Genomic DNA, 144,179 nt, shown 5'->3' with positions numbered 1-144,179 from the left:
AGGATTCAGAAACTCTCTTTTTAAACTTTATTCTCAGATTGGTTTTCTAAAAGTCAGGCCAAAAAAAAAAAAAGACACATAAAGTGGGTTAGTCAAGTGTGAGTGTAAAGTTCCGCGGATGAAGCCGAGCATACACGAACCTCTGTCAGGGCGGCGTCTGTGCTCAGGAGTCATGTTCATCCCAGAGCTTCCCAGGACACAGACCTAAACAAAAGAAAAAAAAGGAGGATAACAGAAGTAAATGCTAAGATTCTCCATAAAATCCCATTTTTTTGGTGAATGGGTTTTCCCCTTAATTTCTAGGCATTTGGCATCATGGAAATACAACAGCAGCATCTTCTACCTGCATGGCCGAGCTTTTTCAGGTGGGCAGAATAAACCAGGACAGTATACAGATCAGAGGGCAGGTTGGCAGGTGTGGATGGCCACAGAGGATGTGGGATGATCCTAAGGGGCCTTTCTACCACGAAGTGTATGGGATGCAGGGAGTGGACAGAGAAGCAGGCAGGGAGACAGGGGCCGGGGCAGAGTGGGAGAGAGAGAGAGAGAGAGAGAGAGAGAAAGGGGGAGAGAGAGAGAGAGAGAGAAAGGGGGAGAGAGAGAGAGAGAGAGAGAGAGAAAGGGGGAGAGAGAGAGAGAGAGAGAAAGGGGGAGATAGAGAGGGAGAAAGGGAGGGAGGCAGAGACAGAGAGAGGGAGAGAGAGAGAAAGGGATGGATAGAGGGATGGAGGGAAGGACATAGAGAGGGAGAAAGAGAGAGAGGGAGAGAGAGAGGGAGAGAGGACCAATTCACCACTTTTGTCCAAAAAACCAGGCCAAATGTCTGGAGCCGGAGCGTACCTTCTCTAAAGGGTTTTGGAGCATATTGTATTTAATTCCCTTATTCCTGCAGCTCTTCTAGAATATGACCATCTTCTGGCTGTTCTATCCTTTTCTTTCTTTTTTTCTTTTATTAAATACACTCCTATAATTTGAGCTTGTTTTCCTATCTTGTAAGCTATATCCTGGCAACATTCCAGGAATGGGTCTAATTTTTTTGTTTTATTTATTTATTTAAACATTTTGCTTTTTCTTTAAGAAAGATTCTAGAAGTGGAATTTCTGGCCCATGGATGCAATTGTGAGGACATTTGTGAAGCTCTTGTCCAATGCCAGTCCAGAAGGCTGGTCCCGAGAAGGCTCCTTGAGCAAGAGGGGGTCTGCTGCACAGCTCCTGATAGGCACCTGTGCCATTAATCTGGGTTGGCAGGATGCCAAGCTCCACAGGTGGCCTCACAGCCTGGGACCTGGGTGTCCTAGAACAGCGCTGAGGTCCTACTTTGCCCCTCCTGCCACTGTTCCTTCTTCCCTGATGTCATTCTGCTTCTAGGAGGACTTCCTTTTGGTTCCTGTGACCTGGCCTTCTGTGTGATTCATTACTGAGCTGCCTTAGTTCATTCAGGATGCTATGACAAAGTGCCATAGACTGGGAGGTTTATTTTATTTATTTATTATTTATTTATTTATTTATTTATTTATTTATTTATTTTGAAATGGAGCCTTGCTCTGTAGCCCAGGCTGGAGAGCAGTGGTGTGATGTCGGTTCACTGCCAGCTCGACCTCCCGAGTTCAAGTGATTTTCCTGCCTCAGCCTCCAGATTAGCTGGGACTACAAGTGAACACAAACATACCTGGCATTTTCTCTTTTTTTTTGGATTTTTAGTAGAGATTTGGTTTCATCATGTTGGCCAGGATGGTCTCGATCTCTTGACCTCTTGATCCACTTGGCTTAGCCTTCCAAAGTGCTGTGATTACAGGCGTGAGCCACCGCGCCTGGCCTAGACTGGGTGATTTATGACCAACGGATACTGATTTCTCACAGTCTGGAGGCTGCAAGTCCAAGGTCAATTGAGTGGCAGACTTAGCATCTGGCAAGGGCTGTTTTCTGCTTCAACAAAGGAACCATCTCACAACACCCTCCCATGGTTAAGGAGCAAGCCAGCTTTCCGGGGACTTTTTAAAAATCTCATTCTGGCTCCCAGAAGCCAGGGGGGCGGGCCGGGGGTCACTGCCAAGGGCCCGAAAGCGGGGAGTGAATCACCCCCTGGCGATGGGGCTCCCAGAACGCAGAGGGGGCGGGCTGGGGGTGGTGATTGGGGGCCCGATCGGGGGGCGTGAATGCACCCCCAGCGACGGGGCTCCCAGAAGCCAGGGGGGCGGGCCGGGGGTGGCTCCTGGCAACCTGATCTGGATATTTGGAAGAGTATCACAAGGGGTTGTCCAGTGTCTGTGACAGTGAGATTAATATCAGCCTCTCGACCTTGGAATATTGAGAAGGATGAAACAGGGGGAATGTCCACGCTGTGCCACATTGCGAGTAATATCAGCCTGTACCCTCCATGGATATTAGGAACAATATCTCAGACTGGGTGTACCCAGTCTGCACCCCCGGCGATGGGGCTTCCAGAAGCCAGGGGGACGGGCCAGGGGTGCAGGCCCCCCTGGCTTCTGGGAGCCCCATCGCCAGGGGTGCAGGCACCCCCCGCGATCGGGCTCCCAGCCGCCACCCCCGGCCCGCCCCCCTGGCTTCCGGGAGCCCCATCGCCGGGGGTGCAGGCACCCCCCGCGTTCGGGCTCCCAGCCGCCACACCCGGCCCGCCCCCCTGGCTTCTGGGAGCCCCATTGTGGGGGGTGCAGGCACCCCCCGCGATTGGGCTCCCAGCCGCCACCCCCCCGCCCGCCCCCCTGGCTTCTGGGAGCCACGGCCCGACCCCCTGGCTTCTGGGAGCCCCATCGCCGGGGGTGCAGGCACCTGCCGCGATTGGGCTCCCAGCCGCCACCCCCGGCTTGCCCCCTGGCTTCTGGGAGCCCCATCGCCGGGGCTGCAGGCAACCCCGGCGATCGGGCTCCCAGCCGCCACCCCCGGCCCGACCCCCGGCTTCTGGGAGCCCCATCGCCGGGGGTGCAGGCACCCCCGGGGATCGGGCTCCCAGCTGCCAACCCCGGCCCGCCCCCCTGACTTCTGGGAGCCTTGTGGACCCACAGCCTCCTTCTCATATTCTGAGTAATATCATCTCCCCATCGGAAAATTTTCAACTCCTTCTCAGACGATTGTACACCCCCAGTGTGCACACCCTCAGAGGGAGTAACCCCCTCTGTATTAGGAGTCACATCGGCCTCTTCCTCCCTGAATATTCAGAACAGTATCCCACCGTTGTTTCTACTTCCAGTGACACTGATTGTCATATCCTCCTCTCCCAAGCAGAAATGGGAAACTCTGTCACGGGGGGTGTACACCGTCTGTGATATAGAAATTAACATCGTACTCTCCCGGGTTTACATCAGGAGCAAGTCTATTAATCATTAATATTAATAATTATATTAATATTAATAATAATTATTGATATTGATGATCACGAAAAAGAGAGTAAAAATGAATACTGGTTTAAAAGGTTAACCATTTGTAATAACAATTATTAGTAATATCACTATTAATAATAATATTATGATATTAGCAATTAATGTGACTTAAATCAATACCCAGTGATGCTGGGAATACAATAATGATTAGTATTAGGAACTAATAATATTATTTGATGACATTAATGTTAATAATTAATTGAAAGCAGGCATAATCATGTATTGAAAATCATTATCCGTAATTAATAATGGTATCTTATGAATTTTTAGTATCATCGATAATTATTAAAATCGATCATTGATGATTAATAATCATATTATTATTCCTCATTCCAAGGAAGTGTAAACCTACTTGTGATGCTGTTCTTAATATCCAGGGTCGGAAAGCAGGACTTTAGTTTTAATATCGCAGTAGGTGTACACTCACCACGTGACACTGATCCTAATATGAACGGGGGTAGAGTATCACATGACTCCAATTATAGCAATGGATGGATAGCTACACGGTAATATTGCTCCTAATATTCCCGGAAGAAGCCTTTGCTATGAGTCCGAATATGGCACTGAGGGTACAGCTTTTCTGAGATATAGTTCCTAGTATAAGGAGTTGGAGAGGATGATAATAATTCGCAGGCTGTGTACTCCCGCCCAGTGATACTGTAAATACTATCCTGGGAGGGAGAGGATGATATTGCACTCTGTACAGCAGGAGGCGTACACCCAGTCTGGGATATTGTTCCTAATATCCATGGAGGCGACAGGCTGATATTACTCACACTGTGGCACAGGGTGGACATTCACCCTGTTTCATCCTTCTCAATATTCCAAGACCGAGAGACAGATATTAATCTCAGTATCACAGACACTGGACAACCCCTTGTGATACTCTTCCAAATATCCAGAACAGGTTGCCAGGAGTCACGGCCGCCACCCCCGAACCGCCCCCCTGGCTTCTGGGAGCCCCATCGCCAGGGGTGCAGGCACCCCCCCCGATCGCGCTCCCAGTCGCCACCCCCAGCCCGCCCCCCTGGCTTCTGGGAGCCCCATCGCCGGGGGGGCAGGCACCCCCCGCGATCGGGCTCCCAGCCGCCACACCCGGCCCGCCCCCCTGGCTTCTGGGAGCCCCATCGCCGGGGGTGCAGGCACCCCCCGCGATCGGGCTCCCAGCCGCCACCCCCGGCCCGCCCCCCTGGCTTCTGGGAGCCCCATCGCCGGGGGGGCGGGCAGCCCCCGCGATCGGGCTCCCAGCCGCCACCCCCGGCCCGCCCCCCTGGCTTCTGGGAGCCCCATCGCCGGGGGGGCAGGCACCCCCCGCGATCGGGCTCCCAGCCACCACCCCCGGCCCGCCCCCCTGGCTTCTGGGAGCCCCATCGCCGGGGGTGCAGGCACCCCCCGCGATCGGGCTCCCAGCCGCCACCCCCGGCCCGCCCCCCTGGCTTCTGGGAGCCCCATCGCCGGGGGTGCAGGCACCCCCCGCGATCGGGCTCCCAGCCGCCACCCCCGGCCCGCCCCCCTGGCTTCTGGGAGCCCCATCGCCGGGGGTGCAGGCACCCCCCGCGATCGGGCTCCCAGCCGCCACCCCCGGCCCGCCCCCCTGGCTTCTGGGAGCCCCATCGCCGGGGGTGCAGGCACCCCCCGCGATCGGGCTCCCAGCCGCCACCCCCGGCCCGCCCCCCTGGCTTCTGGGAGCCCCATCGCCGGGGGTGCAGGCACCCCCCGCGATCGGGCTCCCAGCCGCCACCCCCGGCCCGCCCCCCTGGCTTCTGGGAGCCCCATCGCCGGGGGTGCAGGCACCCCCGGCGATCGGGCTCCCAGCCGCCACCCCCGGCCCGCCCCCCTGGCTTCTGGGAGCCCCATCGCCGGGGGTGCAGGCACCCCCCGCGATCGGGCTCCCAGCCGCCACCCCCGGCCCGCCCCCCTGGCTTCTGGGAGCCCCATCGCCGGGGGTGCAGGCACCCCCCGCGATCGGGCTCCCAGCCGCCACCCCCGGCCCGCCCCCCTGGCTTCTGGGAGCCCCATCGCCGGGGGTGCAGGCACCCCCCGCGATCGGGCTCCCAGCCGCCACCCCCGGCCCGCCCCCCTGGCTTCTGGGAGCCTTGTGGACCCCCAGCCTCTTTCTCATATTCTGAGTAATATCATCTCACCATCGGACAATTTTCAACTCCTTCTGAGACGATTGTACACCCCCAGTGTGCACACCCTCAGAGGGAGTAACCCCCTCTCTATTAGGAGTCACATCAGCCTCTTCCTCCCTGAATATTCAGAACAGTATCCCACCGTTGTTTCTACTTCCAGTGAAACTGATTGTCATATCCTCCTCTCCCAAGCAGAAGTTGGAAACTCTCTCACGGGGGGTGTACACCGTTGTGATATAGAAATGAACATCGTCCTCTCCCGGGTTTACATCAGGAGCAAGTCTGTTAATCATTAATATTAATAATTATATTAATATTAATTATAATTATTGATATTAATGATCACAATAAAGAGAGTAAAAATGAATACTGGTTTAAAAGGTTAACCATTGGTAATCATAATTATTAGTAATATCACTATTAATAATAATATTAGGATATTAGCAATTAATGTGACTTAACTCAATACCCAGTGATGCTGGGAATACAATAATGATTAGTATTAGGAACTAATAATATTATTTGATGACATTAATATTAATAATTAATTGAAAGCAGGCATAATCATGTATTGAAAATCATTATCCATAATTAATAATGGTATCTTATGAATTTTTAGTATCATTGATAATGATTAAAATCGATCATTGATGATTAATAATCATATTATTATTCCTCATTCCACAGGAAGTGTAAACCTACTTGTGATGCTGTTCTTAATAACCAGGGTCGGAAAGCAGGACTTTAGTTTTAATATCGCAGTAGGTGTACACTCACCACGTGACACTGATCCTAATATGAACGGGGGTAGAGTATCACATGACTCCAATTATAGCAATGGATGGATAGCTACGCGGTAATATTGCTCCTAATATTCCCGGAAGAAGCCTTTGCTATTAGTCCGAATATGGCACTGAGGGGACAGTTTCTCTGAGATATAGTTCCTAGTATAAGGAGTTGGAGAGTATGATCATAATTCACAGGCTGTGTGCTCCCGCCCAGTGATATTGTAATTACTATCCTGGGAGGGAGAGGATGATATTGCACTCTGTACAGCAGGAGGCGTACACCCAGTCTGGGATATTGTTCTTAATATCCATGGAGGGGACAGGCTGATATTACTCGCAATGTGGCACACGGTGGACATTCACCCTGTTTCATCCTTCTCAATATTCCAAGGCCGAGAGACAGATATTAATCTCAGTATCACAGACACTGGACAACCCCTTGTGATACTCTTCCAAATATCCAGATCAGGTTGCCAGGAGCCACCCCCGGACGGCCCCCCTGGCTTCTGGGAGCCCCATCGCGGGGGGGTCAGGCACCCCCCGCGATCGGGCTCCCAGCCGCCACCCCCGGCCCGCCCCCCTGGCTTCTGGGAGCCCCATCGCCGGGGGTGCAGGCAGCCCCCGCGATCGGGCTCCCAGCTGCCACCCCCGGCCCGCCCCCCTGGCTTCTGGGAGCCCCAACGCCGGGGGTGCAGGAACCCCCCGCGATCGGGCTCCCAGCCGCCACACCCGGCCCGCCCCCCTGGCTTCTGGGAGCCCCATCGCCGGGGGTGCAGGCACCCCCCGCAATCGGGCTCCCAGCCGCCACCCCCGGCCCGCCCCCCTGGCTTCTGGGAGCCCCATCGCCGGGGGTGCAGGCACCCCCCGCGATCGGGCTCCCAGCCGCCACCCCCAGCCCGCCCCCCTGGCTTCTGGGAGCCCCATCGCCGGGGGTGCAGGCACCCCCCGCGATCGGGCTCCCAGCCGCCACCCCCGGCCCGCCCCCATGGCTTCTGGGAGCCCCATCGCCGGGGGTGCAGGCACCCCCCGCGATCGGGCTCCCAGCCGCCACCCCCGGCCCGCCCCCCTGGCTTCTGGGAGCCCCATCGCCGGGGGTGCAGGCACCCCCCGCGATCGGGCTCCCAGCCGCCACCCCCGGCCCGCCCCCCTGGCTTCTGGGAGCCCCATCGCCGGGGGTGCAGGCACCCCCCGCGATCGGGCTCCCAGCCGCCACCCCCGGCCCGCCCCCCTGGCTTCTGGGAGCCCCATCGCCGGGGGTGCAGGCACCCCCCGCGATCGGGCTCCCAGCCGCCACCCCCGGCCCGCCCCCCTGGCTTCTGGGAGCCCCATCGCCGGGGGTGCAGGCACCCCCCGCGATCGGGCTCCCAGCCGCCACCCCCGGCCCGCCCCCCTGGCTTCTGGGAGCCCCATCGCCGGGGGTGCAGGCACCCCCCGCGATCGGGCTCCCAGCCGCCACCCCCGGCCCGCCCCCCTGGCTTCTGGGAGCCTTGTGGACCCCCAGCCTCTTTCTCATATTCTGAGTAATATCATCTCACCATCGGAAAATTTTCAACTCCTTCTGAGACGATTGTACACCCCCAGTGTGCACACCCTCAGAGGGAGTAACCCCCTCTCTATTAGGAGTCACATCAGCCTCTTCCTCCCTGAATATTCAGAATAGTATCCCACCGTTGTTTCTACTTCCAGTGAAACTGATTGTCATATCCTCCTCTCCCAAGCAAAAGTTGGAAACTCTCTCACGGGGGGTGTACACCGTTGTGATATAGAAATGAACATCGTCCTCTCCCGGGTTTACATCAGGAGCAAGTCTGTTAATCATTAATATTAATAATTATATTAATATTAATTATAATTATTGATATTAATGATCACAATAAAGAGAGTAAAAATGAATACTGGTTTAAAAGGTTAACCATTGGTAATCATAATTATTAGTAATATCACTATTAATAATAATATTAGGATATTAGCAATTAATGTGACTTAACTCAATACCCAGTGATGCTGGGAATACAATAATGATTAGTATTAGGAACTAATAATATTATTTGATGACATTAATATTAATAATTAATTGAAAGCAGGCATAATCATGTATTGAAAATCATTATCCATAATTAATAATGGTATCTTATGAATTTTTAGTATCATTGATAATGATTAAAATCGATCATTGATGATTAATAATCATATTATTATTCCTCATTCCACAGGAAGTGTAAACCTACTTGTGATGCTGTTCTTAATAACCAGGGTCGGAAAGCAGGACTTTAGTTTTAATATCGCAGTAGGTGTACACTCACCACGTGACACTGATCCTAATATGAACGGGGGTAGAGTATCACATGACTCCAATTATAGCAATGGATGGATGGCTACGCGGTAATATTGCTCCTAATATTCCCGGAAGAAGCCTTTGCTATTAGTCCGAATATGGCACTGAGGGGACAGTTTCTCTGAGATATAGTTCCTAGTATAAGGAGTTGGAGAGTATGATCATAATTCACAGGCTGTGTGCTCCCGCCCAGTGATATTGTAATTACTATCCTGGGAGGGAGAGGATGATATTGCACTCTGTACAGCAGGAGGCGTACACCCAGTCTGGGATATTGTTCTTAATATCCATGGAGGGGACAGGCTGATATTACTCGCAATGTGGCACACGGTGGACATTCACCCTGTTTCATCCTTCTCAATATTCCAAGGCCGAGAGACAGATATTAATCTCAGTATCACAGACACTGGACAACCCCTTGTGATACTCTTCCAAATATCCAGATCAGGTTGCCAGGAGCGACCCCCGGACGGCCCCCCTGGCTTCTGGGAGCCCCATCGCGGGGGGGTCAGGCACCCCCCGCGATCGGGCTCCCAGCCGCCACCCCCGGCCCGCCCCCCTGGCTTCTGGGAGCCCCATCGCCGGGGGTGCAGGCAGCCCCCGCGATCGGGCTCCCAGCCGCCACCCCCGGCCCGCCCCCCTGGCTTCTGGGAGCCCCATCGCCGGGGGTGCAGGCACCCCCCGCGATCGGGCTCCCAGCCGCCACCCCCGGCCCGCCCCCCTGGCTTCTGGGAGCCCCATCGCCGGGGGTGCAGGCACCCCCCGCGATCGGGCTCCCAGCCGCCACCCCCGGCCCGCCCCCCTGGCTTCTGGGAGCCCCATCGCCGGGGGTGCAGGCACCCCCCGCGATCGGGCTCCCAGCCGCCACCCCCGGCCCGCCCCCCTGGCTTCTGGGAGCCCCATCGCCGGGGGTGCAGGCACCCCCCGCGATCGGGCTCCCAGCCGCCACCCCCGGCCCGCCCCCCTGGCTTCTGGGAGCCCCATCGCCGGGGGTGCAGGCACCCCCCGCGATCGGGCTCCCAGTCGCCACCCCCCGGCCCGCCCCCCTGGCTTCTGGGAGCCCCATCGCCGGGGGTGCAGGCACCCCCCGCGATCGGGCTCCCAGCCGCCACCCCCGGCCCGCCCCCCTGGCTTCTGGGAGCCCCATCGCCGGGGGTGCAGGCACCCCCCGCGATCGGGCTCCCAGCCGCCACCCCCGGCCCGCCCCCCTGGCTTCTGGGAGCCCCATCGCCGGGGGTGCAGGCACCCCCCGCGATCGGGCTCCCAGCCGCCACCCCCGGCCCGCCCCCCTGGCTTCTGGGAGCCCCATCGCCGGGGGTGCAGGCACCCCCCGCGATCGGGCTCCCAGCCGCCACCCCCGGCCCGCCCCCCTGGCTTCTGGGAGCCTTGTGGACCCCCAGCCTCTTTCTCATATTCTGAGTAATATCATCTCACCATCGGAAAATTTTCAACTCCTTCTGAGACGATTGTACACCCCCAGTGTGCACACCCTCAGAGGGAGTAACCCCCTCTCTATTAGGAGTCACATCAGCCTCTTCCTCCCTGAATATTCAGAACAGTATCCCACCGTTGTTTCTACTTCCAGTGAAACTGATTGTCATATCCTCCTCTCCCAAGCAGAAGTTGGAAACTCTCTCACGGGGGGTGTACACCGTTGTGATATAGAAATGAACATCGTCCTCTCCCGGGTTTACATCAGGAGCAAGTCTGTTAATCATTAATATTAATAATTATATTAATATTAATTATAATTATTGATATTAATGATCACAATAAAGAGAGTAAAAATGAATACTGGTTTAAAAGGTTAACCATTGGTAATCATAATTATTAGTAATATCACTATTAATAATAATATTAGGATATTAGCAATTAATGTGACTTAACTCAATACCCAGTGATGCTGGGAATACAATAATGATTAGTATTAGGAACTAATAATATTATTTGATGACATTAATATTAATAATTAATTGAAAGCAGGCATAATCATGTATTGAAAATCATTATCCATAATTAATAATGGTATCTTATGAATTTTTAGTATCATTGATAATGATTAAAATCGATCATTGATGATTAATAATCATATTATTATTCCTCATTCCACAGGAAGTGTAAACCTACTTGTGATGCTGTTCTTAATAACCAGGGTCGGAAAGCAGGACTTTAGTTTTAATATCGCAGTAGGTGTACACTCACCACGTGACACTGATCCTAATATGAACGGGGGTAGAGTATCACATGACTCCAATTATAGCAATGGATGGATAGCTACGCGGTAATATTGCTCCTAATATTCCCGGAAGAAGCCTTTGCTATTAGTCCGAATATGGCACTGAGGGGACAGTTTCTCTGAGATATAGTTCCTAGTATAAGGAGTTGGAGAGTATGATCATAATTCACAGGCTGTGTGCTCCCGCCCAGTGATATTGTAATTACTATCCTGGGAGGGAGAGGATGATATTGCACTCTGTACAGCAGGAGGCGTACACCCAGTCTGGGATATTGTTCTTAATATCCATGGAGGGGACAGGCTGATATTACTCGCAATGTGGCACACGGTGGACATTCACCCTGTTTCATCCTTCTCAATATTCCAAGGCCGAGAGACAGATATTAATCTCAGTATCACAGACACTGGACAACCCCTTGTGATACTCTTCCAAATATCCAGATCAGGTTGCCAGGAGCCACCCCCGGACGGCCCCCCTGGCTTCTGGGAGCCCCATCGCGGGGGGGTCAGGCACCCCCCGCGATCGGGCTCCCAGCCGCCACCCCCGGCCCGCCCCCCTGGCTTCTGGGAGCCCCATCGCCGGGGGTGCAGGCACCCCCCGCGATCGGGCTCCCAGCCGCCACCCCCGGCCCGCCCCCCTGGCTTCTGGGAGCCCCATCGCCGGGGGTGCAGGCACCCCCCGCGATCGGGCTCCCAGCCGCCACCCCCGGCCCGCCCCCCTGGCTTCTGGGAGCCCCATCGCCGGGGGTGCAGGCACCCCCCGCGATCGGGCTCCCAGCCGCCACCCCCGGCCCGCCCCCCTGGCTTCTGGGAGCCCCATCGCCGGGGGTGCAGGCACCCCCCGCGATCGGGCTCCCAGCCGCCACCCCCGGCCCGCCCCCTGGCTTCTGGGAGCCCCATCGCCGGGGGTGCAGGCACCCCCCGCGATCGGGCTCCCAGCCGCCACCCCCGGCCCGCCCCCCTGGCTTCTGGGAGCCTTGTGGACCCCCAGCCTCTTTCTCATATTCTGAGTAATATCATCTCACCATCGGAAAATTTTCAACTCCTTCTGAGACGATTGTACACCCCCAGTGTGCACACCCTCAGAGGGAGTAACCCCCTCTCTATTAGGAGTCACATCAGCCTCTTCCTCCCTGAATATTCAGAACAGTATCCCACCGTTGTTTCTACTTCCAGTGAAACTGATTGTCATATCCTCCTCTCCCAAGCAGAAGTTGGAAACTCTCTCACGGGGGGTGTACACCGTTGTGATATAGAAATGAACATCGTCCTCTCCCGGGTTTACATCAGGAGCAAGTCTGTTAATCATTAATATTAATAATTATATTAATATTAATTATAATTATTGATATTAATGATCACAATAAAGAGAGTAAAAATGAATACTGGTTTAAAAGGTTAACCATTGGTAATCATAATTATTAGTAATATCACTATTAATAATAATATTAGGATATTAGCAATTAATGTGACTTAACTCAATACCCAGTGATGCTGGGAATACAATAATGATTAGTATTAGGAACTAATAATATTATTTGATGACATTAATATTAATAATTAATTGAAAGCAGGCATAATCATGTATTGAAAATCATTATCCATAATTAATAATGGTATCTTATGAATTTTTAGTATCATTGATAATGATTAAAATCGATCATTGATGATTAATAATCATATTATTATTCCTCATTCCACAGGAAGTGTAAACCTACTTGTGATGCTGTTCTTAATAACCAGGGTCGGAAAGCAGGACTTTAGTTTTAATATCGCAGTAGGTGTACACTCACCACGTGACACTGATCCTAATATGAACGGGGGTAGAGTATCACATGACTCCAATTATAGCAATGGATGGATAGCTACGCGGTAATATTGCTCCTAATATTCCCGGAAGAAGCCTTTGCTATTAGTCCGAATATGGCACTGAGGGGACAGTTTCTCTGAGATATAGTTCCTAGTATAAGGAGTTGGAGAGTATGATCATAATTCACAGGCTGTGTGCTCCCGCCCAGTGATATTGTAATTACTATCCTGGGAGGGAGAGGATGATATTGCACTCTGTACAGCAGGAGGCGTACACCCAGTCTGGGATATTGTTCTTAATATCCATGGAGGGGACAGGCTGATATTACTCGCAATGTGGCACACGGTGGACATTCACCCTGTTTCATCCTTCTCAATATTCCAAGGCCGAGAGACAGATATTAATCTCAGTATCACAGACACTGGACAACCCCTTGTGATACTCTTCCAAATATCCAGATCAGGTTGCCAGGAGCCACCCCCGGACGGCCCCCCTGGCTTCTGGGAGCCCCATCGCGGGGGGGTCAGGCACCCCCCGCGATCGGGCTCCCAGCCGCCACCCCCGGCCCGCCCCCCTGGCTTCTGGGAGCCCCATCGCCGGGGGTGCAGGCACCCCCCGCGATCGGGCTCCCAGCCGCCACCCCCGGCCCGCCCACCTGGCTTCTGGGAGCCCCATCGCCGGGGGGTCAGGCACGCCCCCCGATCGGGCTCCCAGCCGCCACCCCCGGCCCGCCCCCCTGGCTTCTGGGATCCCCATCGCCGGGGGGTCAGGCACGCCCCGCGATCAGGCTCCCAGCCGCCACCCCCGGCCCGCCCCCCTGGCTTCTGGGAGCCCCATCGCCGGGGGTGCAGGCACGCCCCGCGATCGGGCTCCCAGCCGCCACCCCCGGCCCGCCCCCCTGGCTTCTGGGAGCCCCAACGCCGGGGGTGCAGGCACCCCACGCGATCGGGCTCTCAGCCGCCACCCCCGGCCCGCCCCCCTGGCTTCTGGGAGCCCCATCGCCGGGGGTGCAGGCACCCCCCGCGATCGGGCTCCCAGCCGCCACCCCCGGCCCGCCCCCCTGGCTTCTGGGAGCCCCATCGCCGGGGGTGCAGGCACCCCCCGCGATCGGGCTCCCAGCCGCCACCCCCGGCCCGCCCCCCTGGCTTCTGGGAGCCCCATCGCCGGGGGTGCAGGCACCCCCCGCGATCGGGCTCCCAGCCGCCACCCCCGGCCCGCCCCCCTGGCTTCTGGGAGCCCCATCGCCGGGGGTGCAGGCACCCCCCGCGATCGGGCTCCCAGCCGCCACCCCCGGCCCGCCCCCCTGGCTTCTGGGAGCCCCATCGCCGGGGGTGCAGGCACCCCCCGCGATCGGGCTCCCAGCCGCCAACCCCGGCCCGCCCCCCTGGCTTCTGGGAGCCCCATCGCCGGGGATGCAGGCACCCCCCGCGATCGGGCTCCCAGCCGCCACCCCCGGCCCGCCCCCCTGGCTTCTGGGAGCCCCATCGCCGGGGTGCAGGCACCCCCCGCGATCGGGCTCCCAGCCGCCACCCCCGGCCCGCCCCCCTGGCTTCTGGGAGCCCCATCGCCGGGGGTGCAGGCACCCCCCGCGATCGGGCTCCCAGCCGCCACCCCCGGCCCGCCGCCCTGGCTTCTGGGAGCCCCATCGCCGGGGGTGCAGGCACCCCCCGCGATCGGGCTCCCAGCCGCCACCCCCGGCCCGCCCCCCTGGCTTCTGGGAGCCTTGTGGACCCCCAGCCTCTTTCTCATATTCTGAGTAATATCATCTCACCATCGGAAAATTTTCAACTCCTTCTGAGACGATTGTACACCCCCAGTGTGCACACCCTCAGAGGGAGTAACCCCCTCTCTATTAGGAGTCACATCAGCCTCTTCCTCCCTGAATATTCAGAACAGTATCCCACCGTTGTTTCTACTTCCAGTGAAACTGATTGTCATATCCTCCTCTCCCAAGCAGAAGTTGGAAACTCTCTCACGGGGGGTGTACACCGTTGTGATATAGAAATGAACATCGTCCTCTCCCGGGTTTACATCAGGAGCAAGTCTGTTAATCATTAATATTAATAATTATATTAATATTAATTATAATTATTGATATTAATGATCACAATAAAGAGAGTAAAAATGAATACTGGTTTAAAAGGTTAACCATTGGTAATCATAATTATTAGTAATATCACTATTAATAATAATATTAGGATATTAGCAATTAATGTGACTTAACTCAATACCCAGTGATGCTGGGAATACAATAATGATTAGTATTAGGAACTAATAATATTATTTGATGACATTAATATTAATAATTAATTGAAAGCAGGCATAATCATGTATTGAAAATCATTATCCATAATTAATAATGGTATCTTATGAATTTTTAGTATCATTGATAATGATTAAAATCGATCATTGATGATTAATAATCATATTATTATTCCTCATTCCACAGGAAGTGTAAACCTACTTGTGATGCTGTTCTTAATAACCAGGGTCGGAAAGCAGGACTTTAGTTTTAATATCGCAGTAGGTGTACACTCACCACGTGACACTGATCCTAATATGAACGGGGGTAGAGTATCACATGACTCCAATTATAGCAATGGATGGATAGCTACGCGGTAATATTGCTCCTAATATTCCCGGAAGAAGCCTTTGCTATTAGTCCGAATATGGCACTGAGGGGACAGTTTCTCTGAGATATAGTTCCTAGTATAAGGAGTTGGAGAGTATGATAATAATTCACAGGCTGTGTGCTCCCGCCCAGTGATATTGTAATTACTATCCTGGGAGGGAGAGGATGATATTGCACTCTGTACAGCAGGAGGCGTACACCCAGTCTGGGATATTGTTCTTAATATCCATGGAGGGGACAGGCTGATATTACTCGCAATGTGGCACAAGGTGGACATTCACCCTGTTTCATCCTTCTCAATATTCCAAGGCCGAGAGACAGATATTAATCTCAGTATCACAGACACTGGACAACCCCTTGTGATACTCTTCCAAATATCCAGATCAGGTTGCCAGGAGCCACCCCCGGACGGCCCCCCTGGCTTCTGGGAGCCCCATCGCGGGGGGGTCAGGCACCCCCCGCGATCGGGCTCCCAGCCGCCACCCCCGGCCCGCCCCCCTGGCTTCTGGGAGCCCCATCGCCGGGGGGTCAGGCACGCCCCCCGATCGGGCTCCCAGCCGCCACCCCCGGCCCGCCCCCCTGGCTTCTGGGAGCCCCATCGCCGGGGGTGCAGGCACCCCCCGCGATCGGGCTCCCAGCCGCCACCCCCGGCCCGCCCCGCTGGCTTCTGGGAGCCCCATCGCCGGGGGTGCAGGCACCCCCCGCGATCGGGCTCCCAGCCGCCACCCCCGGCCCGCCCCCCTGGCTTCTGGGAGCCCCATCGCCGGGGGTGCAGGCACCCCCCGCGATCGGGCTCCCAGCCGCCACCCCCGGCCCGCCCCCCTGGCTTCTGGGAGCCCCATCGCCGGGGGTGCAGGCACCCCCCGCGATCGGGCTCCCAGCCGCCACCCCCGGCCCGCCCCCCTGGCTTCTGGGAGCCCCATCGCCGGGGGTGCAGGCACCCCCCGCGATCGGGCTCCCAGCCGCCACCCCCGGCCCGCCCCCCTGGCTTCTGGGAGCCCCATCGCCGGGGGTGCAGGCACCCCCCGCGATCGGGCTCCCAGCCGCCACCCCCGGCCCGCCCCCCTGGCTTCTGGGAGCCCCATCGCCGGGGGTGCAGGCACCCCCCGCGATCGGGCTCCCAGCCGCCACCCCCGGCCCGCCCCCCTGGCTTCTGGGAGCCCCATCGCCGGGGGTGCAGGCACCCCCCGCGATCGGGCTCCCAGCCGCCACCCCCGGCCCGCCCCCCTGGCTTCTGGGAGCCCCATCGCCGGGGGTGCAGGCACCCCCCGCGATCGGGCTCCCAGCCGCCACCCCCGGCCCGCCCCCCTGGCTTCTGGGAGCCCCATCGCCGGGGGTGCAGGCACCCCCCGCGATCGGGCTCCCAGCCGCCACCCCCGGCCCGCCCCCCTGGCTTCTGGGAGCCCCATCGCCGGGGGTGCAGGCACCCCCCGCGATCGGGCTCCCAGCCGCCACCCCCGGCCCGCCCCCCTGGCTTCTGGGAGCCCCATCGCCGGGGGTGCAGGCACCCCCCGCGATCGGGCTCCCAGCCGCCACCCCCGGCCCGCCCCCCTGGCTTCTGGGAGCCCCATCGCCGGGGGTGCAGGCACCCCCCGCGATCGGGCTCCCAGCCGCCACCCCCGGCCCGCCCCCCTGGCTTCTGGGAGCCCCATCGCCGGGGGTGCAGGCACCCCCCGCGATCGGGCTCCCAGCCGCCACCCCCGGCCCGCCCCCCTGGCTTCTGGGAGCCCCATCGCCGGGGGTGCAGGCACCCCCCGCGATCGGGCTCCCAGCCGCCACCCCCGGCCCGCCCCCCTGGCTTCTGGGAGCCCCATCGCCGGGGGTGCAGGCACCCCCCGCGATCGGGCTCCCAGCCGCCACCCCCGGCCCGCCCCCCTGGCTTCTGGGAGCCCCATCGCCGGGGGTGCAGGCACCCCCCGCGATCGGGCTCCCAGCCGCCACCCCCGGCCCGCCCCCCTGGCTTCTGGGAGCCCCATCGCCGGGGGTGCAGGCACCCCCCGCGATCGGGCTCCCAGCCGCCACCCCCGGCCCGCCCCCCTGGCTTCTGGGAGCCCCATCGCCGGGGGTGCAGGCACCCCCCGCGATCGGGCTCCCAGCCGCCACCCCCGGCCCGCCCCCCTGGCTTCTGGGAGCCCCATCGCCGGGGGTGCAGGCACCCCCCGCGATCGGGCTCCCAGCCGCCACCCCCGGCCCGCCCCCCTGGCTTCTGGGAGCCCCATCGCCGGGGGTGCAGGCACCCCCCGCGATCGGGCTCCCAGCCGCCACCCCCGGCCCGCCCCCCTGGCTTCTGGGAGCCCCATCGCCGGGGGTGCAGGCACCCCCCGCGATCGGGCTCCCAGCCGCCACCCCCGGCCCGCCCCCCTGGCTTCTGGGAGCCCCATCGCCGGGGGTGCAGGCACCCCCCGCGATCGGGCTCCCAGCCGCCACCCCCGGCCCGCCCCCCTGGCTTCTGGGAGCCCCATCGCCGGGGGTGCAGGCACCCCCCGCGATCGGGCTCCCAGCCGCCACCCCCGGCCCGCCCCCCTGGCTTCTGGGAGCCCCATCGCCGGGGGTGCAGGCACCCCCCGCGATCGGGCTCCCAGCCGCCACCCCCGGCCCGCCCCCCTGGCTTCTGGGAGCCCCATCGCCGGGGGTGCAGGCACCCCCCGCGATCGGGCTCCCAGCCGCCACCCCCGGCCCGCCCCCCTGGCTTCTGGGAGCCCCATCGCCGGGGGTGCAGGCACCCCCCGCGATCGGGCTCCCAGCCGCCACCCCCGGCCCGCCCCCCTGGCTTCTGGGAGCCCCATCGCCGGGGGTGCAGGCACCCCCCGCGATCGGGCTCCCAGCCGCCACCCCCGGCCCGCCCCCCTGGCTTCTGGGAGCCCCATCGCCGGGGGTGCAGGCACCCCCCGCGATCGGGCTCCCAGCCGCCACCCCCGGCCCGCCCCCCTGGCTTCTGGGAGCCCCATCGCCGGGGGTGCAGGCACCCCCCGCGATCGGGCTCCCAGCCGCCACCCCCGGCCCGCCCCCCTGGCTTCTGGGAGCCCCATCGCCGGGGGTGCAGGCACCCCCCGCGATCGGGCTCCCAGCCGCCACCCCCGGCCCGCCCCCCTGGCTTCTGGGAGCCCCATCGCCGGGGGTGCAGGCACCCCCCGCGATCGGGCTCCCAGCCGCCACCCCCGGCCCGCCCCCCTGGCTTCTGGGAGCCCCATCGCCGGGGGTGCAGGCACCCCCCGCGATCGGGCTCCCAGCCGCCACCCCCGGCCCGCCCCCCTGGCTTCTGGGAGCCCCATCGCCGGGGGTGCAGGCACCCCCCGCGATCGGGCTCCCAGCCGCCACCCCCGGCCCGCCCCCCTGGCTTCTGGGAGCCCCATCGCCGGGGGTGCAGGCACCCCCCGCGATCGGGCTCCCAGCCGCCACCCCCGGCCCGCCCCCCTGGCTTCTGGGAGCCCCATCGCCGGGGGTGCAGGCACCCCCCGCGATCGGGCTCCCAGCCGCCACCCCCGGCCCGCCCCCCTGGCTTCTGGGAGCCCCATCGCCGGGGGTGCAGGCACCCCCCGCGATCGGGCTCCCAGCCGCCACCCCCGGCCCGCCCCCCTGGCTTCTGGGAGCCCCATCGCCGGGGGTGCAGGCACCCCCCGCGATCGGGCTCCCAGCCGCCACCCCCGGCCCGCCCCCCTGGCTTCTGGGAGCCCCATCGCCGGGGGTGCAGGCACCCCCCGCGATCGGGCTCCCAGCCGCCACCCCCGGCCCGCCCCCCTGGCTTCTGGGAGCCTTGTGGACCCCCAGCCTCTTTCTCATATTCTGAGTAATATCATCTCACCATCGGAAAATTTTCAACTCCTTCTGAGACGATTGTACACCCCCAGTGTGCACACCCTCAGAGGGAGTAACCCCCTCTCTATTAGGAGTCACATCAGCCTCTTCCTCCCTGAATATTCAGAACAGTATCCCACCGTTGTTTCTACTTCCAGTGAAACTGATTGTCATATCCTCCTCTCCCAAGCAGAAGTTGGAAACTCTCTCACGGGGGGTGTACACCGTTGTGATATAGAAATGAACATCGTCCTCTCCCGGGTTTACATCAGGAGCAAGTCTGTTAATCATTAATATTAATAATTATATTAATATTAATTATAATTATTGATATTAATGATCACAATAAAGAGAGTAAAAATGAATACTGGTTTAAAAGGTTAACCATTGGTAATCATAATTATTAGTAATATCACTATTAATAATAATATTAGGATATTAGCAATTAATGTGACTTAACTCAATACCCAGTGATGCTGGGAATACAATAATGATTAGTATTAGGAACTAATAATATTATTTGATGACATTAATATTAATAATTAATTGAAAGCAGGCATAATCATGTATTGAAAATCATTATCCATAATTAATAATGGTATCTTATGAATTTTTAGTATCATTGATAATGATTAAAATCGATCATTGATGATTAATAATCATATTATTATTCCTCATTCCACAGGAAGTGTAAACCTACTTGTGATGCTGTTCTTAATAACCAGGGTCGGAAAGCAGGACTTTAGTTTTAATATCGCAGTAGGTGTACACTCACCACGTGACACTGATCCTAATATGAACGGGGGTAGAGTATCACATGACTCCAATTATAGCAATGGATGGATAGCTACGCGGTAATATTGCTCCTAATATTCCCGGAAGAAGCCTTTGCTATTAGTCCGAATATGGCACTGAGGGGACAGTTTCTCTGAGACATAGTTCCTAGTATAAGGAGTTGGAGAGTATGATCATAATTCACAGGCTGTGTGCTCCCGCCCAGTGATATTGTAATTACTATCCTGGGAGGGAGAGGATGATATTGCACTCTGTACAGCAGGAGGCGTACACCCAGTCTGGGATATTGTTCTTAATATCCATGGAGGGGACAGGCTGATATTACTCGCAATGTGGCACACGGTGGACATTCACCCTGTTTCATCCTTCTCAATATTCCAAGGCCGAGAGACAGATATTAATCTCAGTATCACAGACACTGGACAACCCCTTGTGATACTCTTCCAAATATCCAGATCAGGTTGCCAGGAGCCACCCCCGGACGGCCCCCCTGGCTTCTGGGAGCCCCATCGCGGGGGGGTCAGGCACCCCCCGCGATCGGGTTCCCAGCCGCCACCCCCGGCCCGCCCCCCTGGCTTCTGGGAGCCCCATCGCCGGGGGGTCAGGCACCCCCCACGATCGGGCTCCCAGCCGCCACCCCCGGCCCGCCCACCTGGCTTCTGGGAGCCCCATCGCCGGGGGGTCAGGCACGCCCCCCGATCGGGCTCCCAGCCGCCACCCCCGGCCCGCCCCCCTGGCTTCTGGGAGCCCCATCGCCGGGGGTGCAGGCACCCCCAGCGATCGGGCTCCCAGCCGCCACCCCCGGCCCGCCCCCATGGCTTCTGGGAGCCCCATCGCCGGGGGTGCAGGCACCCCCGGCGATCGGGCTCCCAGCCGCCACCCCCGGCCCGCCCCCCTGGCTTCTGGGAGCCCCATCGCCGGGGGTGCAGGCACCCCCCGCGATCGGGCTCCCAGCCGCCACCCCCGGCCCGCCCCCCTGGCTTCTGGGAGCCCCATCGCCGGGGGTGCAGGCACCCCCCGCGATCGGGCTCCCAGCCGCCACCCCCGGCCCGCCCCCCTGGCTTCTGGGAGCCCCATCGCCGGGGGTGCAGGCACCCCCCGCGATCGGGCTCCCAGCCGCCACCCCCGGCCCGCCCCCCTGGCTTCTGGGAGCCCCATCGCCGGGGGTGCAGGCACCCCCCGCGATCGGGCTCCCAGCCGCCACCCCCGGCCCGCCCCCCTGGCTTCTGGGAGCCCCATCGCCGGGGGTGCAGGCACCCCCCGCGATCGGGCTCCCAGCCGCCACCCCCGGCCCGCCCCCCTGGCTTCTGGGAGCCTTGTGGACCCCCAGCCTCTTTCTCATATTCTGAGTAATATCATCTCACCATCGGAAAATTTTCAACTCCTTCTGAGACGATTGTACACCCCCAGTGTGCACACCCTCAGAGGGAGTAACCCTCTCTCTATTAGGAGTCACGTCAGCCTCTTCCTCCGTGAATATTCAGAACAGTATCCCACCGTTGTTTCTACTTCCAGTGAAACTGATTGTCATATCCTCCTATCCCAAGCAGAAGTTGGAAACTCTCTCACGGGGGGTGTACACCGTTGTGATATAGAAATGAACATCGTCCTCTCCCGGGTTTACATCAGGAGCAAGTCTGTTAATCATTAATATTAATAATTATATTAATATTAATTATAATTATTGATATTAATGATCACAATAAAGAGAGTAAAAATGAATACTGGTTTAAAAGGTTAACCATTGGTAATCATAATTATTAGTAATATCACTATTAATAATAATATTAGGATATTAGCAATTAATGTGACTTAACTCAATACCCAGTGATGCTGGGAATACAATAATGATTAGTATTAGGAACTAATAATATTATTTGATGACATTAATATTAATAATTAATTGAAAGCAGGCATAATCATGTATTGAAAATCATTATCCATAATTAATAATGGTATGAATTTTTAGTATCATTGATAATGATTAAAATCGATCATTGATGATTAATAATCATATTATTATTCCTCATTCCACAGGAAGTGTAAACCTACTTGTGATGCTGTTCTTAATAACCAGGGTCGGAAAGCAGGACTTTAGTTTTAATATCGCAGTAGGTGTACACTCACCACGTGACACTGATCCTAATATGAACGGGGGTAGAGTATCACATGACTCCAATTATAGCAATGGATGGATAGCTACGCGGTAATATTGCTCCTAATATTCCCGGAAGAAGCCTTTGCTATTAGTCCGAATATGGCACTGAGGGGACAGTTTCTCTGAGATATAGTTCCTAGTATAAGGAGTTGGAGAGTATGATCATAATTCACAGGCTGTGTGCTCCCGCCCAGTGATATTGTAATTACTATCCTGGGAGGGAGAGGATGATATTGCACTCTGTACAGCAGGAGGCGTACACCCAGTCTGGGATATTGTTCTTAATATCCATGGAGGGGACAGGCTGATATTACTCGCAATGTGGCACACGGTGGACATTCACCCTGTTTCATCCTTCTCAATATTCCAAGGCCGAGAGACAGATATTAATCTCAGTATCACAGACACTGGACAACCCCTTGTGATACTCTTCCAAATATCCAGATCAGGTTGCCAGGAACCACCCCCGGACGGCCCCCCTGGCTTCTGGGAGCCCCATCGCGGGGGGGTCAGGCACCCCCCGCGATCGGGCTCCCGGCCGCCACCCCCGGCCCGCCCCCCTGGCTTCTGGGAGCCCCATCGCCGGGGGGTCAGGCACCCCCCGCGATCGGGCTCCCGGCCGCCACCCCCGGCCCGCCCCCCTGGCTTCTGGGAGCCCCATCGCCGGGGGGTCAGGCACGCCCCCCGATCGGGCTCCCGGCCGCCACCCCCGGCCCGCCCCCCTGGCTTCTGGGAGCCCCATCGCCGGGGGTGCAGGCACCCCCCGCGATCGGGCTCCCGGCCGCCACCCCCGGCCCGCCCCCCTGGCTTCTGGGAGCCCCATCGCCGGGGGTGCAGGCACCCCCCGCGATCGGGCTCCCGGCCGCCACCCCCGGCCCGCCCCCCTGGCTTCTGGGAGCCCCATCGCCGGGGGTGCAGGCACCCCCCGCGATCGGGCTCCCGGCCGCCACCCCCGGCCCGCCCCCCTGGCTTCTGGGAGCCCCATCGCCGGGGGTGCAGGCACCCCCCGCGATCGGGCTCCCGGCCGCCACCCCCGGCCCGCCCCCCTGGCTTCTGGGAGCCCCATCGCCGGGGGTGCAGGCACCCCCCGCGATCGGGCTCCCGGCCGCCACCCCCGGCCCGCCCCCCTGGCTTCTGGGAGCCCCATGGCCGGGGGTGCAGGCACCCCCCGCGATCGGGCTCCCGGCCGCCACCCCCGGCCCGCCCCCCTGGCTTCTGGGAGCCCCATCGCCGGGGGTGCAGGCACCCCCCGCGATCGGGCTCCCGGCCGCCACCCCCGGCCCGCCCCCCTGGCTTCTGGGAGCCCCATCGCCGGGGGTGCAGGCACCCCCCGCGATCGGGCTCCCGGCCGCCACCCCCGGCCCGCCCCCCTGGCTTCTGGGAGCCCCATCGCCGGGGGTGCAGGCACCCCCGCGATCGGGCTCCCGGCCGCCACCCCCGGCCCGCCCCCCTGGCTTCTGGGAGCCCCATCGCCGGGGGTGCAGGCACCCCCCGCGATCGGGCTCCCGGCCGCCACCCCCGGCCCGCCCCCCTGGCTTCTGGGAGCCCCATCGCCGGGGGTGCAGGCACCCCCCGCGATCGGGCTCCCGGCCGCCACCCCCGGCCCGCCCCCCTGGCTTCTGGGAGCCCCATCGCCGGGGGTGCAGGCACCCCCCGCGATCGGGCTCCCGGCCGCCACCCCCGGCCCGCCCCCCTGGCTTCTGGGAGCCCCATCGCCGGGGGTGCAGGCACCCCCCGCGATCGGGCTCCCGGCCGCCACCCCCGGCCCGCCCCCCTGGCTTCTGGGAGCCCCATCGCCGGGGGTGCAGGCACCCCCCGCGATCGGGCTCCCGGCCGCCACCCCCGGCCCGCCCCCCTGGCTTCTGGGAGCCCCATCGCCGGGGGTGCAGGCACCCCCCGCGATCGGGCTCCCGGCCGCCACCCCCGGCCCGCCCCCCTGGCTTCTGGGAGCCCCATCGCCGGGGGTGCAGGCACCCCCCCGCGATCGGGCTCCCGGCCGCCACCCCCGGCCCGCCCCCCTGGCTTCTGGGAGCCCCATCGCCGGGGGTGCAGGCACCCCCCGCGATCGGGCTCCCGGCCGCCACCCCCGGCCCGCCCCCCTGGCTTCTGGGAGCCCCATCGCCGGGGGTGCAGGCACCCCCCGCGATCGGGCTCCCGGCCGCCACCCCCGGCCCGCCCCCCTGGCTTCTGGGAGCCCCATCGCCGGGGGTGCAGGCACCCCCCGCGATCGGGCTCCCGGCCGCCACCCCCGGCCCGCCCCCCTGGCTTCTGGGAGCCTTGTGGACCCCCAGCCTCTTTCTCATATTCTGAGTAATATCTCACCATCGGAAAATTTTCAACTCCTTCTGAGACGATTGTACACCCCCAGTGTGCACACCCTCAGAGGGAGTAACCCCCTCTCTATTAGGAGTCACATCAGCCTCTTCCTCCCTGAATATTCAGAACAGTATCCCACCGTTGTTTCTACTTCCAGTGAAACTGATTGTCATATCCTCCTCTCCCAAGCAGAAGTTGGAAACTCTCTCACGGGGGGTGTACACCGTTGTGATATAGAAATGAACATCGTCCTCTCCCGGGTTTACATCAGGAGCAAGTCTGTTAATCATTAATATTAATAATTATATTAATATTAATTATAATTATTGATATTAATGATCACAATAAAGAGAGTAAAAATGAATACTGGTTTAAAAGGTTAACCATTGGTAATCATAATTATTAGTAATATCACTATTAATAATAATATTAGGATATTAGCAATTAATGTGACTTAACTCAATACCCAGTGATGCTGGGAATACAATAATGATTAGTATTAGGAACTAATAATATTATTTGATGACATTAATATTAATAATTAATTGAAAGCAGGCATAATCATGTATTGAAAATCATTATCCATAATTAATAATGGTATCTTATGAATTTTTAGTATCATTGATAATGATTAAAATCGATCATTGATGATTAATAATCATATTATTATTCCTCATTCCACAGGAAGTGTAAACCTACTTGTGATGCTGTTCTTAATAACCAGGGTCGGAAAGCAGGACTTTAGTTTTAATATCGCAGTAGGTGTACACTCACCACGTGACACTGATCCTAATATGAACGGGGGTAGAGTATCACATGACTCCAATTATAGCAATGGATGGATAGCTACGCGGTAATATTGCTCCTAATATTCCCGGAAGAAGCCTTTGCTATTAGTCCGAATATGGCACTGAGGGGACAGTTTCTCTGAGATACAGTTCCTAGTATAAGGAGTTGGAGAGTATGATCATAATTCACAGGCTGTGTGCTCCCGCCCAGTGATATTGTAATTACTATCCTGGGAGGGAGAGGATGATATTGCACTCTGTACAGCAGGAGGCGTACACCCAGTCTGGGATATTGTTCTTAATATCCATGGAGGGGACAGGCTGATATTACTCGCAATGTGGCACACGGTGGACATTCACCCTGTTTCATCCTTCTCAATATTCCAAGGCCGAGAGACAGATATTAATCTCAGTATCACAGACACTGGACAACCCCTTGTGATACTCTTCCAAATATCCAGATCAGGTTGCCAGGAGACACCCCCGGACGGCCCCCCTGGCTTCTGGGAGCCACATCGCGGGGGGGTCAGGCACCCCCCGCGATCGGGCTCCCAGCCGCCACCCCCGGCCCGCCCCCCTGGCTTCTGGGAGCCCCATCGTCGGGGGGTCAGGCACACCCCGCGATCGGGCTCCCAGCCGCCACCCCCGGCCCGCCCACCTGGCTTCTGGGAGCCCCATCGCCGGGGGGTCAGGCACGCCCCCCGATCGGGCTCCCAGCCGCCACCCCCGGCCCGCCCCCCTGGCTTCTGGGAGCCCCATCGCCGGGGGTGCAGGCACCCCCCGCGATCGGGCTCCCAGCCGCCACCCCCGGCCCGCCCCCCTGGCTTCTGGGAGCCCCATCGCCGGGGGTGCAGGCACCCCCCGCGATCGGGCTCCCAGCCGCCACCCCCGGCCCGCCCCCCTGGCTTCTGGGAGCCCCATCGCCGGGGGTGCAGGCACCCCCCGCGATCGGGCTCCCAGCCGCCACCCCCGGCCCGCCCCCCTGGCTTCTGGGAGCCCCATCGCCGGGGGTGCAGGCACCCCCCGCGATCGGGCTCCCAGCCGCCACCCCCGGCCCGCCCCCCTGGCTTCTGGGAGCCCCATCGCCGGGGGTGCAGGCACCCCCCGCGATCGGGCTCCCAGCCGCCACCCCCGGCCCGCCCCCCTGGCTTCTGGGAGCCTTGTGGACCCCCAGCCTCTTTCTCATATTCTGAGTAATATCATCTCACCATCGGAAAATTTTCAACTCCTTCTGAGACGATTGTACACCCCCAGTGTGCACACCCTCAGAGGGAGTAACCCCCTCTCTATTAGGAGTCACATCAGCCTCTTCCTCCCTGAATATTCAGAACAGTATCCCACCGTTGTTTCTACTTCCAGTGAAACTGATTGTCATATCCTCCTCTCCCAAGCAGAAGTTGGAAACTCTCTCACGGGGGGTGTACACCGTTGTGATATAGAAATGAACATCGTCCTCTCCCGGGTTTACATCAGGAGCAAGTCTGTTAATCATTAATATTAATAATTATATTAATATTAATTATAATTATTGATATTAATGATCACAATAAAGAGAGTAAAAATGAATACTGGTTTAAAAGGTTAACCATTGGTAATCATAATTATTAGTAATATCACTATTAATAATAATATTAGGATATTAGCAATTAATGTGACTTAACTCAATACCCAGTGATGCTGGGAATACAATAATGATTAGTATTAGGAACTAATAATATTATTTGATGACATTAATATTAATAATTAATTGAAAGCAGGCATAATCATGTATTGAAAATCATTATCCATAATTAATAATGGTATCTTATGAATTTTTAGTATCATTGATAATGATTAAAATCGATCATTGATGATTAATAATCATATTATTATTCCTCATTCCACAGGAAGTGTAAACCTACTTGTGATGCTGTTCTTAATAACCAGGGTCGGAAAGCAGGACTTTAGTTTTAATATCGCAGTAGGTGTACACTCACCACGTGACACTGATCCTAATATGAACGGGGGTAGAGTATCACATGACTCCAATTATAGCAATGGATGGATAGCTACGCGGTAATATTGCTCCTAATATTCCCGGAAGAAGCCTTTGCTATTAGTCCGAATATGGCACTGAGGGGACAGTTTCTCTGAGATATAGTTCCTAGTATAAGGAGTTGGAGAGTATGATCATAATTCACAGGCTGTGTGCTCCCGCCCAGTGATATTGTAATTACTATCCTGGGAGGGAGAGGATGATATTGCACTCTGTACAGCAGGAGGCGTACACCCAGTCTGGGATATTGTTCTTAATATCCATGGAGGGGACAGGCTGATATTACTCGCAATGTGGCACACGGTGGACATTCACCCTGTTTCATCCTTCTCAATATTCCAAGGCCGAGAGACAGATATTAATCTCAGTATCACAGACACTGGACAACCCCTTGTGATACTCTTCCAAATATCCAGATCAGGTTGCCAGGAGCCACCCCCGGACGGCCCCCCTGGCTTCTGGGAGCCCCATCGCGGGGGGGTCAGGCACCCCCCGCGATCGGGCTCCCAGCCGCCACCCCCGGCCCGCCCCCCTGGCTTCTGGGAGCCCCATCGTCGGGGGGTCAGGCACACCCCGCGATCGGGCTCCCAGCCGCCACCCCCGGCCCGCCCACCTGGCTTCTGGGAGCCCCATCGCCGGGGGGTCAGGCACGCCCCCCGATCGGGCTCCCAGCCGCCACCCCCGGCCCGCCCCCCTGGCTTCTGGGAGCCCCATCGCCGGGGGTGCAGGCACCCCCCGCGATCGGGCTCCCAGCCGCCACCCCCGGCCCGCCCCCCTGGCTTCTGGGAGCCCCATCGCCGGGGGTGCAGGCACCCCCCGCGATCGGGCTCCCAGCCGCCACCCCCGGCCCGCCCCCCTGGCTTCTGGGAGCCCCATCGCCGGGGGTGCAGGCACCCCCCGCGATCGGGCTCCCAGCCGCCACCCCCGGCCCGCCCCCCTGGCTTCTGGGAGCCCCATCGCCGGGGGTGCAGGCACCCCCCGCGATCGGGCTCCCAGCCGCCACCCCCGGCCCGCCCCCCTGGCTTCTGGGAGCCTTGTGGACCCCCAGCCTCTTTCTCATATTCTGAGTAATATCATCTCACCATCGGACAATTTTCAACTCCTTCTGAGACGATTGTACACCCCCAGTGTGCACACCCTCAGAGGGAGTAACCCCCTCTCTATTAGGAGTCACATCAGCCTCTTCCTCCTGAATATTCAGAACAGTATCCCACCGTTGTTTCTACTTCCAGTGAAACTGATTGTCATATCCTCCTCTCCCAAGCAGAAGTTGGAAACTCTCTCACGGGGGGTGTACACCGTTGTGATATAGAAATGAACATCGTCCTCTCCCGGGTTTACATCAGGAGCAAGTCTGTTAATCATTAATATTAATAATTATATTAATATTAATTATAATTATTGATATTAGTGATCACAATAAAGAGAGTAAAAATGAATACTGGTTTAAAAGGTTAACCATTGGTAATCATAATTATTAGTAATATCACTATTAATAATAATATTAGGATATTAGCAATTAATGTGACTTAACTCAATACCCAGTGATGCTGGGAATACAATAATGATTAGTATTAGGAACTAATAATATTATTTGATGACATTAATATTAATAATTAATTGAAAGCAGGCATAATCATGTATTGAAAATCATTATCCATAATTAATAATGGTATCTTATGAATTTTTAGTATCATTGATAATGATTAAAATCGATCATTGATGATTAATAATCATATTATTATTCCTCATTCCACAGGAAGTGTAAACCTACTTGTGATGCTGTTCTTAATAACCAGGGTCGGAAAGCAGGACTTTAGTTTTAATATCGCAGTAGGTGTACACTCACCACGTGACACTGATCCTAATATGAACGGGGGTAGAGTATCACATGACTCCAATTATAGCAATGGATGGATAGCTACGCGGTAATATTGCTCCTAATATTCCCGGAAGAAGCCTTTGCTATTAGTCCGAATATGGCACTGAGGGGACAGTTTCTCTGAGATATAGTTCCTAGTATAAGGAGTTGGAGAGTATGATAATAATTCACAGGCTGTGTGCTCCCGCCCAGTGATATTGTAATTACTATCCTGGGAGGGAGAGGATGATATTGCACTCTGTACAGCAGGAGGCGTACACCCAGTCTGGGATATTGTTCTTAATATCCATGGAGGGGACAGGCTGATATTACTCGCAATGTGGCACACGGTGGACATTCACCCTGTTTCATCCTTCTCAATATTCCAAGGCCGAGAGACAGATATTAATCTCAGTATCACAGACACTGGACAACCCCTTGTGATACTCTTCCAAATATCCAGATCAGGTTGCCAGGAGCCACCCCCGGACGGCCCCCCTGGCTTCTGGGAGCCCCATCCCCGGGGGGTCAGGCACGCCCCCCGATCGGGCTCCCAGCCGCCACCCCCGGCCCGCCCCCCTGGCTTCTGGGAGCCCCATCGCCGGGGGTGCAGGCACCCCCCGCGATCGGGCTCCCAGCCGCCACCCCCGGCCCGCCCCCCTGGCTTCTGGGAGCCCCATCGCCGGGGGGTCAGGCACGCCCCCCGATCGGGCTCCCAGCCGCCACCCCCCGGCCCGCCCCCCTGGCTTCTGGGAGCCCCATCGCCGGGGGTGCAGGCACCCCCCGCGATCGGGCTCCCAGCCGCCACCCCCGGCCCGCCCCCCTGGCTTCTGGGAGCCCCATCGCCGGGGGTGCAGGCACCCCCGCGATCGGGCTCCCAGCCGCCACCCCCGGCCCGCCCCCCTGGCTTCTGGGAGCCCCATCGCCGGGGGTGCAGGCACCCCCCGCGATCGGGCTCCCAGCCGCCACCCCCGGCCCGCCCCCCTGGCTTCTGGGAGCCCCATCGCCGGGGGTGCAGGCACCCCCCGCGATCGGGCTCCCAGCCGCCACCCCCCGGCCCGCCCCCCTGGCTTCTGGGAGCCCCATCGCCGGGGGTGCAGGCACCCCCCGCGATCGGGCTCCCAGCCGCCACCCCCGGCCCGCCCCCCTGGCTTCTGGGAGCCCCATCGCCGGGGGTGCAGGCACCCCCCGCGATCGGGCTCCCAGCCGCCACCCCCCGGCCCGCCCCCCTGGCTTCTGGGAGCCCCATCGCCGGGGGTGCAGGCACCCCCCGCGATCGGGCTCCCAGCCGCCACCCCCGGCCCGCCCCCCTGGCTTCTGGGAGCCCCATCGCCGGGGGTGCAGGCACCCCCCGCGATCGGGCTCCCAGCCGCCACCCCCGGCCCGCCCCCCTGGCTTCTGGGAGCCCCATCGCCGGGGGTGCAGGCACCCCCCGCGATCGGGCTCCCAGCCGCCACCCCCGGCCCGCCCCCCTGGCTTCTGGGAGCCCCATCGCCGGGGGTGCAGGCACCCCCCGCGATCGGGCTCCCAGCCGCCACCCCCGGCCCGCCCCCCTGGCTTCTGGGAGCCCCATCGCCGGGGGTGCAGGCACCCCCCGCGATCGGGCTCCCAGCCGCCACCCCCGGCCCGCCCCCCTGGCTTCTGGGAGCCCCATCGCCGGGGGTGCAGGCACCCCCCGCGATCGGGCTCCCAGCCGCCACCCCCGGCCCGCCCCCCTGGCTTCTGGGAGCCCCATCGCCGGGGGTGCAGGCACCCCCCGCGATCGGGCTCCCAGCCGCCACCCCCGGCCCGCCCCCCTGGCTTCTGGGAGCCCCATCGCCGGGGGTGCAGGCACCCCCCGCGATCGGGCTCCCAGCCGCCACCCCCGGCCCGCCCCCCTGGCTTCTGGGAGCCCCATCGCCGGGGGTGCAGGCACCCCCCGCGATCGGGCTCCCAGCCGCCACCCCCGGCCCGCCCCCCTGGCTTCTGGGAGCCTTGTGGACCCCCAGCCTCTTTCTCATATTCTGAGTAATATCATCTCACCATCGGAAAATTTTCAACTCCTTCTGAGACGATTGTACACCCCCAGTGTGCACACCCTCAGAGGGAGTAACCCCCTCTCTATTAGGAGTCACATCAGCCTCTTCCTCCCTGAATATTCAGAACAGTATCCCACCGTTGTTTCTACTTCCAGTGAAACTGATTGTCATATCCTCCTCTCCCAAGCAGAAGTTGGAAACTCTCTCACGGGGGGTGTACACCGTTGTGATATAGAAATGAACATCGTCCTCTCCCGGGTTTACATCAGGAGCAAGTCTGTTAATCATTAATATTAATAATTATATTAATATTAATTATAATTATTGATATTAGTGATCACAATAAAGAGAGTAAAAATGAATACTGGTTTAAAAGGTTAACCATTGGTAATCATAATTATTAGTAATATCACTATTAATAATAATATTAGGATATTAGCAATTAATGTGACTTAACTCAATACCCAGTGATGCTGGGAATACAATAATGATTAGTATTAGGAACTAATAATATTATTTGATGACATTAATATTAATAATTAATTGAAAGCAGGCATAATCATGTATTGAAAATCATTATCCATAATTAATAATGGTATCTTATGAATTTTTAGTATCATTGATAATGATTAAAATCGATCATTGATGATTAATAATCATATTATTATTCCTCATTCCACAGGAAGTGTAAACCTACTTGTGATGCTGTTCTTAATAACCAGGGTCGGAAAGCAGGACTTTAGTTTTAATATCGCAGTAGGTGTACACTCACCACGTGACACTGATCCTAATATGAACGGGGGTAGAGTATCACATGACTCCAATTATAGCAATGGATGGATAGCTACGCGGTAATATTGCTCCTAATATTCCCGGAAGAAGCCTTTGCTATTAGTCCGAATATGGCACTGAGGGGACAGTTTCTCTGAGATATAGTTCCTAGTATAAGGAGTTGGAGAGTATGATCATAATTCACAGGCTGTGTGCTCCCGCCCAGTGATATTGTAATTACTATCCTGGGAGGGAGAGGATGATATTGCACTCTGTACAGCAGGAGGCGTACACCCAGTCTGGGATATTGTTCTTAATATCCATGGAGGGGACAGGCTGATATTACTCGCAATGTGGCACACGGTGGACATTCACCCTGTTTCATCCTTCTCAATATTCCAAGGCCGAGAGACAGATATTAATCTCAGTATCACAGACACTGGACAACCCCTTGTGATACTCTTCCAAATATCCAGATCAGGTTGCCAGGAGCCACCCCCGGACGGCCCCCCTGGCTTCTGGGAGCCCCATCGCGGGGGGGTCAGGCACCCCCCGCGATCGGGCTCCCAGCCGCCACCCCCGGCCCGCCCCCCTGGCTTCCGGGAGCCCCATCGCCGGGGGGTCAGGCACCCCCCGCGATCGGGCTCCCAGCCGCCACCCCCGGCCCGCCCCCCTGGCTTCCGGGAGCCCCATCGCCGGGGGGTCAGGCACCCCCCGCGATCGGGCTCCCAGCCGCCACCCCCGGCCCGCCCCCCTGGCTTCCGGGAGCCCCATCGCCGGGGGTGCAGGCACCCCCCGCGATCGGGCTCCCAGCCGCCACCCCCGGCCCGCCCCCCTGGCTTCCGGGAGCCCCATCGCCGGGGGTGCAGGCACCCCCCGCGATCGGGCTCCCAGCCGCCACCCCCGGCCCGCCCCCCTGGCTTCCGGGAGCCCCATCGCCGGGGGTGCAGGCACCCCCCGCGATCGGGCTCCCAGCCGCCACCCCCGGCCCGCCCCCCTGGCTTCTGGCAGCCCCATCGCCGGGGGTGCAGGCACCCCCCGCGATCGGGCTCCCAGCCGCCACCCCCGGCCCGCCCCCGTGGCTTCTGGGAGCCTTGTGGACCCCCAGCCTCTTTCTCATATTCTGAGTAATATCATCTCACCATCGGAAAATTTTCAACTCCTTCTGAGACGATTGTACACCCCCAGTGTGCACACCCTCAGAGGGAGTAACCCCCCCTCTATTAGGAGTCACATCAGCCTCTTCCTCCCTGAATATTCAGAACAGTATCCCACCGTTGTTTCTACTTCCAGTGAAACTGATTGTCATATCCTCCTCTCCCAAGCAGAAGTTGGAAACTCTCTCACGGGGGGTGTACACCGTTGTGATATAGAAATGAACATCGTCCTCTCCCGGGTTTACATCAGGAGCAAGTCTGTTAATCATTAATATTAATAATTATATTAATATTAATTATAATTATTGATATTAATGATCACAATAAAGAGAGTAAAAATGAATACTGGTTTAAAAGGTTAACCATTGGTAATCATAATTATTAGTAATATCACTATTAATAATAATATTAGGATATTAGCAATTAATGTGACTTAACTCAATACCCAGTGATGCTGGGAATACAATAATGATTAGTATTAGGAACTAATAATATTATTTGATGACATTAATATTAATAATTAATTGAAAGCAGGCATAATCATGTATTGAAAATCATTATCCATAATTAATAATGGTATCTTATGAATTTTTAGTATCATTGATAATGATTAAAATCGATCATTGATGATTAATAATCATATTATTATTCCTCATTCCACAGGAAGTGTAAACCTACTTGTGATGCTGTTCTTAATAACCAGGGTCGGAAAGCAGGACTTTAGTTTTAATATCGCAGTAGGTGTACACTCACCACGTGACACTGATCCTAATATGAACGGGGGTAGAGTATCACATGACTCCAATTATAGCAATGGATGGATAGCTACGCGGTAATATTGCTCCTAATATTCCCGGAAGAAGCCTTTGCTATTAGTCCGAATATGGCACTGAGGGGACAGTTTCTCTGAGATATAGTTCCTAGTATAAGGAGTTGGAGAGTATGATCATAATTCACAGGCTGTGTGCTCCCGCCCAGTGATATTGTAATTACTATCCTGGGAGGGAGAGGATGATATTGCACTCTGTACAGCAGGAGGCGTACACCCAGTCTGGGATATTGTTCTTAATATCCATGGAGGGGACAGGCTGATATTACTCGCAATGTGGCACACGGTGGACATTCACCCTGTTTCATCCTTCTCAATATTCCAAGGCCGAGAGACAGATATTAATCTCAGTATCACAGACACTGGACAACCCCTTGTGATACTCTTCCAAATATCCAGATCAGGTTGCCAGTAGCCACCCCCGGACGGCCCCCCTGGCTTCTGGGAGCCCCATCGCGTGGGGGTCAGGCACCCCCCCGCGATCGGGCTCCCAGCCGCCACCCCCGGCCCGCCCCCCTGGCTTCTGGGAGCCCCATCGCCGGGGGTGCGGGCCCCCCCCGCGATCGGGCTCCCAGCCGCCACCCCGGCCCGCCCCCCTGGCTTCCCGGAGCCCCCTCGCCGGGGGTGCGGGCACCCCCCGCGATCGGGCTCCCAGCCGCCACGCCCTGCCCGCCCCCCTTGCTTCTGGGAGCCCCCTCGCCGGGGGTGCGGGCACCCCCCGCGATCGGGCTCCCAGCCGCCACACCCGACCCGCCCCCCTGGCTTCTGGGAGCTCCATCGCCGGGGGGTCAGGCACGCCTCCCGCTCGGGCTCCCAGCCGCCACCCCCGGCCCGCCCCCCTGGCTTCTGGGGGCCCCGTGGCCGCGGGTGCTGGCACCGGCGGCGATCGGGCTCTCAGCCGCCACCCCCGGCCCGCCCCCCTGGCTTCTGGGGGCCCCGTGGCCGGGGGTGCAGGCACCCCCAGCGATCGGGCTCCCAGCCGCCACCCCCGGCCCGCCCCCCTGGCTTCTGGGAGCCCCATCGCCGGGGGTGCGGGCCCCCCCCGCGATCGGGCTCCTAGCCGCCACCCAGGGCCTGCCCCCCTGGCTTCTGGGAGCCCCATCGCCGGGTGTGCGGTCCCCCCCCCGCGATCGGGCTCCCAGCCGCCACCCCCGGCCCGCCCCCCTGGCTTCTGGGAGCCCCATCGCCGGGGGTGCGGGCACCCCTGGTGATCGGGCTCCCAGCCGCCACCCCGGCCCGCCCCCCTGGCTTCTCGGAGCCCCCTCGCCGGGGGTGCGGGCACCCCCCGCGATCGGGCTCCCAGCCGCCACCCCCGGCCCGCCCCCCTGGCTTCTGGGAGCCCCCTCGCCGGGGGTGCAGGCACCCCCCGCGATCGGGCTCCCAGCCGCCACACCCGACCCGCCCCCCTGGCTTCTGGGAGCTCCATCGCCGGGGGGTCAGGCACGCCTCCCGCTCGGGCTCCCAGCCGCCACCCCCGGCTCGCCCCCCTGGCTTCTGGGGCCCCGTGGCCGCGGGTGCTGGCACCGCCGGCGATTGGGCTCTCAGCCACCACCCCCGGCCCGCCCCCCTGGCTTCTGGGGGCCCCGTGGCCGTGGGTGCAGGCACCCCCAGCGATCGGGCTCCCAGCCGCCACCCCCGGCCCGCCCCCCTGGCTTCTGGGAGCCCCATCGCCCCGAAATGTCTACTAAAAATGCAAAAAAAGAGAGAAAATGCCAGGTATGGTTGTGGGCACCTGTTGTCCCAGCTACTCGGGAGGCTGAGGCAGGAAAATCACTGGAACTCGGGAGTTGGAACTTGCAGTGAACTGAGATCACAGCACTGCTCTCCTGCCTGAGCAACAGAGCAAGGCTCCATTTCATAATAAATAAATAAATAAAATTATTAATTAATAAATAATAAATAAAATAAACCTCCCAGTCTATGGCACTTTGTCATAGCAGCCTGAATGTACTAAGACTGCTCAGTAATGAATCAAACAGAAGGCCAGGTCACAGGAACCAAAAGGAAGTCCTCCTAGAAGCAGAATGACATCAGGGAAGAAGGAACAGTGGCAGGAGGGGCAAAGTAGGACCTCAGGGCTGTTCTAGGACACCCACGTCCCAGGCTGTTAGGCCACCTGTGGAGCTTGGCATCCTGCCAACCCAGATCAATGGCACAGGTGCCTACCGGGAGCTGTGCAGCAGACCTCCTCTTTCTCAAGGAGCCTTCTCGGGACCAGCCTTCTGGACTGGCATTGGACAAGAGCTTCACAAATGTCCTCACAATTGCATCCATGGGCAAGAAATTCCACTTCTAGAATCTTTCTTAAAGCAAAAGCAAAATGTTTAAATAAATAAATAAAACAATAAAATTAGACTCATTCCTGGAATGTTGCCAGGATATAGCTTACAAGATAGGACAACAAGCTCAAATTATAGGAGTGTATTTAATAAAAGAAAAAAAGAAAGAAAAGAATAGAACAGTCAGAAGATGGTCATATTCTAGAAGAGCTGTAGGAATAAGGGAATTAAGAACAATATGCTCCAAAACCCTTTAGAGAAGGTACGCTCGGGCTCCAGACCTTTGGCCTGGTTTTTTGGACAAAAGTGGTGAATTGGTCCTCTCTCCCTCTCTCTCTCCCTCTCTCTTTCTCCCTCTCTATGTCCTTCCCTCCATCCCTCTATCCATCCCTTTCTCTCTCTCTCCTTCTCTCTGTCTCTCCCTCCCTCCCTTTCTCCCTCTCTATCTCCCCCTTTCTCTCTCTCTCTCTCTCTCCCACTCTCCCCCGCCCCCTGTCTCCCTGCCTGCTTCTCTGTCCCCTCCCTGCATCCCATACACATCATGGTAGAAAGGCCCCTTAGGATCATCCCACATCCTCTGTGGCCATCCACACCTGCCAAACTGCCCTCTGATCTGTATACTGTCCTGGTTTATTCTGCCCACCTGAAAAAGCTCGGCCATGCAGGTAGAAGATGCTGCTGTTCTATTTCCATGATGCCAAATGCCTAGAAATTAAGGGGAAAACCCATTCACCAAAAAAATGGGATTTTATGGAGAATCTTAGCATTTACTTCTGTTATGCTCCTTTTTTTTCTTTTGTTTAGGTCTGTGTCCTGGGAAGCTCTGGGATGAACATGACTCCTGAGCACAGATGCTGCCCTGACAGAGGTTCGTGTATGCTCGGCTTCATCCGCGGAACTTTACACTCACACTTGACTCACCCACTTTATGTGTATTTTTTTTTTTTTTTGGCCTGACTTTTAGAAAACCAATCTGAGAATAAAGTTTAAAAAGAGAGTTTCTGAATCCTTAACTGAGATCAAAATCTTGAAGTGAAAGCCAAAGATGCAGTGTCCAAGGAGTCAGGGGAATGGGGGCATTTTCGAACCCAGAATCAGTCAGCAGTGGGGAGAAAACAAGGGCTTCTATATGCGGCTCCCTGATGAGCACTCGGAAAGCAAATGCGTTTCAGTCCAGAAGAAGGTCAAGTGAGGAAATGAGCTAAATGGGGCTTATTCCTTGCCCAGCCCTGAGAATAAGCTGGAGGCCCCAGGCAGGAGAGGGAGGGCCAGGCCCCATAAGCCTCTCACCATGGAAAACGATGATGGGCCAGGAAGCTGCAGAGTGAGTCGACCTTCTTGCCCTCTCTGCAGAGGCCTGGCCCTTGTGAGTGAACCCCCTCACTCCCTCTTATTATTTAGTCTTGCTACTGTTGGCATATTAAAGTTGGTGATCATTTGGAACATGAGTGCTAAACTGAATTTTGTTAATTCTAATAATTTATCAGAGCATTTTTATATTTCTAGGAAACAGAATTATACATTATCCTCAGAATTTTTAAATCTTTCTTGTTAATAATAACAGTCCTTCAGTCGCCCAGCCTTCCCACTGGGTGTGAGTGCATCTCTGCTAATGTGGGGCATGAGAATGGATGCCAGAGGCAGAGCAAGCAGCTCAGAGGCCATAGCAGCTATTTAATTTTTGTTTATTTATTTATTTATTTTGAGATGGAGTCTCACTCTGTTGCCCAGGCTGAAGTGCAATGGCGTGATCTCAGCTCACTGCAACCTCCACCTCCTGGGTTCAGGTTCAAGCGATTCTCCTGCCTCAGCTTCCAGAGTAGCTGGGATTACAGGCACCCACCACCATGCCGGGCTAATTTTTGGTACTCTTAGTAGAGACAGAGTTTCACCATGTTGGCAAGGTTGGTCTTGAACCCCTGGCCTCGGGTGATTCACCCACCTTGGCCTCCTAAAGTGCTAAGATTACAGGCATGAGCCACCATGCCCGGCCCATTGTGGCATCTTAATCACAGAGTGAAGAAGGCCTGGACCCAGCGTGAAGATGATGAAAAGGGGGAAGAGCAGCTCTCTCACCTATAGTGCTGCCAGGCGCTTCCAACTTTCAACATAAGGGACACTAAATAGCTTTCCCAACGAAAACAACTGAGATGTTGGGTAAAACCTACAAAAATGCATCTTTGTAAGTGCATTACTGGGCTGGCATTGAAGGATGGAATCCACAGCAGTCGATAAGGAATTGGCGGGAACCAAAGTGGAATTTATTTTTCTGTTTAGACAGTTGCACAGAGAATGGGGCATCAGAAACAAAACCGGATGTCTCTCCAAAATGAGGTCAGAAATCTGACATCTTAGACTTAAAATAAAAGCCCACCTCAGAGCAGGAGCAGCAAGGAGAGCAGCTGTCCCTGCATTGGTGCTGGGTGGAGGGAAAACCACTGACCCTGAGAACCGATGAGAAACAGTCCTCCAGGAGTTCATGCTGGAAGACCTCGAGAGCATGGGTCAAATCGACGTGGCACCAGGCGGCTGCTAACTTCACCTCTACCCCATGTGAGTGAACATCTTTGCTGAAACAATGCAACCCTGTCCTCAAAATATCTCCCCACTTAAAATTCCAAGAAAGATAAGTCCCCGTGCAAAAAGTTACAAAACATAAGTAAACAAAGTACTGTGGATACATCCAATAATTCAAGAAACAAATTGAGCAGAGCCACAAAAATCCAAAATGTGGAAAAGATCAACTGCTGGCAAAGTATCCACTGCTGTTGCTCCCGTTAAGAGACTGTATTTCATAAAAAGCTAGACACGCCCCTCTGTGGCCTCACACTTGCCTTCTCAGGCATGTCTGCCCCAGAAATGCCTTTGCACTGCCTTCTCCAAGAGACACATACGGGGCAAGAATATTTAGGTAGTGATTGTAGACATAGAAAACACTTGAAAGCCACCCAAATACATCTCTATCAAGGAAAAAAGCTGGCATAGTCACATTGTGGAATATGATACAGCTGTGAAAATGAACTGCCGTTAGAAGCATCAGCAATGAAAAATTACAGTGAACAAAGGAAATTACTGAAAAATACACTGCTATTCCACATACAGTTCACAAACTATAACATATGATATGGCTGAATAATATACAGAGAAATGATATAACTTATGAAAAGCAAGACAAACATTAACACGTTAGTCCTATGTCTGGGTGAAGAAGGGAGACCCAGGTGATGAAAGAAGGGCGCATTGTAGCCTTTCAAGACACTCGATGCTAATGCATGATGACAACAGCTCAATTATTAATCTATCAGATTATGCATTCAGTTTTGTTTGTTTGTTTGCTTTTGAGGCGGAGTTTTGCTCATGTAGCCCAGGCTAGAGTGTAATGGCACGATCTCGGCTCGCTGCAACTTCTATCTCCTGGGTTCAAACAACTCTCCCACCTCAGCCTCCCGAGTAGCTGGGATCACAGGTGCCTGCCATGATGCTCAGCTAACTTTTTGTATTTTTTTAGTAGAGACGGGTTTCACCACATTGGCCAGGCTGGTCTTAAACACCTGACCTCAAATGATCCACCCGCCTCAGCCTCCGAAAGTGCTGGGCTTACAGACATGAGCCACCGTGCCCAGCCAAATTTTATAGACTCTTAGGTGTCATATATTTCATAATTAAACATAAAAAACTAAATGTTTACTGTAGTTTGTAAATGAAAGAGCAATAAAAATTGTTGCAAACTTTTAAACATCAAACCTGTTGTATAGCTCATAGTGACCCTCCTATTAAGCTGTGGTAAGCTCCAATTGGTATTTCATTGTTATTTTCTAAAAACTAGGTGAACAGATGAAAAACAGAATTCAGTTTTAAAACAAGATATTAAGATAATGTTACTGGTTGAAAGTGTCCAGGTTCTTGGTGCCTTGAACCAAGAATTGGACGCAATGCAAAAATGGAGCAAGGAAAGAATGAAGCAGCAAAGCAGACATTTACGGAAAATGAAAGCACGCTCCACAGGGTGAGAGCGCCTGAGCACAGGGGGCCCGTTACTGAAGTTTCTAGGGCTTAAATCCCCTCTCGAGGTTTCCATTGGTTACTTGGTGTGTACCCTACGTAAATGAAGAGGATGAAGTAAAATTACAAAGTCATGTACTCGGTGTAAGCCCTGTGTAAATGGAGAGGATATTTCTTGTCATACCGCAAGAGTTTCCATTTGATTTCATTCTCGGAAGTCAAGGTGAATCGGCCTTACGTTCCTGCCTCCAGACCCTTTTCTCCTGCCTCCGTGGAATGGATGGCAGGACATGGAAAATGGTTTTGTCCAAATGACATGTCCCAGGGCACTGGCAGCTGAGGACAAGAGGGAACCAGTTGGTGTCACTGAGGAACGCTCACCCGTGTCTCCACACCGCACAGAACAAAGTGAGTGTCCTTGTCCTGAACCCTCTGAAGTGAGTATCTCGCCTCAGGGCTTTCATGAAACCCTTTTTAGGAGAGGCTCCTTCTCTCTCCTTCTGCAGCCACAAGGCAGCAGGGATAGCCCCTCTCTCGCTGAAGTTCTTCTTAAAAAAACAAAGAGAATAGAATACTAGAATTAATGTAATGAATAATAAAATAATGAAAATGAAAGTATGTTTCACAGAAGCAGCTCTGGAATTTCATGTATTGGTGGCATTAAAAGCAGAAAATGGGCCTATAGGCCTGGCGGGGTGGCTCATGCCTGTAATCCCAGCACTTTGGGAGTCTGAGGCAGGTGGATCACGAGGTCAGGAGATCGAGACCATCCTGGCTAACACAGTGAAACACTGTCTCTACTAAAAATACAAAAAATTAGCCATACATGGTGATGGGGCCCTGTAGTCCCAGCTACTCGGGAGGCTGAGGCAGGAGAATGGCGTGAACCCGGGAGGCCGAGCTTGTAGTGAGCCGATATCGCTTCACTGCACTCCAGCCTGGGCAACAGAACAAGACTCTGTCTAAAAAAAAAAAAAAAAAAAAAGAAAAAAGAAAATGGGCCTATAGAGCTCCATTTAATGGCAAAAAATTAAGGAAAGAATAAAAAGACTCTGCTAATAATGGTGACGTGAGCTGCTCATATTGTCATTTTCTCTGGGACCTAATATTGGGGAGGAGGTGGGACCACCTGCCACCAGGCTCCAGGTGATTTTCGGGCTGTTCCCCCAAATCACTGCAGCCTCTTCCCTGCTGGTCCCTTGATCCTGCTGCTGTGCTGGGCGTCCTGAGTGGCAGGAGGCACCTCGGCAGCTTCCAGTGGGATAGGCCTGCGGCATTCTGAGCCTGAATGTCGTGATCACTAGGAAGTAAGGAGACATAAGCAGGAAGGGTTCAGGGATGGAGCGGCCGCTTCTCAGGGATCAGTCTCGGGCCCGAGCTGAGAAGAATCCCCTTTCAGGACGATGGCTCCAGGCTGAGGTCAACGCTGTTTCTGTGCGTTATGATGACTGACCTGCATCCACAGGGAAGCGTATCCGGGCTCCTTTTTCCCAGGCAATGTTGGGAATACCTTGAAATGGGCACTGGTGGATTTCAATTCCAGCCTTCCAGAAGCCACTCCAAATGGAAATGGAGCTAACGGATGCAGGTGGAGTAAGTAAACAACTTTAGGTCCCAAACAACAATTTTCACATACAATATAGTGTACAGGGAAAAATAAAGCCTTGGGACCCCAACTCACAGCCAAAACGGAAAAAAATCATTAAGTTGGAAGCTGAATCATGCAAGAAACTGCCTTTCCTTTTGTTCCTAAGCAGATAGTTACAGATAGCTACATCTCCACAGGAAGCTGGTCTATGTTCACCTTATCTTATATAAAGGCTTATGTAGAGGACTGATTTACCGCATGTGAGATGAAGACGTAACTGATCCTTCCCCATCTGCTCTCTTTCTCTTGCAACCTGAGGAAGACCACAGGTTCCCTCTCTCCCCTCCTGCCCACCATTTTCCTCCAGCCCACCCTTCCCCTCCAGCCCACCCTTCCCTCCTGCCCACTCTTTTCCTCCAGCCCAGCCTTCCTCTCCAGCCCAGCCTTCTCCTCCAGCCCGCCTGGAAGAGGAAGAGGTCTGCAGCTTACATCAGAATCTCGAAGTTGACACCCAAAAAAGGTAAAAGATCCTGCGGGATGCTGGCATATACAACTAATGAGATAACGCTCTGGGTGTACATCCTAGCATACAGGAAGAGCATTCTTGTTCATGGCGGTGGTTTCAAATATTTCAGTGAGTTTTCCCTTGAATGCCTCAGTCGGGAGCCACTTCAGTTCAGCGCAGGAAGCAAGGGAGCTTCAAGGACTGGTAGTTATGAATTCAAGCTTATACACAGCGACAGATCACAGGTCTGTGGAAGATACTGGTCAATCAATATACAGAGGTAGCATTCCATAAGTGAAGCATAGGGCATATCTGACTTCATCTGACAAGGCTAAAATCATGATTGTTTTTCTAACTGGGAAATTTATGTAACTTATTTGCCAATAAACAACCATCTCTCTCTCCCCATTTTCTGACATAACGCTAGTCGTTAGAGAAATGTTCCGATGATGTTCATGAAAGAACAAACCAATGTCTTCCGCTTTAATACCACCTATTTCACACATATGACTCTTGCTGCTTCCATGTGACACTAAAAATATCGGGAGTGCCAGGAAGTCTCTTTAATCATCGTTCTCCAACGTGCTCAGGAGATGAAGTCATTCTGTGAAGTGGACTTCAGTTGACACCACTGAGAAAATGTCCTAGAGAAAGTAAAACTTGTAGTGGCCTCATACTTTACAGAAATAATCCAACTTCTTTCTTTCATTTCTTTCCGGTTTTTGGACATTAATTGTAATTGGTTCAGGGCGACCTGTTTCTGCATCAAAGTCTTGGGAAGCTTCCATCTGTTTTTATATTATATTATATTATATTATATTATATTATATTATATTATATTATATTATTTAGAAATAGAGTCTCACTGTGTCACTCAGGCCAAAGTGTAGTGGTATGATCACGGCTCACTGCAGTCTCAACCTCCCAGGCTCGAGCCAATCCTCAGGCCTCCACCACCTGAGTAGCTGGGACTGCAGGTGTGCCACCATGTCCTGCTAACGTTTTATTTTTATTTTTTTATTTTTTGTAGAGACAGGATCTCGTTATGTGGCCAAAGCGGGTCTCAAACTCCTGGTCTCAAGCAATCCTTGTGTCAGCCTCCTAAAGGGCTGAGATTATAGACATGAGCCATGGCACGCAGCTGATTTATTATTTTATTTTCTCAGAACTCTATGCAACCTGATTCTTAATACATAAGGAAAGAGAAGCCAGTCAAAAGTGGAAGTAGTTGCACACAATGAAAGTGTCATTTGGCACTTAGACAAGAGAGGCGGATTATAAAAATGAAAGATCTACATGTCGCAATTGGCTGTGGGCTTGGACTCCAGCACTTTTTATTTTTATTTTTTTAGGAGATAGTGTCTCACTCTCTTACTCAAGCTGGAGTGCAGTGATATAATCATAACTCACTGTTATCTCAAACTCCTGAGTTCAAGTGATCCTCCTGCCTCGACCTCCCAAGTACCTGGGACTACAGATGTGCCATCGCTCCAGGTAATTTTTTTTTTTTTGAATTTTTGTAGAGACGAGGTCTCCCTGTGTTGCCCAGGCTAGTCTCAAACATGTGACCTCAAGCAATCGTTCCCCCTTGGCCTCTAAAGCGCTGGGGTTATAGGTGTGAGTCACTGGACCCGGCCAAGAAACCAACCCCACCTGTTTTCTATATAAAGTTTAGCATCTAGATACGAAGCAAAATAAGTTTTCAAGATCAAGGAGTCTGAAGGGAAGCTGCTGGGAGGGGAATGGGCTCAAGGCAGCGTTTTCTGGTCTACAGTTTTGCTTATTCTTGGACTTTCCAAAGTCCTGAAAGAAGCAGAAGGAAAGTGAGAAGAGAGGAAGAGGCAGGAGGAAAGGAGGAGGGCTGCACCTCTGCGGTTGCAGATTAGCCCAAGCCGGCTCAGTGGCTGGGAAGGAAGGGAGGAAACCCCCAAGGCCGAAGGTGGAGTCAGAGTCCTGGGTCCAGCAGAGACTGGACAGGAGGAGGGTGCCGGGAGCCAAAGACCTTCCTGCTAGCACTGCAACCTCTTAAACTGCTTAGGCTTTTATCTAAATTTGATATGTCCGCATTTTGTAGACCTCCAAACCAAGTCACTCAGGGTAACCCAGACAGGAAGGGGAGGATGATAGGAGAAGGTGCCCCACCTGATGATGCCCTTCTGGCTTTTATCCATTCCTGGGAATGACTCTTTCTCCAACTCGGGGGATACCCCTATGGGAGAATACAGTGGCGTGGACCAGCAGTGGAGAATTCCAAGTCCAAAAAACGATTGGCATTTTCAAGGAAAGTAAGAAATCATCCTGCATATATGAAATATTGGGAAAAAGATTGTTACTAATAATTCTCAAGCGACCACTCTGGTGAGACTAGGTTTCTCTGGGGATGTGTGGAGCAGGGTGTATGTATCGAGTGAGCACATCCCACCCTTCAGACTCCTTCAGCTCCTGTCTACTGTAGCAGTCGGAGGGCAACTCCTGTCCTCATCTCCTCTGAGCGACCCACTCACTCATTCACTCACTCATTCATTCACTCGTTAACTCATTCACTCACTCACTCATTCACTCATTCACTCCTTCACTCGCTCACTCACTCATTCACTCACCCTTTTACTCACTTGCTCATTCATTTACTCATTCACTCACTCATTCACTGACCCATTCACTCACGCACTCACTCATTCACTCACCCATTCACTCACTCATTCATTCCCTCATTCACTCACTCAGTCATTCCCTAACTCACCCTTTCACTCACTCACCCATTCACTCATTCACTCACTCATTCACTCGCTTATTCACTCACTCACTCATTTCCTCATTCATTCACTCAATCATTCACTCACTCAAATCATTCACTCATTCACTCACTCATTCACCTCTTCACTCACTCATTCACTCATCCTTTACTCACACACTCACTCATTTATTGACTCATTCACTCACTCACTTGTTCATTCACTCACTCAATTCTTCACTCCCTCATTCACTTGTTCGCTCACTGACTCATTCACTCACTCTTTCCCTCACCCATTCACTCACTCACCCACTCATCTGTTCACTCACTCATTCACCCACTCACCCATTCACTAAGTCACTCATTCATTCACTCACTCACTCATTCATTCACTCACTCACTCACTCATCACTCATTTATTCCCTCGGTCACTCACTCATTCACTCACTTATTCACTTGCTTATTCACTCACTCATTCACTAAGACGCTCATTCATTCACTTACTCACTTATTCACTCACCCATTCACTCACTCACTCATTCACTCATTGACTCCCTTGGCAATTCATTCACTCACTCACGGTCACTCATTCAGTCATTTACCCACTCACTCACTCATTTCTCCTTCCCTCATCCACTCACTCACTCATTCACTGACTGACACTCACTCACCCATTCACTCATTTACTCACTCATTTACTCCTTCACTCACTCACTCACTCACTCCCTCCCTCCTTCATTCATTCATTCAGCAGCACCCATGACAGGTTCACTCTGTCCTGGGCTCTGCTGTTGCCCTGGGACTGCAGCAGGGAATAGTCAAAGATCTCTGAATCCACGGCATTCAGAGTTCAGCCGGGGGACCTTTCGAGAAGCCCAGCAGATAGGTGAAATGCCCCATGTGTGACACTGACGAGGATGTTTTAAGAGCAGCAGGGAGGGAACAGGAGTGTGCATGGAGCCCAAAATTTCTAAGAGGGTGATCTGGGGAGGCCTCACCGTGCAGGAGACCTTGCAGGACAGACCTGTGGAAAGTGGGCAGAGTCGGTAGGGAGAGGAGGGCCTGGGTTGAGAAAAGAGCAGGCTAGGCCTGAGGTTGTCGGGTGCCTGCATGGGCCTCTGGGCAGCACCAGGATCTGAAGGGACCAGAGGACAGGCCAGTGTGGCTTGTGTGGGGTCTGTGACTCCGAGTCAGCAGAGAAGATGCCTGAATTACATCCTGATAGGTGCACCCTGACTTTGAAGCTGAGGACACCCGAGACATGGAGGTGGGGTGGAGGTTGGGGCAGAGCAGGGGATGAGGAGGGAGCCTGTTCCGGTCCAGGTCAAAGGTGGTGGCCTGGCCCTAGTGGCTCCAGATGCAATGAAGAGCCAATGGGGACTTTCCTGAGGGACTTAGATGCCAGGGTGGAAGAGCACTGCAAGGCTTCAGCCTGAGCCCCTGGGAGGATGGAGTCACCAGGAGCTGAGGTAAGGAAGACTGAGCGATGGGGGGTTGTGTGGGGGGTGCAGAGGCCTGAGCTCAGTTTGGCCCCTGCAGATTTGAGATGCCCACTCCATGCACAGGCCGAGACAGCAGAGAAGGGGAAGAGGCTGCAGCTCAGGTAGCCCTGGGATGTGCAGCCCCACATGCTGGGGCACTGGGTCATGGTGTCCTCATGGCTGGTAGCTGCTTCCCTCCTGGGATGCCAGAACTCCTTTAGGGCACATCGGCAACTCCTGCGCTCACCACTGAGGGGAAGTGGGAAGGGCAGCTGTTCCTATGCATGTTCTCCTTCACCTTGTCCTAGGCAGGTCCCAGGCAGCACCACCCTCCCAAGTGGCTCCCCTTGGCCGCTGTCTCTAGTGTTCACAGCGAGACCCTAGAAGAGGGCTAGACTCAGCGGCTCACTTCTGATGAATAGAACCAGGCAAAAGAGATGGCCGTCTCTCCTGAGATTGGATTGGGAGGAGCTGAGGTTCTGTCCACTGGAACTCTCCCCCTGGCTCTTGGTAGGTGCTAGTTCTGGCAAAGCCAGTCACCCGCCCAGGGCAGAGGGCAACCTGAAGCTGATGCCACAGAGAGACTGGGGCCTTCAGTCCAACAGCCTGCAAGCAACAAAATCCTGCCAGCAACACAGAAGTGAGCATGGAAGCAGCTCCTCCCCTGATGAGCCTGAGCCTTCAGAAGACACAGCAGCCCTAGGCAGACACCTGCTGCAGCCCTGGAGAGCCCCTGGGGCAGAGGGCCCAGTGAAGCCTGCCTGAACTCCTGGCCCAAGGAGTAATCATTCCTGGGGTATAAGTGTGTGCTGGTGTGGGCCTTTGGAGTAATCTGTCAAGGGACAATAAAGAACAAGCACACACCTCAGGTCCTACTGGGTGGAAGCTGTACGGTCAGCACGGCATGTAATATCTTCCTCTTGAATTAGAAGATTCATTGCTAAGGCCAAAGTTAAAAAAAAACAAAAACAAAAACCTCTAGTTGTAGAAACATTGAAATACATGACTTTCAAAAAAAAAAAAAATCCATAGCTATTCTTTTCCATCTTTGCTACAGGTATATATTAATATATGTTAATTCCCTGACTGACTGAGCAATGGGCCAAACTCATAAGAACAGATGTGTGAGGACTGTCAATGACCACCCTGACCCCAGCCCTTATACACAGACAAACTTTTGAACATAATCCGTAACCTTGGGGGTCTTGACACTCTAAATTTTATTGTTTTTCATTAGCTATTTCTATTCCCTAAACAATACCTGTTCATCGCAGAGAAAAATGGCATTGCCTATACTAAGCAAAAGAAAGGAAATAAAATGCTCAGAAACATTTACATATGTATGCAGACTCACACACACACACACACACACACACACACACACGCACGCACTCACACACAGGCTCGCACTGCGTCTAGGCCTGCCTTTTCACTTATTTGTATGTCCTGAACATATTTCCATGTCAGTAGACACATATCTTTGTAGCGGTAACAGCAACTAAATATTATTGCAGCGCATATTTTTACCATCATTTATTTAACTCATCATGTTTGAACTGTTAGGTTGTATCTATCATTTTCTGTATTACAGACAATTTGATGACAAATGACCAATCCCCTAATGTTCAATATAAAAAATATCAATTGTATAAGGAGATAACGGGTATTTGGCTAAAATAAAATTCAGTGTGGCCCACCTTCTCCACATGTAACATGCTCTAAAAAGGCATGAATAATTAAATTAGCCCTTCTATTCTCCAGCACAGATCCTGAGCCCAACTGTGGGTACAGGTGCTTAGAGCCTCGGTCTGCTCTTCTGCCCGCCAGAAGGCAAAGGCCACTCAACTGCCACCTTAAGACAGCCAGGATTCGCCTCTCCCTTTTAATTAATAGAATAATGCTCAGGTTCACTGCATGAGAGCAGCGCTCTCTGACTTTGCATTCATCAGGATAACCTAGGTGGTTTGTTTAAAACTACACATTTCCTGGCTGAGCTCCCAGAAACTGGACTTCAGTGGTTTAATGGGGGTGTGCATAGGACAGGTGATTCTGAGGACCACGAGGGGTTAGGAATTTCGCCGTTAATTCTGGCCAAGGGAGAGATTAGACCATCCAGCATTGTCTGCAGCATATATATTTTTTTCCTCTTTTGCAATGAATATTTGATGCTCAGCGGGATGAGCCCCAGGATGAGGCACACATCCAAGAGAAATCCATGCCTCTCCATCTTTTCCCCAGGATTGCCCTTTGGTGAGACTCTCCTTTGCGATTGCTTCACTTTCCCGGGTTCATAGAACAAACCTCTTCTTAGTCTCTTTTGTTGTTTCCTATCTGTTCAACAAACACCCACTGCGCAGGACCATCCTCCGGAAAGCCCTCGAGTGGGGCCGTTTGGGAGCCCTTCTTCGTGGGGTGAGCACTGAAGGAACCGGGATCCCATAAGCCCGTGCTTTTCTAGGGGCTGCTCCCTCTCCCATCCCAGGTAACTGGCACCAGGTTGCTAAGCTGTGGATGGGCAACTGGCACAGCGCTTTGGATGTGCGTATTTCAGCACGTGGAGTTGGCCGGTGAAGTCAGCCGAGGTCGGCACAGCGTACAGCAGCGCGCCTGTCCATAGGGAGGAAGGGTCGTCCCGCCTCCCCGCCAGGTCAGTCCCGTTGCCTCCTCCTGTCCCACTCTGACTTTCGCGCGCCCAGGCGTCTCTGAGGGTAGCGCCCCGATACTCTCCCCCACCCCAAGGATTCTTCTCCCCACGGGACGGGCTGGGGGCCCGGGAGCGCCACAGACCCCGTGGACCCGGGAAATCGCAGCTTCGTCATAGCTAAGCTCGCCGCGCTCAGCTTTTCCCACCACCTGGAGGATCCACTCTCCGTGCGTCCTTCCCGACCTCAGGCTGCAGAGAAAACGTGGGGGCGGGGATCGAGGAAGCCGCGCGCAGAGGCTCCCAGCGCAGCCCCAGGAGGAATCCTGCCGCCACCAAGAAGCTGTGCGCGCGGCCGGGCTCGGCGCTGACAACAGCCGGATCTACCGGGCCTGCCGCGAGCCTCCGCGTCCAGGTGGGGTCTCCGCGCCCCAATTCCACCCCGCCCCGCCATCGGCGCTCCCCGCAAGTGCGGGGTTTCCACCGGACCCGGCGTTCGCGCCCACTCACGGTCTCCCTTGCCCCCCCGCCCCCGGGAGATGCTCCCGGCGTTCTATTCCGCCCTGCCTTGGCCCGCCCAGCGAACGATGTGACCCCGCCCCCTTGCGGTCTCCCCTCCCCCGGTCGCTGCCCCTGCCCCCACCTGTGGCGCTCCGGGCATCTCTAAAGGCCCCAACCAGAGTCCTCCAACCCACCCGCGAGGCTAGCGCACCGGCAACGCGGCCCCACCCCCAGGGACTCCGCCCACTTGTGGTGCTACCCCCGCCTCCGCGACCTCACCCACCGCTCGCGCGGCAGCCACCTACGACGACCCCCGCGTAGGTCCTCCTGCCCACACCCGCCCCCGGCCAGCCCCTGCCCCTTTCTCTGCCCCTTTCGCTGCCCCTGCCCCTGCCCCTAGCCGCGCCCCCACCCCCGCAGCCCCTCCTGTGCGCTTGGGCCCCGCCCGTCGCTAGGGCCGGGCGGGGGCGCGGGCGGGGCAGCGTTTCCGAGTCAGGCGCGAGCCGGCAGGGTCTCCATTGCCTGCTGCGCACCCGGACTAGCGGCTGCCCTCGGCCTCCTCGCCTTGGACGCGGACGACTCCCGGGCCCCCAAGGGCTCCTTGCGGAAGTTCCTGGAGCACCTCTCCCGGCCGGCAAGGCCATCGGCGTGCTGACCAGCGGGGGACATGCTCAAGGTGCGCGCCCCCCTCTGGGCGGCGAGGGAGGGACGGACGGAGAAGGGGAGAAGAGGGAGAAGGGGAGAACAGGGGAAGGGGATGGGGGAACCGGGCAGAAGAGGGGGAAGCGATGGGAGGACCCGGGTAAAGGTGGGGAAGCGATGGGAAGAACTGGGGAGAAGAGCGGGGAAGCGATGGGAAGAACTGGGGAGAAGCCCGTGCCCGGGAGCGGCAGGGGTACCTGCGGGGCGGCGGGAGCCGGCAAGGCAGCCCCGGGGTCCTTGCCGGGTGGGGCGGAGGAGGAAGGAACATGGCGGTAGGAACCTCCATTCGGAAAATAGTGAGCTTTCCACCCTCTCCGGTTTATGTTTTAAATTGAGACTGGTAGAGGGGGTCGCCTGGAGCACCTTCCGGGGTCGTTCTGCCTCTGAGCTGTAGGATGGGGCCGGGCTTCCCCTCCGAATCCTGGGTACAGCGCGATCACTTCTTAAGTTGCCCCCGCCCCCCAACTCCGCCCCACGCCACCCCCCAGCATGTCGAGGAAGAAACGGCCGGATCCCGGCGGGCCTCCTGTCGCCTCGGGCCCCCCGCGGCGTGGGCGGGGTCCCGGCTGCTGCAATGCGGGAAACGGCAGGGGTGCTCTGGGTTCCCGCTTGGCGTCTCCGAGGCAGTCCGGCAGCCCCTCGCGTTTCCGCTGGAAGATTTTAAAAAAGGGTTTCCTGCGCTCGCATGTGCTGTCGCCTTCCGGCTCGTGACAAAACCGAAAACTAAAATGGGTCCCAGACCCTCCCCGCCAGCCTCCGCGGACGGGAAGGACCAGGAAGCGGGGACTCCGGGACGTCAGCGGCGCCGCAGCGCGGGCTCTGGGCTTCCCCTGTCCTGTAATGTGGAAAGGGCTCTCCAGGAGGGGCCGAGCCTGGGCCCACGACGCAGGCGCTCTGGGAGGACATTTAACATTGAAGAGCGAGAGGTGGTGGAGACTGCGCTCCCCAGCCCCCGGGTGCACGTAGGGGCACCGGTGCCCGGGTTCAGGAGGGTGAGGCCTTCTTGGCCAGGTAGCCTTGTTAAATCTATCTGAAAATCACAGATAACTAAGTATCAAGTCGTCACAGATCATTTTAGTATCCTGAATGAGATGGCTACGGAAAACATGAAAACATCGTTACTGGTTACGTGCATGATGCATCCAAAACATTGTTACCTGCACAGTGGCAGCACTGATATTTGTGGGCTTTTGAACGTGTGGACTGGAGTGTTAAGAGCCCTTCAGAGTTATGACAGTAGTTTGATTTGAATGTTCTTTTCTTGGCGAATAAATGCTGTACATTGAATTTACCCAGGAAACTAGGAAGGTGAACCCACACGAAGGACACAGGCCTGTGGGCTGCTCCAGGCGCCCTTAGGGCGTTGCAGGGCCTGAGCCATGCGCTTCCTGCTCAGCCTCCTGAGAGCCGTGACGGTGTCTCTGTTCTGCCTCACACTGGACCCGCTAGTTTCATATTCTTGTTATGGTTCTGAGGCTACAAGCGGTTGGATTCTGTGAGACACTCTCTGTCTTCCTCCTCCGGCTGCTTTCAAATGGGTCGTCTTTTTTTAGAACTGATTTTTTAAGCAGTGATTGATGGGGTGAGTTGTAGTGCTGTCCTGAACTGCAGAGGGAGCGCATTGAGGAACCTGGCTTTTGATGCTGTGCACATCAGCAGAGTCACCAGCCCAGGGCCCTGTCAGTCCCATTATTAAGCTTATTTCTTGCTCTTGTCATCGTTACTCAGACGCCTTAAAAAAAAAGCAAACTCCTACTTGCCGTCACTGGCTGAGTTTGGCAAATGGGTGTTTACCCTGGAAAGAGGGGCATTTTGTCATCTGGAACGTCTAAGGCGCCCTTTGGTGAGGTGGTCTGTTTCTGACCACTCTATCCCGTGGGCGTCCTTCCTGCTTCCACCTTCCCTTTCCGAACGCCTCCGCCTCCAGGGCTTTAACTTTCCTTCTGTGTGTGTGCCACGCAGAGGTTATGACTGTTGTGCCAGTGTCCTGTTTTTTCTCTCTCTTTCTTTCTTTCTTTTTTTTTTTTTTTTTTTTGCTGAGGGCCCAAAACTTGCTGCATCTCAAAAGAAGCAATTGCATCCATTTGTTCGCGATGAGCATAAACTGCTCTTTAAGGGAGACTAATTGGTAAACCCGGCTGCTGTGGGTAGAAAGACAGAGGTGGCCGCGGAAGCAGGGCTCTGCCTCTTGGAAGCCTGCACAACCGTCCTGCTTTCTTTCTTCAATATCCGCGGGGGGGGGGGGTGGTTAATTTTAATAAGCCCTGGAAACCAACAAAGCAGGAAAGTGCTAAGACATTGAGGTGTGAGATTTAAAATGACAACCAGCAGCCTCTCATTCTTCCTTCACTGAGGAAGGAAGGAACCAGTTGCCTCTTCGTTTTGGGGCTGCAGGGTATGTTTGGCAGCGACACTGGCCCTTTGTGCTGTGTGACTCATGAATTGAGATAGTTCTTTACTAAGTGTTTTGTGCAGTAGGTATGAAAATGGGGAAAGAGGGAGCACTGTCCGGGGTGGAGAGGCGTGGAGAGACGCTGTGATACATAGCGAGTCCTTTTCTTCTGGGCTCCTGGTTTTCAATCTTTTTCTTCTTTTTTTCCTAACAGCTTGAAAGATGATTTTTGTGTCTTAATTAAAAGATTGAAGACTGTGGGTCAGACCCAGACTAATTCCATTGGCATCAAAGAAAAGGATTCTTTACATATTTATCTATAGGCATAATTAATTTTTTAATTTTTTACTGAATTATCTGGTTAGTCAAATCATACATTAGAGAAGTAATATTAAAAAATAAAAAATGTATCTGTAAACATATCCCCCTTCCATTCCAGTCTTTGTCTCTGTGTAATTTTAGAACCTTGGGCCATGATGTACATAGAGTTTATATTCTTTTAATATCTTGCTACTTCATTGTTTTCATGTTTAATCTTTGGGTTGATGTATCACAGGTTACTTGACCGTTTCTTACAGGTGTTTGTTTTAGTTTTTTTTTTTTCCCTTAACGCTAATGTAAATTTGAGTGTTTGGATGGTAGTTTTAGCAGAATTTAAGGCAGAGTCTCAGTTAGGGTGATGGATCGATTTATAGTCCCTAGTTTGAGGAGGGAGGTGGCAATATGCCCTTTCTTCTAAAATTGATATGTTAAATCACAATGGACATTTACATGATTTTGAGCACTTGGGACTCCCCTGGGGTTCACTGGTATTGCAAGGTCAGGGCTGGGGATCTTCTGCTGGAGAGGCCCCCAGCGTGCCCAGCGCAGGGTCCTGAGTGTGTTGCTGCAGGACAAGCTCTGGGCTTTGCCCTGCAGTGGCCGTCGCTCTGGGAAGAGCTGGCTGCTCCAGGAATGAGGCCTATGCTCTGAAGCTCACAGTCAGCAGACCAGCAAAGGTCAGCACAGATGACCTTATATGAATCATTCATTTAACAAGCATTCATGGAATACACATTCCATGCAGTTGGAACTTAGAGTGGAAGGCCATCAGTTCACTGTTGTCTCAGCAGAACTTTGTCCCTGGGTCTCTGTTGAACTTAGAGTGGAAGGCCATCTGCTCACTATTGTCTGAGCAGAGCTTGGTCCCTGGGTCCCTGTTGAACTTAGAGTGGAAGGCCATCAACTCACTGTTGTCTGAGCAGAGCTTGGTCCTTGGGTCCCTGTTGAACTTAGAGTGGAAGGCCATCAGCTCACTGTTGTCTGAGCAGAGCTTGGTCTCTGGCTCCCTGTTGTAGCCTCCGCTCCTAGGAGGTGCACGGTGAGTGTTGGGGGACCCTCCACAGGCGCAATTGCTGAACAAGGACCGCTCCCAAGGGTGTCAGCCCTAGGCCCTGAGCTCTGAAGAGGAGGAAGGCATTCCTGGGGCCATCTTCCCTTCTGGATACTGAGCTCTGCACAGAGAGAAACTCTTCCACATTCACTGCAGTGAAGTTCATACTTTAGAGACTGGGGCCTGCATTCCCCAGAATTTCCATGGCCACAGGTGGTGGCTGCACCATGCGACTGGTGTCTATGTTCCCTGGAATTTCCGTGGCCATAGATGGTGGCTGTACCATGTGACTGGGGTCTGCATTCCCTGGAATTTCCGTGACTGTAGGTGGTGGCTGCACCATGCGACTGGAGTCTGTGTTCCCCAGGATTTCTGTGACCATAGATGGTAGCTGCACCATGCGACTGGAGTCTGTGTTCCCCAGGATTTCTGTGACCACAGGTGGTAGCTGTACCATGTGACTGAGGGTCTGCGTTCCCCTGAATTTCCGTGGCCATAGGTGGTGGCTGTACCATGGGAATGAGGGTCTCTGTTCTCTGGAATTTCCATGGCCATAGGTAGTGGCTGTACCATGCGACTGGGGTCTGCGTTCTCCAGAATTTCTGTGGCTGCAGGCTGTGGCTGCACCATGCGACTGGGGTATGCATTCCTCGGAATTTCCGTGGCCATATATGGTGGCTGTACCATGTGACTGAGGGTCTGCATTCCTTGGAATTTCCATGGCCATAGATAGTGGCTGTACCATGTGTCTGAGGGTCTGCGTTCTCTGGAATTTCTGTGGCTGCAGATAGTGGCTGTACCATGTGACTGAGGGTCTGCATTCCTGGAATTTCTGTGGTCGCACATGGTGGCTGTACCATACAACTGGGGTCTACATTCCCTGGAATTTCCTTGGCCACAGGCGGTAGCTGCACCATGCATCAGGTCCTCTGTCTCAGGAGTTGGTGCCATTTTCTCTGTTACTCCCTCGCCTGACACACAGAGGCAGTTCCTGACTTTATCACTCCCAGGAAACACACAGGCATCTGTTTTGGATCCTTGTTTTATTTCCCCATCACCTTTCTCATCAAAGGGAAATTCACATCCCTCTAAGGCTGAAAATGATGTGGGGCCCCCTGGTGGTCTTTCCAAGGCATTATCAGCAGGTAAATTAGATCATGTGGGCCAGTGTACCTGAAATGAAAACAGAAAGGTAAGTCGTGTCACTAAGCTTTGGTGGGAGATTCAGGGTCTTTGTTAGTGGCAGAATCATCCAAAGTAAGTTGTTTGTTCACTGCAGATCTAGATGGTTGGCTGTGTCAGGATTAAACTTAGCCAGTGTCGACAGAGTGTCGCTTAATCCCTCACGGAAGCGTGTCAAGTACATTGAAGAATAGCTGCCAAGTCTGCTATTGTCGGGAGAGAGGCAGGTACGTCTCTCGCTTAGCCCAGTGCTGCAGGAGGCCAGGCTCACGTCAGGCTGTGCGTGTGAGTGGGTTGGATTTTTAGCACTCTGGGACGGTAAAGCACAAACATCTATTTTTAACTTGTGGGTGACCTTCTTCTGTGCTGCTTGAGTCTCTGTGGGCCTTTCTATTTCCTTCCTGAGGAGTCTGTGCCAGGGTCCCAAGCGTTCTCTGGGCTGCACCTCCGCGCCTGCCCAGTGAGGAGCCTCCTCCTGGTGGCTGTGGGACTGGGCTGGGCCCACACTGTCAGCATCGTCTGGGGTAAGCAAGCCCGTCCTTCCACACCTCAGTGTTCCCAGCTGTTGAACAGGGCTAATCAACTGACCGTCAGGATTAATGGGGATCAGATGCGCTCATCTCATAGCCCTGCTTGGTAAATAGCCACTTCCACTCTGTCCTCCAATGTGCTACTCTAGACTTTTTCTTTACCTCCATTTAGCCAGGTGATTCGAGGTGACAGTGACTATCAAGAGGGATGTACAGAGGAAACCAGTGGAAGAGAGCTCGAGGAGCAGACATGGGCGCAGGGAGCACAGTGCGGGGAGCACGGCTGCAGGGAGCATAGGCATGGGGAGCACAGATAGGTGTAGGGAGCATGGGCGTGGAGAGGACGGGTGCGGGGAGAACGGGTGTGGGGAGCACGGGCGTGTGAAGCACGGGTGCGGGGAGCACGGGTGCTGGGAGCACAGGGCATGGAGAGCATGTGTGTACTTGCTCTGCTCTGACAGAGGCTGCCGAGCATGTACTCTGTGCTCAGATGGGTCAGAGCCTCAGTGCCTCTTTAAAAAAAAAAAAAAAAAATCTTTTTTTAAAGATAGGACTTCTGTCTTCCTGGTGGCCCCTTTTAGTCGATACTCTTTTAAGCTTGCTTTTCCAGAGAAAAGCTAGGAAGGATGGCCTATATAGGTTCCAGTCTGGGCATATCTGGAAGAATGGGTCTTTTTTAGGTTTGAGTCTGGCGTACCTGGGGACATCTTTGAACCTCCACTCAGAGTCCCAGAACCACGTGTAGAGGCTCCCCAAATGTCTGCTGGGACTTTCCCCTCTGCTCGGGGATGATGAAGAGCAGAACCTCACCCTGCCACGACCTCTGGGGTCCTCCTTCCTGGAGGGCAGTGCCTTGGTGACCAGCATGTGTAGGAGTCTGAGCTGGCACCTTCGGGCTATGCTGTGCAGCGGGGGCTCATGCCATGGGGTATTCTTGTGTTCTGCACCGGGACTGGTGACGTTGGGCATCCTCGTGCAGTGTGGACCACATGAGGTGCACATGAGCCAGACAGCTCCCGGAATTCGGAGCCTGGCTCTGTCTCAGGCCACCCACCTGTCTGTGGCATTTCTGAGGGATTGTGGGGACCGTATGAGTCTGTGTCCCCACCCTCACTGGCTGGACACCTGTGCCAGGCTGGAGCTTTATGTTTCACCATCCCCTGTTCCGAGTTGTGTGAATATTTATTTTCATTACCTACTCTCATGAGCTTTCCTTTTTTAAAAAAAAAAAAAATCGGAGACAGACTTTGAAGTCCCCTGGCCCCACCGTTCGTGGACCTAATGGTATTGCAGAAATTATGACTTCAATTATGTATAATAACTGGGGCTACTTTAAAAGTCATGTAAAGGAACAAGGTGGAGTAGCCATTTCAAGCTGTACATCATGCTGGATTCTTAAGTGAACATTATCAGGCTTTCAACACGTTTTCTCTTTTTATTTACTTTGGATAATATAATGGATGCTCAGAAGCTGTTGGGATTTAGTAAGAGGAAGTTATCCTTAAGAAGCTATTTAAGCAAGGGGACAGTTGGAGTAAACGTAAATTATGAACACACACCTATTCCAAACCAGAGAAATAAAAGCATCAACTTTACTGGGGTTGAAACTTGGGTGCTAGTGTGTCTTTCCTGCCCACAGTGACTGTGGCAGTGCTGTGGGCAGGAAATTCTGGAAAGAAGACTTGGTGCCAGTGGTAATTTTTGTGACGATTCATTTGCTTTCAGCTCAAGTGACTATAGTCTTACTTGCAAATGGCTAGGTCTCCACCAATGGACCACAACACTGACAAAGGACACATGAGAAATGACCCTTGGGTTTTTAACAATTATTATTTTTAATGGACACATTATAGTACATATCCATGGGATACAGTATGATATTTCAATACATGTTTTTCGTGTGTAATTAGCAACTCAGGGTAATTAGCATGTCCATCATCTCAAACATTTGTCATTTCTTAATGCTGGGAATATTTAAAATCCTCTCTTCTAGCTGCTTGAAAATATACAATAAATTGTAAACTATAGTCACCCTACAAGGCTATAGCACACTAACCCTTATTTTTACTATCTAGATGTAATTTTGTATCCATTAGACAACCTCTCCCTTTCTGCCTTCCCGCCGCCCTTTCCTGTCTCTAGAAGCCACTGTTCTACCTTCAGAGGGTAGAATATCGTTTTCCTCATAGAGATCTTTAACCTTCTTGGTTAGATTTCTTCTGAGGTATTTTTATTTTTATTTTATATTTTTGTAGTTAAATGGGATTGCTTTCTTGATTTCTTTTTTCACTGGCTCATTGTTGGTCTATAGAAATGCTACTGATATTTATATGTTGATTTTGTATTCTGTAACTTTACTGAATTTGTTTATCAGTTCAAAGAGATTTTTGCTGGAGTCTTTTTTTTTTTTTTAATATATAAGAGCACATTGTCTGAAAACAGATAATTAGAGTGCCTCCTTTCCACTTTGGGTGCCCTTGATTTCTTTCTCTTGCCTGACTGCTCTTGACTAGGACGTTCAGTGCTGTGTTGAATAGGAGTGGCACAAGTGGGCGTCCTTGTCTTTTACAGATCTCAGAGAAAAAGCTCTTAGTGTTTCCCCATTCCCCATTATGTTAGCTGTGGGTTTGTCACATATGGCCTTTATTGTGTTGAGGTATGTTTCCTTCAGTGCCTCTTTTGTTGAGACTTTCTATCATGAAGCAGCGTTGAATTTTATCAAATGCTTTTTCTGTATCTATCGAAATGATATTATGGTTTTTGTCCTTAATTCTGTTGATGTGATGTAGCATTATTATTGATTTGTGTTTGATGAGCAATCCTTGCATCGTGGGATAAATCCCACTTGATCATGGTGTATAATCTTTTTGATTTGCTGTTGGATTCAGTTTGTTAGTATTTTGTTGAGGATTTTTGCATCTGTGTTCATCAGGAATATTGACCTATAGTTTTCTCTTTTTATTTTGTCCTTGCCTTATTTTGGTATCAGGGTAATGCTGGTCTTGAAGAATGAACTTGGCAGAATTCCCTCCTCTTCAATACTTTTGGAATAGTTTGAGAAGAATTGAAATAAAAATGTGTAGAGTTCAGCTGCGAAGTCACCTAGTTCTGGGGTTTTCTTTGTTGGGAGACTTTTTATTATTACTTAGTCATACATGTTACTCATTATTGGTCTCTTCAGGATTTCCGTTTCTTCTTGGTTCCATCTTGGTAGGTTGTACGTGTCCGGGAATTTATCCATTTCTTCTAGATTTTCCAATCTGTTGACATACAATTGTTCAAAATAGTCTGTAATGATCCCTTGTATTTCTGTAGTATCAACTATCATTCTCCTTTTCTGTTTCTAATTTTATTTCTTTGGGATTTCTTTTTGTTTGCTTAGTGTAGCTAATGGTTTGTCTATTTTATTTATCTTTTCAAAAAACCAATATTTTTTTCTTCATTTTTATATTTGTTAGTTTCAAGTTTATTTAGTTCCTCTTTGATCTTTGTTATTTCTTTTCTTCTACCACTTTTGGATTTGATTTGTTCTTGCTCTTCTAGCTCATTGCAGTTCGTTGTTAGGTTGTTTATTTTAAATCTGTTTTTTAAATGTAGGAGTTCATTGTTATAAAGTTTCCTCTTAATACTGCTTTTGCTGTATACCATAAACTTTGATATGTTGTGTTTCTGTTTTCATTTATTTCAAGAAATTTTTAAATTTCCTTCTTCATTTCTTCATTGACCCATTGGCTATTCAAGGGCATATTGTGTAATTTCTATGTATTTATACAGTTTTGAAAGTTCTCCTTGTTGTTGATTTTTTTTTTAATTAAACTTTTTGTTCTAGAGTACATGTGCACAATGTGCAGGTTTATTACATGTGTATTCACGTGCCAAGTTGGTATGCTGCACCCATTAACTCATCATTTACATTAGGTATATCTCCTAATGCTATCCCTCCCTCCTCCCACCTCCCCCCTCCCCACAACAGGCTCCAGTGTGTGATGTTTCCTTTCCTGTGTCCAAGTTATCTCACTGTTCATTTCCCACCTATGAGTGAGAACTTGCGGTGTTTAGTTTTCTGTCCTTGCGATAGTTTGCTGAGAATGATGGTTTCCAGCTCCATCCATGTCCCTACAAAGGACATGAACTCATCCTTTTTTATGGCTGCATAGTATACCATGGTGTATATGTGCCACATTTTCTTAATCCAGTCTGTCATTGATGGACATTTGGATTAGTTCCAAGTCTTTGCTGTTGTGAATAGTGCCGCAATAAACATACATGTACATGTGTCTTTATAGCAGCATGATTTATAATCCTTTGGGTATGTACCCAGTATTGGGATGGCTGAGTCAAATGGTATTTCTAGTACTAGAACCTTGAGGAATGACCACACTGTTTTCCACGATGGTTGAACTAGTGTACAGTCCCACCAACAGTGTAAAAGTGTTCCTATTTCTCCACATCCTCTCCAGCACTTGTTGTTTCCTGACTTTTTAATGATCGCCATTCTAACTGGTGTGAGATGGTATCTCATTGTGGTTTTGATTTGCATTTCTCTGATGGCGAGTGATTATTGTAGCAGGACTAGCCGCAGACAAAACATGATGGGAGGCTACATGCATCAGCTAACAGAACAAAACGTTTTACAGTGCTTTCTCAGACAATGTCTGGAATTTACAGATAACACTAGTAGTTTTGGTCAGGGGTTAATATTATTATTATTATTTTAACCACCAGGGCCAGGTGGTGGTGCCAAGGTCGTCTAGCTATTTATCTTACTTCTGTTTCCTTCCAACTTTTTGTTTTCTCCCCTTCTCCTGTCTTATAAACTAGGGAAAAGGGGAGACGGGGAAAAGTTGGGAAAGACAACAGGAGAAGTGGTGGTCTCATTCTATATTATGAGCATTTTTTCATGTCTCTATTGGCTGCATAAATGTCTTCTTTTGAGAAGTGTCTGTTCCTTGTTGTGGATTTATAGCTTTATTCTGTTAGAGTCTGAGAATATCCTAGATGTTATTTCAATTTTAGAAAAAATGTATTGAGAATTCTTTTGTAGCCTAACATGTGGTGGATTCTAGAGAATGTTCCATGTGCTGAGGAGAAGAATGTGCATTATGTATCTGTTGGATGAAATGTTCTGTAAATGTCTGATAGGTCCATTTGGTCTACACTGGACTTTAAATTTGATGTTTTGTTGTTATTTTTTGTCTAGATGACCTCCAGTGCTGACAGTGGGATTTTGAAGCTCCTACTATTGTTGTGTTGGTGTCTCTCTGTCTCTCTCTGTCTCTCTCTCTCTCCATATATATATATATATATATATGTGTATATATATATATACACACACACACACGCACACGTATATATATGTGTGTGTGTGTGTGTGTATATTTATGTATATATAAATTTATTTGAGACAGAGTTTTGCTGTTGTTGCCTAGGCTGGAGTGCAGAGGTGCAATCTCAACTCATTGCAACCTCCACCTCCTGAGTTCAAGTGATTCTCCTGCCTCAGCCTCCCAAGTAGCTGGGATTACAGGCATGTGCCACCATGCTGGGCTAATTTTTTGTATTAGTAGAGAGAAGGTTTCACCATGTTGGCCAGACTGGTATTAAACTCCTGACCTCAGGTGATCCACCTGCCTCCACATCCCTCCCAAAATGCTGGGATTATAGGCATGAGGCACTGCGCCAGACCTCTCTTTCTATTTAGATCTACTAATATTTGCTTTATATATCTGAGTGCTTTGTTGTTGGGTGCACATATACTCGTAATTGTTATATCCTTTTGCTATTTTGATGTCTTTATTATATAATTACCTTTTTGTCTCCTTTTTACAGTTTTTGACTTAAATTGTGATTGATCTGAAATAAATATGGCTACTCTTGCTCACTTTTGATTTCCATTAATGTGGAATGTGTTTTTCCATCCCTTCACATTTAGTCTATGTGTGTCTTTGCGGCTGAACTGAGTTTTTTGTAGGCAGCATATAGTCAGTTTTTCTTGTTTTAAATTCATTCAGCCCGTCTGTATCTTTTAATTGGGAATCTTGGGATTATTTTGCTATTGATATCACAGTCCAGACATTAAGATTTTCTCACTTAAGTTGCTTTACACAAATTAATATGAAGAGGAAGTAGAGTTTTTCTTTTGTCCTTTTGAAGAGAGTGATGGATTATTATTTTGACTTCATGCAAGTGAGGGACTCACCATGCCTGTTGGGATTTTAGAATTTCTTTCCTGTTATTAGGAACAGCAATGATCTGTAATGGGTTCCTGGAATCATCCAGTGATGGTCTGAATATCTTAAAAGTTTCCTTTCATGTCTCATTTTCTATTTCTCCCCTAGTAGCCATGCACCTGGGGCAGGACCTGGCCTTACATTTCTTTGGTTTCTTGATGATTTTTTAGGTTTAGTGTTTGACACAGTTAGGATTCTGGATAAAATCAGCCCTTCTGCGAAGTGTGTAAGTCAAACAAGGACTTTCTGGTGACGTTATACAGGTTTCCCATGCCCCATGAGTACAGGAATAGCTCCCTGGGGAAGGAGAATGGGCACATGATGGCAGGGAGCCATTCTGGGATGGTCCCATCGTTCTGCAGGAATTGTCATGCAGGAAGAAGAAGCACGTGGTGACTGAGCTGGTAGTGATTCTGCTGATAGTTTTGATCGTTATGATTTGCTCCTGAAAGGTGATGTGGGATGAACTGCAATATTTAGAATGCTGACATTCCTTGAAACAAAGATATAGAAAAAGGTTTATAATTGCATGATGCCTTGTAGTTTTCAGCTGCTCTCATGTGGATCCTTTTTCGTGCTTCTGAAATGCTTTCCCAGGAGAGAGCATTGTTCTTTGTATATAGATGAGGAGCCTGGGTTTCAAATGGTTAGGAATTCAGCACACGCATTGGAATCTTTATTTTCCTGGAACATTTTCTATTCAAGTATAGACCACATGGCCTCTAAAGGCTGGCTCATTCTTAACACCGCAATTGGTTATCCAGCCTCACGTCTGGGGTGGGTGGCAGGAACTCCACAGCCATCCTGGGTGCTCTGGGGTGGGGTGGCTGAGCTGTGGCAGCTCCTCCCAGCTGAGCAGGAAGGCTGGGGAAAGCTCATTCCATTCCCCTTGGTTCTAACCAGGTAGAGGCTTACACTGCACGTTTCCTTAGCTGGGAACCTTTAGAACTTTACATTTAAATCTAATCTGTGATCCAGGGGGTAGACACATGGGTATTCACTGTACAATTCCTACATTTTTTGTATATTTAAAATTTTTTTTTTATATGTGTCATGGACGACAAAAGAAATGAGACCCCTTTGAGTTAGCTTTTCTGTATAGCATCTTCTAGAATCAGGAGGCTGGACAGGGTTTAGTTTCATCAGAAATCTGAATCTTTCTGGTCAAGAGACGGCACTATTAAGTTCTTGGTCGTGTGGTTTCTGGGAAAGAAATATTCTAAATGAGTTCCAGGAATCACGTTTGTGGGATTTCTACAGGAAAAATGACCACTCTTGAAGCTTCGCTGTCACTAACAAGAATAATGGTGACGGTTTCTAAGCTGTCTCCAGCCAATCTTTAGTTCTTTTATGCAGAGTGCTTTTATTCCAAGTGAGGTGCCCTTCTGTTTAATAGTGACCTGCAGTTATTACAGGGATTGCAGCTGCATTTGATGGACGTGAACCTGCTCATCTCTGGCTCCCCAGCTTCGCCTCTGGGGTGCGTGGCAGGAGCTCCACAGCCATCCTGAGTGCTCTGGGGTGGGAAGTCTCTAGGGGGAGTGGACAGTGCATGGCCAGGACGTTCCTGTCCGACGTTCCACACTGGTGTGTGGGCGTCTCTGCCCTGTTTCCTCTGTCCGTGCATGTGTGGCGTTTCCTCCGTTCGTGCATCTGTGGCCTGGTTTCTCCGTGTGTGCCTCTGTGGCACGTTTCCTCCATCCATGCGTCTGTGGTGTTTCTTCCATCCGTGCGTCAGTGGCATTTCTTTCGTCCCTGCGTCTGTGGCACTTTTCCTCCCTCCATGCGTCTGTGGCGCTTTTCTTCCCTCCGTGCGTCTGTGGTGTTTCCTCCGTCCGTGCGTCTGTGGTGTTTTCTCCGTCTGTGGATCTGTGGCGTTTCCTCTGTGAGTCTGTGGCCTGTTTTCTCCGTCCACGCTGAAGGCCGTCACTTCTCTCTAGTCACCACTTACTGATCGCTCCCTGTTGGGGTCCGTGCCGGGGGTGGTGGAGAATGAAAGAACACACAAAAGACAAAGACACACAGAGAACATGGCGGCCGCGCTCAGAGCCTCCGCCTCACTTTATTTATACTCCATAAACCCCACGTCAGCAGAAAGAATGCAATGCAAAACAAACTTTCTTTTCCCAGATGAAACCTTCTACTCAGTTCTTTGTTTCTATGCTCTTCCTTATCTGCTCGCCTTCTTGGCGCCTACAAGAGTTCATTAAAAGTTCAATTGGAGATACTGTCCTTGAGCCCTATCTATTCTCAGCATACTGTTTTCAAAGGCCCCTGCATTTCCCCCCCTTTTTTTTTTTTGTTTTGCCTCAATCCTAAAAAGGTAGCCCATATTCGTTCTTGTGTTTTCTTTTGTTTTTGGAGGCGACGGAGGGAGCATCGAATCACCAAAAGAAGTAGACCCAATCCAAGTGCCCAAAGCAATATACTTCCAGAGATTGTAGAAATCCATATCTTCATCTGGGTCCATGGGTTAAAGCAAGGCGCTGACCCAGCTCCTGAAGGGTTACAGTTCCGGACAACACATGTAATTGTTGTCGAAATGCTTCGGAAATGTTCTGAGTGAGCTCTTGGATGTCCAAACTAATATTTTTATGGCCTACTAATAATTTTCAGATTACAGTCCAATTTTGAGAGATGTTAAAAGGCACAGGCGTTACACAAAATTGAGTGGAGTTCCAATCACATTGTAATGTCATCCGAGTACTGAGTACAGTGAGCTGATCTCCAAGCCATGTCAATGCTTGCTCCATGTTGTCCAATCTTTCAGCAAGTTGAGAATCAATGTTTCGTTGTTGAAGCCATAACCGCTGAGATTGTTCGTGCCATTGCTGCATAAATTCAGCATTTTGTATGCTTTGACGAAGAGCGAGTCCTGCTATGGCTGCAGTGGAGATGATGGCGACAAGGCTCATCACCGAGGCAATTATAAGTCCAAGGGCACGGAGGGTTCGCTGGAGAGAAGTCCAAATATAAGTCTCAAGAGGTGATGCCCCCCATGGTCGCGTAAGGTTAACAGGTAGCCAAATTTCCTTACGAGCCCTGAGGATATAAATATCCTCAGTAAAATTGTGCCACCAGGAATGATTGAGGCAAGACAAAAATGTACACATATCTGTACACTTAACAGTCCCCGTAAGATTATCCCATGTCAAATTTCCTGCTAATAATAGGTGGGGCTTACGGACACAAGCAATAATATATCAGGAGGTATTCCGATATAACTGAATATGAAAGGAGTTATTCGGGTTAGAAAGATTAAGGGGCATATTCCCCACAAAAGTGCTAATGGCATCGCCTGCAACTAACAACTTCCAAAAATAACTCTGTACTTCAGGCCTCCTTCACGCCATACCAAGGTTTCATTACTGTTAGCAGCAATACTTTAATTTACCCAGTGTCATTTCAAAGGTATGTGACTAAATTTTGTTTGAAAATCACCGTGCACACTTCAATCAGTTATTTGCATCCCGTTGTATTCTAATAAAATCCGGGGTTTAGTTCCCCGACATTATTGTCACTCCAGCACCTCAATATTAGGAGAAACCTCTAGAATAGGACAAAAAAGTAAAGAACTAGGAATAGTTTCATTACTATATACAGTATGATTATATTAAAAACTTCTAGTTACAATAATAACAGTATTAGCAGCCACATGACTATGATTATAACGAACAGCCCAAGCTTCATGCAATTTTCGGAGACAATGAGGACTATTTCCCATACATATTGGAAGTCCTTCCACTCCAAATTGGTATGTGCTGATTATAATTGCTGTTTCCCATTCTATGTTGTCCTTGTCCATATGGGGGATGGCATCCAAGTAATGTTATTGGTCAAAACCTTAATTTCCGCCTCCTCTCAGGCGACTCCCTGATACAAGGGTGGAAAGGGAATATAAGTCCAATATTCATACAAAGCCTCACTAAGAGAAATAAGTCTCCCGCCGAGGCACATCTAACAAAGGAAGAAATGCATGCTGAATCCAGTTTTCTTTTCAACAGGGTTTCAATCATCTTGTAGGAAACCACTCAGGTCCACTCCCTGTAAGGACAAGAGCATAGCCCCGTCCCTGTTTTAGAACTTGCCCTTGAACATGCTTACCTTCTTCATTAGGATACCAAACCTTTAAACTGTCAGCAGGGACTATCACTGAGGGAGTTGAGGAAAGATGGGTTACGACAGCAGAGTCTTGCAATTGTCTCCATTGATTCAAAAAAATTAAGGTAAAAAGAACCTTCAAAATCTGGTTTCAAAATCTGGTTTCTGGGGGGCTCATTTCCCCCTTTTTGTTTTGTTTTAATAGTTAAGTTTTTAAAGTTAAATTTGTGCGCTCAATGATGGCTTGACCTTGACTGTTGCCCGGGATACCGGTGATATGTTGAATATTGTATTGCTGTAAGAAAACTTGTAATTTACGAGAGACATAGGCAGGGGCATTATTAGTTTTAAGTATGAGGAATGCCCATGATGGCGAAATAAGCTAAGAGATGAGTAATAACAGAAATGAGAAAAGGTATCAATGGTATGATGAACATACTTTAATCGTCTAAAAGAAGGGACACCTCGTGGATTAACCCCAGGATGGAAGGATGGAATGCTCAAAGGAGCACAGGAAGGACAAGCTCGAATAAGAGAACGAGCTTGTTTATGAGTTAAATGAAACCATCGTTGAAGGCCAGAACTATTAGTGTGATGTAGAGTATATTTTTGTTCTGCAGCATGTAGGTGGCCGATTAAAAGCAAATCAATCTGAGTATTACCATGAACTAATGGTCCAGAAAGTTGAGAATGAGAACGAAGATGAGTGATGAATAAAGGAGCTCGACGTTGGCTCAAAGTAAAGGATAACAAAGAAAAGAATTTCTGAAGAGAAGAAGTAGTACAAAGAGGTAAAGTGGCCTGAGAAATATAAGAAGTAACATAAACGGCGTATTGAGAATCACTAACAATGTTACAACCAGTAGTAGGGAAATCAAGTAAGACCATGAGAATAGCAAACAATTCTCCCTATTGCACCGAGGGATAAGGATAAACTGTAACTCAAGATTGATGAAGCTTCTTGCCAAGAATCAGAAGTTGCAAGAAGATAAGTGATCTGACTATGAGTGAATTGAGAGATAATTAAGGAAGGATCTCCTCCCCAAAGTTGTCGACAGTGATGCCGTCCTTTGATGATCACTTCAGCTAAACGATCGATATAAGTAGCCAAGCGTTTAGATATTTTATTGGACAAAAAGATCCATTTTAGTGGTCGACTAGTTTGATGAATCATTCCTGTGGGAGAAGGTAAAGTATGAAATAAACAAAAGGAAGGGCCTTTTGAAGTTGCTCTTCAACAGGCTGGAGTTCCTGTAAAGCCAAAGGAGTTAAATGCCGTGAGTTGTCCAAGTGACTGTCTCCTTCTAGAATAGAAAAAAGATGTTATAACTGATATGTTGGTATTCCTAAAACAGGACGCATCCAATTAATGTCTCCTAGAAGCTTTTGAAAATCATTTAATGTTTTTAAATGATCACGTCGAATTTGAATTTTTTGGGGTCGAATATTTTGTGCCCCCAAGGTATACCCTAAATATTGATAAGAAAATCCAGTTAAATTTTTTCTGTGGCAATATTAAGTGAGTAGAAAGAAAGCTGAGTTTGTAATGATACAAAAGCATCTTGCTGCTTTTCTCTGGTTTTAACTTTGTGGGATAAGGGCAGGATTAGGAAGACCAGGCTGTAAACTTTCCCTAGGTTTAATGTAAACATTTATAATTTTAAGACAAGACAAAGACAGGAATTCCATGCAGAAATACGTGGCTTTATATTCCTCTCGGCCATTTGTTTTTTGACTTACTCTTTTAGAGTCCTAAGTATTTCTTTAAATAATAGTCACTGTTTCACCTAAATAGGAGTGGTGGCTATGAGTTTAAAGGATTGTAGCCCATTTTGAACATCTTATTTTTGGCAGCTGAGGAAATATGAGGAATGTTTAAAAAAGCAGCAAATTGTTGTGAAAGATCTTGTTCCCAAAAATTAATATTGATAGGAACAATATAAAAATTAAAAAAAACACTTGACCTTGTTGACCTTTAGCACCGACACAGGTTAAAGGTTCTACGTCTTGATAAATCACAAAAGCAGCACCCAAGCCAGTGAGTATAACTGAAACTTGTCTTTTTTCCCATTGTATAGGCCACTAATTTAAACAAATAATAGACATATTCACCCCCGTATCAATTAACTCTTTTAAAACTATCCCATTAATGTGCAATGAACATAAAGGCTTTTGATTAGAAACTAAAGTTTCCCAAAAAACAGTTTTTTCTGTGCTACGAAACCCTCTCTATTGAGAATACGTTCCCCTGCCTCTAGGCGTATAAATTGTGAAACTTGTACCAAAATAAAAATTTTATTGGTAATATCATGTCCTTTTGGCAAAGGGCCACACACTCTAATAGCTAATTTATATACTCCTCTATTAGGAGACAAAGTATAAGGCTGAGTAATAGCTAAGTCAGCAGCGGCGCTCTGCTTAGTTGCTGCATAAAGCTGAGAAACTGGGGTAAGGTGTGGGATCCTTAAGGAGGACTTGAATTTATTCCTTAATGTTGTAGGCCATTGCTCACTGAATATTGTAGTAGACTTCTATTGTAATTGTTGGGGCCCCAAGCCTGTGGGCCCCGGCTCCCGTTTCCCAGGAGAGGAGACAGTAAATTTCCACTTTTATCAGTTTTGGAACGACATTTATTTGTCCAATGTCGACCTTTACCACAATATTTGTACACCTCTGAAGGCAGCTTTCTGCCTTGAGGGATAAAAGTGTTCAATTTTTATGACATTCTTTTTTTGGAAATGTCTAGGTTTACCACACTGCAAACAAACACCTTGTCTGTTATTTCCTTTTAAAGCTTTAGACAAAGCTCCAGCAAATAATTGAGCATCATAAATAGCCCCTCCAACACTAACACAAGTTTTAATATATTTATCTAAATTGGCCCCATTGGCCTTTAACGATTTTAACAATTTTTAACAGTCAGCATAAGCATTTTTAAAAGACAATGTTTATAACACAATTTTTGAAGCAAGGCCAGCACCCACAATTTTGAAGACAGCATCCTGAAGACGGGCTACGAAATCTGAATATAGTTCATTTGTGCCCTGTAAAATCTTCACAGAGGAAAGGGAACATTTTCCTGTTATCTCTACCTTATTTCAGGTCCTTAAAAACAAAGTCTTGATTTGAGTAAAGGCAACATCATCTAAACCAGCCTGAGCATTAAGAGTAGCATATTGGTCCGTGCCTGTGAGTTGTTCCTCAGTGGGTCCAGGGGGATCACACATAACATTTTTTCTAGCCTATACATGTGCCTTGTTCATTTACCAGCTGTGCAATTGTAACCACTGAGAACGATCAAGAAAAGCCTTCCCCAAAGTCTTCCAGTCTATAGGAATTATCAAATTTTCTGATGAAAAATATCAAGAAGACCAAGGATAAAAGGAGATTGAGGTCCATAGTTAGAAATGGCAGCTTTCATTTCTTTTTAAAAATTTAATTTGTAAGGCATTAAATTGGACATTATTGCCACCATTTGAAAACTGAGCATTAGGAGCAAAAGAAGCACAAATAATTGGAAACAGATCCAGCTCCTTAAATTTTTTTTTTAATTAAAAGTATATATAATATATAATAATACTCATATCCCCAAATATAAAGAATCTCAACGTATTAATAAGAAAAGGCAAATAACCCAACCAAAAGTAGCAGAACAAAGAAATGACAATAAACCTATATGTCTAACATAATTACTCACTAGGAAATATGTATATTAATACCAAATTGAGAATCATTACATACACAATACAATGGTTAAAATTTAAAAACACAGAAAATATCAAGAGGTAGTTAATGTATTAAGCAGCTCGAATATTCAACTTCTGTTTGGAGTGTAAATTGGTGGAACCTATGCACCCCTATAACATAACAATTTCCTAGCTGGGGTTATTAATACTATATTAATATTAATAGTTAATATTAATGTGTTTATTTATTGACTATTGAAATACTCATAATATTTTAACAAACAATAAGATATACATATACACTGGTTTTAACATATTAAACAGGTGTTTAGTATAAATTTAAAGTATGTCTGATGTGAACAGGGCTTCAACTTTGCCAAACAAAGGTAAAGATAAGGAAGCTGGGGGGTTGGAGGCACTGGAAAATCCTCTTTTAACAGGGCAGAAGGAAAAGAAACAGGGAAAGCTCGCAAAGGTGAATTAGAAGAATATATCTGTAATATTTGTTGAAGCATTTCCATAATACACTGTATGTCAGAATTTCCCTTAGAAGAAGGAAGAGCTGGCTTTTTCTCTTCTCCCCCTTTTGCTACCCCCCCATCCTCTGTTATCCTGGCACAAATGGGCTCCATTTCAGATTTATTTTATTTTTATTTTTTCCAAATCCTCAGATACCTTTCCTCCTGTGGCTACATTACCACACTCTGAATCAGTCTCAAGTAACTCTAATGTCTGAGTGATAGAGTCACACAAGGTCCACAATTTTAGAGGCATAATATCCCCTAACGGGAGAGCTCTAAGCAGAGTTTTTACTACCTGTAACCATTCTCTGCGATTCAGCTGCACTTTAGTCTGATACTGAAACCAGTAACAATGTTGTTCAACATGGGCAAACAATCACTTCAAAGTCTTTTTCTTTCACTTTTACTCCTATAGACAGCAACAGTCCTTGAAACAGCCGTAAATATTCTGAGGCCAGAGAGATGGAATTCCCCATAATGAAAGCTTAAGAAGGTTCCCCTTAACAATATCCGGGCCTTACCCGCCCCTAGGGGGTTCCCCTTCTTGTTCTCCCCTACTCACCCGTGCTGACCCTGCTCGCTGCGCCACTTGTTGGGGTCCGTGCCGGGGGTGGTGGAGAATGAAAGAACACACAAAAGACAAAGACACACAGAGAACATGGCGGCCGCGCTCAGAGCCTCCGCCTCCCTTTATTTATACTCCATAAACCCCACGTCAGCAGAAAGAATGCAATGCAAAACAAACTTTCTTTTCCCAGATGTAACCTTCTACTCAGTTCTTTGTTTCTATGCTCTTCCTTATCTGCCCTCCTTCTTGGCGCCTACGGGAGTTCATTAAAAGTTCAATTGGAGATACTGTCCTTGAGCCCTATCTATTCTCAGCATACTGTTTTCAAAGGCCCCTGCAGCTCCCTGTGTGCTGAGCCTGTGTCAGGCGTGTGGCGTGTGTCACCTGTGTGGCAGGGGTTTGCGTGACACACAGGGACACACGCTTGGGGAGCTGCAGTGATGGGGTCATAGCCACGCAGCTCAGCCCTCGGTCTGAGGGTCTTGGTGCCCACCCAGCTCTTCCCGAAGCAGCCTCAGGGCAGATCCCAGCTCTGCTTTCTCTCCTCGAGATACCTCATGAAGTAAACTAAGCAAATCGAAAGTAGGAAACAGTTGTGAAATGAGGCCTGGTTTCAGGTGTGTGTGGTCATTTCTCTTTACATGTTTACTTCACATACCCCAAATGATATACTTTCCAGCTGGTATAACAATTAATTACCAGCCATTACTGGTACAAAATTCCAGGAAGGATATTTGAGGAGGGCATAGTCTCAAAAACATGCTTAATTTTCACAGTTGTGATTTGCATGATAAAGCTGTCAGGACTGTGACCTTCTTTTGTTATCTTATTTTTATTTTTAGACCCTTGGGAGGAAGTTATTTAGTGATTACTTATAATTGTGAAAATAATGTAATGATTACAGAATCTCATTAGAATAAATATTATATTTTCTGTTCCTTATGTCAATGAAATCATCTTAATCCAGGCCGATGTTGGCAGGAATTGTCACGTTTAAAATGGGTAAGATATTTATGTGATGTGACGACCTCCCGTATTGTCTCTGGAACATATCAGAACTTTCATTTCAATTCTCACTTGTTGACACCCTACCCTGTTTTGTAATTATTCTTGTTTGCATCAGAATTTTGAATCCACGTACCTGAGATGATACTTACATATGCATGTACGCATGCATGTGTGTGCATGTGTGTATGCGTGTGTATGTGCGTGTCCACGTGTCCATGTGCACGTGTATATGCATGTATGTGTGTGCATCTGTACGTGTGTATATGTATGTGTGTATATGAGTGTACGTGTATGTGCATATGCGTGTGTATGCATGTATGTGCGTATGTGTGCATGCATGTGCGCTCATGCACACACGTGTACATGTGCATGCACGTGTGCACGTGCATACACGTGTATGTGTGTATGTGTATGCACATATGTACACACGTGTGTACATGTATAGGTACGTGTATGCATGTGTATGCATCTGTGTGCACACAGATATACCTTTTCCTTTCATACAGGCTGTTTTGAGTATTGCTGTTAGGCAGTGACAATTTTCTGTTTCCTCAGTCAGAAAATGGGTAGCTCATCATTAATAAAGATGAGCATTCAACATCAGGAATAACTAAATACAAATGAAATTGTCATATTAAATAAATAAATTCCAAAACAAAGGCAATGTTCTGTACTATGTGTTCACATTGAACTTTCTTATAAAAATTGGTGTGAATGTTTCCCACTTATTAGAAATCACATGACTAGTTTAAGCCAAAACGTGGAATATTAATTAATTCTATTTTCAGATCACTTTTGCATATTTATGATTGATCTGTTCTGCTGTTCTGGAAGCTCTGAAAACCACTCTGTCTTACTCTAGCTGATGCCACGGTTGTGAGAATTCAGGGAAACAAGGTGTTTGCCAGTTTAAGTATTTTAGATCTCAAACTGCCTCTTTTCTGCATCATAAACCAGTCTTAAAGAAAGACATAGTGTGACTTGTAGTGGATTATGTCAGTTTTATTTTCTGTGGCTGAATCATCACTCTACATTGTGAATTAATGTTATTTTTCAGATCGTCTTCATAACACAGGGAGGTTCTCCAGTGTTGAGTGCAGGTTCAGTGAAAGTACTAACACTGTTACTACGGACTTAAACAGACTTGTTTTCTGAGGTGATAACCTTGGAGTCAGGCATTCAGTGTCCGCCCATCTCTTGGTTCCGAGTTCTCGGTCCCCTCCCGCTCTCCTCCCCCTGTACCCTTACTACTGTCTTACCTTCTTTTTGACTCCTAGGCCCTCGGAAGATGGTGTGTTGGGGGCAGGTGCCTGCTGTGAAACTTTGATAACTTTGGGAGAGAACTTTTTCTTTGGAGCAAGACCCCTCTCAATAAACTTTCAGTAGCCTGAGTATCATCTGTTGTGTGAACTATTTGTGGAAAATGTTCAGCATTTTTCCTTGGATTTTGACTGATCTTTCTCCACCTGCCAGTTTCTTCTCAGTTTGCCATGTCTGTACCCTCACCAACCCGTTCCAGCCCTGGTTACGTGTAAAGTATTTGAAGCAGAGCTCTGCAGATGAGAGAGTGTGTGTCACCCCCCGAGTTCCCTTCCTGGCCTCTGAGTGTCGGTTGTGTTTTGTTCCGAGGGACAACTCTCAGGCTCCTGGCCCCTGTTTTGGAGCACCACACAGCAAAGTGGGTGTAAAATGAAAAATGGGTTTATGCTGTATTATTATAATTCATAGAGTAGATGATAAAAATGCTTGAATCTGAACAGCAGCTGAAAATGAGGACATGGTACCAGTTTGAATGTTGGACGACTTTCTTGAAAAAAGCTTTCATCAAATTTAGAAACTGTGCGTGTGCTGTTTTCTATTTCATACTTAGAATCTGTATAGTGTGTGTTGTATGAATGTGTTGTATGAGTGTGTTGTGTTGTATGTGAGTTGCATGGGTTGTATGTGTGTTGTATGTGCATATTGTGTTGAGTTGCACTTATTGTATGTTTGAGTGTTGTGTGCTGTATGAGTGTGTTGTGCGTGTATTTGTGAGTTGCATGCTTTGTATGTTGTATGAGTGTTGTGTGTTGTATGTGTGTATGTGTATGTCGTATATGAGTTGCATGTATTGTGTGTGATGTATGAGTGTTGTGTGTTGTATCAGTGTGTTGTACATGTGTTTATGTGTTGCATGTGTTGTGTGTTGTATGAGTGTTGTGTGTTGTGAGTGAATTGTACATGTATTTGTGTTGAGTTGCGTGTGTTGTGTGTATGTTGTATGTGTTATATGTTGTATGAGTGTGTTGTACGTGCATGCTGTGTTGTGCGTGAGTTGCATGTGTTGTATGTGTTGTATGAGTGTATTGTATGTGTATGTTGTGTTGTGAGTTGCATGTATTGTGTGTACATTGTATGAGTGTTGTGTTGTACGAGTGTGTTGTACGTGCATGTTGTGTTGAACGTGAGTTGCATGTGTTGTACGTGAGCTGTATGAGTGTGTTGTATGTGTATGTTGTGAGTTGCATGTATTGTATGTATGTTGTATGAGTGTTGTGTGTGCATGTTGTGTTGTGAGTTACGTGTGTTGTGTGTTGTATGAGTGTTGTGTGTTGTATGAGTGTGTTGCATGTGCATGTTGTATGTGAGTTGTGTGTTGTGTGTGCTGTATGAGTGCATTGTTCATGCGTGTTGTGTTGTATGTAACTTACGTGTGCTGTATGTGTGTATGAGTGTGTTGTACGCACATGTTGTGTTGTGAGTTGCATGTATTGGTTATGTGTCGTATGAGTGTGTTATAAATGCACATTGTGTTGTGAGTTGAATGTATTGGGTATGTGTTGTATAGGTTGTGTGTGTTTGTGTGCAGTGTGTGTTGTCAGTGTTGTATAAGCACATTGTACATGCGTGTTGTGTTGTGTTGCATGTGAGTTGCATGTTGTCAGTGTGTGCCATGTGAGAGGCGGGGCATCCACATGACTGCTCCTCAGTGAGTCCTGCCTTGCAGCCCCTTCGAGCTTGTATCTTCCCGAGCAGCCTAGAAGCAGCAGCCTGTTTGCCTCTGCCCCTCCCCAGGAGGCCTCAGCCAGGTCCTGTGCTCAGCCCCCCGCTGGGCAGTCTGCCTCTCTTGTCTCTCTCTCTTCTCTCTCGTCGTCCTCCTGCGCCTCCTCCTTCTCGGGACCTGCATCCTTCCTCTGTGCTTCCTGGCAAGCCACACCTGGGACGTTGGAGTTCAGGCTGTCCTCGAAACCGTTTGCTCCTCTCTGAAGAGCGCCCCCCTTGACTGGCCGTGAGCAGCTGGAGTGGATTGCAGGGAAGGGAGGTGGGTGTTCCTGTAGAGACGCCAGGGTCTTACCTGGGGAGAAGGGAGCCTGCACTGGGCAGGCTGCCCTCCTGAGGAAGGGGATGGGGTGGGAGGAGGCTTTCGTGGACAAGGGGCCCACCTCCTGCCCTCCTTCCCTCTATCCCAGTCTGTTGTGAGGGAGGGCGGGACCCTAGGTGATTTCTATGCAGATCTTCAATTATCCACGCTGTGAAACAAATACTTCTGTTTTTAAGATCAGAGGAAATCTCCTTTGTTTGTCTGCCTTTTATTTTATTTTACGTTATGTTTTTTTGAGAAGGAGTTGCCCAGGCTAGAGTGCGGTGGTGTGATCTTGGCTCACTGCAACCTCCACCTCCCAGGTTCAAGCAATTCTCCTGCTTCAGCCTCCTAGGTAGCTGGGATTACAGGTGCCCGCCACCACATCCGGGTAATTTTTGCATTTTTAGTAGAGATGGGGTTTCACCATGTTGACCAGGCTGGTCTCGAACTCGTGACCTCAAGTGATCCACCCGCCTTGGCCTTCCAAGGGGTTGGGATTACAGGCGTGAGCCACCGTGCCCGGTCTGTCTGCCTCTTAGTTAGAACCTGTGCATTTTATGTTTTACATTTCACTTTTCTGGGTCAGAACAGTAGTGTTTCTTTTTCGTAGTGTTGCTATGAATGTCCTTTACGATTAGGAGACTGGGTTGGCTGCCCACTGGAGAGTGGTATCACTGGGTCAAGGTCACCATCTGCCCCAGCAGCGTCCAGAGTGTTTAGAGTCTTTCCTGGACGTAGACACCCTTTTGTCTGATGTTCAGATAAAACCAATCACTGCATTCAGTTAATCAAAGAGGTCAGAGCTGGGAACCGTTAGTGCACATCCACCTCTCCCGAGGGTGTTCAGGCCTCTTCCACGCGGGGCTAGGCTGCTGCTGAGCATGGTTCTGCTGGCTGTGGCTGTGGCCTCTTTCCTCAACCACAGCCATCGCAGGCCTGCCACAGTTTTTATTCTTCTAGAAGAGAATAGGCAACACAAGAGAAGCAAGGTATGTTAGATATGAAACCGTTAAAAATTATTTCCTCAAACATTGTATGTATTTTTTGCTCACACCTAATTTGATAGCAATTTTAAAAAGATTAAAATGAAAAAAAATTCCCCTATATTAAGTCTTTGAAAGGCATCCAACTTAGTTTTCATACAATTATTCACTCTTTGGAGTCATACTTTATTGGTTTCAGTAATGTGTAAGAAATGCACCAGCATAAACAGATTTAGGAGCAAACAGCAGCTTCGTAATTATAGTTCAGCTCGTGGGGCCCAGCTGTGGGGGTGCAGCCTGTGCCTGCCTGTGCACCAATAGGGCTGGTCACCTTGAGCATCTGGGAGTGTCTGGGTAAGTGAGGTCTGGGCAAGGCAGCATCCACACACCTGCGTAGTTCTCACTTTGTCCACGTTATCCGACAATGCCACAAAATTATCAAGTAAGTGTTCTCCAAGCGCATATTCAGTTAGTGTTTGGAAAGTGCATAGGTACCTCATACAGCACCTTTAAGAGGAGTTAGGAGCCCAGGAATGAGAGCGGGTGTGAGACCTGTACTCTCTTTGCATAGATAAAATATGCATGTGCATATCTGAGGCCAGAAAGTTAGATTGGGGCCAGAATGTGGAAGTCCTTACCTGTGGGATACTAGGGAACCACTGAGGGTTTCGGAGAGAATCGTGTCTCTGATGTGCGGCATGCCGTGGAGCCGGGGGGTGACAAGGCAGGCTCATGCAGGGCACTCGCCGTGGCCGGAGGAGGAGAGAAGGCAGCCAGTGAGCTGAGCAATTCGGTGCCTGGGTCAGGAGGGGAAGAGGGAGTACAGGAAGGCGGATGAAGCTGCGAGTCTGCACCCCGAGGTCGCCGTTGCGCTTTGCCGGAAATCAGGAGAAGCAAGTGTGGACCTGACTCAGAGATACTTAGAGACACCACTGCAAGCTGCAAGTTTGGAAATACAGGAGGAGGCTTGGGGAAAATCTGGAGCAGGGAGCATTTGGGAGCCTCTTAGGTAGAAGTGCAGGTCAAGTAGCCAGAGTGTGAGGCGTGCATGTCTGGAGAGAGGAGGCCAAAGGAAAGCCCACATTTGGAAATGGAGGAAGGGTTGGAAGACCCAGAAAAGGCCCTGCTTAGAGTCCAGAGAAGAGCTGGATGGCGCAGTTCACGAAAGCCCAGAGCCGAGAGTTTCCAGGAGAAAGTCCCAAGTGTTGCTGAAAACCAGGGGGCAGGACTCCAGTTGGAGCCTGTGAGGGGAGCCTGGCGGCCCTGATCCCTGAGAGCAGCCAGAGCCTGGGTGTCATGGTGGAAGTGGGTGGGAAGTGAGTGCAGGAAGCAGGTGGAGATGGTCCTTCAAGGCCTGGTGCTTCACACAGGTAGCCAGCTGTGGACCGAGACACAACTGGAGAGGGGCCTGAACCCAGAGCATCTCCAGGTGGAGGAGGGAGCCAGGAAGGGCAAAGGTATCCGGAAGAAAGGTGGCAGGCATGGAGCCAGGTCCCCAGGGAGGCTGCAGTCTTCTTTCCCTGTTCATGGACTGGTTGTTGGTTATTTTGAGTTCTCAAAGTCGTCCACTCGGTGCGGTCCAGAGAAAGTTCCCAGGGTCTCAAGCCGGAGCAGGCCTTGTGCTTTTCCGAACACTGTGCGTGTTGACTCAGGGTTACCGTCAATGGCTAATTCTAGCGTGTCTTTTGTTGAAGTCTGCAGAAGAGCCTCAACCAGCACCGGCTTTTGAAGAACTTAGAAAACTTGTGTTCTTCTGATTCTGGGATTTTTGCCTGAAATGCCTCGTATATTTTTGGCTAGGTGTTGTTAGCACTTGTGTTACAGCATTTGGAGCTCTGTAGTTTTGTGATGTGCTAGCTGTGAGGATGTTTAAAATTAGATTCCTAGAAATCAGGTTATAGGAGCTCTCGGCCATGCTTCATGGGTTATGTTTTGACCCCTCATAGTGGACCCCGTTGCAGTGGCTATTCTTAGTATTTGTGGAACACCTGACTGGTGATGCTAGGAGAATGTGATTTGTTTTCTTTGTAAGTCTAAAGTCTAACGACCTTGTAGAGTCTTTATACCCATCTCTTATAAATTAGCTTTAATATACTTGAAAATGTCCTCATTGTGCCCTTGAAAAGCAGGCTCACATTTTAAAAGTCATCCTTTTAAAATCCTTTTCTGCAGCCTGTGCCCTTTGTCTGTTTTGTTACCTTCACTGCAACATCATGAAACAGGGTCAAGGGCTAGAATCTGTTTCATACACAGAACTTGAAACAGGGACAAGGACTAGAATCTCTGTTTCATACACAGAGCTGAACTGTGCTGAGCGACCTGCTATGCTGACGTCTGTTTCTGTCATGAGAGGGAACCCAGGCCTCTTGACTTTTCCTTTTGTACATTTTCAAAAAGAATATTTTTTCCTCTCTTGGGTCCATTCCATTGTGGGATTCTCTCCTAAGGCTGTTTCTTTGCATTCCATTTTGACAAGTATGATTTAGTTTCCGAGATGATGAAAGGGCAGTGAAAAGGCCTGGGAAAGAGAAAGCAGGAAGAGAAGGAATTATCTCATGATTTCAGTCAGAAGGAAATCACTCAGACAGAAACGCTATTCCAAGTGGGTCAGATCCCAGGAAGTGGGATTGAATAAGTGACATGGTATCGCACAACTCTGTTTTACATTCTTGCTGTTGCCAGGGGTAACGAAAAGAACGAGTATATTCATTCCGAGGTCAAATATATATCTTTGCTGACTCTGACTATAATTAGCAGAATTCGTTCAGTTCAAGTTTGAGAATACCTTTACAGAAGAGGGTCTTCGTGCCCATGTGCCTATTTCTATTTATATGTTCACACGTATTGGAGTATAAATGTGTGTGTGCTGTGTGTGAGACCTCATTATTTGAAACAAGAAATGTGCAGTAGAGCTTATTAATTACGGGAAGGTACATTTGGGGGATAAACCACTTTGTTTAGAATTGAATAATGGGGTCTTTGAGGGATGTATATAAGTATGTGTGTTTGCATTTATGTGTATGAAAGTGTATATTGCATGTATATGTGTTGTGCATGTATGTGTGCCTTTGCGTGTAATGTACATGTGCATGCATGTGTATATGTGTGCATGTGTATTTGTGTTGCATGTATGTGTGTGCATGTGTTACATGTTTAGGCACGACTGCACATATGTGCAAGTAGGCATGAATGGATGCTCATGTGTATATAGTTATACATGTATATTTGTGCATGTTATGTCTACGCATTTACATATGTATGTGTGTCAGAATGTGTACGTATATGCAAGTGTGTTTGAGTGTTGTGTGTATGCTTGTGCGTGTGTGTTTGAGTGTTGTATGTTTGTGCGTGTGTGTTTGAGTGTTGTGTGTATGTGTATGCATGTGTTATGTGGTGGTATTATGTGATTATGTGAATGTGTGTGCATGTGTGAATGTATGTATTGCATGTAGGTGTGCGTGTCCATGTGTATGTGTGTGTGTGATATGTGTCTGTGCATGCATGCATGTGCACATTTGATTTGTGAATCCTCTCTGGGAGGGGCATGTTCCTGGAGACAGTGCATGGGATCCTCCGCTGTCCTCTCAGGGAGAGAGACATTATGAAAGTTCGAGCCATTAGGTAAACATGCCTGATGTTCTATAAAATATATATTTAAATATACCACTGGGGTTAAATATATGTTAAATGGGTGCAAAGCTGTTATATTGCATTAAAAGTCATGTTAGTACTTCCTGGTTAAAGGCTTTGTGAATGATTTCCTGTACATGGGACATAATACACCACACAGAATTACAGCGGGTCAATGGTATTTGCCAGGAGGTCTGGCTTATGATTGGTATTTCTAGTTGCAGACATGCAGGTTGAGCTTTGCTGGACTCAGAGGAGGGTCATTGACTCTGCCCACTGAATGATACCAGCGTCTCTGCTGCTTCCTTTTTCTGCCGGCTTCCCAGAGCTGGGACAGCTGCTCTCAGACTCATTGTACTTTTCTCTCCATAAAAATCTGCAGCATTTGTTAGCAGTCCAATAGCAGACCGAGTGGCAGGTCCAAGGGCAGGTCCAGCGTCAGGTCCAGCATCAGGTCCAGCGGTAGGTCCAGCATCAGGTCCAGGAAGAGGTCCAGCGGCAGGTCCAGGGGCAGGTCCTGGGGCAGGTACAGCGGCAGGTCCAGTGTCAGGTCCAGCGGCAGGTTCAGCCAACTTTCCACATGGCCCATGTGAAAATGTACCCTCTCCCTTCCATTTTTTAAAGCAGTATCATTAGTAGAGCCTACTGCCATTTCTCCTTGAGCTCCTCACAGTGGATGGTAAGCATTTGCTTTATTAAAGCAAAGTTCCCTGCTCTTTGTACTAAGTCTCCTCTGCCTTTCTGTGAGAGGCTAGAATTGGGATTGACCCTCAGCTGTGCCAGAGCCTTGGTACCTGTCTCAGTTCTGGAATCTACTCTGTGCTTGTTGCCTTCCATCCACCGACAGCCGTCTGTCTTCCTGTCACTCCTTCAACACGGAGTCCAGCAGAGTGCACACAGGTGAGCCTGTGTGAATGCTGGTTTTGTAGGATCTTATCGGGACCTTAGTCATCTTTTCACTAGGAAACCAGACACTGCAAAGGACTTAAAGAAAAGCCCAAAGAAGCCGTATCAGTAGAATCATAGAGACAGAATCCTACAACCATAGGAAATGGCATTGATTATCATGAAATGTGCATTTATGTGAGGCATAGTAAAACATCACATTTCTTACTGGGTAAGAGCTTGGAAAAGAGATTATGAAAGTATAACTGACTCTACTCTTGTATCGTGGAACATGGTAAAATGATGCAAGGTATTGTATAGAATGGAACAAACAGAATATAATTATATAGAGTAGCGCAGAATAGAACAAATAGCATAATGTTATATAGGGTAGCATAGAATAGAAGAAACAGTGTAACATTATGTAGTATAGTATACAATAGGAAAAATCGTATTACATGGTCTAGAATAGAACAAGTGGGATAGTATTGTAGAGTATTCAGTTGAACTAATGACGTAGTATTGCATAGCATAATACAATCTAGATTAGAACACACAGCATAGTATTAATATTACGTAGTGTGGTGTGGAATAGTAGAGTCGCATGGCACAGAACAGAGAGGATAGTGTTCTGTAGCACTGATGCAGGAGTTTTGCTCTTTAGCTCAGCTGGGTCCAGGTTCTTGTCTCATGACCAGGAAGAAACAGGCACGGGGACATCGAAGAGTGAGTGCAGTGGAACTCGTTAAGCTAAAAGTTAAGCTCTCAGCGAAAAGAGGGGTCCTGAGAGCAGATTGTTGGTCGCCCCCTTCCCAGTTGACTACAAGGGCTTTTATATAGAAGCTGATGGGGCTGGGCTCGCTGTCTAAGGAGCAAATATTCACCCCATTCCCTCGTGTGCATGGGGACCCTTAGTCTGCTGTGAGCATGTTTAGGCGAGCCCCCCGTGCAAGTCCCCCTATCTGCACAAAACATGGGCTGGAGGCTCTCTGGGACCCTTCCCTTACTGTCTGCCTAAAGCAAGCTGGCTAACTCCTTTCTGTATAGAAGAAAATAGAATAGAATAGAACAGATAGTACAGTATTTTATAGTATGGAATGAAGCTGTAGTATTCTATCATAGAGAATGGAATAGTATAGAATAGAACAAACAGATCGTACTAGTGTAGTATAGAATAGTAGCCTCATGCAGCACGGAGCAGTGTTGTGCTCCCTATGTACAGAGTGTAACCACCAGGAGAGCGTTCTTCAGTGGGGCGTCACTGGCCCTTCATATTTCTTTGGTTCTGCGGAAATGAGGAGAGGGAGTTAAGAGAGGGGGAGGAGGTTGGCTTTCTTACTTTTAAGGCGCTCATTACTTCTTGGGGATCATTTGATGGTCCCCTTTGGTAGTATTCTGTGAAGCAGTCTCTGTACTCTGTGTAGGGTGAAATGTGGAGCAGTCTGTGGACTCTGTGTAGGGTGAAATGAGGTGTTTTATGTAAATAGTTGTCTCATGCCTGGCACATGGCAGAGCCTCGGTGGATCTTGCCGTCATGAACTCTCTGATAACTTCTCTACAGTGCCCTCCACACTATAAATACCACACATTGTGGGAAGTCCGGGCCTTTTCAAAGGCTGGGTTTCATTTTAACAAAATTGGAATGCCCTGCATATTTGGAATGGCCAGATCATCCTGCACTTCTGACTTCACCTGTCCAGCTTGGTACACCTCCCTGCGTGCTGCCAAGGTTTACGGCGGAATTCCCTGACGCCACTACCCTCACTGCCTGCACCTGAATCTGCTGTGGGGTCATTTCCTTATTGGACTTGTCTGGGGACCTCCTGAGGGGTGGATGGGTGAGGACTGGGTTATCTGGGGAAGGTGTTCATGGCATTCATGTTTGCAGTCTGTGTCTCTGTTGGAAGAGATGCTTTTAGCACATCCGTTAATCCAGACGTGATTAGCAAGGAGTGTCTCTCCCAGGTAAGAGTTGGTGCATCTCTGCTGAGCTACTTCTGACTTCATCCTTTTTTAAGTCTGTTACAAAGAGAACTTTGGTTTCTCAAGGTTTAAGAATTAATGTCAAAGAGCAATTTAGTGTTCTTTTTGAGTCACCAGCCTTGCTGTGGATGATCCATGAGTCCTTGGTGGTTAGGGCCACAGCACAATCGGTGGGCCGTCTGTTCCCCACCCTGGTGGATACTTTCTCACCCAAAGAAATGTATTCTGTTAACATGTCTCAATTAGAATATTTTAGTAGGAGACAGAGTTATGGCTCTTGTTTTAATTTGTAATAGATGATTACTGTAGCAGGGTCAAGGTTGAGACTTGCAGTGTAGCTCATGGAAAACATTGATTAGAAACACCCAAAATATATCACCAGCTTTGTTGCTGCAGCTCCAAGGGACTAGGAATGCATATATATTTTTTCTTTTGTTATTATTTATTATTTTTATTTTTGAGACAGAGTCTTGCTCTGTCACCCAGGCTGGATTGCAGTGGCATAATTTCAGTTCACTATAACCTCTGCTTCCAGGGTTCAAGAGAATCTTGTGTCTCAGCCTCCCAAGTAGCTGGGATTACATGTGCCTGCCACCATGCCCAGCTAATTTTTGTATTTTTAGTAGAGACAGGGGTCTCACCGTGTTGGCCAGGCTGGTCTTGAACTCCTGACCTCAAGTGATCTGCCAACCTTGGCCTCCCAAAGTGCTTACATTACACACATGAGCCACTGTGCCTGGCCGCCATGATCATTTTAAATGTGGCACTGAATATCTGCCTTTTTTTTTTTTTTTTTTTAAGAAGTGCAAATGTTACCTCTCACACCTCTATTCTGTTGCTGGCCTGGGCTGTCCAGCAGGGTTCCCAGGCTCGAGGCCATGTCTGAAGTGTTGTTGGACAGTGTGGATCTGTGACCCCTTGGTCTTTGGGGACGTGGGGCACCCCGAGACACCCACAGTCTTTCGAGGGCTTACGGCTCTGTGTGTGGCTGCTATGAGGCAGCTTTCGGTGGGGAGGAAGGAGAGCAGAGCCCATCTGTCCTGGTGCGGAAAATGCCCAAGAAACTAAAGAAATGGTACAAAAAAACATTATCTGCCCTGGTGCCATTTCTGTTAAAAAAAAGAAAAAGTTCACTCTGAATGTGGCTCTGTGCTTGAGGAGGATAGAAAATACCTGGAAAGGCGCAGAAAGTGTTCTTATGGGGTCAGCGCTGGGAAGTGGGATGGGAGGCTTGGGAGTGTGTGCAAAGGAGGACGTGACGTACTTTATTCTAGTTTATTTGGTAGAGCAAGTGATGAAAGTGAAGCTTGAGTGATCAGAGCAGCTCGGCCTGGCCATGGGTAGATCCCAGCATGTCCCGCCTCCCGCCTGCAGCTGCAGCTGTTTCTTAGTCACAGATGAGACAGGTGGCCTGAGGCTGTGGGCCGAGGAGGGGCAGCTCGGTGTCCTGAGCACCTGACTGTCCAGGCTGCTCTTGGGCCAGCCTGAGGGAAGGGGCGGAGGAGAGCTGGGAGGGTGCACAGTGCGTCCTCCTCCCCCGCCCTGGGACTGAGGTAAGCCCAGGCTGCTGTCAGGATGGAGGAAGATGCCCTCAGGACGGAGGAAGAGGCCGATGGAGTTTGGTCAGCAGCCAGTGTTGTCTTTCCCACAGGGCTTACGCAGTGCGCCAACTCACAGGAAAACACTCTGCTTTAGTTTTTAAATTTTGCTCATTCTCTTTATCGTGCTGGTCATGATAAGATTTGGATATTGTTGGTAGGAATCAGTGTCAATTGCATACAGTTGACTCTTGTCCAACACAAGCTTGAGCTTTGTGGGTCAACTTATAGGTGGATTTTTTCAACCAAACTCAGGGAGAAAATACAGTGTTCTGCCACGTGAAAGGCATGTTGGCGGGCTGATTCTTTGTACACGCAGAAAATACAGCGTTCCTGCCATGTGAAACACGTTTCGGAGGGCCGACTCTTTGTACACGCAGGTTCGGCAGGTCCACCTGTGGGGCTTGAATGTGCCTGGATTTGGTGTCCATGGGGTCCTGGAACGGACTCCCTGAGTCCAGCGAGGCTGGCCCCGGGATCGACTCCTTGAGGACAGCGAGGCTGGCCCCGGGACCGGCTCCCTGAGGACAGCGAGGCTGTTTCTAGTAGCAGGTGGTTTATTTTGTGTTTTCCCCCTGGCTCCACACCCCGTTCTCAGAGACACGGCTGTCACAGGGGGACCAGCTGGGGCAGGGGAAGAGTGGACGGCACCTGGTAGAAGTGGCCGTGGACTCTCTTAGGAACGATAACCGTGACACCTACCGTAGACGAAGATGTTGTTGGTCTGCACTCTTCTCGTGTTGGTCTGGGGCATACAGTGGCCGTGGGCTGGTGTGGTCCACAGCCCCGGGCTCCGTGGTCCCTGACCCTGAAATCCCATCCGGTGCTGTGTCACCTTGGGCCAGCTGTCTCCTGAGGGGAAGGGAACAGGGAACAGCCCTCCCCGCATGGCCTCCCCAGCACCACCCACCCCCAGGACCTCCAGTGTTGACCCTGCTGTGGGCTCCTCTCTCCTGGGGGGACCTTGTCCCAACAAGAGGACTCCATGGGCTGCAGGAGGTGTCGAGCTATTTTCTCTCCTGGAACTGGGTTGCTGGCAGCTCCCAGATGCAGGAGGAAAGGCTCAGAAGTGCCTTCATAATAAGGAGTTGTTGACGTGAACTTTGGACAGCAAACACTGCTTACATTTCCTTTTCCATTTTGATGCGTTAATGGTGTGTGGCAACACCGTGACACACGGGGATGCAGGTGATGGGTGACCCCCCCGCAAGGGGGCCATGCACCTGTTTGATAAGAAGGCATGCTTCTCTTATTGCAAATAAAAACTTTTAATGGTTTTCTGCCAGAAAGACCCTGTCCTTTATGTAGGATACATAGAGGATCATTTGGCAAGGGATTGGGGATTTGGGGTTAAACTAAAAACAAATTAATTTCATTTTGTAGCACTCTGAACCCATTTGAGTTAATTATTCATTGAGAATTTGAATAGCACACACTGTTCTGACTTCCAATTTCCCCCTAATGAACGGCATTTGCTGTAACATGACAAAACCCTTAGTCTTAGAATTACTGGGTAATGTGGAAAAAGTCAAAGTTGTTTCTCTGTTGTTTTGCTTTAAGGAAATTATATTACTTTGCAGCCACTTAGTTTTCTCCTTTCCAGTAAGAAAAATTGCTTTCTTACTACCTGAAAATTCGTGAAGGTCAAGGGGACACAGGCTGCAGTGCATTAAAAGCCACCATCAAATGTGGACGTGGACCGAGTTTTCCCCTGTTCTCTCCCACCATCAAATGTGGACGTGGACTCAGTTTCCCCCTGGTCTCGCCCATCATCAAATGTGGACGTTGACCCAGTTTCCCCGTGTTCTCGCCCATCATCAAACGTGGACGTGGACCCAGTTTCCCCCGTTCTCTCCCACCATCAAATGTGGACGTGGACCCAGCTTCCCCGTTCTTGCTAACCATCAAATGTGGACTTGGACACACTTTCCCTCTGTTCTTGCCCACCATCAAATGTGGGCACGGATTCAGTTTCCCTCTGTTCTTGCCCACCATCAAATATAGATGTGGACCTAGTTACCTTCTGTTCTCACCCACCATCAAATGTGGGTGTGGACCCAATTTCCTTCTGTTCTTGCCCACCATCAAATGTGGACATGGACTCAGTTTCCCTCTGTTCGTGCCTACCTTGCCACCATGGCTCCTTTCACAATCACTCAGGAAAGGAAGAAACATTATTTTTAATAGGCATAAAGGCAGTTGTTTTTAACCTAAGGAACAGGACATAATTCCAGCAATGGAAATGACCAGCCGAGTGGGTCTGTGTGAGGTTTGGAAGAAAAAAAGTATTTTAAGTTCCCCTCTCTGTGTGTGCCCACCTCCCCCAGTTGAGAGTCACAGATTTAATTACTTTAATTTTGAGCTTAAAATAATTTGACAACCTAACAAAAACTACTACAGTCCTATAAAATTCTACTGTGTGTTTGGTTTTTCAGTTGCTTTTCTGAATATGGTAAATGAATGCATTATGAGTTGTTATTTTAGTAATTGCTGTAAAAATTAATGTATGTTATAACCAAGTGTTATAAAGTTAATTTAGCACCAAAGTAAAGCTAAAGCTGCATTGATTTCCCAGTGTAGTTGTGCATAACAACGGCTCCATGAGGCAGGCGCTGTGACCCTGCAGTCTGGTGGGAGCAGGTGCCACCTGGCTGGTGCGTTCGCTGCCCGTCCCCTCTTGCTGCCAGGCAGCTTTGCAGTTTCCAGGCTATGCGGGAGTTGAGGCCGGTGGTCAGTAAGAGACGGTGGGGAGTTGGGTGGTGCAGGTTGACGTGGGGTGGAAGGAGGCGTGGAGAGCCTGGGAAAGGCTGGACAGCAGCTCCGGTACCTGCACAGGGAAGCAGGGTGCAGCGGCACGGGACAGTGAGTAGCTCCTGGAAACAGCCCTTGGGGTTTCTATAGACGAGTCTGTCTTCAGCTCTGCACCCCTTTCCTGCTGAGTCCGGGTGGAGAGTGGAGGCGTCGAGCGCTTGTTTCTCCAGGTGAGGGCCCATCGGACACAGCCAGTGTTTCCTGGAGTCCCCTCACCTGGGAACGTGCCCCTGCTCTTTTCAGAACAAAACAAATCTTAGTTAAACTTGACACATCACCTTTCCAGAAGGTGTTTAAGTCTGTATGCCTGTTAAGTCACCTAACTTTAAAGAGTAATGATACAATATGCTTCTTTTTAGGGGAGAAAACCTAGCTGATTTAAAAGATAAAATCAGAGGTTGGGGTCGCAGCATTTTGGAGGAGACTTGGTTTATGTCCTAGTGGGCAGCAGTGTTTCCTCAACTATGGTGTTTGCTCTATTATTACATTACAGAGGTGACACTTCAAACATAAGGAAATGGAAGTCAAAACAGCCCCCCCCCCATTCAGAGATAAACGTTATCAACATATTCATGCACTTCCTTCTGCTGTTTTTGCTCTTCACTTTTTATTTTAAGGCCACGTTCGTAGGATGGATATATAATTGTTTATGGTGACTTTAAAAGCACCTTTCTTGCTAAAAGGAGTATTTTTTCAGTCTGGAAAATTTAGACAACATGTTTTGTTTAAAAATTAATTATAATACCACCGTGAAGTCATCAATGTTTTTATGCATTTTCTTGGTCTCTTTATGGACTTAATAGATACAATTTAACAAATTGGAAATAACGTAATTTTATGCATAAAATGTTTCTTGGCATTAGAGATGGAGCAGAGAGGAGGCACAGGGCTTCCCGCTGGCTGAGGTCCTCCCAGGGTGTGACCAGCAGCCTCCCAAGTTTAGGGTCTGCACGGAGTAAGATTTCTAAATTGCCTTACACCACAACCCCTGCAGCCATGCATCCCTTTGATAAGGGGGTGTACTCTGATAGATTTTTCAAGACAAGAGTTTGCTGGATCTGAGGCTGTTTCAGTTGCTTCTGGAGACGGCAGCTCTGGGACGTTTGTGCCAGCTCTCCCTCAAGACCCCACGGATGCCACATCCTCATCTTTTAGCACCCAGTGTTGTAGAGGAGAAGTCTGAAGCCAGTTTGATTTTTGCTTCTTGGTAGGAAACTGATGTTTTCAGGCTTTTCCCCTTTATTTCCATAATGAAGATGATGTCCCACCTCATCCAGAGGTGTGTTTGTTACCTTGTCGGGAATGTCCAGCCCTTATGTGCCCCTTCAGGTCCTCGGTCCCTTTCTCAACTTCCTCGCAATCCTACCCATCTCATCCATCTTCACTGTATGTAATTCTGTTATTTTTTTCATTTTTGTGCTCACTTTCCCATGCGACTTTTGTTCTTGTTTCACAGATGCCCGTGCCAAACTTTATGTCTGGGGCTCGAGGGTCGTGTTTTATTCTGTCTGCCTCTGCATGTACTTTTGAGAAGTGGGGTTGGAGGTTGCCCCCCAGGTGCTGTTTCAGCTGGACCTGCCCAGACTCTGTGAATTGGGGGCGTCAGGCAAAGCCCATGTGGCTCTATGGTGGGCCGTGTTGCTGAACCGTACATCTGAGGTTTGGGGGCCGTGTTTCATTCTGTCTGTCTCTGTATGTACTTTTGAGAAGTGAGGGTGGGGGTTGCCCCCTGGGTGTTTCAGCTGCACCTGCCCAGACTCCCTGAAGTGGGAACGTCGGGCAGAACCCGTGTGGCTCTACGGTGGGCTCTGGTGCTGACAGAGCAAGAAGCCGCACTCCCAGGACGTGCTTGCAGCTGTGGGCAGGACTGGGATTGTGACAGGATCATTTCCTTCTCTAAAATACATCTCAACTGTTATCCAGAGGGTTGGCTGCAGGCTTTCAACAGCTTCACTCTTCTTAGTGACTAGGAGACAATTCACTAAACAGAGTTGCCGTCAGGGTTTAATTAGGAATTTCTGTGAGTGGCTGGCGGTACAGCTCCCTCTGCAAGCCTCCTGCAGCCTCCCCGTCCCCACTCTTGGGCCCAGCCACCTGCATTGGTCTGTGGAGGCTGCACATTCTCTGTTCTCCTAAGGGGCTCCTGGACTTCGGGACAGCCTTGGTAAGTTGATGTGTAACTCCCAGTCTCTTCTCTCTTTAAGTAAGTACGTTCATGGAATCCTGATCTTCTAAATTGTTTCATCTTTGTAAAACAGCCACAGTTTCCTAAGCCACCTTGTGTCTGAATGTGAATCACTTGTTATTTTTCACTGCAGAATGAACAGAACTGGAATCATAAGATTTAGAAGGTGATGAAAAGACAGAGGTTAGCGTATTCCATTTTCTCACCTTTTCCTTACACTTTTTCCTTAAATGCACCCCTCGTATGTCTGTGAAGTTCTTCCCAATTCTGTAACGTCACTCCATCCTCAAGTGGAACATTTGTGAACAGTAACAAGTATTGATGTGTACACCTCTGCAACCCAGCTGGAATTAATGCTTTTTATTTATGAATGGATGGTCATCAGATGGCCAGAGGGATTCCCTGTGAATTGCGGGGGTCCTCATGCCTGCTTGTGAGTGACATGCACATGGCGAGGGCTAGGGAATCTGAGTCTCTGTGATTCGAGTATTGACATCATTTACGCAAGGCAGGTGGATGACTCTTTGAGCTTTGCATGCTCCTGGGTGGCACAGCACAGCTGACATGGAGTGGGGCAAGGGCTTGTTCCACGAGTTTCTGTGTTTTTCTTGTTGTTGTTGTTGTTGTTATTTTTTTTGAGATGGAGTCTCTCTCTGTCACCCAGGCTGGAGTGCAGTGGCGCGATCCAGGCTCACTGAAAGCTCCGCCTCCCGTGTTCACACCATTCTCCTGCCCCAGCCTCCCGAGTAGCTGTGACTACAGGTGCCCGCACCACGCCCTGCTAAATTTTTTGTATTTTTAGTAGAGACGGGGTTTCAGTGTTAAGCAGGATGGTCTCGATCTCCTGACATTGTGATCCACCCGCCTTGGCCTCCAGAAGTGCTGGGATTGCAGGCGTGAGCCACCGTGCCTGGCCTGTTTTTGTTTTTTTGAGACGGAGTCTTGCTCTGTCGTCCAGATTGAAGTGCAGTGTCATGATCTAGGCTCACTGCAACCTCCACTCACTGCAACCTCCGCCTTTCAGTTCGAGCAATTCTCTTGCCTCAGCCCCCCTAGTAGCTGGGATTACAGGCATGTGCCACCATGCCTGGCTGATTTTTGTATTTTTAGTAGAGACAGGATTTTGCCATGTTGGTCGGCTGGTCTTAAACTTTTGGCCCCATGATCCGCCCGCCTTGGCCTCCCAAAGTGCTGAGATTACAGGCATGGGCCACTGCACCCGGCCCTGTGTTTGACTCTTAAATCTTCTTTTTCTTTTTAATATTTCTGTTTCTGGAGGGCCACTCAGTGGATATGGAGGAAGAGTTCACAGATGTCCGTATTACATTTCTTACTTAAATTAGCCTCCCTTGAACACTGCTATAGGGTACAGATGAATGAAGGGCTGAAAGGGTGGTTGCGTCCCAGTAAGTGTAAGCGTGGAGCTGGTCTGTGAGACCCCGGTGCCAGTGAAGGCACCCGTGTGAGATGGCCTGGGATGGCGGTGTGCAGAGCTCTGACCATAGCACACACCCTTCAGCTTTGATGTTTCAGGCCATTGCTCTGGTCATCAGTGAGCAGAAGGTCTAACGGCAGTGATATTTATCACTAGCTGTGTTGGCCAGTGTGTTAGGAGGGTGAACCTGTTTGACTTAAGCTGTTTGACGGGTTTGCATTTAAATAGACAACTGGTGACCTGGTGCCTGGACGCTTGCTCGGTGACTTGCCCTACGTGGCTTCTCCCTCTGGTATGCCTTAGATGAGATGGGCGTGTTTAGGGTGGTGTGGCCCTAGACTAGAAATGCAAACCCTGCCTCACCCCAGATCTGCCCCACCCCAGTGTGACTTTTGGAGGTGGAGGCCCAGCATCTCACCTGCCCTCCAGGTGGGCCTGAGGATGCTGAGGTTTCAGAGCGCTGCTTTGCTGGCACTCCAGCAAGTCCTGCTTAAAGAGGCCAGGATCTGAAATGGCAGGTTACCAAATTGTATAGCAGAAAAATAGAAACGTTTCCTTAGAATGGGCGTAGGAAGAAAAATGATTTCCTTCACCATATCTGGAAAAGATTTCAAATTAGCAGGCGCTATCTGGAATTATTAGTGGTCTCCTGTATTTCTTATCTTTTTTTTGTTTTTTGTTTTTTCTTTTTTTTGATACAGGGTCTCACCCTGATGCCCAGGCTGGAGTGCAGTGGTGCAATCTTGGCTCCCTGCAACCTCCGCCTCCTGGACTCAGGTGATCCTCTCACCTCAGCCCCCTGAGTATCTGGGACTACAGGCATGATACCATACCTGGCTAATTTTTTTTTTTTTTTTTTTTGTAGAGATGGGTCTTGCTATGTTGCCCAGGCTGGTCTCAAATTCAAGCATTTGTCCTGCCTCAGTCTCCCAAAATGCTTCTGTACCCCTGACCCAACAAGGAAGGACAAGAGGCGTGAGCCACACTCCTGGCCTCCTGTCTTTCCTTGTTGGAGCAGGGATGTAGAAGCACTTGCCGCAGCTGACTTGAGTATATCTCGTTTTGCTTTGTTTTCGTCACGGGTAACCTGGCAGTGCTGTGCACCAGTGCTGCTGGCCAGCTGTTTTTTCGATGGACTGGCAGAAAATCAAACTGAGACCCGTGTTCCTTTCTCCCTGGGTACTGACCAGGTGGGAGAGGAAGGACGTTATCTGAGTATCAACTTCATGAGGGCTGGTGGGGAAACGTCAACTTTAAGGTGCCTGGGATCTAAGGCATGGAACCCAGAGTGCAGTGGAACATAGGGGATGTAGCCTTGGGAACAGAGACGTGCGGGCCAGTGCCCTCATTCCTGGCGGGTTCTGAGTGCAAGAAAAGTTTAGTGACCCAGCCGAAGTCACGGAGCAACCTGCCAAGACCTGCCTGGATGTACGGCTGGCGTCCGTGCTGGCCCCAAAACTGCCCATTTGGGGATTCCTTGCAGTTTCAGACCCACCTAGGGATCCGGAGAGCGTCCAAACCATGACCTCAAAGAACGAGGTGTTGCCTTGAGATCCTCCAAGGTGAGGGTAGAAATTTTTTTTTTTTTTCAATTAGCAATAATTTGTTGTGAATGATCTTGGACCTATTTTCCACTTCTTTGTATAGGAAGAGAGACAGAATAAAAAGTCTCAATGTGCCAGATGCCATGTAATGAAGTCGTGGGGTTAACATTGTTAATTATTACGTAACATCACGTTAATTGGAACATATTCACACGTGTCCACAGCATGTGCGTGTGCCCAGTCCGATGAGCACGTTGGGTTGGGGTCGCTGCTGGTTCATGCAGCCCCTCTGGGTGGTGCTTTCTCTGTGACTTGCCCAACACCGTTGCTGCTGCCTCTGTTGGAGTTCAGCCTTGACCGGCCTTGCTGCCACCAGTTTCTCGGGGCCTGTGCACCCTCTTCCCCGCGCGCACCCTCTACCCCGCGTGCACCTTCTTCCTGGGGCACACCCTCGTCTCCGCGAGCACCCTCGTCCTCCATCTTGCCCACCCAGGGTCTGCTGTGTGTTTCTACTCACCCCATGCCCGCCTCTTGCTGTGAGCTCAGTTTATTGAAGTGCGGTGAGAAACCAACGGAGGGGAGCAGTGTCCCAGCTTGTCAGGGCAGGAGGGAGCCTTGGGCATCTCTTCCCCAACTCTGGCGACCCACCCTTTGCGATGTAGTGCTAGGGAGAGAGGTGAGTTCTAAAGGTAAGACGGCCGTGATTTCCTGAGTCTTAGTTACCTAACACTGGGTCATCTGCCATGTCGCCTCATCGAACGGCACCTCTAGAGACAAAGCAAAGCCTCTGGTGGCCGTGGGCGGGGTGGCCATACCTGTCTGTGGGTTCTGTAGAACCTACCCAAAGCCCCTCCAGCCATGGGGATGTTCAGGCACTTGCCGCCTGTAGGAAGTGTGCGTTAGCCGCGTGGTAGGTGCGGACGCCTGGAGGGACAGGCACAGGCCCACAGGCGTGGTGAGTGTGGGAGATTTAGCCACGTGGGGACGTGTGGAGAGATAAGCACAGGACCACAGGCGTGGCGGGTGTGGGAGAAAGTGCACAGAGTGCCCAGCAGATGGCGTGTGGTCAGCGGAAGCCGTGAACACAGGCCGGGCTCGGGAGAAACATTTGGAAATACACTTTAAGCAACATCAATCGATAATGCTGCGATTTGTTTTCCTCCCGTGGTCCAAAACACGTTCTAGAGATGCCGCTGTTTTGTGTGTACCTGAGACAAGGGTCTAAATGTATTAGGGCCTTGATGTAATCTGTAAGACAGGTACAAAATGCCTATTTCAACGAGGCACTGAACAAGAAAGCGTGCTCTATTCAGTGCAATGAGAATGCTTCATTGTCATAAGCACAGTAAAATGCCTCCAAGGCGAGCTTGCCATGTGTTTAATGACCTTGGACACGAGCCTCCTAAACCTGCCAGAAAGTGCTTCCAGCATGGCTTCATGCAGTGGTTTCATGCAGTGGCTTCAGTGGAGAATGTGCATATGTGGCTGATACTGACAGCTGCGCAGCACCCTCCTGACCTGACGCATGCCCATGTGTGGACCGTGAGCCGGGCAGCACCCTCCCGACCTGACGCATCCCCACGTGTGGGCCATGAGCCGGGTATCCTGACCTGACAGGTCCGCATGTGTGGACCATGAGCCGGGCAGCACCCTCTTGACCTGACGGGTCTCCTTGTGCCCATTGTGGGACCTCCGTCAGTCAAACAAGTGACACATGTCAAACTGAATGCAGGGAGGAGGGTCCAGGATTGCACGCAGGCTCCATGTCTCATCCTTCTGAGGCCTTCTGGGAAGCCAGGAGGGCAGTGGGGTCTTTTGCGTGTTTCCTCCTGGTGGCTATGAATTTGTACCAATGGCTTTTTGCAAAAGGGCCCGGAGGCGGAATCAGACCCTGTCTTAGAAAGGATGACGTCTTCACGGGCACCTCTTTCCGCCACTCTAGTGCTCCTGTGATTTTTCAATATGTGCACCCTGCAGACTTCAGCCTGTTGGTGTCTTGGGGGAATAGATACCAGGATTGTTCCAATGTGTGCAAACCTGAAACAGGAATTTCTCTGCATTGAGTTGGCCACCAAAATGGGAGGTAAGGGGAGAGGGGAAGGAACTTCTTGGCCTCATCAGCCCTTTTCTTGAAACTCACAGTCAAACTTTGTCAAATTCTAGATGATGGTGCTTTAGTCGATGCATTTATGTATGTTATGTCTTGTTTTCTGAGTATGGTGCTTCGAGAATTTAAATATTAAGGTGAAATTGCCATGCACGGTTGAATTGGCACCATAATTTGACTCTCTGTAAAGCCTTTTGGTTTTCTGTTAGAGTGACTTACCATTTTTTGAGTTAACTGAAACAAACTCTGCTGTCAGCACGAAGGAACCACTGTCTAGTTAGGACATCCAATTAAATAGAATTCTCCTAAATAGAGCGTGCTCTTTTCATAAATTTTAAAAATTCATCTATTCATCAAACACATATTGAGTACTTATCACCCTGGTTGCTAGTCACTGTTCATATATATTTTTAAGGAATTACTTCCACCTAGCTCTGAAATAACATTGTATTTAGAATTTAGCCCAGAGGTGATTAAGCATGAACTTTTCTCAGCAGTCTTGTTTTCATTTTTACTTGATAACATGTTCTCAGACTCGGTGCCCAGCTGACGTTACTGTGCATTGCCCCAGGCACACACCTGGCCGGCGCTGTGTCTCTGGGGCTTTAGGGCAGGAAGGAAGGGCTGCCAGGTGTCTGGCCCTTCCATGTTTCCCTGGGGGAAGGATTAGGCCTTTGGCAGGAGTCTTGGCTTGTCTTACTGGATTAGCTGGTGTCATTCAGTCAGCTCTGCCTTGGTGTTAAGCTCTGGACTGACTCTGACCTCTGAATGGCAGAGGAGAGGATGGCGTTTTAGAATCAGTCATGCAGACCGGGGCACCCAGCAGGTCTCGGATAAAAAGTGGTGGCAATTGATCACTTCCCTTTTTGGGAGAACTGTGTGGATTGACTCAGACCTCTTTCTTTTGATTTTATCTTGAGACTTTGCAGAAGCAAAAATGCCTTTAAAAAAAATTAAATGATGGGCTTTTGTAATGTTTGTGTCTCCCCAAGATTCACAAGTTGGAATCCTCACCCGCGAGGAGATAGTGCTAGGAGGGGGAGCTTTGGGCGGTGAGGAGGTCTTGAGGGTCTCATAAATGGGATTTGTGCCCTCAAAAAAGGGACTACAGAGAGCTCCCTCGCTCCTTCCATGGTGTGCAGACCCAGTGAGAAGCGCCGTCTATGAACCAGGAAGCCCTCACCAGGCAAACCTGTCAGGCCTTGACTATGGACTTCCCAGCCTGAGACTGAGACTGAGAGCTGTGAGAAATGAATTTGTGTCATTTGCCAGCCCCTGCCCAGCCTGTGGTGTGTTGTTAGAGCAGCCTGGGTGAACGAAGGCAGGTCGTGAATTTTCTGTTATGCTTTCTGGCTTCAGATACTTGCTAGGGAGATGTCACCATCTTACCCAGGTGGAAGTGTCTGGAATCAGACGTTCCGTTATGATTTGACCTTGTTCTTGCCCCACGCCTGTGCCGTTCACACCTCCAGGTGTCTCGGCTGCCCGCGGCCCCTCCAGACGTTTCTGATTCGGGGTGTGGTGCTGGTCGCGGCCGTGCCGTCAGTGACCAGGAGTAGGAGCTCGCGCCCCTCGTGAAGCAGCAGCCTCACCCGGAAGCTGCCGAGAAGCATTTGACAGAAGGTGATCGCGCCTCGAGACTGAAACTTCCTGTTTACAGGGAATGGAGGTGCATAGTAGGGAATTTCATGATGGCCCTAGAAACAGATGCCTCTGGGGTAGGGTATATTCTGCAGGACAATGCAATGATCTTCTCGAAAAGTGAAGATCACAGATAAAAGGGGTGCGAGGCTGTCCCTGACTAAGACGGGGAAGGAGAGTCACTCAGCACAGTGTGTGGCCCGGATAGAAAAGACGTTTTCGGAACGATTGTGCTACCTGAACATAACCTGGACAACGATGCTCTGAAATCATTCTTGTCTGCTGATGATGGTACTCCGGCTGCAGAGGGGCCTTTATTCCTAGGGAACGTGTGCCTGAGGACTCGGTGAGGCAGCAGGAGCCTCTCACCTTCAAGTGGCTCCAGAGAAGAAACAAATCTGTCTCTCTGTCTGATCTACAGAGAGAGTGAGAAAGCAAATCTAACGAAATGTTAGCAGTTGTTGGAGCTCCACGTGGAGAAAACTTGACCACTCGTTGTACTGTTCTTCCACTTTTTAAATATGTTTGAACATTTTCATAATGAAAATGTGGGAAAGTAAAAATAAATCTGGAAATTAGAACGGAAGTGAGCCCAGCCAAGAGCTCTTGGGTTCAGCCGGGAAGAGCCAACGGTCCGTTGGTGTTCTCTCGACTCGTCGTGGGGATTTCCTCCTCCTGGGTTCACCACCTAGTTTTCCTTGTGATAGTTATTTTATACATAGCTATGAGCATAGGTGATACTGAAAACACACGTTTAGTGTGGTTTGTCATTAAGAATTTGGAGAACTGGCTAAATAAACCACTTGTACAGAGTTGAGATGAGCACTACCTGCCTCAGCGTCTGTGGTAACAGCTTCATTTGGGTGCAGAGCTTGGCAGAGGTTTGAGTGACTCTGTCTCGATGGTCCTCTGTCAGAGGACAAGGTTAAGCATCACCACCGAGGGCCCTGTTGAGCCTCTGGGCTGGAAGTAACCTCCCCCTGGCTGGTGAGGCAGCCTCTGAGGGCCTTTCCTGACAAAGCCCTTCACTGAGCTGCAGTTTGGCCATCTCTGCCCTCACCTCCCCGACTGCAGGGCCTCGAGGTCTCACCACCTCCAGCCTGAGCACCCAGTGCCCAGGGGCAATTTCCCACCTTCCCTGGGGGCTCAGGATTCTGGCTCCCGGGGCAGTGCCCGCAGCTGGGCCCCTCCTCCTGGGCTGGGGGTAAGGCTGGCCACGGCCTCCTGCTATGTCCCACTGGCCACTTCACCGCAGCTGCAGCCCTCACTGGGTGGCCCCTCCTGCTTCTGTTGGATGAGGAGATGCAGGCCTTCACCGAGGCTTCCTGGCCTCGCCCCTGCTGGCCCCAAGGCTGTGCCGCTTCCCCCTTCCCAGCCCCTGGTCTCTGTACAGTGTCTGTCCAGGATGTCTGTCCATCTGTCCTTGACATTCTGTCCAGAAGCAGCCACTGTCATCTTAGTTTGTGAGGGGCGAGCAGAGCCCAGGTGCGGTCGATGTGGAGATGCTCATGCACTTCAGTGTGCAGGGAAGTGAGTTCCTTCATATCTACAGCCTCTGCACAGCCAGCTGGGAGCTCACCCCATTCACAGGTGGATGTGCCTTGTTTTTTGGCCCAATCACCTGCATTAACTCAGAATAATCACAGTTCCCTGCTTTTCTGTCTTTTGTGACCGTCCACCTCCCTCCTCTGCCTGGGGCTGAATGGTGGGGTCTGTCGTGGGTTCGTGGGACCCTCTGTTCTTGTGCGGCCACCAGGAACTGTTATCCGGGCTGATTCCACAGGAGGAGTTTGGGGTGAGCTCCTGAGCGAGAGTTGGGAAGACTGACGTGTGTGTAAACCTTGCTTGTTCATGGTTATTCCTCTCAGTCTTCTTAAATTGTGAAAAATTGGGGACCATTTTTAAATATGGATTTAGGTATGGATTGGTGAGGAGAGAACGTTGATCTAATTGGGTTTACGTTGTGTGTGATAATTTTACACTATCCTTGGGAAAAACTGAAGATGTTGACAGGGTCATGAGAGTCGTTTCTTTCTTTCTTTCTTTCTTTTCTTTTTTTTTTTTTTTTTTTGATATGGAGTCTCACTCTTGTTGCCCAGGCTGGAGTGCAATGGTGCAATCTCGGCTCACTGCAAACTCTGCCTCCTGGGTTCAAACAATTCTCCTGCCTCAGTCCCCCAGTAGCTGAGATTATAGGCGCTCACCACGTCCAGCTAATTTTTTGTATTTTTGGCAGAGATGGGGTTTTGCTCTTAAGGGCATTGTTCATTAAGTATTAATTGGTGGCCTGCCGTTGAACTAATGTTAGTGTAGTGCTGACATCATCAGCCATGGCAGAAACTTACTTGGCATCCCTGGAAAAGAGGGCAGGGAAGCATAGTGCCCTGATACCACCTCATTCTCCAGTGCTACTTCCAACTCTGAGCTGATGGTCATTATGAGTGGATCTGCCCTGGACAATTAGTTTAGTGCAGCTGCCTTGGACAGTCAGGTTAAAAGTAACAAACCGCCACAAAACTCAGCTAATAAAATGTGAGGAGAGACATGGGGCACCAGGAAGGGGTGAGGCCTGTCTCCCTGTGTGCCATCTGTGTGGAGCCTCAGTACCTAGGGGACAGCGTTTACACAGAGCCCCAGGTTTTTATTAGCATTTCCCTGAATAAAATGTCACTTGTGAGCTGCGGACTGAGAGGCTTTTTCTGATTATTAGGTTTCGTAATGTGGGATCATCAGTAGGCAAGGTGGGCCTGAGGGCTATAGGATCTGGAGACTGTCCAGGGCTGCTTTCTGGGGATGACAGGCTTGTCCCTTCAGCAGTCAAGACACCAAAGAGAGTCTTTCTGAGAATAAAAGAGAGAAGCTTTTAAGGAAAAAAGCAGTTTCTCTCTCTGTTTGGGAGTTGAGTGCATTTTCCTACATTTACTCGGAGATGTTCCTTGGTTCCCACCATGTGCCATCGCCCCGCTATGGGGTAGGGTCACCCCACCGCGTACCTAACCCAGGAAAACTCCTCTGCAGTTATTTCAGAGGCTGTGTGCATTTCTCTTGCCTCAACGGGTAGAGTGAGTTTTTCTTCCTACTGTTTTTAGTCAGTTTTCTTAATCTAGCCTGTTACTGTGATAAGTTCCAGAGACGAGCAGTTTTAAAAACAATCTTTGTACGTTGCGTAGAGAGCAGTCCACCTGTAACCAGTTTGTTCCTGGAGGTACCGCAGTGGCCTTGGTTACGCGAGGGCCCCGTGGCTCAGGATGGGCCGAGGAAGGAGTGCGTGAGCAGTGGGCACTGGCCGGAGGCAGGGGAGGCGTGGCCACCTGTGGCTCGAACTCCCCCCATCCACTCTACCGCACCGCTGGGACGTGAACATTCTCGCCCTGGACGTTTTGTCTGAATGTTCAATGCCCAGGCTCTTGGGTACACAGGCGGCCCCGGGTTTTATTTCAAAAGGGTGTCACGAACAGTGAAGTAACCCACGTGCCTAAGCTTTGATTGACATGAAGGAATGTAGAGGCTGCTGAAATCCTGGTCATTTTAGGACAAAGTATTTTATTAACAGTTTTCTAAAAGAAAGAAATCATTAAAAAATTGATCCCTGTTGAGGTAGAAGGATCTCGTCCTCATGCTCCTCAGTTCCTTCCAGAATCAGCTTCCAGTTCAGCTGCAGAACAGGTTCTGGTGGTGGCTGGAGCAGCCCAGGCAGGTGCCGTCGGGTCTAAGTTCACACTGGTGCCCGTGTGGTCTCCAGTTACGGTGCGGGCCGTGGGGTCTGAGTTCACACCATTGCCCATGTGGTCTCCAGTTACGGTGCTGGCCATGGAGTCTGAGTTCACACTGGTGCCTGCGTGGTCTCCAGTTACAGTGCTGGCCATTTGTGCCTTTCTGGGAAGTTAGAAGGAGGATCATTTCATCACGTCTCTGTCCTCCCACACCTGATCTATGCTGGGCCACCATGAATTCTTCCTTTTAACTGTTTCTCTCATCACGGGCAACACTGGTGTTCTGTGGTCAATGTTTGCCATTTCTGAAAACGGATTCTGTGTTTCTTTATATAATCACCTGGTCTCTTTTACGAATTTCGCTTTTCTTTAAGAAAATCATCGTGCTTTTATCTCTTCAATCTCAACTCTGTTCCCTGACACAGGCTCTTACCAGCTCGAAAATTAAAAGTAATCTTTGATTATACTTAATACTTTCTAAAGTTTTCAAAAGTTTATCAGCATGTGGGTTACTGAACATTGACTGTTTATTTAATGGAAAATTAGATTCTAAGTAGAGTATTAGAGTGAAAATGATCTTTTGATTTTATTAAAATATTGAGGTAAAAATATTAAAATGCCTTCGCCAAACTTCATGCCTGTGTAGCGTGAAAACATTAAGCTGCTCTCTGCTCCCGGGAATGCATGAGTAGAGTATGTGTTTGAAAGCGTCATTCCAGTCTTAAGTTTTAGGTATTCTTAAAGGGGTTGGCTGGAGAAGTGACATTTAGCATTGAGTGAACGTTTGACAAAGATTTGTCTCGATATAAAAATAGTTAAAAACAATCTTTAGTGTTTCCTGTCAGGGTTCACCCATTAAAGAATGGTCTTGTAAAAAACTCATCGAGAGTGTCGGCGCCCAGAGGTGCTACCTTGCCCACAGTTGTGTCATCTGCTGTCACCAGGCGATACGCCCAGCGTTTAGCTGCACGTCAGATGTGGCCACGGGGCCACAGGACATCCCTGCGGACGGATGTTCTTATGCAGATTAATGAGGATGGAGACCGCTGCAGAACTGTAAGCCCCCCAGGGGCTGACGGAAGCCTGGGAATACCCGAGACACCAGAGTCGCTGCTGCCCTGGGTGGAAGGAAACCTGCCCTGGAAGATGGGAAATGCAATAAGGAGAAAGTACCAAGGTACATGATGCTGTGAAAACGGAGATGTTTTAATTAAATTAACAATTAAAATCATTTTAATTATGTGAATTATTTGAATTCATGTTAGTTCTTTTTAGGAAATTAATACTTAAAGCAAGTTTGTTTTCTGAATTGTTTGATTTAATTGAGTCAGCACAAGAGTTAGCATTGATATCTGACCCTCTTCCAGGGTTGGGGCAGAGGAGATGGGGGCAGAGGAGACAGGCCTCCCACCCGCTTTTCCCTGGAGCTCAGCCAGAATTTCCCATTGAGGAGCCCACAGCTCCCTGAGAGCCAGGAGCTCTTGCGGAGAAGCCGCTGTCGGCATGCCACCCGCTTTGATGGCCCTGCTCTGCCATCCCTGCGCTCCAAGGGCCGGACCCTGCCGCTGCCTGTGCCAGACGGGTCTCAGGGAGGTGCCAGCCAGGGGTTATGCATGGCGGGGCCTGGGCATCGCTGTCCAGATTCCGTGGCTGCCGGTTTCATTCTCTCGCTGTTTGTCCCCCTAGCAAGACTCATGAGGTTCCTTGAGGACAAGACCCCCTCCTGCCACCTGGTCTGTTTCCTGAACGTTCTCTGCACGAGTACAGCCCCGGGATGCAGCCCTCGGGAATCAGGGTGTCGACCATAGTAGGGCGGGTCGCTCTGCTGGGCACCATGATGGATGTTAACCGCTGTGCTTCACTTTGGGGACGTGTTTAAGTACAAAAGTAATTTTAAAATTTCACCATTATTTCAAGACAGCTAAGAGCCTATTAGCACAGAATCCCTGGTCTGAATGAAATCAAACGGTTCTTATTAATTATTCATGATGCCATGAATATGTAGCCTTATTTTTTATAATTGCCAGTCTGTATAATTAACCTTTCATTTGGTTAAAGTACTTAACACTAAGTAGAGCTGTAATTTCAACTGTTTATAAAGCATATGGAAGAATGTTTAAATGTTTAATTAGAACCACTTTTTTTAGTTTCATGGAGAATTTTTTTTCTTGTCAACGAGGGTCTTTAATTATTTAAACCAAAAGAGAAAAACAGACCAGAAAAGAAAAACAACTAGTAAAGCTCGGAACTGCGAAGGTGGCATCATTCCGTTAGTCTCGGATTTTGCTTCCTGGGTTTGTGACGTGGTCAGAGTCCTTGTCTTTGATTTCCTAACACAAGTTGTTAAAGTTGGAAGTGAGTGTGAAATTGAGTTAGTCTAGCTTTATTCTTTCACGGATGAGAAGTGAATTATCTTCAGCAAGGTGGGTGCAGGCGTGGTCCCCGGGGGTCACTGTGGTGAACAGGCCGCCCTTGTGGGGAGCCAAGTTCGTCATCACTGGGACAGAGCCCAGGACACTTCCCCAGCTGGCCAGCCTCTTCCTAGAACCTCACACATTGCAAAGGATGGAGTCCAGATCTATACCGTGAAGAAACGAGGGTGGTTACAGAAAGCACCACGATCTCAGCTGAGTGGCTCTGAGCACCCCAACGTTGGGGCACCTCAGCATCCTGTGTGGCTCAGGCTGTGCCCAGCAGGGAGGCCGGCCCGATCGAGCTGCGGTCTCCACCCTGAGAGTGAGGGCTCCTTCCCCCAGCGCGAGTTAAAGCATCATGTGTCCACCTGTGCAGTGGCTGGTCCCAGTGGCCCTGGAGGGCTGAAACCCTGGGTCCCGCCACTGGTCCGGGGCATCCGTTTCCCCTTCCTGCAGTTCCTGTGTCTGTGTGTCCAGGGGGCTCCGATCCCTGTCTTAGGACCATGGCTGAGGGGTCAAGTTCACCCGCTTTGGAGCTGGCCCGGATCTTGGTTCTGTGGATCCTCGCTGTGTGGCTCTGGAGCAGTTCTGTCCTCAGGAGATGGATCCCCACAGCCGCCTCTTGGGGCCATGAGGAGAATTAATAGGACGACCCCCGGGTAGCTGCTCAAAGCCCTGTGCGGGGCCAGCCCTGTGTCTCCACCAGTTCCTTTGCTCTGTGCTCCCCCCCACTGTCACATCGCCAGCCTTTATTTCCTTTTCCTTGGACCCAGACAGCGAATGCTCCGCTGGTCTTGGCAGCCCCTTCTCTAGTCTATCCTCAAATCACTTCCTGACGGACAGCCATGACTAGCCATCGGCGTGACCAAAACCCCACAAAATAGAACCCAACTTTCCTATTAAGCTGTACAGAGCTGTCCCAGCCCCACTTCCCACAGGCTGGCCTCATTCACCATGGGATCCGTGGTTCTCACCTGGGGCTGGGGGTGCCCCTGGCATCTGGTGGGGAGTGTCAGGGATGTCCCTCCAGGCCCAGTACAGTCCCCCAGCCAGTGGCCGGCAGACAGCAGCACCCAACCTGATGTCCCTGTGGCTTCTGGTTCCCCGAGGCTGGCTGTGCTTTGCTGCCTGTACATGCTCTCAGACGTGTGCCCTCTCTCCACCTTCACTGGTTGGCAGTGTTCCATCCATTAGAGCTCAAAGCACTGCCTCCCGGCAATGCAGCCCCTTCTCCTGGCCTGCCGTCTGCCTGTGCCCCACGGTCTGTACCGTGTCCTCACGGACCGATCAGAGCGAGGCTCCCAGGGATGGAAAGGTTCCTGCTTGTGTCTGCTTGTGTCTCTGTCCCGCCTTCTCTGGACCCGGCACCGTGGCCTTTGCCGACAGAGGTCTTGGGTTGATTGTCAGCGAAGCAGACAATCTATATGGCTCTAAATGGCTGTGAACATGCTTGATTGGGTTATTTTAAAAATAGTTGTATATGTAAACATTTGAGTGTGACACAGGTGGATTTTTGGGCTAATGGTCTTGTTCTTCAGGGAGTAACCACAGGCCCATCCACAAGGACCATTTTCAGCTGATTTATGGAACGCTGTTCTACCTGGTTAATTTTCAACGTTATCTCAGACTGAGAGGTAGGTCAGCATGTGACGAAGTTCACTGGTTTGAATCCTAATCTGCTCCTTAGGAGCTGCACCTTCCATGCCTTCGTTTCTTCCTTGGTTAGGTAGGGAAGGTATGAGCTACCTCAGAGTTGTGAGTGAGGCCTGCATCGAGTGACCGCATTAAAGTGACAAGGACTGCACCCGGAGTGTTGATATTTAAAGACCTTTAAACATTGCGATGCCGCATTTTGGTACCCAGGTAAAACAGCAAAGTTCTTTCAGATGCAGACACAGACCCTCGGTGAGGTGGGGGGCTGATGGCAGGAGGTGGACCACCGACCCTGTAACGAGGGCGTGGTCTGTTCGAGGCTGAACGAAGTGCACATCATTGCATGTACCACGGAAGTCCCTCTCGTGAAGTCCTGGAAGGGTCCATGTGGCTGAGCCATGTGGTCTGTCCATGACGTCCGGCAGGAGCAGAGCTTTCGGGTGCAGCCTTGCTCTTGTGCGCACAGCCCTCAACGGTCTCAAAAGTCTGAGGCTTAAAGCAGGCTTGGGGTTTCCTTACACCTCCTGGACATCTAATTTGCCTGGCAAACATGTTTTTCTTGGGTGTAAAGGTGAAGGAGTGGGTGATTCTGGTGAAAGTGTACTAATTACTGCACTTCTGGGTCAGTGGCGCTTGGTTGAAGACACTATCTGCCCTGGATGGACATCTCTGGGATGGTGAGAACCGGTGGCTGGATGTCGCGGGGTTGCCAAGAAGATGCCAATTTTTTCCTTTTTCCTGAGTAACAACACCCTACTTTGTTTAGGGAAGCAGCACACCCAGCTGAAAATCCAATTCTCTTGTACAGCGGAGCGGCTGGTGACACAGGTCCAGATGCTGGGATGCTGATGGGGGGTCCTGGAGTGGGAGGTGTCAGGAGGCTTTCCTGACCCACAGCAGCCCTGGGCCCTTGTCCGGCCTTCTTGCCCGGGGCATGACACCTGGAGGGAAAGCAGCTTCGGGGGCCCGAGGGCCAGAAGGCAGAGTCCTGGCGTGTGAGGCAGGCCTGGGCCAGGCTCCTCGGAGGATGTCACAGACCTGCTGCCCATGCAGGGACCACCCACCTCTGAGCCCCACACAGATTTTCCTCCATAGCCGAGTGAAATCCTGGTACAGCGAGTGAGGCAGTCAGAGGCACCTTTTGTGGAAGGAGGACAAAGCTGGAGAGAAAGAGGTTTTCCTAAAGGCACAAGGCGCTGATTCTGCGTTAGGGATAATTCCTAGGAGTGTGGTTGCTGGTGGGTGGAAAACTAGCCAGAGAATAAGTGGGAGTGGCATTTGCTGGTATTTAACTGATTCGTTCACGAATGGTCCGAACAGTTCCAGTGAAAAGAACATTTCGGACACAGAAGTTTTCATCCTGCCTGACAATGAGCATGACCGTGGGCTGTTCCATCCTTCCTGGGCGACAGTGAGAGGGTCTCAGGCCCTTCCGGCCCTGTGCTGTGCCCCATCCCAGGGTGTGTGCCCCATCCCGAATAGGCTGGAATGCCTCTGGGTGCAGCTGAGCCTCTTGAAAAGGGAAGAGACATGTGATGTGCTCTGGCTGAACAGGAAAACGAGGGAGGACAGAGAGAGGGGCCTGGAGGTGAGGAGGATGGTGAGCAACACTGGGGACAGAGGAAGTAGGGTAACACCAGGGACAGGGGGACGGAGGGTAAGGCCGGGGACAGGGGCATGGAGGGTAACGCCGGGGACAGGGGATGGAGGGTAACACCACTTCTCCAGGTGCCTTTGGGGGATGCTGCCGCCTCTCGCACCCCAGAGTGAAGTCAACAGGATTCTGTCCCGAGGAGCCCCAGAGCCTGGCAGCTGGGATTGTCGCAGTATGAACCACTGTTCACTAGCTCTGCACCCTGGGACAGGCTCCCTGGTGTTTCCACCCTGGTTTCCCATCTGGACAGTGGGACCCTGAGTGTGCCCGTCCCAGCTGCGCCCAGAGCCCTGGACTCCAGCGTGTCGTCGGCACTCATTAGCATTTCTTTTGTTGTGGTCCGTGGACGAAGTGGCTCTCTCTTTGTGTGTTCACAGCCCTCCTGCTCACTTTACCTTCTGGGAACACTTTTTACATAGCTTCGTATGTGGGGAGGACTCGAGTGATTAATGGAATGTTTCATCAGGTGCAGTTCTTCTGTTTCCCAGTTTTGACACAACATTTGGTGAAATTTCCAGGGACTCCTGTGGTCAGCCTCACGGTTTCACTCTGTCACTTTCTAATGCAGTATTCTTTGGGAGTCTTTTCAATTAAGCGCCATCATTTAAAAATAAGTTTTATAAGATGCAGTTTCAGGTTAATTCTTTACCTTTGTGTCTCAGGCAGTACTACCTACCTGTGAGTAGTCACAAAGGTTCACGCAGTTTTCTCTAGCTGTCCCTAGCTCGTAGCTCAGCAGGTCCCTTCAGATGAGTCAGCCAGCTGTGTACCTGCATGTTCAGGATACTTGTCAGGGGCCTTCCTCAGAGCAAGACCGATGCTCACCTCATCCTTGGGACTTTGGAGCCCGCCCTGGAGAGACTCCAGCCACGTCCAAAGGGGCCGTCCAGGTCCCACAGGCTGGTGGGAGTGACTTCTGAGCCACTCCAGACCACACTTTGTGTTCCTACACCCCACAAAGCCACTTAAAGTGCCATGTTCTAGTGCTGTGTGCCTCACCAGTGTGCCACACAAGCCTGCACGGGGATCTGAGCGGGCGCTGCCTTCCTCAGGCTATGCTGGAGTTTTGGGGCAACTGGAGCACTCGTGGCTGTCATTCTCGCCACTGTCTGGGCTTCCCTAGAGGGTCTCACCTGCAGCGTGAGGACCACATCGGCAGCCACTGAGGAGCCGCCAGGTGCAGCGTTGGTCCCACTCAGTCCTTCTCGACTTTGGTGAGAGAGTAGACAGCAAAACTTCAGCTGGGAGCCCCAGGCCTTCTCTGCTTGGGGCCCTGGGACTGACATAGCACAGATCCTGCCATCCACGTGCTGGGGGCCCCGCCGTGCGGCTCCCTCCTCTGGTCAGGGGCTGCACCCTTGGGCTGTGCAGCTCCTGGTTCTCACACTCAGGGGCCCAGGGAGGGTGGTGGATGAAGAGAGAAGGAGAAGGGTGGCAGTTTGAGCCCAATTGTGTTGGCTTCATCTTCCGCCTCTTGTCCCTAAGTACATTGGCAAAGTTTTCCAGGTGAAAACTCAGAAGGGATTTTTAATGACTGGAATCTGTGAATTCCATGGAAGCCAAGTCTGTCCACCTCTTTCACCCACCTCATTTCTCCCCGTTGGGGCTGATTTTGGCAGCGTTCATAGGGGCAGGGACGGAAGGGGTGGGGGCCAGCCGTCGGCCCTGTGTCCCTCCCTTCCTCCCCTCAGCGCCACAGCATTTCGGTGTCATCCCCTTCCGTGCACGCGTCCTCATGAAAACCAAGTGCGGCTGGAGGGAGATGCCTGCGCCCACTCCCGTGACCTTCCCGGCCGGCCTGGCTGCAGTGGCCTCTCGGCAGGCATCTTTCTGGTGCTGCCTCCGTGCCCCTCCCATCACCTGATGCTCGTGTTCCTGAATCTTCACGCGTGTGCTCTGTGCAGCCACCTCACGGGCTCCCTGGGAAGGAAGACAGTGTCTCACGCCGGTCAGAATGCTCTTCTCTGTCCACTGAATAGTCCAACACAGAATCATTCCTCTGTGATTATTTGTGCTTTGTTATGTAGAACTGGAATAAAGAAAAAGTGAATTTAGACATTACAGCCATCAGGTTGAAGCTTAGTAATTGCATTAGGGAATTAAATGGAAACATTTGAGCTTCTCGAGTTCTAATTCCACATCTTCGTATCCCCATCACCCCATACCCAGTGTCTAACACAGCTCTTGGTCTAGGAGTTTCTTGATAAATGCTTACTGAATTGAACTGGACTGAGCTTAACATTCCCACCCAGAGTTAGAAGCCAGTCCCTGAATAAATTGCATTTAGAATATGAGTTTGATGTTACTGTGGTAAGGGGTATCCTACACGTCATAATTGCTAGTCAATATCGGGTATTTAGTCAAATAGACTCAAGTATAGAGAAGCATAGGCCCATCTGGCAAAAGGGCAAGGCACGCTGCTTTAGGTCCAGGTCCCCAATATCAACTATGAAAATAAAACGTCAACTCCAATGACAGCCCTGTCCTCAGCTGGTCACTGTTTACGCTAACAATTATAAACAGCTTGAACTTGCTGTCCTGAGAGTCAACACACCCTCCATTCTCTCTGCAGTGTAGCTGCCTTGGTGGATGGAACATGCCCCTGCTCCCTCCCTCTCCCTATCCCTCCCTCCCCCCTCCTCTCTCCCTCCCTCTCCCCTCCTCTCTCCCTCCTTCCCCTCTCCTTCTTCCTATCTTCTCTCACCTTTCTCCCCCCACCTTCTCTCCTGGACAAGGGGCAGAAGAAAGGAGACCTCCGGAATCTTCTGCTTCATCCAAGCAGCTTGGGGGCAGCATCAACAGCTGCAATTTGGCTGCCCCAGCAGGTGCCTCAGGGCAGCCTTTCTAATGGGAATCCTGGAATCATGTCTTTCCTTAATGTGTCCTAAAGGCTGGAGGACATGAAGTGAAACAATGCTCCATGCTCAGTCCTGTGATTTTGTGTAATTATTGGACTTACTTTGAAATTAAACTAAATGATACCCAAGGTAGAGCATGAAAAAAAAGAAAAAACAGGCTATGGTGTTTGAAAAACAAACAAAACCGTTTGGTTTGTTGGTTTGTTCTTAGACCTTCACAGGCTCCTAGGTCACACGTTTCAGTTTCTTAGCAAGTGGCATTCTCTGCAGAAGCTGTGTCAGTCTCTGTTTGATGATGTCAGCCACAGCAGAAAGAAGCACTCCGTAGGCCCCGTGCTCAGCACCTTGGCGTGAGCTCCTGCCATCTTCTGTTCATGCTCATCACAGCTCTGTGCAGTGGGCATCCTCCTGATCCCTGTGGGAGGATGGAGGATGGAGGCGGAAGGGTGAGTGATGGCAGGATCACATGAGGGGTCTCTCCCGAGGTAGGGAGGGGAACTGGCCCAGGACCTTAGTGCCCATCGCATCCTTCTTCCTCCTCCTCTGCCTCTCTGTGACTGTTTGACTCAGGCTGCAGGGACAGACATGAGTATGTGCAGAGCCTGTGTGCACCCCTGGGAATGTGTGCTCATATTGGCAGGGAGGGATGTGAGTGTGTACAGAGCGTGTGTGCACACCTTGGCGGTGTATGCCGGCGTTGGCAGGGACAGATGTGAGCGCGTATGGAATGTGTGTGCACACCTTGGGGATGTGTGCTGGCATTGGCAGGGACAGATGTGTACAGAGCGTGTGTGCACACCTCGGGGTGTATGCTGTCGTTGGCATGGACAGACGTGAGCGTGTACAGAGCGTGTGTGCACACCTGGGGGTGTGTGCTGGTGTTGATAGGGACAGATGTGTACAGAGCGTGTGTGCACACCTGGGGGTGTGTGCTTATGATGTTTTGTAACCGGCAAATACGTGGCCTGTTGCATCGGGCGGCCCTGCGCCCATGCTGAGCCCGTCAGTGGCCCTCGGGTTGGGGTCTCCATCTGCCCAGACAGCACTCGAGTGGCTTGAGGTTTCAGATTCTTCCTCTACGGATACTTGGGCTTCCTCAGGACCAAACATCAGAACCAGCCAACTGCAAACTACAAGAACGTTCAAATGCATCTTCAGTAGGAAAAACAAAAGCAATTGGAAAAATTTTCCAACGTGACCCCGTGGTTAAGCCGTTAGATACTCCAGCCAACAGATTGAGTCACTTTAAAATTCACACCAATTAAAATGGTTGTGAGAGTTGCAGAGCTTTACCGCTAAACCTTGAAATAATTGAAGCATTCTGCTCCACTTGCTTACAAACTAGAGTTGGGGATACCTTTCAGTCCAAAGTAGCAACCTTCTAAATCCAGCTTAGATGCGAGGCTCCCACTGACACAGGAAGAGACAGTGGCCCTTGATTATTCTCCTGTGTTCAGATACTGTGTCATTTCTTTTTTTCTTTTTCTTTTTTTTTTTTTTGTATCCTGATCATCACTTCTGCTTTTCCAATTCAAACTAAAGGGAGTTTAGTTCTGTTTTGGGGAAGCTGTGGTTAGTAGTTTCTTTTCATGGTTTGCTTAATCTCTTAAGTCTGGTGCTTACATTACCCAAATAGACTTTTCTTTAGTACGACAGTGCCATAACCCAGGGCTTCTCCCTCCATATCTGCTCCCCAGGAGGCTCCCTAGGAATGGGCGCTGGAGATCCAGCCCCCCTCCATGTGCCATTTTCTTTGAGTCCAAGGTAGGTTTGGCTCAGAGAAGAAAAGAGGCCTCCGGGTTAGGTGCCTCTGACTGCTTGCTTGTGAAATGTTTAATGATAAGGCGACTTCCAAACTAATTTACACACTGATAGTTGTAGCTTGAAGTATCACCGCAGTCATAAGAACAAGAAACACTCCCATAAAGTAGATAAGCAGAAAAAAGCCATAGAAGTTTAATAAAGCGCAAATAAAATGGTGTTGTAAGAATGTACAGTGGGAAATGCTCTCAGTCCAGCCAGATCCAGCTGTGGCGTCAGTCCAGCTGTGGTGTCCTCCTGTAAAAACATTCAGCCACATGTGGCCCTGATCGCAATCACTACTCTGAATTGTGATCCAGAATGTTCTTGGGGGCCGATGCTGGGACTGTTCCAGCAGTTCAATCTGATTGGGCGTCACGGTGGTGATGTGCTTAGCGCGGCCAGCTGGGCTGAGTGGTGGCCACCCGTGCACTCGCCACGTGCAGCCGTTATTCTGGTGATGGGGTTGCATGCGCCCCGGCTTGTCCACCTGGGCTATTAAAGTACTGGGAACCCAACCGCGGGCGGTGCCTCCCGATATGGGAGCTGTCTTTTTTATCCAGGGCCCTCTGGCGCTGCAGAACCCTGCTGCCAGTCTGAGCTCACAAGGAGGTACCGGAGGGCTCTGCTGGGGCATGGAGGTCCCTGAGCAGGTGGTCACTTATTGCTTGTGGAGTGGTCCATGGCCTGTGAGTTTATTCTCGGGGTTTGTGTGGGCGAGGTTAACCAGTTCACAGCTGGGCACTTACCCCTTACACAGGTGACACTAGTTAAAGTGGAATCTATATTAGCTCACACGGGAGTGTGTGAGGAGCTGGGAGGGTGGGGAGGCTTGGCCTTAGCACTAGATTCCCGGGCTCCTAACATTTCTGCGTCTTCCAGTTGAGGGGCCGTCAGAGCCACTGTGGGTCCTGAAGACAGTGGGTGCCATATGGACCAGGGGATGCAGAAGCCTCTAGAGGCTGCGGGAGGCAAGGAGACGGTGGCTTCCCCAGAGCCAGCCCTGCCGCCACTTCGACGTTAGATGGTGGGACCTGTTTTGGACTCCAGCTTCCAGAAATGTGAGAAAATAAGTCAGAGTTTAGGGCGCTAAATTTGGGGTGATTTAGTGGAGAAATAGAAAACTAGCCCACAAATGTGCACGCATTGAAATGTGCTCTGTCCAGGTGTTCACAGTGGTGTGAGGGAGATGGCATCAGGGTTCTGGGAACTCTGCAGTTTTACTGAAGGAAGGGGGCTCGCCACGCCTTTCCTCATATAACTGAAGGTATGTATGCCTGCCACACTGCCCAGGAGACAGGGACTAGAATTCTGACTTTATTTCTTATGGGAACCAAGCCACAGTCAGAACACGGTGAGGGCCGAGACGAGCTTCCTACAGCCTGAACTGGGAAGAGGAATCGCAAGTAGTTTGTGTTTTTCTACACAGACCTGTCCTTTTCAGGTTTTGTTAAGTTTTGGAAAAAGGGAGAAGCCAGGCACACCTCGGCGAGGGACAGTGTTTCTGGAGGTGGTGCGGCTTCAGCCTGAACGTGGCCGTGTGGTTGGGAGGCTCAGAAACTGCCCTCCAAGGGCACTCATCTATTCCTTATTGCAGTAATACCTCGTTTACAGAAATCCACAGAAATTACAGTGCGGGAGGCTTCTGGTCTGGATGGGTTTGTGTGGACCGAGGTCACGGGGTGTTGTCCCAAGTGCTAATCCTGATCTGGCAGAGGCTCTGTTCCCAAATAATTATTCCACAGTTTCAGAGCCTATATCTGAGTGATAGTCTTTGAACTTTGTTGCATAAAAGGAAACAAAGTATGTCTTGAGGGTCTAAAAATCCATGTGGTAATCATGGCTGTAAACTCATACCTGGGGCTTTGGGATGGAGTGAAAACCACCGTCACCTGGCGTGGACGCTGCGTGGTATTTTTAGCGTGGTGGCCTGCTCGTGCCTTGACCTCTATCTGCAGTGTGAGCAACAGCTGTGCATTTGAGAAATGTGGACAGGTCAGCTTGCTCCTCCAGGGGCCTGCAGGCATCCGGGTGAGGGGCCTGGGATGAGGCCACATCAGTGGGAAGGAGCTTGGTTGTGTCAGCAGATATGTCTGCCTCTACAGGCCCGCAAGCCAGCCAGAACCCAGTTTTCCTTTGGTCATCTAATGCCAGAAAAAACCTGTTTCTTAGAGATTCTCATAATTTATATTAATGAACCATTTCACCGTACATAAAATGTTATAAATGCATGAGGCTTTACAACTTGGCAGATGTGTAACTCACATGTCGTTGTACCAAACTGTTGAAGATATTTGTTTCACTTGAAGGTTGTTAGCATTTTATGTGCAAAGCAAATGCCAGTAGCATTTTGAAGGAGTATTTTGGAATTTTAAACACAGTGGGATAGCGCTGGGTCTCTGGGATACTGGTGAGGTGGACGTGACCTCAAGCTCTTGTAGCTTGCAAGCAGGATTGCTAAATTGTCACAACTGCAGTGCTGGAAAGTCAAAGTGGATTTCTGTAAATGAGGTATTAGTGCAATAAGGAACAGGTGAGTGCCCGTGGAGGGCAGTTTCTGAGCCTCCCAGACACCCCAGGAGGAAGCGGGGGACGGGGGCAGTTACCCACCAGAACCTGGACGGTGAAGCTGGGTTTGCTGGTGGCCCTGCTTGGCAGGTCATTACATGCAATAAGAAACAGGTGAGTGCCCTTGAGAGTGGTTTCTCGGCCCCCTTCAGAACCGCAAGTGGAAGACGCTCCAAGGTGGGGGGTGGGGGTTCGGTTAATCCACAGGAGCCTGGATGGTGGAGCTGGGTTTGCTGGTGGTCCTGCGTGGCAGGTAATTACATGCAATAAGGAACAGGTGACTGCCCTTGAGGGCGGTTTCTCGGCCTGCTTCGGAACTGCAAGTGGAAGACGCCCCAAAGTGAGGGGGGGCTGGTGGTCGGTTATCCAGTGGGGCCGGATTTGCTGGTGGCCGCTGCGTGGCAGGTCACGGCGTGGAGCGATGGGAGGGGAGTGGAGTGGGAATAGAGGATGCACCCTCCACAGCTACTGCTGGGAGTTGGCTCTGGTAGCAGAAGGGGCATAGATAGAGGGATTCCCATCAGGGGCAACACGACTGGGGTCCCACGTGTGGTGGATGCCGAGGTGTGGCTATATGTAATCTCAGTCTGCACAGCCGTCCTGGTGAGTGGGTTCAGTTACCTTCCCATCTCACATTTGAGAAATCTCGGGGGCTCACATCACAGCTAGGTGGGTTGGAACTAATGTCTCAGGCAGGACGTTGGCCCCAGAGCCCAGATCTTACCCGCCCCCGCTCTTTTCAGTCCACCAAGCTTGTAGAGAGGGTTGTGTGGTGGTGGGTGGCGGCTGAGAAACCAACACGGTAGAAGGCGGGGAGGAACTAAACCAGGCAGGAGACACAGGCAGTGCTTGGGAGGTCTGCACGGGGTGTGGGTGTGGGAGACACCTCTGGGCCTGTGAACCCCGTTCTGTGCTCCTGGCTTGCCCAACCTTGGCCCTCAGCCACATGCTGCGTGCTTTAGGTGAAATCTCAGTCGCTCGTGTGGTGCGGGCATCTTTTCTCCCTGGCTTTGCCTCTCTTTAAATCACGGAGTCTCAGTGGGGATGGCGGGGCGGATGGTGGTCCATGGAATTTGCCCTCCACCTCCTCATCCTTGTCCTGTCCTGTCTGGCCTGTTACCTGAATCTGTGTCTCTTCAGAGCCTGCAAATGAGTGGAGGCCACGACAGCCTCTCGCTGACCGACCTGTCAAACTTTTATTCATCAGAATAGTGTTAAATGCCGATTCCTAGGCACCCCCATTGGACTCTACGCCTGCCTAGCATGGGTACTTTGGGGAAGGTAGAGGATTGCTGGGCTGTTCCAGGGGGGAATTTGCATTGTTGAATGTCTATTGTGTTCCTTCCAGCACTCTACTTTCCACGCACACGTGGCATTAAACCTGGAAGACCTCTGGGTGCTGTGCTGGTGAGGAAGCCCCGGCTGGACGAGGGGCTGCTGGGGCTCGGACTTGATTCCTGGGCTGGGGGCTGCGGGCTCCGGGCTTATTCTCTTCAGTGGGTCTGCTGATGGGATGCCCTGAGAAGTCCTGCTGTGCACTCAGGGGAAGGTGCAGAGACAGGCTCAGAAAAGACAGACCATGGATTTAAAAATTCCTACTGGAAAATCTTTTATGAGCAAAGTAATTTGCATCTAACTGAAGACAATCATTGCTTGAATAATTGGTTTGTTTACAAAGTTGGTCCTATGAACAGATTAAAGTTTTCATTCATGCCTTATCTATAATGTGAATAGGAGCTATTACCGCAACTTAAATTAGCTTTAAATTTCGTATCAGATTGCAGTCCAGATTACAAACGGCTGCTTGATAATCTAATTGATAAAACGGAGGAATTTAGTGCTTGGAACTCGGAGTGAAGGGAACAGAATTGCTTTGGTTTCTCAAAAGGGTGTTGACTGAGTGGTGACGTGGGGTGAAGAGAAGTGGCTAGAGTCATTACACTCGAGGAGATGATCTGCCCCCGCCTTTCTCAGCTGTCTTCTGGACAAAACAAAGGGTGATAAATGGAAAAAATTCAGCACTGAGTTCGTCTATGCCCTGAGCTTCTCATACAGTCATTAATGGGCTGTATCTGTGAAGCCTCCATACAGGCACAAAGGAATTAGGCTAGAGTAAGGCGGCCGGCGACCTCTGGCGTCTGGACCGCGTGTCACTTCCTCAAGCCCTTTTGGGTGAAATGACAGTGGCAATGTCGTTGTTCGGAGGAGTGTAATCTCACGTATGAGATGCAGATTTTAAATGATGCAGATTTTAAACACCAAAGTCAGGAAGCTTGGTGGGAGTGGCTGTCTTCCAAGTGGTTTTCTGTGCTGCCATGGATGAGGCATGGATGTGTCATCTGTTGGTGAGATCCCCTGGTGAAGGGGCTAAGCAAACCATGGAGGTCGGGGGTGTGAAGCTGCATCTCTTCTGGCATCCCAAGGAAATACATCTTGTAAAACTTGTGAATTTGACCCTGACCCTAACCCCAACCCTGAGTGTTGAAGTCTGGTGCAGTGTCTTGAGCCCTCTTCTGCATTGAGGGTGAGTGACTGTAAATGACCGATTCCTCAGTGGTGAAAGTTCAAATGTAGCTTCCCTGAGGAAGCCAGACCTCGGTCACCCGTATCTCCATTGTAAACACTGCGGCCCCTACGCGGGTGGCTGCAAGTTTCCAGGCCTTCCTTGGAGAAGCAACCGTGAGGTGCTTGATGATTTGATAACATCAGCCACCTTCTGTCTTCTGTCTAATCACGGTACAAAAGATTCTCCTACAAGGAAATGGATCTGGTTTCTTCCTGATCGTTGGAAGAAGCAGCCTGCCTAGGGACTCCACTGTCCTCTGCACTTTCACAGCGAAGCCTGTGTCTGTCTCCAAGGAGTGTCACGTGTGTCGTGGGAATCGCTTCCTTAATTCTTCCTGCTTTTGATAGCTCGGGTAGCTCTGCCTGTTTCAGCCGGGATGAGCAGCGGGTGGTCTCTGGCTGCTGTGGGACTAGGGCTTGGGGGTGCATCATCACATCCGGTGGCCTGTCCAGGTGGGCATCATTGTCTTTTGCCTGTTGCCTGAGGCAGCTGTGATGCCATGTGGGTCATGCTTGTCAGGGCCAACCCAGTTCTTCCCGTGTACACCTCTCCTGCTGGAGTGCCTTTCCTTATGATGACTTGTTGAATTAACGTGGAGAATGCAGAGAGGCTCTGGGCCTCTCTCTCTCCCATTCTTACTCCCTGGAGCTGTGAAGCCCGAGAAGGGAGCCCATAGCCAGAGGCTCCTTTAAATTCAATTAGAATAAAGATTTGATTACATAGCTAAACACATCTGAAAAGAACTTCACAGATTAAATTCCAGATTCAACCCTTCAGGCCCAGTGGCCACGTTTCGGGGCTCAGCAGCTGTAGGTGGCTGTTGTCTTTCTGTGTTGGCTGAGCAGATTGGGGCGTTTCCAGTTCAGCAGGCAACTCTCTTGCATGGCTCTGCCTGTGGTGAGGGCACCTAGGCTGGAGAGCCTCGTGGGGATCCCTTAGGCCTCCGGCTGCAGCCAGGCTGTACGGTTCCTGTGCCCCGGGTCCTCTGCAGGCCCAGATGGATCCCACCACAGAGCCAGCACTGCTAGACTTGGGTACTGTGTGCAGACAGCAGAGGGTCACGTCCGGGCCTTGCAGGGGCTGGGGTGACTGGCCTCCTTGGCCAGGCTTCTGTTTCCGAGTCTTCAGGGGAAATGCATCCACCATCCACCATCCACACCGTGCACCAGAGGAAAACTGCAGGCTTCTCTGTGGATGGTGAATTGAGATCATGCAGAGTGACTAGGTTTGGGCTCCTGACCAGCGTGGAACCTGATACCTTTAGGTGGAACCTGACATGCCTCCATGTGTACATGGCAAAGAGAATGCAGCATTGTCAGCTTGAATCCAGATGTGCTCCCGTTTTGAGGTGGAAGGTTCTGGGAGTATTGGCCATTGGTGATTGTGCTGCCGTGGAGGACTTTGAATGCAGGCACTGGTTTGGGATAACCCTGGTTTCCTGGTCCTGTATGTGGGCATCCCTGAATATCCCGGACTGGAGGAAGGCAGGGCAGATGGGAGGGTGACAAGAGGTGTCAGGTGTTTCCAGCTTTGGGGACTGATGCCATCAGATGGCCGAGATCAGGATGGTGGTGGCCAGGGACCAAAGCAGGGGTGCGTGGAAATGCCATGTTCCTCGGAGCATGGGGAGGACCTCTTGAACTCTATTCCTGGGCAACAGTCCTTCCATTCTCAGGAATCTGTGCCATTGTAATTGAGTAGCAAATTCTGTAATTGCTCTAATTACTTACTGTTAAGTCCCCATGCCAATTACCATAAATTAGCAACAGTGATAACAGTTTGCCTGGTCAAACCTTACCAAGAAAAACCAGTGGACCTAGTTTTAGTTGCCTCCAGTTCCCTCCAAATCAGATTCCTTAGCGGCTTGTGTCCCCACACTTGCTGCAGTTCCTCCTGGGCCTGGCAGGCACATTCCAGACATTCACATCTCCGCTCAGATGCAGGCGTGCACATTATTTATAGAAAATCGCACTGCGCTGTGATCGGCTTGAGCTGACGTTCTCTAGGTGGGAGGTGGAGGTTCAAAAGTTCTAATGGGATGAAATTAGAAATATGAATTTTAAAAATTCACGTGTTATGAACTCTGTTCAGTGATTTTCTCTGAAATGAGAGACTATTTGCAGATGAGGCAGTCAGCCTGCAGCTCTCCTTAAATCTGTCCTAGACCTCGATGCCATCCTTCGGCCTCTTCCTGGGTGTGGGGTGCTCTGCTTGAAGCAAAACCAAAGGAAAGAACGTGGTCTGCATCACTACTGCAGCCAGCTCAACGCGCACACCCACTGGGAGGGGGGTTTGATCACTTAACATTTTAAATGCATTTAACATTCAACCAGCAAGTCAGCCAGTGCTTTCTGTAAGCAAGCTGCCTGGCTCATGGGAACCTGGCACTTGACTTTTTGGAAGAGAGTACTTGCTTCTGTGGAGTCTCAATATTTGTCTCATTTCTTGAGACTCTGCTGAAAGTGATGAACGTGAGTAAATTAGGACTCTTTTTTTTTTTTTTTTTTTTTGTAAATTGGGCCACAGAGCTCTCTAGGCAGAGTCAGGGGAGTAAACGGCTGTGAAAGATGCCGCCTGATGTGAGCCACGGCCAGGCACTTTGGAACCTGGTATCCCATCTCCAGCCTTTCAAAGGACACAGACGAATATAAAATTCAGATGGGAGAGTTCATAATTTGGGCATCTCTGTTCTTTTGAAATCAAAGTGCAAAGAAAAAGTTTTGCCTTGAGGTCTTAACCCATACTTGTTTTTCTCCTGAGGTTTTAAGATTTTCTTAACTGCTTTTCTCTCCCCCAATCCTTGAGGAAGTTCTATCTTCATATCTTCTTAAAAGATATGGTTAAATTCAACACTGAAATATAAAAACATGCTTTCATATTTTTCTTTAAACTGAGGTATCTGACATTGGTGAAGAAATAACTGGGAGTATTGGTTTATTTTTATTTTTTTGAGACAGTCTTGCTGTGTTGCCCAGGCTGGAATGCAGTGGCACGATCTTGGCTCACTGCAGCCTCACCTCTTGGTTCACGCCATTCTCCTGCCTCAGCCTCCTGAGTAGCTGGGATTATAAGTGCCTGCCACCATGGCCGGTTCATTTTTGTATTAGTAGAGACGGGGTTTCAACATGTTGGCCAGGCTGGTCTTGAACTCCTGACCTCAGGTGATTCGCTCACCTTGGCCTCCCAAAGTGCTGGGATTACAGGCACGAGCCACCACACTCGGCCTGGGATATTCTTGATTATAATTGTAACATATCCCTTTAATAAAAACAAAACAGAACAACAACAACAAAACAGCTGTCTGAAAAGTCTCGAAATTAAAGAGCTCACTTGGACAGGGATTTGGACACCAGTTGAATGGCCCAGCACACCATAGTTACATGGGCCACTCGGCCTGTTAGGTCCTTAGGGTATTTGAAGTCATATGGATATTTGCATTTCTGCCTCTGGATATCGTGTTAGTATTCGGCTAGTGTTTGAGGGCCAGGCTCAGATCCGGGAAAACAAGAGCCCCTGCCCTCACGGCACTTCTCTTCCATGTGTGTGTGTTAGGAAAATAGCATAAGATATTTTTTTCAATGAGCTGGGAAGATGGAAAAACAAGCTTAAGATGTTTACTTGTTCAGAAGAAGGGAAGTGCAAGGAACACTCAGCTTTGTTGCTGCTGAAGGAGGCCCCTGGTGGAGGCTGTTTCAGAGGTGGGGTTTCTCTGAGAAAGGTGGTAAGAGGCAAATAGGATGCCCCATCTGGTTTGCCAGAGATGGGGAAAGTTAGTATCCCCAAAACAGCTTCAGCATTCTGGCAAAGCTTTGGAAAACCAGCTACGGTGTAGGACCTTGTTGGCCGCTGGGTAGAAGGAAAACATTGCTGGTCCTGAGGACTGTACTGTTGTTCCACTGCTATAAAGAACTATCTGAGGCTGGGTAATAAGGAAAAAAAATGTTTAATCGGCATACAGTTCTGTGGGTTGTACAGGCTTCTACATCTGGGGAAACTTACAATCAGAGTGGAAGGTGAAGGGGAGGCCGGCATGTCTTCACATGCCTGGAAGGGGAGAGAGAGTGAAGGGGAAGGTGCCATGCACTTCCAAACAACCAGATCTCAGGAGAACGATCATGAGGACAACACTTGGGGGATTGTGCTAAACCATTAGAAACCACCCCCATGAGTCAATCACCTCCCACCAGGGCTCACCTCCAACATAGGGTTAGAGTTCAGCATGAGATTTGGGTGGGGACACACAGCCACACCATGTCAGGCTTCCCATTCTTCTCCTGCACGTGCTTCGCAAATGGTTCTGTCATTGGTTTTTGTTTCTGTTGATACGTAATATACGTACATATTTTCAGAGTGCATGTGATACCTTGATTCACCCCTATATTGATGAAATCTGTGTACTTGGGATGTCTTTCACTTTAAATAGTTTCTTTTCCTTGTGCTGGTTATGTTAAGTTATTCTCTCCTAGCTGTTTTGAAATACACAGTAGATGACCCACTGCCATCCCCCTGCTGATTTGTCAATAGTAGGTCTCGTGTTCCCATTAGGCTGTGTGTTTGTGCACATTACCAGCCTCTGCCCATCCTGCTTATGAGTGGGCTCTGCTGGGCCCTGTTGACCACCTACTTTTGGCCTCCATGAGATCTGCTCTCAGCTCCTGCTTATGAGTGAGAACATGCGCCGTTTCCTTGCTTGACTCGTTTGCTTAACGTAATGTCCTCCAACTCCATCCATGCTGCCGCGGATGACAGGGCTCTCCGCTGTGTGGTGGAGTATTGCTCCTGTGTGTGTTCGGGCCACGTTCCCTTCATCCCCTGTTGACGGGCACTCAGGTGATTCCAGACCTTGGCTACTGTGGATGGAAGCTGAGAGCAGTCACTGGCTTTATACTCGGGGGACGTGAGCCACTTTGATGTTCTCAAGCAGCCTATCCCCAAAGCCCTCCGTAGAATGCCGCATTCGTTTGTACTCATGGCTTCTTCCACTAGGATGAACAGCTGGGAAGGGGCTTTGAGTGAATGCTTGGGTTTCTGTCTTTAATTGGTACCCAGCTACACTGGCCAAGTAGGCGTCCCAGTGACCCTGGACACTACCTCACATAAGGTCCAAAGATGCAGTTAGGTTCTTTTTTTTAACTTAAAAAAAAAAATGCTTTTGACCTGGGTAAGCTATGGCATTATCAGTTAGAGTTTTTCATATTGGAAAGGTGTATATTTTATTTTCTAAGAAGGAAAGAAATCCTGTTAAATACTCTAACCACAGATTAAATCATGTCAAGGAAAGAGGTACTATTTGGGGGGAAAATTACCCCTTCATGTCAAAGATCAAGGAGATGACTTACATTGTTTAATTGAGTTAATTATGAAATCTTAAGTGGTTTTAAGAAGATGAGCTGTGGATCCTACAAGACATGAGACTGATACTGATTTAATGTTAGTCAGCCCTGACAGAATGTGGCTAATATTTAAAGCTTGCTCCAGTATTGCTTGATAGATTGTAAGTTAATGTAAAGATCTGTTTGACGCTTTTATTTTACAAAATATTATTGAGAAAAAGTTTGACAGCCAAGGAACGGCCTTCAACCAATTTCTTCCTAATTTCTATCACCAGAAAATTTTGTCCTGTTAATTCCAGAATTTACTTTTGGAAAGTTCCCGTAAGGAGAGCAGAGGTATTGGTGGTTGAATGGTGACTTGAATTTAGGTGAAGATCGTTAAATATTTCATAGTCATGTTTGTCTTGGTGGTTTTAGCAATTTTATATTAAACTTAGAACTGTGAGTCAAACCAAATCTGTTCTTTTGCTTTTGTGATACTCCTTTGTATGACTATACTGGTAAAGAATGATAAAATGTGTATTGGGTATTTTTTCTGTGTAGATATTAGGATTTTTAGGGGAACAAATTAATCATTCTTCTAATATACACTGTGCTGTGTGTTGGGTCCTTTGTATATTAGTTGAATCACTCTAATGAGGACCACTTGAAAGTCTGTTTCTATAGCAGATCTTTTATATGTTGACTTGTGTTATGCAAAATCCTTCATCCTCTAAGAAGACTAAGCAATGGGTTGGAGGAGAGATTTAATCACCCATTAGGTCTACTTCGAATGCCCAGAATTGAATGCAAGTACTAATTATGTTTTTGAAGTGGTGTGTGTGTGTATGGGTGTGTGTGGTGGACTCCTTTTTAGGTCATGGGAGGGAGGTAAAGCGAAGGTGAGATTTGCTGATGAACATTTGTGCACATGCTAGTGGAGAAGTCATATGACTTGACTGCACCTGCGTACTCTGATTTTGGTTTCGTTAGTGTCCGTAGCCACAAGCCTCAACTGCCTCTGGGACCCACCCTGAGGGGCTGTGGTGAGGGTTATTATAGAGTCGTGCGTCTTAGTGAAGGGCACAAATGGCCTTGTGGGCCTACTTTGGCTTTGTTTGAACGTCTAGATTGTTAAACTAAGTTTAACATTTTGAGGATTATAAATTGTGATTCTTGTCTAAGAAGAGGTTTCTGTTGTCTCTGAAGACAGGAGCCCCAATACAGATGGTCCCTGGCTCCCAATTGTTACATATCTGGTTTTTTCTTTCAACCTTGTGATGGTGTGAACTAGTCACACTCAGTGCATTGTTTGGCCCAAGATGGGCTGCCTCTGGATGAACCCGTTGTAAGTTGAAACTATGATGTCAAATGCACTTTCTATTTAGGATATTTTCAGCTTACGCTGGGTTTATTGGAACAGTTTCATCCCATGGTAAGTCAGGGAGCATATGTGCTCATAAAAGTGGAGACGATCTCATAGATACCGTGAGATATAATGTCTCTGATGTTATAGAGATACGATGAAAACAATCAAGTGGGACTTGGAAGCCTTGGAGGGACTCACATGGGCGGCTCCTGGAATGCAATCTTGAGCGCCACTGGCTTCTGGATGTGACATCTGTACCTTCTGCTTAGCCCAGTGTGTTATCGGCTGCTCTCGAGGGCAGAGAGGTCCAGCGTTCCTGTGTTTAGGTATTTGAGCTGCCTTAAGAGGCTAGGTCAATTCTCACTGGTGTCTTCAGGGCTTTAGGCCTTCTGAACAAGCAGGAGGAAGCACGACTTTGTAGAGCTTTGGAAATCTCAACGGACTTCAGGGCCATCCCCTTTGGCAGGAGAGAGCCCCACTGGAGGCGAGCAGGGTGCCGTGCGGGCCTCTGCTGGGCCCAGGCATGTACGGACGTTGTGAGGGCCACAGGACACAGATCGGTCTTGGTTCACAACTGGTGTCGATGGCCACGCAGCATTTCTGCCAGGTACATGAGTGCGGGGACTTGGGTTTTGGGGTTGCCTAGTTGCTTGGAAGACCCCCATTCAGACCCCAGCCTGAGTCACCGTGACAGGCCTCCTGCTTCACACGCCACACGGAAGCCGTGGCATCGGTCACTGATGTCCACCAGGTGTCAGATGTGCGTGTGTATCTTCCTTGGTCTCGGGATGTGTCTTGTTTTGAGGTTATAGTAAACGTTCTTTACAAGGGGTTTTGGATTTTTTATGTTGTTTGCAAGGAGGCAGCAGGGAGTGCTTGAGCAATGAGATCCCCTTTCCAACCAATACAATTTCAGATCCCAGCAGGTAATTAAGGCAGCGGAGCTGTGGGATCACCTTTCCAACCAATGAGAATTCAGATCCCAGGAGGTAATGACGGCAGCGGGGCGGGTGGCAGAACCCTGAACTGTGGCTGTTTCTGGTGTCTTGCCCCGCGGACAGAGCGTGCTGGGGCCTCCGTGGTCCTCTGTGGGGTGAGTGGAGCGCATGAGCTGGGTGCTGCTGGGCCCTGGCTGGCTCCCCAGTCCGGGGTTTATGCAGGACTCGTTAGACAACTTGGAACCCAGAAAGCAGCACGAGGAGAAACGGGATTATGCCTTTCTGGATCCTTGGTGCTTCCCAGTCTCAGACACTGAGTAGGCTCTGAGGGGTCCCGCCGGGAAGACTTGCACAGTCGGCCCCCAGGATGGAGTGGGGCTGCAGCGGGTCTTGCAGGAGCTGGAAGTGGGGGTGAGTGTCTCGCAAGCGGGACCTTTCAAGTGGGCCCAGCAGGATGCATCTGTGGAAATGGTGCCACCTAACGCAGGGCTGCGGCCAGCAGGACCTGAAAGGCTACAGCGGGCTGTGTTTCTGCTCTCTCTCTCTCGAGTCTCTGCACGGTTTTCCTTGGTTTTTGTCTGTTTGGAGGACGCTTCCCCCTTTCTTGAGCTTACCTAGCCTTCTGAGCTTCTTTGTTGAGTATGACAAAGCCCTGAGAAGGCATTTTTATCGCATAATTGTGTTATCCTGGTGGCTGGATAAATGACCTGCAAATGTGGGTGACTCAGTAGCTGTGAGGGTGTTCAATATCCAAGACAGAGGTGGGAAGGAAATGTTCAGGCAGGCATCAGAGGATCTGTTCTGCTTTACACTGGGGACCTGGTTTGCTGACAGTCTTCACACTCGATCCAAAATGGGGGATAATGAAGTCTCACGGATTCGGCTTCAGCTGAGAGCTGCCTCCAGCACAGTCTTGTGTGAGTAACAGTTTCTATGTTTGGTGCGAAGGGCGGGCGTCAGTTGATCTTATTTGTGGTGGTGCTTATGGTGGGTTTTCCGTAAGGAATGTAGACTTTATTAGCTTTGGCAAGGGAATCCTGAGTGATAAATTGGAAGAATGTCTCAGGAAATTCTGGAACCTGCAGTGAATCTGGAATCTGTATGAAATTGAGATTTGGATTCTCACGATTTCCTAATGCTACCCCGAAACCCAGTAGTTGAGACAGTCGTAGAGCTTCAGTTGTGCTGCCCCGGTTCCCCATTTTAAAAGGAACACGTTGCTTTCCTCTAGAATGTTCTGAGCTCTGAGTGCTGCCGGCAGAGTGACCAGCTCTCTGCATCAGAGGGGAAGCCAGGGCTGTGTTCACGGCGTCGCGGCAGCCGGGAGCTGACCCTGGACCTCAGGCACGTGTGATGCTGACCATTTTCTGTAAACTCCAAGGGTGTAGTGGTCTCCTTGGCCCTTTACAGTCTTCTGAAGCTTTTGATGTGTCTGCACTTTGTAGATTTTTCAGAAGTAGACAGCCTTTTCACACACCCTTGGGCTGAGTTTCGTCAGAGGCTGGTGTGTGGGAAGCACCACACCCACATTCTGACAGGGAAGACTCTGGTGCCCAACTGAGGTCAGAGTGGAAATTTGTTCTTCCTTCCCTCCAGTCTGGTCCAGCTGCTCCCTGCTTGGCCAGAAGAAAATCATGCTTATTCAAGTCGTAGGCAAACCCCCGAAGTCAAACATTTGTCTTTTTTCTTTAATATGCCCATTTAGTTTATATGGAATGATAGCTAGAGAAATGCCTTTTAGGGGAAAATTAATTTCCTTAATTACAGAGAACTTTTTGGATAAAAATCAGGAGGCTATTTTGTAATAAGATCTAGTTAAATACTACAGTGGAAAGCTCCTTATATTTGATCTTACACTTGGGCCCTGTGTGCGTGTCCGCATGCTCGTGCTCATGACGCCAGGCGCAGATGTGAACTACAGGCACAGTACATACTTTCTGGTTGCTTCTTTGAACGTCTTATTGCTTGACCTCTCCGACTCAAATGTTGAGTTATGTTGATTCTGTTCAGAATGTTTATCCCTCCGTCTAGGGTCCAGTCGTCTTTCAGGGAGGAACCGTCTTCCTCATCTCTGTCTCCTACAGTATTGTATATTTAATAGTCAAATATTTATAGGTTACATGGGTGACTGATCTGTTCATTAGGAGGAAAACAATGCCAATTTTCACATCATTATAATGGACTTGTTAAATGATCGTTAGTATAATGAAGTTTCCATGGCAAAAGAGGCTTTGCAGATGTGAGTGTAACGGACAGTGAGATGGGGGAGGACCCTGGGTTGTCCAGGTGGGTCCAGTGTCTTCACATGTGCCTTTTGAGAAGGCAGTACGAGGGTCTGCCTCAGAGGAGGAGACCTGAGGACGAGATAGAGGCCAGAGGGCTGTGGGGGTGAGGGCGAGTGTGGGGCAGGGGCAGGGTCCGGAGGGGTGCAGGGCTGAGGCCGGGGCAGTGGTAGGAGGGGTGTGGGGCTGTGAGTCAAGCTGCATGGTGGCTTCTATGAATTGGGAGACTCCAGGCAGGAATACAAGCTACTGACCCCTTGACTTCAGCCCTGGGACTCCTGACTTCCAGGGCTGAGAGGAGGTTTGCATTTGTGGTAATTTGTTGCAGCAGCAATAGGAAGTTAATGCATTGTATCTGTTCTTCACCTCCAAACCTTTGAAAAGTAACCCTGTTGTATCGGCCTTTTGTGTGCCCTAAATTCTAATGAGATGGTTTGTAGGAAATAATGGACACAAACGATGGCAGAACACAAAGTTGGACAGAAGCAGTGTCTTCTGTGGTTCTGTAGTTTGGGTCTGGGAAGTTAGATTTCGGTCAGAGTGTGTGGTCTTGTTCAGCGTATACCTGGAGTACTTGTTCAGAGCTCCTGGGGGAGTGGTCTTTAACACTGTTAGGATTAAAACTCCAAGCACATCAGGGCCAGAGTTCCTGAGTCAGTGTTAGGTGACCTTTGAATAAGAGTTGGCGTGTAGAATCTGCCCACTTTACTAGTATGAAGCAGCAAAATCTTTTTTTTTTTATTTTTTGAGATGGAGTCTCGTTCTGTCACCCAGACTGAAGTACAGTGGCGAGGCCTCGGCTCACTGCAACCTCCGCTGCCTGTGCTCAATCGATTCTCCTGCTTCAGCCTCCAAATTGCATGATTTATTTTCCTGTTTTATATACTTAGTATGTGAAAACTCTGCAAACTTTATTAATACAAATGACATGCCAGAACTTAGGAGAATCTGGTATTTTCCCATGCAAATTAGTAGTGATGTGGAATTCCTGGGCTGATTTGGTTTTATAAGACATGGGGCAGATTCTTTGCCTTATTTCTGTGGAACTAACAATTGTTAATCACCCAGCACTCTTACCTCCCCCAACAGCTCAGGTGAGGGTGGTGTTACCCCCACTGTCGTGATGAGAGGCAGGAGACTGAGGCTTAGATGAGCAGGTGACACATTACTGTCCAGCCCCACCCACCCTGTAGTTTCCTGCCATGGCTCAGCTGTCTTCCTGCAAGAAAGGACAGACACCCTGGTGCTGGGTAGAATTCCTTGTGAACCCCTTTCCATCCTCCAGGGAGTTCTTGCTTTACAGTGGTGGCTCATGGGGAGTCCTCTGGCCCACTGAGAAAGTGACTCATGTTGTGACATTACTGTCTCTGTCCGGCTGCTGTCGATTGGGTGATTTGTAAAGAGACATTTATTGCTCACAGCTCTGGAAGCTGGAAAGTCCAAGGTCAAGGCAGTCCAAGGTCAAGGCACCTGCACATCTGGTGCCCCAGGGCCTGTGGCTCACAGACGGCAGCATCTCGCCGGGTCTTGCGTGGCAGCGGTCATGTCGTCAGAACTCACGTGGTGGAGGAGCAGGAGGGCTCCTCCAGGCCTCCCAAGAAGGACACCAACCCTAGTCCTGAGAGCAGGACCTCCCAAAGGCCCCACCTCTTAATGTATCCCTTCGGAGATGGTTTCAGCATGAGGTTTTGGGGACATTCAGGCCAGAGCCATTGCTCTGCTGTGGTGTTAGGGCTGCATGGCATCATTACTGCAGCAGACACCTTAGGACTGTGGTTTTCTTCAGACTGTAAAAACCTTGGTGTGTGATAATACTGAACATTGCCTGAGCCCTGTGATCCTGCAAAACAGTGATGGTTAAGACATTCCCCTTCCCCACAACTGCGCCCCCACTTTTACTGCAAGAAGCCCGTTCCCATGTGGCTTAGGCTGACTGGTGGGATGACCATTTACCGAGGACAAGACCAGGTACAGGCCTTCAAACCCCCCTTCTCTGCCTTATAAGTGATTAGCTAAACTGCCTGTTCCCACTGATCAATCACTTCCCACCTTGAAATGGTTCTTCGTGGTGCAGTTGCGCCTAGGGGGATGGACTTGTCTTTGACTGTCGCCTTCCACAGAGGACAGTTAGGGTGGGCAGGAAAGAATTCTCTGCTACAGGTCTGCATTCCTGGCTGTTTCCAGAAGTGGGAATTCTGGTGCCCTGGAGTGTGGGAATGGATTTCTAGTGTCCCAGCTTCAGGTGGAGTTGAAATTGAGTGAGGCAACCCACCACACCCATCTGGAGCCAGGGACTAGAGCCATTTTTAAAGTGGCAGTTTCTCCATAAGATTACCCAAAAAATGCGCTCAGCACGTTTCTTTCTTTCTCATATGCATTTGGCCATCTAAAATGGGAATGGTGGTTTTTTTGAAGCATGGATGTAGTTTTAAATTTTGAGTATTGTAAACCTTAATGTAGCTTCTTAAAATGTTTGCCTGATTATCTGGAGATTTACTAAACCTTTGGAGTGGTAATAATGAGTTGATCTATATGACTTTGCTTTCTATGATGCAATGAAAGTACTCTAATTAAAACCTCTGCAGTTGGGTCAGCACGCGATTGGCCAAAACAAATTTTGCTTTTTGGGTTTCTTTAATCAAACAAGGGAGTAGAGTGTAGGCTGAAGTGGCAAATTCATTTCAGAGCACGCCAGAGCCCTCGTGACACCACAGAGCCACACCTAGGAAGATGTGGTTTCTGTAACAAGCTTTGGAAAACCAAAGTTCAACTTAATTATCCAACTTTGTTACAGAAAAAGCTTAGACCAGATGGCCAAAGACCTGATTGTTTCATGGTTGAGACATGGTTATAAAATTGCCCTTACTTGGTGCCAATCAGTGTTGGTCCACAGTGATACTCCTCCAACCTCACTGAATAGTTTGGAGACTGATATGAGACTGTGAAAATCTCCTTAAGGTGAAAAGGTCTCTGGAGCACCTGGGAATATCTGCACACCCGTGGCCATTCCCCTATAAGATGGAAAGGACGGCTGGGTCACGCGGGAGCATCCGCACACCAGTGGCCGTCCTCTTTAAGACGGAAAGGGCTGTTGGGGTGCCCCGCAATATCTGCACACCCGCGGCCATTGTGGCTGTCCCCCTTTCTGCTCAGTCACCTCTGTGTTCCCGCATTCAGGCTTTGGGACACTCATGAACAGCTCGTACCCTGGGCTGGTGAGGAAAGAGTGGGAGGTTGTTCTGAGGCTCTGTCACTGTCTGCCCTGTCATGAGCTGGGCAAGGCAGTGGCAGTGACCCTGGAGGAGTCTGGTCAGTGAGGGCTCCGGCAGGAAGTGCTGAGGCTTGAGGTGACTCTGCCAGTCGTAACCAAATGTCTTCCCTCTTATTTCCATGATTCCTTCTAGTTCTGCACCTTGCACTGCAGAGTCTCTGTGTATCTATAAATACACATGAGTTACGATACAGGTGTCTCTTTCCCCTCTTTCAGGGGCTGGGCCCAGGGAGTGAAGTGCAAGACTCCCTTACTGCTGGATGCCCACCAGCACAAGGCACTGCCTGCCCTGCTGACGAATGCCTACAGCGAGTCCTGGAAGCCTCCTTCTGAGCACCTGGCCTGTTGACGGTGTATACGGGAGACAACGGAGCTCCCCTTGCCCCACCCTGAGCAGAGACTGGGGAGGCGGGGGCAGCACTGCCCCCGTGGTGCATCCTTGGTGCATGGAGGAAAGTCTGTTTAGCCGGGCGAGGTGGCGGGCGCCTGTAGTCCCAGCTACTCGGGAGGCTGAGGCAGGAGAATGGCGTAAGCCCGGGAGGCGGAGCTTGCAGTGAGCTGAGATCCGGCCACAGCACTCCAGCCTGGGCGACAGAGTGAGACTCTGTCTCAAGAAAAAAAAAGAAAAAAAAAACACAGTCCATCCTCTCAAAAGCAGGGTGACAACCACATTTACTTCTGGAATCTTAAAAAAGGGCCTGTCTCTTTGAGAGAAGAATGTGGCATGTATGTGTGTACCTCCTTTGTTTTTTTTTTTGAGACAGTTTCCCTCTGTCACCCAGGCTGGAGTGCGGTGGTGCAATCTCAGCTCACTGCAAGCTCTGCCTCCCGGGTTCATGCAATTCTCCAGCCTCAGCCTCCCAAGTAGCTGGGACTACAGGCACCCGCCACCACGCCTGGCTAATTGTTTGTATTTTTAGTAGAGACGGGGTTTCACCGTGTTAGCCAGGATGGTCTCGGTTTCCTGATCTCGTGGTCTGTCCACTTCGGCCTCCCAAAGTGCTGGGATCATAGGTGTGAGCCACCGCGCTGGGCCGTATGTGTGTACCTCTTTACAAGTCTTGCCCGATCTTTGCATTGAAAAATTATTGAAAACCTTAAGGATGTAACTGACAAGAACTTTATAGGTTTCTCCAAGTAAAAATTAGGAAAAGTGAAGTGAACCCATAATTTGTTTTATTTCTGAGTCCCACACTTGGATTTTTAAATGTGGGCAAAACATCTGTATGTTCTTCAGCCTTATTTCCGTGGAATCGTGAATGAAACGTGCTGAAGTTGCCGTGCGGATTTTGTTATGTGGCGGTGACAAGTGGGGCTGGTCATTAAACAACTGGAGGAACCCTGTCCTTTCTGTGCTCCTGTTGGACACTAGGCACGTGCTTGGGTGTTTTCTGTGTGTGTGGACAAGATGAGGACAGAATTTCCAGATTCACACGGTGGTATCTTCTCCCTTTTCTGTTAAAACGTGTCTTCTGCTGCTTCTACATAGACCAAGTGTTTCTTTCTCTTGCCTGTCTACAGAAACGCTGTTTAACAAAAACTGCATTGTAAACATGTGAAGCTGAATTCCACATGATAAAGCAGATAGAGATGACTGAGTATACTGTTTTGTGGAAGGAAGGTTTAAAATGATTTTTAGCTTTTTCCCTGAAATAGGGAATACTTTTAACTTTTTCCCTGAGATAGGGAATAATGAAATGGGAAAATAATTAAATTTTCCCATATAATTGTTAGATTATATTTAATTATTAGATTATTCATGTATTGCAAGGGAAAAAGGAACTAGATCACCCCATGTACCCAAATGAAAATTTAAAGGGTATGGGCGAGTTCATTTGAACTCCTTTAATTTGTTTTTGTTTGTTTGTTTTTGACAGTCTCACTCTGTTTCTCAGGCTGGGTGCAGTAGTATAATGACAGCTCACTGCAACCCCAACGTTCTAGGCTCAAGTGATTCTCCTGCCTCAGCCTCCCCAACTGCTGGGATTTACAGGCGTTAACCACCACACACAGCTTATCACCTCTTGGAGACTAGCTATGAGTTTGGGCATTCACTGAACTATATTTTGGTTAATTCTCAAAGTTTGTCACTGTTTATCTTTAATTTGCTAAAAATCTACATGTATTGTAAAATGAGTTACATTTCCTTAGCATTCACGGATTCCCTGTTAGTGGGGCAGAGACGCAGAAGGGCAGAAGGCATTCGGACATCATCAGGTTTACAGTTGAGTGCTTTCCCCGAACACACTGGAGCTCTGGGCTCTGTGGCCCCACGGGGGTCCTCTGTCCACTGAGGGGGCCAGGTTACCTGGAAGGTCCCTCCAGCCTCTGCAATTTTGCCCTTTTCAGGTTAACATCTCATCGTTGTCCTGGACAGCACTGCCTTTCGTTCACGGATCCACGAGTGAACAGCTGGTCAGTGGCCAGTGCTGCTTCCTTCAGCTGGGAGGTGGTGATGTGATAACACTTCCGTGGAAATTGGTTCTTGGTGTATTAAGGGTTCAGTTGTATGTTTATTTTTAATCTGCACCTCTGAATTGGTCTTTTGATTGCAAAGAGATTGCTTACTGGATTTGTTTCTGAATATTTGGTGGATAACAGGAGAACCTTGCTTATCTGTGTGTTCATTTAATGTGTTTTTGCCAGGCATTTATATGGGTGTGTTAGCCCTTAGCCCACTTTCTGTGTGTGGTGGAGTCATTGAAATCATTTATGTGAAGTCTCTCTTCTATCAAGGCCAGAGGACGTGGGGTGGTGTCTCCCTAAACTAGAGGGAAATGGCATTGTTCTGCCCTCCTCCCTGGGAACGCTGGTGTTTCCAGGTCTCTGAACTTGGCTCCCACACTGGGAGAGTGGCTGTGGCTTCTGGAGCCCGTTTTGGGCGGGACTGACTCCTTCATTTGCTTTATTCCCCACCGTCTTTGCTGCTTTGTGACGCAGGGATGAGGGAGTTGGGCCCGGGGGCCTTGCCTGTGCCTGAAGGGCCCGATGCAGAAAACTCCTGGTGGGAAGGATGTTCCTTGAGGGCAGCTTTTGGAGTCTCTTCCTACTTTTAACTAAGAAGCAGCTATTCACATGGTTCTATTCTGCTGGTGTGTTTCAAAATAATTGGTGTAGAGTTACGAAGATGTCCGAGACACCCATGATCCACTCCGGGCCAGTGCCGGGCATTGTGCTCAGATGCCTTCAGACCACATTCACATGCCAAAGATTCTTGCTTGGTTATTCTCAAACTTAAGAGAATCTAAAACGCGAGCCACGGTATGGATTTTCTCTTGAGCCCCCATGACTTTGCCTTGTATTTTGGGCATGAATGTCTTCATCAAGGGGAAAGAATTTGAGGAAGGAGCCTCTGAGGCTAGGAGGGGGTGGGAAGGGGTGGGGGGAAGAGGAGGGAAAAGGAGCTGTAGAGGGAGGAACCAGGCTGGGGCTGGGGCGTCTCCCCATAATGCTCCCCCACCCCTGGCGCGAGGCCCCAGGGACTGACTGATTTTCCCACAAGAAATGTGTATGATTGCGTGTCTGTTTTGTGGGCTGGCCATTTGGATTGAGGGAATGTCTGTGTTGTGATTCCCTATTGATTCAAAGGTTGGAAAGGTTTGTGCTCAATACAGGGGTCTCTTGGTGCTATGGGAAATGTGATCGCAGCTGCCTTCTGGGTGGGGAGAGCCCTCGAGGCCATCAGTGGTGGCCGGTGTCGGCCTTCGCTTCCCTGGGTGAGCTGCCCTCAGGGTGGGAAGGGAGGCCCTCGGTGGTGGCCGCTGTTGGCCTTCGCCTCCCTGGGTGAGGGCTGCTCCATCCCCGGCTCTCCGACTCCTTGCCTGGCACCTTCCTCGTTGGGGGCCGTGATCCATCAACTTTGTCCACGCGTGTCCTGCAGACTAGTGCTGACTGCAGGTTGAGGAGTGGTCAGAGGAGGCCAGAGGAGGCCCTCGTGATGCAAAGCTAAACGTTTAATGATGGCGCTGCTGAGTGCATGAGCCACGTCAGCCCAAGGGTCTGAGTAAGAGGAAACCGCGGGGTGGAGGGAAGACTGGACAGATGGGTGCTTTCCTCGGCCCCTGGGAGCACGGCCATGTCCACGCTCAGACCTCCTGGTTTCTCCCATATTTCCATAAATAGCAAGGGAAGGATATGGGGCACCCAGGGACCTCAGGGGTATAAGCTGTGTCCTCGCGTGGCCCCAGCTGTGGCCAGTGACGTTATTCTCTTTAACCTCAGGCTTATTTTCTATAAAAACACAAAGGGACAGAAGTAGTTCAAGGGCCTGTAAAGACTTACGTAATTGTTAATAGGCCTACTTTTATGCTTTCTTATGTATTAAGAGCAAATCATGAAACAAACTCATTTCTGTTTGAAGAAATCTTTACTGCTCTCATTTTTGTGGCAAGCAGCATTGATTCTTTGCTTAGTGAGCGTTAGTGCCCTCCTGCCCAGTGCTGCTGCCTGGCGTGTCCTCGCACACACCTCTGTCCATTGGTCTCCGTTCACCTTTCCGCCTAGAATTGTAGGAGGGGCGCTGGGATCTTAGGGCTAGAAAGAAACCCTGAAGACCACTTTTAGGGGCGACTTTTAGTCAGGGCTTCCAGAGAGACAGCCAGCCAGGTGTGCGTGTGTCTCCAGGGCGAGGCCTGCTGCAGGGGCTACAGAGTCCAAGAAGCCCCAGGACCCACAGCCTGCAAGCTATAGTCCTGAGAGGGTGTGGCTTGAAGACTTGAGAAGCGGAGGTTGCAGATCCGACCAGGGTCTGAGGAGCTGAGACCCAGGAGCACGGGCTGCAGAAGACAGATGTCACTGGCCCATCAGCCAGACAGGTGGAGTGAACCCAGTTTTCCCCGCCTTGCTGTTTTACTCGGGCCCTGGGTGGATAGGGTGGTGCCCCCCCACACCGGCGAGGATGGGTCTCCACTCAGTCCAGAGACAAACATGCATCTCACACAGAAATAATGCAGAACCAGCCATCTGGGCACCCCGGGCATGCTCAGGTTGATGCACAAAACCAATGCCGCGCGTGGCCCTGACATCTGCGTGTTCGCATCACTCCACACACATTGCTCAGTCATCGCCTTGGTGAGTTTGTAAGCTCGTTGTGTGGTTCTGGGGCTCTTTGTCCCTGGTGATGAGAGGCTCCCCACTGTCCCAGCTCAGGTATGGAAGGTGATGGCACCAGCGGCTCCTTGTTTCTCAGACACCTGAGTGGGTGCTCTGTGCAGCCAGTTCAACCTGCAGCAGCATCTGTTTCCTATGCGGATTCCATTCGGAGTATGTGCCTCCCTTTTGTTGAGGGTGCAGCCTTCTTGAAGGGAAGAACTGTGTCCTGTTCGCCTATATCTCTTGTGGTGTATCTCATGGCTGAATAAGTAGCTATAGGATACCTCGGTGGCTGAATTATAAGCCGCATGTTCTCCTAGGTTCTGGGGCCCTATCATAAGCCGCGTGTTCTCCTAGGCGCTGGGACCCTCTTGTAAGCCGCATGTTCTCCTAGGCACTGGGACCCTATCATAAGCTGTGTGTTCTCCTAGGCACTGGGACCCTATCGTAAACTGCATGTGAGGGATCTCGGAGGTGCTCCTTATGAGGATCCGCTGCCTGACCTGAGGTGGAACAGTTGCAATCCAAAACCACCCCCCAGAAAAATTGTCTTCCATGAAACCCATCCCTGGTGCCAAAAAGGCTAGGTGACAGCTGGCCTAACAGGTGCTAAGATGTCAGTAGATTTTTGGACTTGGATTTGGGCCTCAGTTGAAGAGGATTAGATTTTGAAAGGTGGGGTTCGAAGGCTTCTAAAGGGCAGGTTTTCATCTCCAGTGGGGCCTGGCCAGAACTGGGTAGAACTGACCCAGAAGCTGACAACTAGTCAGGCTGGCTCACTGCCTGTGTCCTGTGTGTGCAGCCTTGCTGTTCATTCAATTGGTGTTGTGGATTCCATCCACAGCTTCAGAGTAGTGGAACCCATTATTTCAGGGCTGACCTTACTTAACTTTATCAAAAAGACATGAAAATCATTTAGTATAAATCTTCCATATAGCTGTATCCTTTCTTTTCCCAGAGGCTTTTAAGTATTGCAACTTAAAAATCTTCAAAAATATCTTGAAAGGAAAAGCTCTAAGTACATTTTTGATGAGCACCCTTGACACCTTTAATATGTGAAGTAAATTCCCTTGACTTTTGTATTCCTAGAAACTCGTTCATGTTTGCAGAAGACTTTGTATTTTGTCAACAGTGGCCACTGTTCAGTGACCATCATACCTGCCGTGTCTCATTTAGAAAGTTGGATGTGGATGTATTAACTTTTCAGACACACTAACACATGGGCTGTTTGTTTTTGGTTTTGATTTTTTTGGGTTCCCCCCCCCCAGCTGAATTCAAGAAAGGGAAACAAGGAGACAGAGTAAGTCCCCGAAAGCGTCTAAGTGGCTGGGTGGGGGATCCTACTATGGTGTTGGATTGTGTTCTGCCAGACATCGCTCCTCGAAAAGCTGACCCTGAAAGGGCTAGCAGTGCCCTCACCCTGGGACATTCGTCTGTCTCACCAGTAAATGAAGAATCTGCCAGGGTACTGTGAGTCAAATTCAGTCAGAACTCGATTAACTAAGAGGGTTTGTCTCAAAGGCCAAAACATGAGGACACATTTTTAATTTTTAAGGAGCGCTTTATCATGAGTCAGTTCTGACGTATACTGCATTAGGAAACCTCTGAACTTCCACGGTCAGGCCCAGAACTCTGAGGGAAAGTGGTTGTGCCCTTCCCACTGTTTTTGTCACTAGCTGTATTGATTTCCTTAAAACCCTTTTTATATGAGTTCTATTATAGTTTGAAAAAAATTCAATTAGGTAAAACTGGAAGCGTTTCCGCAGTATTAATACTCATGACCCGTTCTGGGTCTCGGTATATGTGTACTCTATAAATGTACATGTGTGTATGTGGTGTACGCATACTACGTGTATTTCCACTGTGCATGTATTTACAATGTATAGGTATGTACACTACCTTTGTGTCCTACACACGTGCATGCTGTAGGCATGCATGTACATGTGTATATGTGTGTATCTATGGTCTCTTTGGTTATATGCACACTACTTGGACACCTATCTGTTCTGCATGTGTACATACATGCATGTATTTAATGCCATATACATGGCTGTGTACGTACACCATGTGGGTATGTGCACATTATTTCTGCAGATGTATATATACATATGTGCACACAAGCATGCATGTACACTATGCACACTGAATAAACTTCTGGATATGTACACACTAATACATATACATGCTGCATATGTATGTACACTGTTGCATATGTGTATACGCTTTATCCGTTAGTGTACTGATGTACGTTGTATACATGTGCATATGTGTACACTGCGCATGTGTATGCATGCTGTAGTGCACCTACGTACATTGGATAAGAGTGTATGCTATTGGCCGGGCGCGGTGGCTCACGCCTGTAATCCCAGCACTTTGGGAGGCCGAGACGGGCGGATCACGAGGTCAGGAGATCGAGACCATCCTGGCTAACACGGTGAAACCCCGTCTCTACTAAAAAAATACAAAAAACTAGCCGGGCGAGGTGGCGGGCGCCTGTAGTCCCAGCTACTCGGGAGGCTGAGGCAGGAGAATGGCGTGAACCCGGGAGGCGGAGCTTGCAGTGAGCTGAGATCCGGCCACCGCACTCCAGCCTGGGTGACAGAGCGAGACTCCGTCTCAAAAAAAAAAAAAAAAAAAGAGTGTATGCTATACGCACGTGTATACATATAGCAAATAGCATACCTATGTACATACGGATGTGCATGTGTATGCCATATGCATGTACATACAGGTTATAGTATACCTGTGTACGCTGTATGCATACAGATGGGTGTACGTGCTATGCATGCGCATACGTGTTAGCATACCTATGTACATTTGCTATATGGATGTGTGTATGCTCTATGCTTTTACACACGTAGTGAACTTGTTTGTACACTATATTTGGATGTGTGTACACTCTATGCATGGATACCACGTGGATCTGGATGTGTGTGCACTCTACGCAGGTTGTGCACTTATGTACACTCCACGTATTCGGATGTGTGTACGCTCTATGCAGGTACACGTGTTACAGTGTACCATATACGTACACTATGTGGATGTAAATGTGTGTGTGCTCTATGGCACCAGGAATAGGGCTCCCGCAGGGATCCAAGAACACACCATCTCGCTGGCACCGGAGAGTGTAGGATGAAAACAGTTGTTTGTTGCAATCTAGTTGAAATGTGGCAGGTTGCTATATCCTTTGCAACGATTTAGGAATAGTCACTTCATTGATGTGTGTGTTCCTGAAATCATAAACAGCTCTGTGAGGTGTGTCTCATCCCAAGACGAGAAAGGGAACCGAAACAACAATGACTCGGTCACTTAAGTGAGGTAGAACTAACACAGCAGCTGTCTAGCTTTCTGTATTATAACTTTGTCAGCAGCTCAATGAGAAATCGGCACTCATCAGGAAATGTGTCCACTTTCTACTGTTCTTTACTCGTGGCGTATTTACTGCCTCGTGTTATTCCTCACGATGTAGCAAAATCCCTCCTAGAGTTGTGAATATAAACAGTTCATGACAAATGTAGTATCTTCTTTGTTAACATTGAAAATGATATGTAAGTTCATCTTCAGATACTGTTTGGAAGGATGAGAAAGAAGATGTTTAGGACAAAAGAATAGAGAGCTTTCAAGTAAACAGGGAAAATAAGGACTTTGTGCAAAAATATTTCCAAATTTGGAATTTGAGAATACTAAATCTCACATCTAAGATCGTAGGTAGTTTTTTTGGGGGGGTTTTAAAATTAGTACTTGGTTTTCCATGCCTTTGGGAATTTCACTCCTGATGGAGGATTGCAAGAATAACCTGATTTTTCAGAACAGAAGGACAGTCTGTCTCAAAGGTAAATTCCAGGTTCTACCATAGAGAAATAGAAATTGCTGTCAACTTTCTTTAAGGTTCTTCAGTTCTTTCCTCTTCTGTGGTTAAAAAACCATCTCTGGGTTTAGTCTCAGCGAAGTTCCTCTTATGAGGTTGCCTTACATTTCGCACAGCTGTTGAGAGTCTTCATCATTCGTAGTTAACTCGTCAAAAGTAAACTTTGTACTAGTTAGATCTGAGCACCTTGAAGGCAGGGCTTTGTTTTATATTTTTAATAAGCAGCAGGGTGATGGCAGGGCTGGGGCCCTTCATCCCATAATGCGTTCCTCTGAGCTTTCGGAGTTCTCACTGCGTGCCGAGTGTGGTGTTGGCTGTGTAGCGTTTAAATAGGAATATGAGGCTCTGTGACTTGGGACGCTCTTACCACCTTCATAGAGAGCTTGGTGACAGCTTAGCATGACAGCTTACACACCTGTTGTGTATACTTTATTACGGCCCCACAGAAAGGGTATTGATTTAAACTTGACTAATTTCTCGTATTTATTTTTGCCTTTATTCCTAGTTACAGTCCTGATACTTTTTCTTCCTTTAAAATCTTGCTAATCGCTGGTGAATTAGTGATAAACTATATTTATGTGTTCTCGATTTAATTGGAGGTCATTCTTCTTGTACCATGTGTCAGTGCTGTGTCAGGAAGTCTCAGTTTTACGTTGTCAAAGGATTAACTAGAGCAGGATGCAGTCTTACTGGAACTTGCTCATTTATGAAATATAGGCACTTTATTTTTTGTTATACTCGAGGTGTGCTCAAATGTAAACATTTTGAGCCGTGTTAGAAGGATATACAAGATTGTAATGAAGAAATCAACAACTTGATCAAGTACCAGCTAATGAACTTTATGTTTGAAGTATATGGAACATGGACCTTGGCAATCAGTTTTCATCTTGACCTTTTATTTTTTTTACTAGAATCTTGGTCTGTCACCCAGGCTGGAAGGGTGGAGCACAGTAGTACGATGTCCGTTCACTGCAACCTCTACTTCCCAGGTTCAGGTGATTCTTATGCCTGAACCCCCCTAGTAGCTGGGGTTACAGGGTGTGTGCCACCATGTCTGGATAATTTATTTTTAGTAGAGATGGGGTTTTGTCATGTTGGCCAAGCTGGTCTGCAACTCCTGATCTCAAGTGATCCACCCACCTCAGCTTCCCAAAGTGATGGGATTACAGGTCTGAACCACCATCCCTGGCCTGATCTTCTGTTCTAATATTGGTTATTCAGTCTCAATGATAGCGCTTGGTTGTATTAACTTGTTGTAGAAAGCACAATTGCAATGAATTTGGTTGTGTATGTACGTGCTGACTTAGCGTTCATGGCAGCACTGTGAGGTGGGCATTGTTCCTGAAGGAAGGATGGATGGGCAAGTCGGGGCTTAGATAAGGGACTTGTGGGCAGTCACTGGTGTCCCATGGCTGAGATCAGGCCTGTCTGTCGCCTGTACCCTGAACTCTTAACACACGAACGAGCAACTGTCAAGAGTCGGTGCTCGAGTGTGATGTGGCCTGTGGTGTGTGCCTCTCAGCCTTGCTTTGTCTCGGGGTAACAGGGCAACAGCTCCGTCCCTCGTTCGGCTGCCTGGGAGTCCCAGGAGAACCCACTGATACCGTTTATAAATGCCGGACATCGAACGTTCTCCTTGGTACCAGCACATCTGGAATCGGACAGTGCAGTTAGATTCTCGGCCAACAAACCTGTACAGGAATGTGTGAACTCTGCATTTGCTTCTCCCGGACAAAGGTGAATTCCTGGTCACTAGTGGATGACAACAGGTGTGGCCTCAGGAGCAGCACGGAGACAGGCACCCGGGTGCAGGAAGAGCATCTGCAAGAGGGGTTGGGGAACATGACAGATGCACGTGAGAGTTTAGCTGTTACCGTGGCGGGTGGGGGGTGGGTGAGACCAGATTTTCTCATTGTTGCCCCTTTCTGAAAAGGGCCCTGAATTGACTTCTCTGTGGCTCCTCGCGCCTCCTTGTCAGGTTGGAGGAGACTGCTCCCCTGGCTCAGGCCCTGCTTGCGGCAACACGGAAGCTCCTGTTGCTTGCCCTGCCCTCCCTGTGACGTCCTCTGTGCTGTTGTCCGGGAACAGTTCTGCCAAGCAAGCTTGGACTCTGCTCCCTTCTGCTCTTGGATTTCATGTCTGGAAGGCTTGTGTTCTTTCCTGATTTTTGATGATGCTGAGCTATGTTTTTGCAAGGATCACACGTGCCCATACAGGGAGAAGCTCCTTTGCAACTTTAGCATCTTGACGCTCTCAAGCAGAGCTTGCTATCGAAGTTGACAGCCTCCTGTGTTTTTGTTTTGGCAGAAACTGAATTTCAGTCCTAGGACAGCTTCAGCACATTTGATCCTAGCTCTTCTCTCTCACGGCTCCCCTCGTGTGTGGCAGAAATCATATGCCCTGAAGTTTACCAGTCCCTTCATTTGAAAATCAGTTAATGTATGCGATCCTCATGAGAATTTTACTTTTTATTAAAGCAATCGCAAAGACTGGGTTTTGTGAAACCAGTGTTTTATGTGTATATTAATTGCACTCACAATAAGCTTTGTCTTCTAAATATTTCATGTTTCAGATTAGCCCTGGAATCATGCCCTGGAGTAGTTTTGCTTTTCCGCTTTTATTTTTGGCTAAGGTAAAGTTGAGAACATTGTGATATTAGGTGTAGTGAGCCCTTTTAGCTTCTTCTATGTCTGTTTTCCTTTAAGCCAGAACCAGCAGACTGATACCAGTTTGTGAGCACCTGGCATCTCCCGGGCCTTTCCTGGGTCTTCCCTCCGCTGTCTCATGGACAGAGCAGTCACTCGTGGAAGGTGAACCTGAGAATCTGTGCGTGGAATTAAGTAAATGTCATAGCTCTCTTCTGTGACGAACTGAATCACATTAGGCCCAGTAAATTGTAACAGCAGGTTTTGCACATACAAAGCATTGAACACCAGGACAGGTAACCAGGCTGCGACGCTTCTGGTCCTGCACAAGACCTCCGGTATCACAGCACATTTAACATATTGGCTGCATTGAGTGTTTGAAAACGTTGTGTATGTGTCATGTCCGTGATTTTCGAGGGCCTGGAAAATCACCTCTGTGGTTATAGCAATCTTGATCGATGGGAGCTTAAGGTTAGTACTGGGGCAGACTGTGTTTTAAAGAATCAAGGTCTCTCGAGTATGTTTCAGTTTTCCCATGAAGAAGAAAGATGTTAGCTGTTCTTTCCTGGACTGTGGCTATCAGAGTGCCCCACCACGGTCACTCACACGTTTACTTCATTTCCATTTAACCGGGCTGGGCTTGGGCCAGAGTACTTCGGTTGTCAAATGTCATATGAGGCTGAGGAATTGTCTTCTGCTTCATCGTTGGCATATGGAAATACTGTTTTTCATTTTTTTTTTTTTTTTTGAGACGGAGTCTCACTCTGTCGCCCAGGCTGGAGTGCAGTGGCTGGATCTCAGCTCACTGCAAGCTCCTCCTCTCGGGTTCACGCCATTCTCCTGCCTCAGCCTCCCGAGTAGCTGGGACTACAGGCGCCTGCCGCCTCACCTGGCTAGTTTTTTGTATTTTTTAGCAGAGACGGGGTTTCACCATGTTAGCCAGGGATGGTCTCGATCTCCTGACCTCGTGATCTGCCCGTCTCGGCCTCCCAAAGTGCTGGGATTACAGGCTTGAGCCACCGCGCCCGGCCTGGAAATACTGTTTTTCAAAGTATACTCTACTTTCTCATTTGTGTTTATATAAAATAATGGAATGGTTATTTTAATGTGCAGTTTCCTATGCTTGCTTATTTAATTGCGGAAAGATAATGGCTTTATTTTGCTAAAATCTGTGCTAGGAATTGTGCAAAATCTTTGTGAAATGCCCATTTTACTACCTTCAGTTATAGATCTTTGTATAGAAAAGAAAAAGCCTATTGCTACAAGGAGCATTGTCTTTATCGATGCAAAAAGCTTTAGGCTTATTGGCCGTGTAGTCAGTAAAATGCATCAGAATGTGACGAAAATTGAGAAAAGCATTGAAGTTTTAAAATCTGCTATGCAGTTTTCTTCAACTCCCTTGCAAGGTACTTAAATAAAAGACAGAATAAAGTGTTCCCATTGAGGAAAGGGGCAAGAGGACTGTTCAGAATGTGTTCTGAATCTGAGCAGTCCTGCCACGCTCGTCTGTGATGTGGTGATGTCCATGGTATCACTTTTACAGAACTTTAAGAATGCTGCTTCTGTGAATAAAATACATTTATTCTTAGCATTTCAGTTTTGAGTTTTGAGAAGTGTAAACGTGTTAATGTTTTCTTTCCCTTACAGAATTTGCTTGTTCTTTTTTTTTTTTTTTTTTTTTTTAATGCCTACAAGACTCTGAAGCACATTAATCACTTAAAAAGAAAAGAAAAATAAAAAAGAGCCTGGCGTGATGGCTCACTCCTGTAATCCCAGCACTTTGGGAGGCCGAGGAGGGTGGATTGCTTGAGCCTGGGAGCTTGAGACCCAGGGAACCAGCCTGGGCAACCTGGTGAAATCCCGCATCTACTGAACAGACACAAATTAGCTGGGCTTGATGACTGCACACCTGTAGTCCCGGCTACTCCAGAGGCTGAAGAGAATCGCTTCAGCCTGGGAGGCGGACCTTGCAGTGAGTGGAGATCACGCCCTTGCTGTCAAGCCTTGTTGACAGAGTTTGGACCCTGCCTGATAAACAGCAATGTTCATAACGTATGGGTGAACTACCTGGCTGCTCTGTCTAGAGTAGAATAAATCCAATTACGTTTTTGTCTTTTATTAGCGTTGAAATTTTCTTAATCATCCCTTTGTTTTCATTACATTGTAGCAATATATTGCTGCTTAGAGTCTGGAACAAGTAGGCTTCTCTGGATCAGGTTCTTACTGGATTGCTAAAACTTAGAATGATTTTTCCCCTCCTTGGATGTGACTTATAGAACTTTGCCTTTTGAGGTGATGTGTTGCATTTGATAGCGGACACAGGAACGCCCAAAGAATTCACTTACGGGGCTAAAATGTACGTACTTTGTAGTGTTTCCCTCCTAGAATGAAAACGGTACCTCTCATTTGGGGGTCGATGATGCTATTTGCTGAAAACATTTTAAATTTTATTTATTTTAATTTTTTGAGACAGAGTCTTGCTCTGTCGCTCAGGCTGGAGTGCAGTGGCACGATCTCGGCTCACTGCAAACTTCACCTCCCAGCTTCACGCCATTCTCCTGCCTCAGCCTCCCGAGTAGCTGGGACTACAGGTGCCCACTACCACACCTGGCTAATTTTTTTATTTTTGGTAGAGACGGGGGTTTCACCGTGTTAGCCAGAATGGTCTCGATCTCCTGACCTTGTGATCCACCTACCTCGTCCTCCCAAAGTGCTGGGATTGCAAGCGTGAGCCACCGCACCCGGCCGAAAACATGTTTCTTTACTGCCTCAGTCCTCAGTTGGGTAGTCTGTTCTTTGTAGGACATTCAGGGAGCGGGGACATCTTGAGTCTTGAAAGGCGCACCCTGTGAGATGGGAATCTTCCAGCTGCTTATTTAGGGAATCCTGCCGGTTGTCATTTACTGGAGAGCGCAGTTTCCTGGCTGCCCTGGTCTTTGAGGGGAGGGAGACTGAGGGGTCATTTTCCCACCTGGACCAATGTGTTTATTAAACCTGGCTTGTGTATCATTTGGATCTTTTTATGAAGGAAAAGCCACATCTGTGACTTTCAGATGAGTGGAAGTCATGTTTATATATATATATATAGGCTACTATGGAGAAGTTTTGTCCTTGTGACCTGTGAATACAGTCACAGGAGAGCAGAATGTTCACGGTGTGGGTGCTTACAGTGTACATGCAGAGTCACATTCTTCACTAGTATAACGTTAAAAAGTGACAAATAAGAGAAAAATATTTTGCTCATTACAACGTCGGTAAGAAGCTGGCAGCACTCTTGTTTTTGGAGGGGTGTGAAGGGAATATTGAGAAAGTGTCATCAACATTAGACTCGCCCACTCTGCAAATCCTGTGCCAGCTGGAGTGAGGACACCGTGATGGAAAGATGCACCCCTCTTCCCGGAAGGAGTTGAATCTTTGTAGCGCTCAGGACACATGGTTCATCTCTATATAAAGGCAGAGTGTGAAACGCCGTGGAGGCTGAGAGAAGCGATGTGGTTAGCAAGTATGAGTGAGATGTTTGGGGCTTGTTAGCACCTGGCGTGTGTGCAGCAAGCTTTGCTATCTGCACATGTGTGATCCTTAGAACACTGGCGTCTGGAGCCGTGGGGGCTGTTGAGGGCCCCAGCTCCCGGCGGGCTGAGGAGTTCCCTGTTTACCACCAGGATAACCGTGATTTTGAAGGCTGTCACTCAATCCCAAGTCCTGGAAGGGGTCTCCTTTCAGAGAGGAAAACACCCCTAGAGCCTAGGGCAGAATTCAGTGATTTTTCTTATAATGCTGCTTAGATTGCGCAAACATGAAACCAAGAACATATTTCAGGATGCTTATGGTTCTTTTGTAACCATGGAAAGAAAGTAATTTGTAGTCGATGGACAGTTTGCGGAAGCTGAACTGCCTACATCATGAGCACGGCGCTCTCCCTACCGCCCTGGGCCTTGCTCCGGTTTGCTGGGGAGGCTTGGCAGGGCCTCTTGGCTGGGATACCTCTCTCATGTCCCATGTTGCTACCCCTGGTCACAGCCATACTGCTGGGCACCTGCGCCGTGAGGACAGAGTGGACACGGAGCCGCGGGGCAGCAGTTGGTCAGGAGGTGGCATCCACATGGTCCGAAACAGGTTTCTGTTCATTAAGAGAATGATCATTGCAATAGAAAC

General features: G+C 50.1%; 2 long non-coding RNA genes across 2 annotated transcripts; one reads left to right on the top strand and one right to left on the bottom strand.

The window, feature by feature from the left end:
- The first annotated feature begins 50,102 nt into the window (after positions 1–50,102).
- On the top strand, positions 50,103–100,981 carry LOC135968055 (uncharacterized). Its single transcript, XR_010582485.1, has 3 exons — positions 50,103–50,261; positions 71,837–71,871; positions 100,581–100,981. It is a non-coding gene; the product is annotated as an uncharacterized lncRNA (long non-coding RNA).
- LOC135968054 (uncharacterized) lies at positions 64,021–70,931 on the bottom strand. The gene is made up of 2 exons (XR_012426698.1): positions 70,864–70,931; positions 64,021–67,398 (listed from the first exon to the last, which is right to left on the bottom strand). It is a non-coding gene; the product is annotated as an uncharacterized lncRNA (long non-coding RNA).
- Positions 100,982–144,179: the final 43,198 nt, after the last annotated feature.

The sequence above is a fragment of the Macaca fascicularis genome, chromosome 17 (assembly GCF_037993035.2).
Source record: "Macaca fascicularis isolate 582-1 chromosome 17, T2T-MFA8v1.1".
In the NCBI taxonomy this organism is placed as follows: domain Eukaryota; kingdom Metazoa; phylum Chordata; class Mammalia; order Primates; family Cercopithecidae; genus Macaca; species Macaca fascicularis.
This window is presented reverse-complemented; position numbering and strand designations above follow the sequence as displayed.